Source organism: Lonchura striata, chromosome Z (assembly GCF_046129695.1).
Source record: "Lonchura striata isolate bLonStr1 chromosome Z, bLonStr1.mat, whole genome shotgun sequence".
NCBI lineage: Eukaryota > Metazoa > Chordata > Aves > Passeriformes > Estrildidae > Lonchura > Lonchura striata.
In genome coordinates, this window is record NC_134642.1 from 27,042,561 (window position 1) to 27,186,739 (window position 144,179).

General features: G+C 38.1%; 1 protein-coding gene across 4 annotated transcripts; it reads right to left on the reverse strand.

Moving 5' to 3' along the window:
• Positions 1–16,734: 16,734 nt before the first annotated feature.
• Positions 16,735–76,839, reverse strand: PIK3R1 (phosphoinositide-3-kinase regulatory subunit 1). Of its 4 annotated transcripts, XM_021534414.3 has the most exons (16): positions 76,679–76,839; positions 71,489–72,240; positions 43,433–43,525; positions 41,999–42,073; positions 39,039–39,170; positions 37,953–38,154; positions 37,678–37,757; positions 27,605–27,707; positions 26,830–26,928; positions 26,524–26,704; positions 25,948–26,073; positions 24,816–24,958; positions 24,366–24,542; positions 24,201–24,269; positions 21,781–21,951; positions 16,735–21,312 (listed from the first exon to the last, which is right to left on the reverse strand). In XM_021534414.3, the coding sequence occupies exons 2-16, from the start codon at positions 71,820–71,822 to the stop codon at positions 21,123–21,125; spliced, it is 2,175 nt and encodes a 724-aa protein (XP_021390089.2). In that variant the 5' UTR covers positions 71,823–72,240; positions 76,679–76,839; the 3' UTR covers positions 16,735–21,122. The 4 variants fall into 4 exon arrangements, with proteins under 4 accessions (XP_021390089.2, XP_021390092.1, XP_021390091.1 ...); XM_021534417.3 differs by lacking the exons at positions 37,678–37,757; positions 37,953–38,154; positions 39,039–39,170; ... (2 more) ...; positions 71,489–72,240; positions 76,679–76,839 and adding an exon at positions 31,505–31,556; XM_021534416.3 differs by lacking the exons at positions 37,678–37,757; positions 37,953–38,154; positions 39,039–39,170; ... (2 more) ...; positions 71,489–72,240; positions 76,679–76,839 and adding an exon at positions 31,254–31,483.
• Positions 76,840–144,179: the final 67,340 nt, after the last annotated feature.

A 144,179-nucleotide genomic window follows, 5' to 3' on the forward strand; every position in this document is an offset into this window, starting at 1 on the left:
AGAGATCCTGTTTCAGCATGCTAAAGGTAAATTTTTTCATTCATATTAGCTCAAGCAATGCAAATAATGCAGTTCAAAGACTGTTACATTAAGCTGCAGGCTAATATGTTCAAAAACTTGTTAGTGTTCATACTTGGTTGGGAGGGTGGTGTAGGCTACAATTCATTGTACACCTGCAAACTTTGCTTTGCTCTTAATGTAGTGTAAATAAAACCAAGAAACAATATAGGTATAAATATGTTCCAAGAGACTAAATGTCACTGATATGTATGTATGCACATAGATGTACATAAAGGTTCACTATCTAACTTCTCTAGCAACTTTCCAGTGATATTCAAAGCAATGATATGAGATCCCACAAACAAGCTACAAGATATAAGAGAGTTACTAGAAGCTTAATCTGTGTACTGCACTGGGCTTTTCAATCACCCTAAATTAATCTATCTGCACCTTTTCTACTCTTAAATAATGAAACATTCATGATCAAAGATACCTCTTCCTTATTGCTGACCTGTGATAAATGACATTAATCTGACTGGGTATCTGTCAGGGTAAATCAGATAGCCTATTGGTCCTAAAGCACATAGCAGCTTGATGGAAGTAAACCTGTGCAGGGGTTTGCTTCCTGCTTGCTGATTTCAAACCCAGACTAAGAATCAAGCCCCAGTTGTCAAAGGATTTAGGATCATAAAGTCATAGAATGGTTGGGATTAGAAGGGATCCTAAAAATATCCTGTTGCAACCCCCCTGCCATAGTCAGAGAAGACTTTCAGTACACCATGTTGCTCAAAGACCCATTTAGACTGGCTTGGAACACTGGCAGGAATGGGGCAATATAAAGTTCACTGATCATCCTTCAAATTGAAGCTTTCCTTTGTGAAGCTAAAGAGAAAAGGGAGCTCTTTGGCCCCACTCTGCAGCTCCTGCAGCTGCACAGACTGGTGGTGCTGCCCCGGCACTCCTGCTGGTCCCTGTTGTGTCTCCAGCTGCATCCTTCTCTGGGTCTCCACTCTGTGTCTGGGGCTTCCGCTGCACTTGGATGATGTGTTGGGCAATGCAGTCCTGTTTGGTGCCTCTGTTTGGGTGCTCACATAGCATCTGTGCCTATAATGTCCTACAGCCAAAAGGAAAGGCAGGGCTGTCCTTGTTCTGAGTTGGCCAGCCCTTGTGACTGGGCAGAGTGTGTTCCCTCAGCCTACTTGCTGCAAGGGGGCTCAGGAGGAAGGGCACATAGCCAATTACAAGATACCACCCAAACCCAAGAAGAAGAAGGAAGAAGAAAGGAACTTGAGACAACACCCTGTGTCCTCCATCTTGTACCCATCTATAATATGCTAAAAATAATAAAACCTAAAATTCTCACTCATATGACGTACTAAACTACTCTCTATGATCTTTACAATCCACTTCACACTTTCGTGGTCTCTAGCTTACTTTGAAACTTTGGAGGCCTTCTCCATGAATGAGGGTCAAAGTCAGTGTCATCCTGGGAGTCAGAGCACCCCAGGGCAGACATGGGTATATTCCCCCTGCCCTGGGTTCCCACATCTGTAGCCACACTATTGTTTTTAAAAAGAGGACTGTTTTTAAATAGAAGATCAATTAATGTTTTATCACGGAACAGAATTAGGTCTATTCCTTAGTTATAATGGCTCATGAGGTCATCATGGCTGATGCAGTATTTTCAATTTTTGTCTTCCTTGAAAAGAGTCTCTATTGCAAATGAAATGTCTAAAGCGCAGAATTTTATGTGATTATGACAGTGCATTTTTCCTGAAAGAGAAATGCAATGAACCTCTATTCTCTAAGTCCTTGCACTGCAAGGTTCTTGGTGCAGGGCTCCTCCCTCTCTGCTCTCTCCCACCATCCAGCCTCCAAGAGAGCTTTAAAAAACTACAAGAGAGGGCTTTGGACAGCTCTAATCATTTCAGTCTCCCTCATCTGTGCTGGAAGTAACTCATGGTCAGGGCTGCTTTACATCAGGCCAAGCAGAGGTCAGGATCCTCAGAAGATCAAGCAAAGTATGGCTTACCTTTCCCTGGTGCTGTTACCTTTCTGAATATTTTGAGTTGGATTCCCCTGCCCACTGCAACTAGCATGTTTCAAAGTTTTCGAATGCTAATGCTTTTCTTTTCAAAAGGAGAGCACTGCTACAAACCTAAGCCCCACCTGCAGCATAGCCTGACTTTGGCATGGTGTAGCCAACAACTGAACAACAACTGGCAGTGGTCTAACAATGAGCATGGGGATGGTGCCCATCACGTGCACATGGACACCTTGTTCTCGCCCTTTGAAGGAACTGATTCCATGCACAATTCAGGAGAACAATTGCCACAGAGAATTTTACTGTCAGAGAAAAAAAGCAGGGTTGTGGAAAGCCAGGGGCTCATGAAGGAGGGCTGGGAGAAGCTGGAATGTCAACACCTTGTGCATTGTCCCCGTTTCATCCCTCTAAAAGTGAAAAGCAGACCTGGAAAACTGAGGGTCTGGCAGGGCTCTGCAGTTTTGGACATCTGATTTGCCTGGTGTGGCAGGACTACTCTGGCAAAAGGTTCTCCACTGCTCAAATGAGTTTTTCTCAAAATGTAACTTACTCCCTGCCTCATTACACTAAAACTTAAATACTTCTTAGGCAGTTACTGAGGCCTGGGGCACAGTAACCACAGTAATCATTCTCTGATTCTGATGTTGAGACAATTAGACTGCTATTTTTGCGTGCCCATTCTTTTGTGCTCTTTTAAAAAATTATTGTTTTTTAAATTTCTATGCAGTTCTAATGGTGGCAGATTGCCTAGTGAGGGATGAATTGGAGTATTGGCACTGCTGCAAGCCCATTCCAGGTATAAAACGTGATACTTATTTTGTGCCTCCCAGAGGTTTTTTGACAGCTGATATGGCTTGCTGTATCAGTGTTTCAGTTTCTGTTTGAGATAAACTGCAACCATAATACATTATTAAAACCAAGAAAAATATTTCCTAGTCCAAACTGGAATAACAATCCATGTGTACAGAACATTTCCTAAGGCATAGCCTGCCAAGCACCTTTTCCCATGAGAGAGACTCCTGCAGCAGCCCTTTGTGGTCCTATACCCATGCCTGGTGTCTTGCACTAATACTCGCATGATGTCCTCCTCAATACAGCCTTTGCCACCAGCAAATCTTCTTGAGTGCTTTCTTCAAAAATCTATCACAAAAATAATCCAGAACACTCTTTCAGTCTTTCCTTAGTCATAGCTTTAAAATATCTAAGCAGTTTATTTTAAGCCACTCCTTCATCTAATTCCATGTCTCTAATCATATTATCCTGCTGTTAGCTGTTCTCCCAGTAATCCTCAAAAAACTGATTTTTTTTCCCAGCTAAGCTGATTTGTAACGAAATCTACTCCACAGGCCTTAGTACGGGGGCCAGAGCTCTTGCCCCCCACACCTGACCCAGAGCTCATAATGGCTTGAGTGTTTTCTCTTGGGTTTGTTTTGCCTGAACAAGTCAAGATGATGGCACACTGCTGAATTGCTCCCACAAGCAAAGCCCATTTCAGAGGACTTCAAAATCCATTCACAACTGTTCACTTTTAAAATTTTAAAAGTTTTATTAAACCTTAACAAAAAATACAACAAAAGGCCTAAATAAGGAAAAATGACAGTGCTGGGAGCTGAGCCGAGCCGAGCCGAGCCGAGCCGAGCCAAGCCAAGCTCTGCCCCACCACTGTGACTACCAGCCACATGCTCATCTACAAAACAGATGGTCTGCCTTTTATACCCTTAGCCCCTCCCAAAGTTTTGTTGGTCAACTCCTTCTCTGCCGTCCATTGGAGGAGATCACTTTCTTACATCTTGATTGTAGGTGAGGTGTTGTTATGCCACGCCTCCTGGTCGCAAACTGGCCTTTTCCAAATGTCCTGACTACTCAGGCTACTACATAGGGAAGGGGAAAGGGGACTATGGAAGGACGTATTACCATAAAATCACTAGATATTAGGTTTAAACATCCACCTAATATCTAGCTCTTACTTGTGAGAGCCAATTATTACATTACTCATCTATAACAACTTCCTTATATATTCCAGAAAAAAGGTGTCAAATGACATGAGGAAACCTACCAGCTGGGATGCTTTGTTCTTGCCACAGGAATGGCATTGTTGTTTGGTGGGGGAAAACCCAAGTGAAGGGAGAACAGTCTTCTGCTCACTAGAATGGCTAATTGCTAATGAGCTTCTGTCCCTGAGTCAGTTTAAGAAATCGAGAAGCAGCTTGTCCACAACATAGTGGAGTACTCTCACCATGATGCAGCCACGTACTTGATATAAGACTTTTCCAAATGAAAACTCTTGTTCATATTATTAAAGTAGATAAATACTGTCTACCAGGACTTATAAATAATTAAATAGGTGCTAGAGAAGGATTTTGAACCTTGTCTCCTATACCCCCAGTGAGACACCTAGCCATTGTGCCATCATATGCCTCCTAATTGCCTATCATTGCTCTGGGACAGTGAATGTTTAATTGTTTCCAAGAGAGGAATAGCTCCCACAAAAGAGACTGGTATTGGTGGAGTCTGGTAATGATATTGCTTTGCTAAACATGGTGCATGATTATCACAACACTCTTCCAGAAGTACTGTGTTCTTGGTCATTTCTCCCAAACATGGAAAGTGGAAGTTCTGCAGTCACAGAGTCTGACCAAAATGCTGCTTTTAAGAGCCTTTTTGCATGTGTGTATCAAATTTTTTACTTTCAATTTTCTATGGATTGAGTGTCCTCTCATGCCTTTCCTCCCCAGCTCAAAGAAGCTTGTGGCAGAAAACTAAGAGATAAGGCTCTACTAAAACAGAGAAAAGAAGAAATGTGACTAATTGAAATAACAAGATTTTACTGGGTAATTTAATACACACTAACATGAATTCTGCTTGCCTCATATGCTGTGTTAGTCAGTGCAGTAGTCAGATGGCCACAAGAAAAACAAAACAGAAGGAAAAAGAAAGAATCTGAGCAGGAAAGAACCCGCCCATACTCCCAGGGAGGGTTGAGTAAATTTTTAGTATCCAAATATTTTGGACGAATTATGTCACCTTCCCAGAGTTGTCTAGATGAAAGGAGACAGGCTAATGACAGTCATCAAGATTTCCACAAGCAGCCTGGTCTGACAGAAAAGTGTCGTCCCAACTAATTTCTATTAACATAAGGCCAAAAACGAAGTATGGTGGCTCTAAGGCTACTGGTTGGGACTGAGGAATTGAGTTAAATTAAACAGTTTAACAGGGTCATGTATCGCAGTGGGTCCTCTGACAGAGCTTTGTCTCATTCCTGGAATGAATTCCAGATGTATCTGCATTCCACTGAACAGGAGGCACTGCAATATCTTCCTTGAAAATTATTCAGGATGATATAACTTTGTACTAGTATCTAAAAAGTTGGAGGGAAAAATTGGCTTGTTAATCTGAAAGTTGTTACTTTTTTTTTAGCTTTGTCTAAATGAGGGGTTTTTTTTTTGTTTTTTTGGGGGGGGGTTTGGTTTTTTTTTTTTTAGTTTAATCTCTGTTATTGTTTTTTGTTCATTTTGGTTTTTGGGTTTGTTTTTGGTTTTTTTTGTCCCTGCAGAGTATGGAAATAGAAGGAGATTCTATTTTCCTCATATTTGTTCAAGTATTGAAAAGTGACAAAGGAGACAGAGGCTAGAAGGGAATAAAAATTTACAAATTCATCAGGTAGAAACACAGTGACTAAGATATGATAATTTAGGGATTAATAAATTTAATCCAGCATGATACTAGGGTTTTTGTTTTCCTTCCTTTTGCTTCAAGACAAAACTTCCCCTTACAGCTAAACATAGGGAAATAATGAATAAAAAAATCCTCATATTTATCCTACTTGAGTGTTTTCCAGAACCAAAAGAAGAAGGAAGCCCTGTTTGAATGACTGAAAATTTAAAGGACTAAATTATCAGGAAAATGTTTCTAGCCAAGTAAACATTATTTTCTTTCTGCATGAGTTCTGAATATATGGGCAGGCAAATACTAAATGTATTATAGTCCAAACCATATTGGATGGCAGCTAATAAACTCTTGGCTTCAACATGTCAGGATAGAGTAGTACCTTAATTCTTCTTCCCCTTCCTGTTAATGGGAAGAACAGCAGCTGGGAGGAACATTTGCCATGGGCAGAGTGTAGGCTGCATTAAGGATCAAACATTTAAGCAGAACATTTCAACAGGGATGCAGAACCCATTTAGATTTCAGCTGTGAACATGTTCCATCTTGTTTAAAACTGAGCCTCTTAGAATGCCTCTGCAAAAGCTGAGAAGTGTTAGAATTTAAGACTGCATTTACCCTTGAAGCAAAAGGTCATAAGAATGAAATAAGAATATCGCCTTATATGTTTATGCTAACAAATATCAAATATGTGGAGTGATTTTAGTACATGTAATTATGATACTGCATACTCCAGAGTTTGAAAGTGAGTCTCACAGACTCTTGCAGAGATGGGATTCCTACAGATTTTTCCAGAAATTCTATTAAATCAGTCAGGAGCTCTGGGAGACCTAGGAAAAAAAAAAAATCTGGATAAAAAGCAAAGCATAACAAGACCACAAGGCCTAACATTTCTGAACGTAGAAGTATGTGGAGCTGATAATCACAGGTGATGCTATAAAGGGTCTAACTCCCAAAACCTTCAAAACTTTGGCATCCAGGACTGAATGATTTCAATATATTTTTATTATATACGTGATTAGTCCATGTATAATAGCTTCTGTGGTTTATCATTCCTTCAGTTCTACCTGCAGTCTACAGATTTTACTGCCTGCAATTGTAGCAGCAGTTTTTCATGGAGTTGCCTAGCTGTATTTGACTGCAATGAATTTGTCTAATCAACCCTCAGTATTCATGGTTTCCCAGGCTAAAGAATTTCACAGCTCATCTATATATTATTTGTATTTATATGCTTTAAGTTAACCATCTGTTAAGTTTGTTTGATGCCCCTGGACTTGGTGTTCTAAGAAGCAGTAACTAGATTTTCTATTTGCCTTTTCTCTGTCTTTCAGAAGTGGTCGTGCCTATCACACCTCCTCATCAGCTTCTTCACTGAGCTAAAGCACCCTAGTCGAATTTATGTCATCTTTCAGTGAAGCTATGCCACACCTTTGACCACATTTGTCATTCTATCTCTACTTTTGCTCGCTTTTTCATATGCTTTTCATCTGCTTTTCTTCATGACGAAGAAGACAACAAGCATACGCAGTCAAAGATTCCCACTGTCTTTGAAACAGCTGAGTTGTTTACCAACTTATGAACTGAGCTCTTTGGGACGGGTTCTATATAAGGGCTTTCTCACACGTTCAGGTTTGATAAAGCAACACTGAAGTGTGAAGTTACACTGACAACCCAAGAAAAAATAGGTGGGTCTGTACGAGTCTTCAGGCTGATTGTCGTCATGGTGCCAGGGAGGGCTCTAGCAGTGACATTTACCTATAAATACCTACAAAAAACACACCATAAAACCAAACCAAACAAGCAAATAAGCACAACCAAAACCAAGCAGCTTTTAGAAGCAATGCAATTTTAGAAGAGGAAAGGTACACCACCCTTTGACTTTATGACTAATGAAAAAAGCCACTTCCTCCCCACACCCCACCCCAGTTATCTCCACAACGAAACAAGAGACAGAAAATGTTGAACCCTCCAAAATAAGGTAACCACCAAGAGAAAATGTTCTCACCACGCCCTGAAATTTGCTCTTTTATCAACTGCTTGCCCCATCCTGAAAGAGTGGGGTTCCCGATGACTGTGTGAGACAAGCATCTGATTAAACTGTCAATTTGCACTCTCTCCCTAACTCCCACCAGTCTATTTTTTCAGACAGGGAGATGAACAGGCAGAAGAACTTAAAAGGACAAAATCCACCTTGTGTGAACAATGTATAAACAAAATTTATAGTTCAGATTCAAAGGACAAAGTGTAAGAAGAGTCAAGTTCTCTAATTGGGAAAGATAAGTTCTCCATTGCAAATATTATTCAGGTGCAGTAGATGCAATCAGTCAGGCACACAAGGGGAAAAGGTTTCTATGTCACTAGTACAAAAGCACTCCACAGAAATTTGTGGCAGAAAAATTAGGTGAAACAGATAATTTACAAAAGCACTTACAAAAACAGTATCATCAGATCTAGATAGATTATTTAAAAAGTTGTCAAATAAATAGCCTAATGGATATGATGACCATTTTTTTTGTTGAACAGCATTTGAACAAGTGCTCCTCCAATAATTTGTGAAAGGGATTGTCTGAGTGAAGTTTTAATGTGACTTTCCTTCTGCTAAACTTTTTAAAATCAATATCCCTGATGCAATTTTATTACTCACTCATAATTTTTGCACTTTGATACTGCTCCATTGGAAGTGATAGGAGAAGATTTTCTCCTTAATAGATTATGCATGTTTTCAAAACTGGGAGGCCTGACCAGTGGTTTTATTTCAGCTCCATTTTAAAATGTTGGTAAAGAAAGCAGAAACCATTTAAAAATATTCTGTGTAGCAGGTAGGCAGAGCTAATCACTTTAATTAATACCAAAAATAGTGATGTGAATGGCAGCCAGCTCTACCTGTAGGGTAGATCATTCTGGGGAGCCATTTTGTGCTGGGATTACATGGGATCAGTGAACCTAAAGAGATTTTTTTGCACAGCTCCATCATGTATATTTGTTCATTTTTAGTTCACACCAATTTCTATTGTGATTGAAGTAGTCTTTAGGGAAGGGGTCTGAAACAAATAGCAAAGAGTAAATAGCAAAGCAAAGAGTCTTTTCTAACTTGAGTTTCCAACCAGTGTAATAGTCAGTTATGCTTTATGGTTAGTCTTTTATGCAGCCATAAAAGATTCTAATGCATCCAATGGCCTTTTTTTTATTGCTGTGTTCAAATGTTTGTGCTTCCAATTGAAAAGACTAGGCAGCATTGAGTTTTTCAGTAGAGTGGAGACAAACCTTTAATTTCTGAATTGATAAGATATGATTATGAATCTACCAGTTCAGTCTGGTTTATGTGTCATACTCACATCTGGCTAGGTTTGGTTTCCTGTTCTAAGTTACATATGTCCAAAGCAGCAGGTCTGTCATTTCTATGCTTGCATGAGATGGTTTTTCATGGTCGAAATATCTCCCAGACTTTGATACAGATTCACAGTGCAGACAAATTAAACCAGATTAACAGTGCAGATTTACAGTGCAGACAAATTAAGCCTTAAAATGTGAATATTGATCTAAAAATAGTTCTGATCCAGATATCACTTCTTGATCTGTGATACTCAGTGAAAACCAAAGAACTCAAACTGCCTATAGAAAAGCATCACACCTTTATAACTATACAGTTACCCATATCTACCCAAAGCCTGCCTAGTTTTCTTGCTCTAGACATGCAGTAATCGTTGAAGCAGGGATGTGAGTTCAATCTTCCCTTTTATCTGCTGAGTGACAAAATAACCAAGCATTATAATCAGTTTTCTTTATCCAAAGGAATATTTTTATTTATTTTATTTTATAGGTGGAGTAAAAGCCATCAATGAATTGAAGCTATTTCTGTAGTGTGGTGTAAATTGCATAAAGCATTCCCCTAGAGCATCTTCTCTCTGGCTTCAGCCTCTGTCCACTGAATACTCTCCTAGATCTTACATGTGCTAAGTGACTACTAGGATGGTCACTGCTGGTTAAAAGGCTTTATTAGATGGAAAATTAAGTCCTGCTTTTAGTTTGAACCTCTGTATGGGCCATTCACTTCAGAGTTGAACTTGATGATTCTTGTGAATCGCTTTCAACTCAGAATATGATTCTGTGATTCTGTGATCCGTTAAAGGGTTCTGCAAAATTCATAACCCTTGTGAGGATTTTATATGAAATAAGTAAGGGTTTTAAACCAAGAATTTCCATGGAAGAACGATTCTTGATTAACTCTAATTTGTGCACACTGAGTCTTTCCTTCCTACGGTCTTTCAGGGCTCATGACTAAATTAATTTCTAGGAAAGGACAGACAATGACGACATCTTGCTGCAAAGTATGTCATTTATATGACACAGGCATATAACCTTGGATTATTAAATGCATCAGCACTAACAAATAACTTTGAATTGATAAAGATGTTGGGCTGGAAAACTTTATCCTCAATTATCTGCAGAGCAAAATTAAAAAGATAAGTCAGTCCAAGGTTTTAGAAGACTGTGTGGACTCCTGGACATATTTTTGTGCCTTGACCCTTCTGCTTGCACTTAAGAAGATCCACCAGGAATATAATTCACTACAAGTGGGTAGCTCAGGAAAATAATGGAAGAAAATAATGGAAGAAAACTTGTTTTTTCATGTTTTAGCCCCTCTCACAGTGGGAGCTGTTTCTCAGAGCTGCAGAGCTAGGTTTGCACCAGCATCCTTAGCGATGGTGATGCAGATAAACTCAGCTGAGATTTACGCGCTGGGCTCCGGAGGTGCCGCTGGAAGCGGAACGGGCGCGGGACGCGGCGCGGGCATGGCCCAGGAGGCAAAGGGTGGAAAAAAGGTTTTCTTTACAAATTCCCTGGGGCAGCCAATCCAGGTGCCCCTCTGGATAGTGTAATGAGTTGTAGCAGGGACCTCGGAGCAGCAGCTGGAACGGCAGGAATGAGGAAAGTCCTGGAGTAGTAGATGAGCTGTATCAGAAACTCAGCGTCTGTAGCTGGAAGCGCAGGAGCGCTCCTCAGGCACTGGGTGTGGGGCTGCAGGGAATTGGGGAAAAACCTGGAGCGGAGAAGCAGAAGGGCTGGCCAGTGGCAGCCTGGCTCCTGAACATGGCAGGGAGAGGTTCCCTTAGAGGGGAAAGGGGCTCAGGGAACCCAGGGTGTCCTGAGGCACCCGAGCAGATGGCGAAGGGTCCCTGACTGGTGAGGCGGGTGTTAATAAAGTCCCAGGTCAATGGCCACGCTTAAGAGCAGAGGTAGGAGGCAGCAGGAGACTGAATCCCGCAGTGGTGGCCAATTTTTCTGGCAGTGACCACAGCCTCTTTTACCCCGAATGCTGAGAGAGCAAGACAGAGCTAGGAGCTGCGCCCAGCCCTTTCCCCCAGCCCCAGTCTTGTGGCATCTCTGCCCTTTCCAGGAGAATGTCCCTCGGCTACCACAGTAAAGCCAGCCGCACTCCCTCCCCTTCTCCACGGTTACTTCTTTTCTTTTTCCTAAGTACGGATTGTTACTGTTTTTTAGTAGCAAGATGGGAGAAAAGGCCTTAAGAGAAAGAAAACACAAAAGGAAAAATCTTAACCTCGAACAAATATGTACAATAGGGATGGGATCTATCAAGCTCCATAGGTGTCTGTTCTGGAAAATACCTACAGCAATGTATATCACTTGGGCAGCATAGTTACTTCTTTACTGAGGCATTGACATGGATTTTTTTGGCTTATCCAGAGGCTTTTCCTCAATTTTATACTAATTTCAAAAGATGCTTGAATTTCAGAAATTTGGGAAGAGTGGCATTTTGAAAGGAAGACTATTCTTTGGCACGGTCTGGCTAAGAAGCTGAACAGCTTTTCCTCAGGCCTGAGGTCATGTTATTGGATGTATTCCAGTAAGAAATGTCAGGTGAGCCTTAGGTCATGGACATTACAGTCACTGTGTCTCCAACAGAGACATGCTGAAGGAAGCATGTGCATATACACTGGTATAGTGAAAATAAGGGAGAACTTGTTCATGTAATTGCCACAGCTAACTGCCTTCCCCGTAAAAGGAGCTCTCTTCAACCATCCTAATAGAGGATGTGTTCTTCAGTGTTTGACACCACAAGGAAAATTCTTACTATCAAAATGTTAATAGTAGTCCCTTTCTTTTCCTGTTTGCTCCCATATTTTGTAAGTGGCTATTTGGAGTCAGGGTTACTCAGGAGTTGCCTCACACAGCTGTCAGAAGGGCACAGAGGCAAATTGTGTCTGGTCTCCGGCCACACCCTGCTGGAAGTACATGTGGCCCAGCCAGATAAGAGGCACTTTTTCCACTGGAGAGCCATGGACAAGACCTAGCTCATCCGTGCTTGCCAAGATTACAGTGCAAATTTGACATGCCATGACAAGATTTCTGTTTTAGTAACATTATTATTGCTAATGAAGATCAAGACATTTTGAAATATCAGTGTCATTTAATTGTATTTGTACACAGATGGCCTTTTTTTTTTTTTTTCTTTAAATCAGTTTGTCATCTCATTCTGTCTGAAATACTCACAGCCCTGCAGGAGAGTGGCTGTACAAATTTGCTCATTAACTAGGTCAGTCTGTTTCTATCTAGAAGCAATAAGTGCTTGCCCAGAAATCTACAGTGCCTACCATAAAGAGATGAATGCAGTGAACCCACTCTGAAGATTTTACTGACGTATCCTGAGAAATCCTAGTGCTCAAGGGTTGTTTGTCAAACCCTGGCTTTCTTGTTTACATTGCTTCTTATCAGTAGAGCAACAGGCTGTTTGCATAGCAGCTTGTCTTCTTTCATTTCAAGACTTTTGAAGCGTCTCCCCAAAATGCTCCTGCATTTGACCTGACACTGGATCTGCTCTAGCCACAGAAGTTATTCAAGGCCTGATCTCCCATTTCATTGGATGGGGAAACTCCCCAGGCTGTCTGCAGACTCTTGCCAGTAGAACACTCTGAACTGAAAGGTTTGGTTTAACTGGAGTAGGTATGCACACACTCATGTACCCAAAAAACACCATAGAACCTGCCACCTTGAATTTTTCACATAGTAGACCCTGGGGGATTTCACACAGTTCTTTTGCCCTGAGGTAGAACCCAGTCTGACTGGGAGGTAATTTGACTGAAATCCTTCCTATCTTAGTTTTACTATCACGATACCCCACCCTCTGGTCTTGGCTATGAACCAGCTGGAAGGAAAGAAAGTCAAGTTCCCTAGAACTCCCCAGGATATGGAAGGAAATATAGATGTGGTGGTTAACAAACTGATTTTATTTGGAAAAAAACAGCAGCACCTTCTTCATCCATGTTTTTTCAGTGACCACATGGCTGGCAAGAGACGAAATTATTCCTCAAAAGACACGTCTATAGCCCTCACGAAGACATGCTGTTGGGAGGCACTGATAAGCCAGGTCTGAGGCAGTACCAGCTTTTTCCCTGAAGCAGTCAGAGAAGGCGGTAGTATCATGGCATTACTGCTTATCTGGATTCCTCTGTGTGGAGTTCAGCATTACATCTCCAAGGAAGATATGGGCCATCATCTCTTTGAACCTGTCTGTCACCCTTGCAATTATTATGAAAAACCCAAGTTCTACAAACCAATTAAAATTTCAGAGCCAAATTAATTATCCTTTATCATTATGCCTAAGAGCAGTACTAAGTTGGTACTGGAAAGACTAAAACTGAACTGCCTAATAGAAAGGAAGAGACTGAGTTCATCTAACCTTAGCCACATTAAAGGTGCACATCTAGCATAAGCCATTTTCCTGTGCTGTCCTTCCAGTCAATGGAACAATTCCATAGAGTGATTCACTGCATCCTAGGAATCGTGCCTGAGGTAGGTGGGGTGAATCACTCTGGGAAATTGCCTGGCTCTCTGAAGAGAGTTTTGCTAGACAGCTTTGATGACAAGCCTTTCTTTATGTGCTTAAAATTAGACAAGATGAATCCCACCTCTAAATGTTCAAACTCAATGTCTTTCTGAAACAACTAAGAGCTGCAAATTGCATGAGAATGCCAATCCTGCATGGATTTCTCAGGCAGGGTGGAAGGCAACTGGACGGTGCAGTCTGGGTGAGAGGTGCTTGCTCAGCCTGCAGTGAGAGGTGCAGAGCTGCTCCTCTCACCTTTGCTCCCAGGTCTGGCTCCAGTTCTGACACCTGCTGATTTGCATTCCTCTTGTATTTCCACATCATGCTCTATGAGGTCTCTACTCCCATTCAGTCTTACAACAAACAGGCTATTAAGAGTTGCTCTACGTTTTAGATAGGTAAAGCTTATTGCTCATTGCTATGAGTGCAGTGACAGGCCTATGAAAGCCATCAACTGCATAAACCACTGCCATGGGTGCTGTGCAGGCAGGGGTAATGGATGACTCTGTCACACAAACAAGACACAATTCCTGTGGAACTGACTCTCAGTGCGTCTGTTTCACCTAACACTGCTGGAGGACTTCCACCAATTACAACATGAATAAAAATGTGAAAATTATGAATCCAGCAGTATTTATGTTATATCAAGCACAAGATTTGGGGGGAATGAAGTAAACCATGTAGAAAACAAAGATTTATAGAGGATGAAATGCTCTCAGGTATGAATTCATTATCGTTCTTTTCAGGCTATGGACTTCTAATGAGTTAGGAATATAAGACACAGGACAGTGAAATCATCATCTGAATTAACTATATTCATGTCCAGTTTTGTCAATATTTTTTGTTCAAAGACTTGATAATGGTAGGCTTCATATCCTTTTATATAATCCCTGTTAAATTTTACTCCTGTAAATATTTGCACATTTAAATCAGTAGCCCTAAATGCCTCCCTTTTTAGTATGCAAAGGTAATTTCTTCGTAGAGGACAGAGTAGGACAAGTGGTGGCAATGCCATTCTGGCAGAAAACAAGCCCTGGAGTAGCCATGGATAAAAGCCTGCTTTTTCAAAGAAGGGCATTTTTGGTTATCTCATCACTTGATCAGAGGTCAAAAGGTTTTTCCCTGCAAAGATTATCCACAGTTTAAATAGTGGCTGATCAATTAATATCTGTTTATCTAGGTCTCAACAGAATTTCTCTTTTTGGTGGTCTATGTATTTGAGGACATAGGTCTTCAAAGGGATTAAAAGAGACACCAGAGCCACGCAGTGTTCCCACAGCTCCTGCTTTTTGTTATATCAGAGGAAATAGGGAAGGCCTGATGCCTCTTACACAGCCCTCTTACACAGCCCACATCTGCCTGGAATCATGTCTGACCTCCCTCTCATGCAAGCTGTCCTGCAGAGAAAGGAAAACCACTTATTTTTAGCCTTCTTCCAGTCAGGGAGGCTGGAAGTCCCTGCTGTTTGCTATTTTCTCAGTTTGCACCCTCTAAATGAGGGAACGGGGCCCTTGTGGTAAATGTTAGCTGTATCCTCATGGCAATCCCTTCAAAAGAGTCCATATAAGCAAGAGGGGCTCTTCCCCCATGATAGCTGGGAGGGCCATTATGAGCAGTGGTAGGTGGCCCAGGGTTTCAGAAGAACTGTTCTCCTTGCTCCTGCCCTTCTGTGCCCGGCTGCAGCCCTGGAAGCACCTGTTGGTCCATGCAGAGCCATGGAAATGGCAACAGTGAGTCTCAAAACTTCCCTCCCATTTTTTGGCTTCATAGCTCAAATAAAGGGATTTGTGTGAAGTTACTTGCACACAACTTTGCATGAGCCAAGTAACTTTGGGAGAAAAAATCCCAACCCATGAGCATTCCCAAGCCTTTGAAAATATTACAACCATTTGTATCTGCACAAAAAGAAAAAAAAAAGATTTAAGCAGTTTTCCTATGATTCTGTGACCATCAAAGTTTAGCAAGAAAGCAGAGAAGGAGAATGATGGACTATTTGTCTGCAAACAGTAGAAATATAACAGCATTTTTGCAAATTACTTTTCTAGCCTGCAAAATTATTTCTATACAATGTATGATACTGGCAGGAAATCTGCCAGTCCATCAATTTTTCTGGATTATGATCCATCAGTCTTAATTTCTCTCCAATAGATGATGATAGATGACACATAATTCACTACTTACTTCAACTTATTTTTCAATGATGACTCTGGGGCTGCAGAAACTTTTGTGATCCTCAACATCAGTTCAGAGGGCAGGAGTGAGATAAACTCAGTGTCAGTATAAAATAATCAGTCTTCTGAGAAAACTGCAACAGATGCAAGTGCTGGAGGTCTATCCCCACTTGCTATTAAGCAGGCTAAAAATACAGTAATAGCCCTTAGTCTAAGTTTCTTGTAAGAATATGTAAGGACCAGTGACAATGTTGTGGTTATTAAAAATTGTTCACGTCTGTGCTGTATATCTGAGTCCAGGGTATTTCTACATTATTGTGTGAGCAATATCTAAGCAAATGGAATGGAATGAAAGCCTTTTAGAATGGAAACCTTGGACAGAATGGGAGTAGGAATCTCTTTCTTCTTCCAGGGTAGCTGGCTGACTTCCCTGGAGGAACTCTCTTGGAGCAAGATGTGAATGAACTCGAAGAAGTCAGAGACCATATACCAGTCATGAGGGGAAGCAAACAATATTCACAATTGCCCTTACCCAAACCCCACCCCTCCAATACTTCCTCCCTCTTCTTCAGTCTTATGCTGGGTTTCACAATTAGATGCAGATGGGAAGCTGGTAAATTACTTTCAGTTGCAAATTCTAACAGGTTGGGTTCATGGAAATCAGTGACAGAACTCACACTCTTTTCAGAAGAACCATAACTTTATCTTCACTGCAAGAGGCAGATCACAGATCATGAGTATTGTACTGTTTTTGCAATAGTATGAGATGAGCAAAACTGTCATTTTGTCACTGTTTGACATGAGATTATTTTGGAGCTACTCAACTACCTCATTCAGTTCAAGAAACAAAATGGCTGTGAGTCAGCTGAAATTATTTGCTCCCTAGTTCCTCTAATAATAAGAGTATTTGGGTATCATTTTCAAAGAAGGCCACATATAAACAGGAAGAGTTAGGCAAGGATACTGGTAAATAGATATCACAGTCCTTACTGAAGCCTCAAAAACTGAACTGCAGTTCCAAAACAACCTTTATTCTGCTTAAAGACTTATTACAATTTTTAAAGCAACTCAAAAACAAGACACAGCTCCATCAACTCTACAGCTTGAACAAAATTTTAAGGAGGCATGTTTTCACTATTGCCTTGTAAAGGCAATTTACAATCCGCTTTGCCCTCCACCTCGTCAACGACAATTTTAAAACAAAGTAATCTTAATGTTTTAAAGACATGTAACAGAACAGAGCTTTATTTTCAAAAAAACAACAATAAAAAAAATAGCAGCATCTTGGGCAGCTAATGCAATCTCATCAGGACAAGTGCAATGTAACCTTACCAACTCCTACAGTTTAGTCTCAACTGCAGTAAACAGAACATGACTCTACATAAAATGCTGCACTTTGTAACCTTGTCCCATGGGAGGCATTATGCTTTGAGCTGCCCGTTTCTAAAGTGACCCTGAAAAAAACAAGTATCAGGATTCACTTTCCCAACTTAAAACCATGCATAGCAAAAGCACTGTGTGAAAATCGGCAGTTTTCCCCATTAGAAGCATCTGAATGTTTTCCCAAGCATTATTATTTCATTGCCAATTACAAGACAAAGCCATTTTTTCACTACAGAACAGTTGACACCAAATAGAAAATCTGAAGATTTGGTTTTACAGATTGCTTGACAAGATAACGGAACCATACAGACAAGCTTTTTTTTTTTTCTTTTTTCTTTTTATTTTTTCTAAAAAGAAACTATCCAACAACACAGAAACTCAGTTTTCTAACTGTATCTGGAAACATGCTGCACCCACAAAGGTCTAGTGTGCATGTGTGTGTCTTTAAACAAAGTTAATTTAAGATGTCACTTACTAAATTCAGTAAAATGATCATGTTCTGTGAAAATGCATCTATACTGGGAACTGTTCATACATAAACACATCAAGTGTGTATGAGTATGCACAGATATGCACCCCCAACCTGAAAATTCGTATTTCAGCTGAATTAATTCAGAAACTTTTAATTTTGCCTGTGAGTTTTGGTTCTCTTTACTATGTGTCATGCCTTTAAAGGCATTGTGAAAGAGATGCTGCAGTGCAGCATAACTCAGGGATTTAAAATAAAACAAAATGTTATGCAAATCAAAGAAAAGAAAAAAATAACAGAAGAAAGCCCATCCATTAATTATATTTGATGAAAAAATTATGCATCCATAGAAATACAGAAAAACACTGTGTTTCTTCAGTTATATCCCCATGTTTTTTTTTCTGTATATAGTAGTCTGAGATCAGATCAAAACTGGAGTGAACAATATGGTACATTAAAGACAAACAACTCTGCAGTGAATAGGGCCTTTGGCAGGACTTAGCTCTGTGCATTAAGGAGGAGAGAAATGCAGAGGCCACACAATATGTAAGTACCAAAGAAAACCCACTCATGCCAATTTGAGGGTGTAAATGATCCCTGCAAATTGCACAGACCCTGTGTAGGCAGAACATCCCCTTAAGAAGCCCCAAGCACTCATCCTTACAACATAGGGCTTTTTTCTCATTGTTGCTTGTGCAAGAAAAGCAAGTGTCAAATCTGCACACACACTATTTTTTTTCTGCTACAGCCACACACAAAGAGAAGTTGCACAGCACACAGGAATGAATTATATTCCATACTGGGCTGGGCATGCTAAGGATATGGCCCACTGACATAGCAGGGGTTTTCTTAATATGAAGAAAAATTAGATCCAAATGCTTTAATTATGATAAAATTTCTTGACAAATGCTACGTGAAACATCATTTCAGATTACATATATTTTGCCTACAGAGAAAAAAATATGATTTTTACTCTTAAAATATTTAACATTCAGAAATTAATATATGTCCGAAGAATATCTTGGATTGCTATAAGTGTTAAACTGCTGTATATTGAACAAATCTGTAACTTCAAGCCCAGTAGTATAACTGGCATGCTAGAGTAATTGTTGGTGTTTCTTGTAGTATAAACCAGTTATTAGTATAACAGATTTAACAGATTCACATGGTCCTATAGGCCTGAAAAAAGTGTGGAATGAGAAAGAGAAGGCATGAAGACTAAACTTCTATTCAGGAAAAATATTCAGAATAATTTTCTAAGTGATGACTATCATGAAACAGTATTTGTTGGATTTTGTTTCCTGATATAAATTCTAGTAAGAAAATACACCTACAGGAAAGCAAAGACAACCCACCCCCCCAAAAAAAATAGACCACAAAGTCAAAATAAAATCAAAAGCCTTACAGCCTCAGAACTGAAGTAACAATGTAAAAATGAAAATATAATATAACAATTATTGGAAACTGGAAAATTTCTTATATTATTTCCAATAGCTTATAAAGCATTGTGTACTTTGAAATAAAAAACAAAGGATCTCTAACCAGAGCTATTATGAGAGAACTCCATGGGTCTCATTCTTTTGATTGTGTGTGCAACTCTCTTTAATAGTAATAGATTTTATCTTTTGCATCTTGGGGGAAGAATAATTTCATACGCTCACTTACTCAAATCTTTTCCAAGATTTCTCTGAATGTCATTACTTCACTGATTTACTAAGTGTGAGTTTCCTCAGTGATCAGGACAATAAATAACGATTGCAAACCATTGACAGTGAACTATCTCAGGATTATGGGTAACTCTGTTTTAGTGACATTTATGTATTCGTTTCCCTTAAATGAAACAAGATTTTGTAAATAAATCTCTGGTGCCCTGAAATTAGGGAAGTGTTCACTTTGATACTGCCTCAGCGTACAGACTTTTGAAAATACATATCATGGCCTAACAATTTTTAAAAAAGATATTTTCTTAATTAGTTCTATACTGTATCCAAATATTCTCAGTAGAGGTGGAAGCTTTTTTTCCCCACAATACTAATACTAAAAACAAACCTAGGCAACAGATTAGAGAAACTTCCTTCATGTGAAATGAAAATACCCTTACAGGCTGACAAAAATTCTGTCACAGGAGGTCAAGAAGTTATTTATTTACTGTGAAGGTGGATTCACTCTGAGATCCAAACTATCTACACTCTACACTGCAGTAGCAAAATATCCCCATTTTTTTCTGCAGTCACTATCAAAGAAGGATACACTATTTTTCTTGTCTTCTCTATATAATGACAATCATGACAGAAGTTCAAAATGCTTCAAGAACCAAATGCAGCATGGTACCGTATTCTAAAGATATCTCTGAAACAGCATTGTTGGACTCAGTGATATTTTGTAATGTTCACAAAATTTTATTGAATTAAGCAGCTTTGAAGCTTATCAGGCACTGCCCAACAAAGTATTCAGTAAAAAAAAAAATTATGAACTTTTTAAACTTTGAGCTAGGAGCTCAATATTCTATACAATGAAAATTGTAAAATATTTAATAGTTTAAATTCTCAAGCCAACTCTTGCTGGCTCCTTGTACATTAAAATAAAACAAAACAAAACAAAACAAAACAAAAAAAAAAAAGGTAATCACCAGGAAGAATATCCTTAGGGAAAAGAAATTTTAAAAAATTAAGAAAAAAACCAAGAAAAACAAGCTTAATCTGTAGATATGCTTGAGAGAAGACTACAGCCTAAAGAAAATCCAGTATTGCATAGCATAGTCTAAAAATTCAGCTTTCAGCTAACCGAAAAGGAAAAAATGAAGCAGTTTGGTATTGACAGTTTCCATCAATGACAGTTAAGTCATCCAGTACTATGTACATTATTATACACTGTATGCCATTGAAAATCCTGTTTTCTTCAGTCTTAAATATATTCTTAAAACAGGATTTTTAATCATCTTAACAAAACACTTCCTGGCACTTTGCTATTACAATTATTCTGAACAATATGCTGTAACTGAAGTCCTTTTAAAGTGTCCCTTAGAAATGAAAGTGCCACTCTGCTACATATCATTCACCAGAAACCAAAATAGAACCACAATGCTGTATGTCTGGATCCACTGAGTGCAGCAACACCATTCCAAGTCAGATTGTGACCACGAATTCCAATAACTGAATCACACAGACCTTTTATACCTTGTGTCCAGATAATCCAATGTTCTAGCTGGTAAAGCTTCAGAAGTGGTCATATACAAGCACCATGCTTAAAGGCCTCTATGTCCCTGCAGGGAGATCAGGTTTGGATTTTTCTCTTGTGTTTTTCTTTTATAATTACAAAAAAAAAAAAAAAAAGCACTTAAGATTACAAACATACATTCACAGCATAACACTGTGAGCTCTCCCACTGCAGTTGTGAAGGAAATCTTTAGTCCCATCTGAAGACAAATAGCTTTGATACTGCAAATTCTCAAGTAAAGCTGAAAGGAGCCTTTTCTCTCCAGAGGCCTCAATGTTGCCAAATCCTTTCTTTAAAAAAACCGACAAACAACCCAGAGTATTATGATCTTCATCGCCTCTGCTGTGCGTAAACTGGGTAGGCTAGCGTGACATTGAGAGAGTCATTGTGCTGCACAAGTGATGTGTGCTGGTAATGTAGCACCAGTTCTTTGAGCGAGTTGTACAAGTTATATGGCTCTGCAAATCCATACCCAGTAGGTGTTTTGTTTATCACACAGTGCTTTACTTCGCCATCCACCCTAAAAAAAAAAAAAAACAAACAAAACCAAAAACAAACAGTTTTTAGTTTTCAGAACAGTGAAATTAAGATAGAAAATAAGGTATTAGCAATTCATCTTAAGATGCTAGTCAGTACATAGAATTCCTCTGTTTTGTAGTGGGATAATGGTAAAAACCTATGTTTAGTCCAAATTCGTGAATATCATCCTAGCGTAGGGATGAAGGAGATAAGCAGGACTTAGCAGTTGCACAGAAAGGAGAGCACACATGTTCTGGATTCCCCTCAGAGTGAGGCTCCTGTGTGGGAATGGCATAGGTTGGAGCTGTGTAGGAAATGGAGCAGTAATAAGAATGGCCTCAGGACACCTTTACCTGCTTCTAAGCCTAAAGGTCCAGGAGCAATTGTGCCTATTCAAGTGACTATCTGCCCCCAGCTGAAGGTAGCCCCTTGCATGTTGGTTATATCATTCACAAGTTAGGGTACATACACAACAGAGCAGGCATAGCAGCCTTGTTTGCTGCTCTCTCGAACAAGGAATGTTCCATCTCGTTTTCCCCGCAGCAGATTTTCAGCTTGGCTTCTATTGATATTTCCTACATTCCATGTTCTCTCATCGTGATGGGGCAAGTCCTCATCATCTTCTACCATAGAGTATTGGCTGTTTGAAAGAAAAAATGTGTTTGTGAAACGCAGAACAAAAATCCACTAATTACGTAGTCTTCCGTATTACAGTGGTTAGCAGGATGCCTCCTTGGTAAAACTAGGGATTTAAACTAAGTAATACTGCACCGTTTAAACCACTGGATAAAAGTAAAACATAAGCTCTGTTTCTTGTTTCTTTGAAGAACACTCATGTAAATTTTAGGAAGAATATAAAAAGATGATGTGTTATTTTTCAGAATATGCTGTGAGCACTTTAGTACTTCTGCTATTGCTCACTGTTTTGGTTAATAGCCAATCCAACAAAATCAGTACCCTGTGAGTCAGCTTCATTTCCAATGATTGGAACACTTGGTCAGCAGTGAAAAATCATGCAACATATCAACTACAGCTGCTGCCTGGAGAACCTCTGAGCAGTTGCACAGGGAGGCATTAATTATTTACAGGGGAATGGTTTTGTGAAAAGGTGCAAGAGTAGAGTGCTTTCTCTCTCTCTCCCTCTCTCTCTCTCCTTCCTGCCCCTTATAAGGAGATAATGAAAATAGCATGCAATACATGCTTCTCTACTAAATCAGCCACCAACCAATCAGAGTAACAGAGAACCTTTGAGCTAAAGCCCACCATGAAAAAAGAAGCATCTGGTTCAGCTGTGTGGACATCACCTTGAAATTCTGCAGTTCCAGAGCTCCCCGATTTCACAATAGCCTGCAGTGGTTAGCTCTGTTCAGCTTGCAATAAGTCTGTGTTAGGTTAATGCATGTATTCTCTATGTAATGGGCTTTTAATTTTCCTTGGTCTAAGAAAAGATGACTTCTCACTCATCCATGGTTCTGTTTTTCTGAAGATTCTCGAAGTAGTTTACAGAAATCAGCAATCACACACAGAATTCTACTTTTCATAAAGAGAAAAGGTTATTTTTTTCCAGATAACACTATCTCCAGGTCCCTTATCGCATCACTCTTTTGACCTGCACGACATTCACATGCATTCAGTAGTGGCTGTGTTTCCAGCCAGCATCTAGAGAAAGCAATTCTTGTTTTTCATCCTGCTTATTATATTGGGGGATTTTTTTCTGCGATACAACTTCAGAAGAAAAGCCATATTCTAAGTTTAATTTTTCAGCAGTTACCAGACTTGCCAGCAAGGAGTATCAAAGTGAGATAAAATGAAAATTTTCTTCAAACAGTTTCACTTACTATTTTGATGCTACACTAAACCCACAGAGTGTTCTTTGTCTACTGTTTAAGTGATAGGGACACTAGTGGGGACAGGTGCCTACACATTTTACATCTCATCTTTGAGTTGTGCTGAGACTGAGAAACCAACATGGCTTTAAAGTATGCATATCATTTTTTATCTCCTGCTTTTACCACAGCGATAAGCACAATTTCCAGGGTAACAGTAGGAATTTATTTATTAATAATAAACCAAGCCAAATGAAAATAAATATGGACAAGGCCAGAATGCAAGGCAGAATGCACTAGAGTCATTGTCAGTCTGCTGCTTTCATATTATGTTCAACCAGGCAGAATAAAAGGGACTCACAAGAAACTACATAGGCAGAAAATGTTGAGACAATTTTGATTTTTCTATTTGTTCATTTTTCACTGTTACTGTGCTTCAGATATTTGGTCTACACAACACAAGCACTTTTTACCTTTTTTCCCAGGAAAGAAAAGAAATGTATTCATCAGCCTAGCCTCTGTCAGAACCTACAGTAAACTAAACTATTTGAAATGACAGCATACTACCCTGCCATTTTCCATAAAAACAAAACAGAGGATATTCCTCAGCACATACAAATTTATCATCTCCAAGCAATGTGACACAATGATGTGAGTACCCCTAATACTGGATAGCATCATGGTACCCACCGTTGAGACATGGAAAAAGCCTGCTCATGCCTAGAGACCTTCTGAATAATTTATCCATCATATGACATCTCTCTAAAATACTAACACCTCATTAACTTAATTTTGCTGGCAAGGAAAAAGACACAGGTTACATTTCAGTTTTTTGCTACAGTAACTTGATTATGCACTTCTGTGAAAAAAGGAGGAGAGTAGAGACAGCAACCTTTCTAATACTTGCATTATGTAGGCTGTCATCTCTTAATAGTATGCATTGTTACTGAAGACCTAGGCTTGAGATTTCCTCTGTGTGGTCCAAGACTAATATATGCGTTATCTCACTTTGGTATTTAGGTGATTTGAAACACCAAAAATATCTAAATCTCTCAATACTTACTCTTCTGCATTTTCATTTCCAAGCCATTCATTTAGCTTCTTTTGCCGAACGCCTTTTTGAGTCAGCCACCTGAGCAATAATGCAAATGAAATTAATTTTTAGTCATAAAAGTTGGATACCATTAAAAACCAAACAACTTAATATTTGTTAATTCATGATACTTACATCAAGTACTGATCTCTTGTCTTCCTCAGCTGTATGAGGTCTGGCTTAATGCTGTTCATACGCTTGTCTATCTCTCTATATTCAGCTGCTTGCTTTTTTAAGTCTTCTTCTAATCTACGCCTGCTGTCCACAATTTCACTTATCCGAGACTTCAGTTTTTCATAGTTGTGCATGATTCTAGATGGAACAATGTGGTAAATTACACTCTGATTTCTTATTCATAACTTTATAGTCTGCTATTTAGAGGTGTAGACACCTAAGAGAACAGATTATTTCTCTAAATGTAGTTATACATTTTGCCAGTTCATGTCTACCCTATTTGAGGCTTCTTAGCTTACAACTGAACAATTTCAAACTTGTAATCTTGCTTCAATTTTAGGCAGACCTATACTTGGCATTATTTGTTTTTTCAAAAATCATACAGTTTGATATTCAAAATCAAATACTGACCTTTGTATTTCTTTTTCATTTCCTTCCCGTTTAAATTTTTCAATGTATTCCTTACTGTATCTTTCTTGTGTTTGGCACTGCTCTTCAAATATTTTTATTGTTTCATTAAATGCCTCAATGGCTGTTCTTTTCATTTGAATTTCCTGAAAATAATATAATTGTTATTACAGTTGTTATCAGATAAAGGGGAAGATTTACTGGCTTGTGTTACAGAAACACTTCAGTACATTGTAGAAGAATTTCCTTTCAATATCGCTTTACCAAAACTTATTGTGTCTGCTGAGCCTCATGGCATAGAGACAACAAGCCTGTGCGGAAGGTTACCACAAGATTTCTATTATGAAATTTATCAAGAAATAGAACTGCTAAAAAAAGAATCAGTTACAATCTTTGCTTTGTATAAATAAATTATGCTTAGAATGTTATGGAAGTACACTTTGCCCTTTGTATGAATTCGAGTTGTTAGAGGCACACCTGGCTTTCTGAACTAAAGGTGGCCTTGACAGGTCTCAGGAGGTTACCTAGTTTACCCTCCTGCCCCTACATACCTAGTTGGTAGCCAAGTCTTAAGTCATTAGTTCAAGTCGGCAGCAATTCTCCAATTTTCTTCAATTCTTTTTAGGTGTATTTTCTGCACATTTTAAAAAGCAGTCTGGATTCTGGGACTTTAAAACTGGACTTTCAGTGGGACTTCAAGGCATGGCTAATAATTGATTAAGCTGAAAGAGGCAGCTTTTCATTCCTGCATTTTGTCTATACACGTCATCTCTTTATACTGAATAGGTAAACCAGACCCTTCAAAAACTCAAAATAAAATGAAATGCTTCCCTAAAAATGCGTCTTGAAAACTGAAACTCAGCTTGATGAGGACAGTATGCAGAAGTGGTGGTAAATCAAGACAGTTGTGTACTAGGTTTGGATGGAGCTGTCAGACTTAGGCAGAGGGTGGCTTAGTTTACAGGTGATGTCCAAACATGAGTATGAAATTTCACTATTCTGAGCAAGCACATCAGGGCAATGCAGTGGTGGTGGAAAAGAGGAGTAGGAAAATAACAGTATGAATTCACAATAATATTCTTCACAATAAAATCTGCAAAGACTTCTATTCCCCTTTGGTTCAAATCCAGCTTACCTGAGATGTTCTTGTGTAGTCTTCATAGAGTCTGTCATATTCTCTGCTTTTTTCTTGGAACTGGGTATTATATTCATGTAATTTCTTTCCTACTGCTTCAATGCTATCCTCTTTTACAACTTGATCCTGGGATAATGAGCAGAAAGAAAGATACTCTGTAAAGAAACAATTATATTGCACAGCTTTTCTGGATAAAACTGTGCTTAGATAATTACATGGAAATGTGATTCCTCTTTCACCAATATGGAGATAAACTAAATGCATAATATGCAAATGAGATATTAATGACAAAAAGGAATTTTGCATTGCAAGTGTTTAGCTTATAATGAAAATTACATATTTCACCATTGAGTGGGATAATTATTAAGATGTTTATTTCCTAACAGTGTATCTGAATTATTTAAAGTTTTAAATATTTACATGCAAAGCATGGAGCTGGTTTTAAACAAAAATATCAGATTTTGTACCCAGATGATTTTTTTAAACAGTAACACAGCTGAAGTTCTTCATGTTTGGCAAGTTTGGCAGTAATTTCTCTGTATTTAAGTGAAACATAAAGAAAATAAACTAAATTACCTGCTGGTACTTAGATACTGGATAGAGTAATTTTACATCCAGTTTAGGATTATACTGGGCTAGAGATTCATTCCGGTAGTGGTTTATTAGCTCAACCACAGAGTTGAATGTCAATGGGTCAGAAAAGCCGTATTTTCCATCTCGGTGAAAAATTTTGATTAATTTGTTATTTCCTCCTTTCCTGCAAATAAAATATATTGAAAAGTTTTGAATGATTCAAGTAGTCTTTCCTAAAGAATACTCTCATTAAGAGCAGTTATTGCAATTTACTATCAAGTATTAGAGACCCAATGTAACTAGTCTTACCTCAGTGTCAGTGTGTAGTCCCCATGCATTTTGGTTGAAGCATCTCGTACCAAAAAGGTACCATCAGCTGTGTCTCGAAGCTTCTCATTTACTTCTTCTCTAAAATGAAAGCAAAAGTACCAATCATTTCAATCAGTTCTCACACATTTATTCTTCCACAGTGCTCTAAATTCAAATTCAAATGTTTTGAAATAAGTGTGTTGTAGAAGCCTTCTATGTCTCCATATTAAAACAACTATATATTACCTTATTTGATATTGTTAGAGAACAAGTGGGATAAAAACCGGCATACTCTGTGCTCTCACTAGACAAATTTATTATTCATGCGAAGCTCTTTCTGCTTGTTCATACAAGCCTATGCAACTGGAGCAGCCAGTGCTGGTCTAATATAGCTATATATAGTACAGATAAAAATGTTGCTAATATATGGCACTTGTTAATCTGACTTGCTGACTATGGTGCCTACAGCTGAGGTTCTGAATGAAAGACAAGAACAGAATTCTTTCTTAGTACTATCTTTTCATGCTAGCATTTCATATACTCTTAAAGTAACAGAACATTCATTTTGCATACTACATTCTAAGTGACTGCCAGTAGCTTTTTAGTCATATTTTGAATAAAACCAACTCTAATATGTTTGTGATGGAAACTATCATAAAATTGTTCTTAAAATTGTGAATTTTCTACACTCAAAGCCTAATACATATACACAGAATAACACAGCAAGAATAGCACAAACCCAAACATAATAAATAAATGTCTTGAGGTGATTTACCTTGAGATATCCCCCCAGTACCATTCAGCGTCTTGTAATGACATGTTGTTATTCATGCTATTGTTAGTTACGGTGTTAGGTTTCGGTGGCTTAGGAGGCAGTGCTGCAAATGAAAGAGGGGAAGAAAAGTTATAACTCACTGAAAACATGACCATATATTCCTTGAAATGACACATTATTACATAAATTTTATAATTCTGAGTGCGTTAAAAAAAAGAACTGGTTACCAAATAGAGTTGTCCATCACTAACAGAGTTTAAAAAACACTGCAGAAATCAAGAAATTTGAAAACAAAATAATTCAAAATAAAGTTTTACTGTTTAAAAAAATAATTTTATCTTGTAATAATATATTTTAATGAAAATATAACACCATGTTCAACTCCTGCCCCTGTGAAGACAGCATTTGAGAAAAAAAATCTGAAGTTTGCTTTTACCTTCCTTCACCATCTTTGGGTGAACACAAGTAATAAAACATGCCTCTTTTTTTTTTTTATCCTTCTATGTAATGATCTTAGAGGAATTTTGCTGTTTTCTTACCTAGAAGTTGAGTAATAAAAGATGAAAACCCATAGCAATACAGTATATTTGAAGAAGAACCAGGGTTTTGTGATCCTCAGCATTCTGTGCAATGATTTGCAAGAAAACCCAAAAAAAACAAACCCAGCAGTTTAAGAAATCTATCTGTGACCTAAATATCCCTTGTGTTAATCTTAGTATCCTACAGAATAAATTGCATTCCAAATGCCAAGACTGATTAGAAAAACAACCCCCCTGCCCCTTTTTCAATGTCAAAGCTGCATATGTATACCAGTGGGTGCCAGAGAAGATACTACTGCAGCACTGATTTAGTGACAAGGGGGACTACACTGGATCAGGATTAAAAATCAACTCAGCTCTTTCAGTTCTCCAGTAAGTACATCATTCCTGTCCTGTATATTATGCCCAGGCTGAAAAGACAATGTTTTTAAAGTTGCAAGGAATATCAGGATAGTGTAATACTTTTATGTGATATGAAAAAATGATGCTACAACAGGCATTCAATTAGTACTGCTAGATTTTAAGAATGTTTCTTCCTTAAGCAATCCAAGGCAATGACTCTGAATCACTGTTTCAGGAAATATGAATGTTACTACAGCATCTTCTTTTAGGCACAGTATGGAACAGTGAGAGTAAAAATAGTAATAAAAGAAATAAAATTTCTACATTATAAAATAGCAGGACTAAAACTACATCTAACATAATAAAATCAAAACAGAAACAGGCCAACTCAGTACAAATTCAATTAAGTAAGCAATCAGGTATTTTAATATATTAAGATTCTAATTACTACAACCATGCACTAAACCACAATTTTATTCTAATTAATGAAAAAAGCAAAACTATTTGTATTAATAACAAAGTAAAACAATCCTACATATCCAGTAAGAATTTTTCAGCAGCTATTGTAAAGACCAAAATTAATTAAGTCTTCTATAATAAGACTGCAGTTTTACCTGGTGGATCCATTTCTATGTAAAACATCAAGTCTGTGCCACAATTTATATCAGTCTTAGGATATTCTATATCCAGTTCTTCCATATTCCAAACAGTATTGTACATTTGTATGAGTTTCACTGAGTAAGCTCAGATACAAGAAAAAGAGTCAGGCTGTCTTTGTAATGGTGTCTTGGAATTCATTTTGAAACCTATAAGGGGCTGCACTGTAACCTATTACATCATAATCCTCAGCCAATCATGTCAAAATAATGTCACCAAACCACTCCTGCTTTCTCATTTTGTTCTACATTAATCTTAAAACAATTTCAGTTTTGGGAAGAATCTACATTTAGCAGAATTGCAACATAAAGCTGGTATTACATATAAAAGGAGCAAGTGGACTCTCCTTGCCCATATTCCTGGATCATTTTCCTGACTTTGCAGCATGGTACAGTCCAATCCTGGCAGGATGACAAAAGGCTGATATGCTGCAGCACGTAGCTCTTAGACACAGGCGCACACAACACACACACAGGGCAGCTCCCTTCAGAAGCTAGTTGGTCACATCTCAGGTGAATTCTCCTGCTTGAATGCCTGAAGTTTGCCATTCAAAAAGATTTAAAAGGATTCTATAACTACTGCACATATTAGAGATGCATTAGAGAAGAGCATGACTGTGTGTGTATATCTATTACGCACTCATTTTACACAAACAGAGAGATGTATGTATCCACATAATGAAATATGGATTATGGCTTTAAACTCTACATATTTCTACTGTTTTTATGGGCACATATGTCTGATAGAGTTTATATTACAATATAAATGTACTTACTACAGAGACGTCTTTCTCTCTTACAATTATGTAATAAAGCACTATTCAAATCAATCTATAATAATTAATTTTTAAATCTAAAGCCCAAATACTGTAATCTTACATTCAGCTGATTCACTCAAACAATGGAAGAAATTCATAACTGAGCAAGATCATCAAAAATGGTTTTGCTAAACATAAAAAAGCTGTGAGGCTACAATAAGATTTAGTCTGCCTTTTCACATAGTTTTCTCTATTCTCATTGATATACTTATCAAGTTAATTGTTTTTAAAAGCAAGAGTCCCTTGTTAGTGTCTCCTTTGCCCCTTGACTTTGTGTCAGCAGCATACTCCAACCATTTATAAATATCCCATCTAAACTCCCCCATCACTGCTATAACTCTCTCTGACCTCTTGGAAGAAACATGGGCAGAATAGACTATTAACTTCAGAGCAGAATGCTATGTAAAGCAATATATTCACTACAGTCTATGGGGGGAGAAAATCAGAGACCAAAAATAACTACAGCAAAGCCTAGTGTAGCAACTATCTCTGCCTTACACCTTAAGAAATTGTGGAACAGCTGAAATGCACTCTATCTCACAAATACTCATTAAAAAAATTAACACAATTTATATGATTTCCAAATATTTTGCCCTGCCCGCCCCCATCTCCCCAACATTGTCTGTGTCCCTGAGCAGGTTATCCCTTTCAGACAAGCATCAACATTCAAGAGCATGTCTGGAGTACACACATATACAAAAAGATGCAAGCTAGTTTGCTTTATACATTACAAAACTTTCATTTTGAAACAGACCTTTCCCTTCCTGGTGAGGTAGATATGGTCCAAAGATTCTTTCAATTTCCAAAATACTTAAATACTTAAAATCACCGCAGACACAACTCTAAACACTGAACTTTGATGTTTAGCCCACCTGCTACCCAAACAATTAACTTGTCAAGGTAATTATTTAAATTCACTTACAAATATTTCCTCTAAAAACTGCATTGCTGCTTTTGGGTCTTAAATGGGATCAGTAATTTTTTAAAATTCCATTGAATAAAGACTTTCAGGAAAAACTCCTTCCCTAGAGTTTCACTGGTGGCCAAATCTAGGACTGAGCAAACTTGTATAATCAGGTTAGTGCTTAGCTCAGACTAGCCTAGCCTGCAGGCAAGAAAAGACAGAGGAGACAGATAGGCTATTACCCATTTCCTATATAACTTGGAGAGGTACTGAAGTACTTGACTTGAATTCATGTATATTAAGACTTTTAAAGCTCTTCCTGATAATCAGTTACAGTATAATACTTCCACAAGATGATGAAAAAAAACACAGAAATTCAAAATCACTTACTTTGTAAATTATGCATTGCAAAGGATCACTCTTGTAAAACAGTCGAAAATACAATCCAGTATTGGTTTCCTCTTATAAAAATCTTGCTTAAAAATAAACCCTAAAACCTCCATTTCCTAGGAAGCTTCTCTGAAGCAATGAAGAAAAAGAGATTGCTCTGCTTTCCAACCAATGTTCCATAAAACCCCACAAAAGAGTAGTAACTTGCAGTGAGAAAATCCAAGCCTTCTCTCTCAACTGCTTAAACTTACTCTGTGCTGTGCAGAAGGTATCCACTTACTCTGGTTCATCATTAAAAAGTGAACCTGACTTCAGTACTGTGAAAAAAAAAAAAAAAAAGAAACCACCACCCTCAGTAGCTTGCACGTCTCTCACAGATAGAGATCTCAGTTTCATGATTAACTTGGGTAGGTGCAAATATTTGCTGAGCTAGGAATTTCAGCTGGGGGATGGGAGCCAGATTCAAAGTAAAAGTTGTCATCAACTAACAAGTGAGCAATGCAGAGCTAACTTTCTCATTTTAGCTAAGTAAATGAGACTACCATTGTAAGAAGCCTTAAAATAGTCCCTATCACTGGCTGCTGCATGCAGCATTTAAGATGAGAAAAGCACCATGAACAGCCAAATACAGGAAGTGGCTAACTGCAGAAAAATATAGAATAAAAATTTTCCTTGAAAAGAGCTACATCTCTAGAAGCAGCCTCATGCAAACAAAATAGCCTGCTTACAAGCACAGCATCACCTTTTACATGCTCATGCTGGATCATAAATATAGATGGTGCTTCAAGACCCTTAGTCTGAGGCTGTGAGACTTTTTATCAATTTCCTATATACTAAACATATTTTTAAAAAATCTGTCTGTATCCATGGTGGTTTCCAGTATATCAGGATTGTTCATTTCTTGAGCAGGCAGGTGGGAAAAGGAACTGTACAGAAAGGGCGGAGCTTAGGTTAAATCTATTTTCCTTGCCTTAGTGTTTGATGGAGATCAATCTCACTAAAAGAACAGAGCAACAACCAAAGATCCTACTTCCCTCTGTCTGCAGAGGTTATCTTCTTTGCCAGTTAAACTTCTACAAGGAAATAAATTCAAAGTAAAAGAAGAAACAGACACATTAAGAAAAGGCGAGGGAGTAGAGGACTAACATTTTCCTCTCACTTCTTGCAAACAGTGAGAATTTCTAACAAAAACACTGAGAATTTCTTTGGTATCTGCTTGTTGCTCCTTAAGGCACTCAAATAGTATTGAAAAGTTTTTGCCTCTTTAATACTACACATGCCAAAATCCTCCTATGCACCTAATAATGCACCACTTGCACCTAATAATGACATCTCAAATACCTGCAGTACATTTTGATGTTTTGCACTTGATTGACTAGCTTTATCTATAACAATCCCTTGCTTCCCTAGTTTTAGCCTCTGCCTACTTGAACAATTGTCAATTCTAAATATAATTTAAATCAGCAGAGTCATAAAGCCTACTTCAAGTGGAGATGGAAACTTGTGTTTCTGAACTAATTCAGCTTCAGACTGTACTTGATATACTTCTTTACTGTTACAATTACAGGAGTTGAGAATACTTCTTGGTTTTTAGGACCACAACACAGATGTATATAGTCAGAGGAGAAAAGACAACACAAACTTGGTTCACTGAACTTTTTTATCAATTAAAGAAGCACATATACCCTCACAGAGATAATGAGTTCCTCATTATCTTGCACAATAGATACAAGTGTCTTGTTAAAAAGAGATACTGGCATGAACACATCTGTATTTTCAAATATTGCCAAGTCTTATCTTTTTATCTAAATTTCAAAATCCTGAGTTGTGCTCATTTCGTTTGCAGTCTACTATTCCTTGCAGTCATACTCACAGTGTTCTTCTATTAACATAGCACATTTTTTTCCTAAAACATTATGTCTGAAGCAGGAAAGGAACTTACCAGATTTGGCATGCTTCCATATGTTTTACTCATACATACCTGCACATGGACATAGCAATCTGTAAAAAAGCTAATAATGTTGTACGTATTGTTTCACTTTTATCAAATTCTTGCAATTAGGTATTGAGAAACACAAAGTACTGGCTCGTGTGAAAACTAAAACCAAGGACACAGCATTCCAAAGTACAGTGGTTAGCCAAGCATTGTGGTTTCCGTTAGGTCAGGGATAAAACACAACTTTTATTGGCTTAGAAGGGGAGCCCTCTGCTGGGTAGGACACGATACACATGGTCACCCGCTGCCATGGGCACCGCACCCACTGTCCCTGGCACTCGCAGCCTTCTGCATGCTCCAAACCCCGCTCCGCGCTGCTGGCAGTCCAGCCAAGACTCTTACATGATGCAGATAAGTTCTGACAACTGCAAACATTCCTACACATATGTTTATATCCCCAGGACACTACCGACACGACTGTTGTCTTGGGCTAATGCCTGTAATAACACAGGGTATCTCTGAGGAGGAATCAAATTCCAGGAGGAACTGGATCAGCCTTTACATTGCCCTGCCCTAGCTGTTATACCACCACTCTTGTGAATATTTTTTGTAGCTAGAAGCAAAGTTTCTGCACCTTGGTGATTCTACCAGGACTTTCACCTCATCCCCAGCAAGTGAACAGTTACATATAAGGCAGCCTTATTATCTCACTCATTCTTATGTATGATGCTCTGAGTAGGAAAAACTACTTCTTCAGGCTGCAGTATTTGAGCTGTTATTTACAATGTTACATACAAGCCCAAGAAGCAGGGACAAACTGGGATACGCAGCCCAGACAAAGCAGCTCAGCTCTAGTCAGTGCACAGGCTTTTGGAGGCTTTGATTCATTGATACAAGGCAGCTCTTTGCTGTAGCTCCTCTTCTGCTCTTCACCAACTGTGCTGTGAGCTTCCCACATCCCCTTGCTCTCTCGCCACATCCCCCTTCCTCTTTGCCTTCCTTAGACAGACGTTATTCTCACACACCCCAGCTCCAGAAAGGACCCCTATCTCCCTAAACTCCCCACCCAAAATTACTTCCCAACTTTCCCTGTGTGGTCTGCCTTTGCAGCTATGAGTGCTAAAGAGATCATGCTGCTCTGAGCACTTACTACAGATTACTACTATAGGAAGCTCTGGGATCTTCATCCAGGGCAGGCCACCTCCAGGAAGAAAAACCAGGAACCTTTAAGATCCTTGACAATTAACTGAAAAACTACCCCAGTCTTCTATACCTACAAGTATAGCCTAATATAGCCTATTTTCCACTATTTACCTTCACAAGTCTGTATGATGTGTGAGATTCTGTGAGACCTGAGCAGTGTTATTTGCTAAAATCTGTTACAATTAAGGTATTTTCTTCTAATCGTATTTTCTGTTTTGGATAGCACATTTAGAGACTTGTACTCTGTTTCTTACTGTACTCTGTAATTTAAAGTCTGTGCAGCTGTACATGAAGCTGGGATGCTCAGATGGGATACCAAAACCCACCTACCTTACCCACCAACACCATCTTTTGTCTCTCCTGACAAACTTGAAGAATGACACATGAACCAGAAAATTGATCTAATTTTTTCCAGTCTTATTTCTCCTGCAATATTACTTTGTCTTCATCTGCTACACAAAAGCCTGTGATTCTATTAATAGGTATTGTTAACTTTAGTATTTTTATGTAGGACTAAGCACTATTTTAATCCACAAACTAGAATTTTAGTTTGCTGATGCACACCATGACAGACAAAATACCCCAATCCATATGTTCTACAGTAAGTCAAGTAATGGTCAAGGAGTAACTCTTCTTTTTGTGCTATGACATCCAAGAAGCATCACGCTAGCTAAAAGATGTCCAACTGAAGATGCCTAATTTAAGATACTAATTTTAAAATGCAGTAAGATATAAGGTCCAACTGCTTACTTTCTACTGTTTGCAGGTAAGAAGTATAATTAGTGGGTGATGCGGTAAGGAAAAACCCCACAGCTGTGCAAAGATCTACCTGCTATTCAGATTGGTTATCTCAACACTCCATTTAATGTATTTATATACTGCATACGATACCACTAGAACTTAATGCACAACTTGTTTAGACAAAATGTTTTCATCTTAACAAAAAGAATTAAGAAGAAAGGAAGCTATCAGTCCAGCCTGTGAAAAAGAGAAGAAACCTGGCAGCACTGGCTTCCCTGTTATCACTTATTTGTCATGACATTATTTTCAATAAGTAAACTTCTTTCTTGGGACCTCTCAAATTCTCCACTTGTAAAGTTCTATTTAAGACTGTAATTCTTAAAATACTTACATGATAAATACGGTATATTTTACTGGGATCTTCTTTTTATTACAATTTATCTAAACAGTCTTTATGGAAAATCAAGCCACTAAAAGCAATAATCTTAAAGATGACCATTCTGAAAAAGACATCATAGAGTGCTTTTTATAGTTCTATGAGAACAATAAAAACAGCCCACTCCAGGTGTTCAGGTCACTGAATGATATTGGTGTGGAAATGGACTCATGGCATAATCCTGCAAACTTACAGAACATATTTGTAAGATTCAACTTTACAAAATTATTCAAACTCTTTACAGGCCTGAGGGCAGAGACTAGCTTACCAGACACTAAAAAGCCTTAAAATTTGTATCTGAGGTTTTTTTTTTCCCAGCACATTAGTACATGTGCAAGTGTTCTACTAGACATGATGGACTTAAATGCACAGGGAAGGAGTTCTATTTTTGTAACAGATCACATGAAAAATCCTAGAAGGACTGTCAAAGTAAACTATTGCACCATGCTATATTAATTAATGCAGAAGTAATATCAAAAACAATCAGGTGTTCCATTATAATTATTAATGTAGTGTCAAATCACATAAACCTGATGGGTACAATGGCATTTCTTCAAGCACCCTAATGACACTCTCAAAATGACTAGATTCTTTGTCCTCATTAGTCGTTCTAACAACACCTTTCACTTTTATACTTTCCTCACATGAAGTAACTTGGAAAGATAAGCAAACAAGTGATCTCTTAAATGAGACTTTTAAAATTCTTGCTTTGAAACTGAAGGAACTATTGACCCTACCTTTTTAACCTCCCCACCAGTGCTTCTAGACATATAAATTTATATACTCCAAATCATTTGCAAACATCTAACTACAAAAAATGCTACCAGCATCAGACTATTACAATCTGTTTTGCTTTTTAAGGCTTGCAACGTGTGACAAAGACAATAATTCTTTAACAATTAACAGCTATTTGCTGATTCTTAGTAAAACAGGACAAATACTGCAAGTTTGGACTCTCCTAGTTGTTATGAAGCATTATACAGAAAAATACACGGCTATTCTGGAAATCCCTGTTAACTACTTCACTGAAATTGAACAAAACTAAATAGCAAGCTGAAAACAGAGATACACAAAACAGTCAGGAAAGTTAGTTAGTTAGGAAAGTTTCCTAACTAACAAAACTGGTAAGATTAGAAAAGCCTTTCAAACAAGCATTAGGAACAAAAATTTTAGCCATTTAAAATTAATCTTCATTAGCTGATGAAGAGGATTATACAGGTGCCTACCTGAAATACAGGAAGTAAAGCACTTTCTGCTGTGTTCTAGCTCTTCGGATCTTAAGTAACCCTACAAATCTTACTGCCATGAACTTTATTTTGTCCTTTGACTTCAGAAATTGGAAAGACATAGCATGTCCAATGTTCTGTTCACCCTTTCCTTTGTTAGGTTATTCTCTGTTAATAAGCTGTGAAAGGAATTGCTTTAAACTAATATGTAAAGTTCTCTGCATTAATAATTTCCTTTGCACGTAGTTAGCAACTCTGCCTTGCTTCTACTGAACACTTAATTCAAACCCAGGGATTTTGCATAAATTAGAGGTGTGCTTTATTTTGACTTAATTAGATGTTAACTTACAGAAGCAATACAAGTAGGAACTAACTTTCCTTGATGGGCTCTTAATATTTTTCACATTATGTATTGATGTTGATAAATATTTTGTGTATCTGGATTAAAAAATACATGTATGTAAATAATGTCTCCATAAAGTATAGCAAATCTAAGAAAATTTGCCTGGGAGTAAATTGAGAGCTCAATAAAACCCTGAGAATTAGCCCCCCCACCACTGTATAATATGCATTCTACTTGTTTACAGGTCTTAAAAACACACAAAATCCTATTTGCTGTTTATGAAAGAGAACAAAAATCCTAAAGCTGTACAAATTATTAACACTAAAATGATTTTAATGAAAAATACTATTTCTTATAAAACAAACATTGCACACCACTATAACACACACAAACAACTTCTGCTTAGCTCTGTAATTGTACACTTTTGTCTTCCACTAAGTTGGATGTAAATTGAAAAAAATGCAAGCATTTACTGTCATTAAGTTGAATTTTAATATTTAAGAGAACATATAACTTTTTAAACTAAAAATATTTTTTACCTGGTACAGGCTGTCTCTCGTTCCATTCACTTGTGATTAAAACCTCTAGGATTTTTATGTGGTGTTCTGTATTATCAGAGCTGCAAGAGATGGATTAGGCAGTAAGAACTAAGAGAAGTACAAAAGTTTACTTTAAATTATTAAAAAAAATTGAAAGACTTTACTACAATGTCCTTACATCAGAAATAAGGTCAGAAAATTATTTAAGTAATCTTATTATGTATATAACTAATTCATATTTACAGTACAAAATATGGTAAAGATGGCCCACATACCTTGCTATCTGGAATTTGAAAAGCAGAGGGCTGAAAATTTCAGCCAGAGACCTTGCATTCAAGAGATTTTTGCTGGAGGCTTGACAAACTCTGAGGAAATGTTTGAGCAAATACTGGAGTGTGAGCCAATACTGAGGAGGTATATTTGGAGATCTGATCAGTTTCTTCAGCAACTGAGCATATTCCTCTGAGCTCTGCACTTCTGCAAGCAAACAGATAAATGGTTCTTGAAACTAGCACAAGAAGATTCAAGTAAAATGAAACTATATGTGACTCCTTTAGAAACACCAATTTTACAGAAAAAAAATAATTTCTGTCCTTTATTAGAACCAAAATATATCTTTCTTCTTTTAAAATAAGAGAAATGCTCAGGGAAGAGTAAAGACCAAGTATTTAAAAGTCAAATGGAAACAGATGCATTTTGGTAAAAACCACAATGTGTTCAGAGTGTACTGGTAGAAGTCTGTCTTGTGTTTAGCGTCACACATGATTGGGTAATTCTGAGATGCACGAGATAAGTCTCACAGGTGCTGTTCTAACTTTGAAGGTTACCAGTAACAATATCCTGTCCTGAGATATATAATAGAATACTTGGCCCATGTGCTTAAAGCCTATAAGCTGCACTTGTTTGAAATGACCACTGTGGATGACGAATCTCACATGCATGCATTTCTCACTTCATAATCTGCAACTCCAATGTAACACAGCACTACATGACCTCTAATACATTTACTCTGTCAGCACTGATAAAAAGTTAAAAATTAGCTTTCTGTATACAGTTAAGTCCTTGATTTTTTCCCCCAGTGCTTCTATAGTACTTCTAGTTACTAAAATGAAGAGAGCTGTGATCCCTTATATTTTACATTATGTTTGCCTAAATAAGTAACTGAATAATGCAGAATAATGTCTAGATCTAAATTGAAACAGCTTCCATAGACAAGGGTAAAGGTATATTTGTGGCTCCTGAGATATTGCCAGGTTGTGTAGAATTTTTGCTGTTCTATGGGTGACAGCTGAACCCCCAGATATCAAGAATTCTAATAAAAGCCTTTTTGTTTGACATTTGAAATAATGCGATAATCATACCTTGAGCTAGAGAAATCATATCACTGTAAACAGCTGCTGGAATGATGGGATTCGGCAGGTCCAGGATATACCTCTTGAGGGCATCTGATAAAGTGTGAACATCAAATGTCTCTAAATCTAATGAAGAGGTATCTAAAGGGAAAGAGCAACATGCTTTTTAGAGTTCAGAAAGTGAAAAAAATATACAAGTTCATAACAAGTCAAAATTGCTAACTTATATCTGGTTCATGGGGAACAATTCTTAAGAATGTAAGACACCAAGAAACATCTTAGAGATGAAGAACACACAGAGTTCAACACCATGCTTAGTCCCCTTGGCATCTGATGAACCAAATAGTTTCCATAACTGTCTTCTGTAACATACAATTGAGGGCTGAACTCAGAGTAATGGTAGTGACTTGCTGCATCTTGGCAACGTTAAGGAACATCGGAATATTTTTAACAGGTCTCTGTTTTATGTGTAAATATTTTGTGTAAGAAGTAAGTACTAATCAAAGGTTTGGTCAAATGCAGCTTCTCTACTTCTATTATGACTAAAAGTTTGATTAACATCTTGGGGATCCAAGTCTGCAAATATTTATGTAAGTAAGTAGAAACAAATATACACATGCAGGACTGTGTGCTTGGTGTTTTATGCAGCTGTTGAGATTTATCTTGTAAAACTTGATACCCTTCCAGGATAGTTATGACTTGGGATAAGGTTTGGGAGCGTCACATAAAGGACTACTTGTTAGTGTTGGAGCAAACAATATCAGCAGCAAAAATAAAAATAGGAAAATACAGAAATCCTTATTTAGTGAAAGCAAGGTTAGGGTTCACCCTATAACATGAAACTCTGGCACAGTAAAGTCCTAAGTGTATACAAAAAGATCCATATTTGTACAATAATTTAGAGGCATTAATGCTGATCAACTTATATAGCAAGGTTCTTGGCAAAATAATTATTGAATCTGTTTGTCTACTTTAAACAGAGGGAACAGGGAGGTAGAGGACTCAAATAAATGGTGTGTCTAACAATACTGTGAAATAAGGCAGCAAAGAGGGGGTAGTGAGAAACTTAGTGCTCCTCCACCTCCTTTGTTTTCCCCAACAAAAAGCTTGCAGTATGAGCTCAAACCTTCTCAAATTCTCCAAGAATTTGCATGAGAGAAAAAGCATAATAAATGTCTTAGATTATATAAAACTTGAAGTGTGGGAATGATTTCTGCAAGAGCAATTATGTTTCAGAGAATCCACAAATTCTTAAAGGAATAGCTTTATTACTTTTGCTGCTTACTGACTGTTTTTTACTTCATAAGTCAAGTTAAATCATGCATCTTCAATGTTGACCATTTCTCTCAACTATGTCCCAAATTACTATAATGAATATATGAGTAAGAATATACTTGCTCTGCAACTCTCTGGGTGCAATATCATAAACAGACCTAAACTCCTCCATCTGCTGAGCTGACAAGATGTAAATCAGTTTTGATTTTGGAGCTAGATAGTATTGTGTTGATGCTAACAGACAGTTATCCAATTGAAAAATGGAGAGCATTTTAACCACTAGCAGAACAGCACACAAATGGAAGTTCGCAACTTTGAGACCAAAGCTGACTTTGCCCTCTGAATTAGCATTCCTGCTAACTCAAGGAGAGCAGGCAGAGGAAATGAGATCTGTCTCTATCCCTGCACCTGGATACTCACTGCACTAGCTCTGTCCTGAAGATCCTAGTCCTATCTTAAAGAGAAATCAGAAAGAGACACTGTTTCTAAAGGGAAAAAAATTCCGTTTCTGTTATTAAAACTTAACTACATTTTAAGTAGGAAGACATGTAAACCATGAGTTTTTAATCTCAAGCGACAGATAAGCCTTTCATAAAATTATAGCTCAGTTTAGAGACTTAAGAAAGGATTCAGATAAATAAAGAGATGCAATCATATTGCTGCCACCAAAAATTTTGATTAATGTGGACTGAAAGACATAAATGCAACACTAAAGAGGTGACTTTTATCATGAGGCTGCTAGCACCACATGCCTATCTTCTCTCCCTGCTTGTACAGATACACTTCTTCACTCTGACCACAATCAGCATAGGACAGGATGCTCTTTTATTTTGAAAAAACCAGACAAGTTAGAGTATCATTACTTATTTGCTTTGTTAATGTTTGCAATTATTAAACATGAGGAGACTAAATCACTGAGTGAGTTTTCTTTCTTTGTCCCTTTGTCGACAAGGCATGTAATCATTTTCATTTTCTACCTCTTGTATATTTGCACTCTTTTAGGCAAATGGATGCTCATACCACACATGGCACCCCAGCTTGCCAAGTTATGGTCAAACTCTCCTCCTACTCTCACACGGAAACAGTGCTGCCATGCCAGCATATTCTGGCCTGAGGGAGAAATTAAGTATAGCAAAGAAAGAAGAAGAAATATAGTTCAGTGAACTTGAATAGGTATGTGTGTGGTTGCATTTTACTGTCTAAGAACTCAGCCTACAATATTAAATCAATTGTCTCTTTTCTTCAGTATCACTCTGTAGCAGGTACATAAAGGGCTGCTATTGACACCCCACCTACTGGACCAAAAAAAAATGCACCACAGAACTGTATGTAAACAACTGTCCATTTGTTTACAAAACAATAACCTGCAGCCTTTCGGGACTAATGTGTTTTTACCTTGATTCTGAACAAAACATCTAATTTTTCTCAATACAGCTAGACTGTCAGACTTTGAACAAGCAAGATGACAAGAGATTAAAATAAATACTCTTACAAAAAGAAATGTGCAGTGGAGCCATGAAAAAAGGCAATTTGTAAAAGTGAAAAATATTTTTCATATTAAGTGTAAAAGTTAGAAAAGTTTTTTATTTATATACATCTTTTTAATAGTATATTATTAAGAGCCAACACATATGAGTGAGAGTGGTCTGACCACAAAATCTGTCTAGTGCTTTAAGGAAGAGAACTGTACTTACCACATTCAAATATTTGTCTTAATTCCACTGCACTGCTTGAGCCTTGTGCTCCATACAAAGTTGAGTACTCCAAACCTTCAAAACAAAATCGACAGGACATGTTCAGGACAACTGGTGACTGTTGTCCTGATGCAATATATTTCTGTTTTGTTCAATAAGTACTTACAGTATAAACTAGCAACATTCTTTCACCTACTACACTACGGAATGTGATTGTTTTTTAAGGCTGTAAGACACCTCTTTGTGCACTCAACCTGCTGTGTCTGCAGAAAGAGATGGCAAAGAGATGCCAGTAGTTCCACTTATTCTGTAGAACTGTCCACTGGCCAACTAAATGGCCAGGACTAAGAAACATATTCACAATGGCGTCAGAGAAAATATCTTCATATATCACATAATGTGTCATTTAATTCACCTTATTGTAAGAAAATATATCAGTGAAGTATTTTCACATGAAAGATATTGTTTACAACTTTCCTACATCAGTGAAAATAGAGAACACACAAGGAAAGAGACCATATGCAGGGATGCAGAGCACTGATGATTTAACAGTATCAGTGGTGTTCCCTGAAAGCAGTAGCTCCTTATGTACACTTGTGCTAAATACTGCCCCTTCATGTTGATTCAACAAGCTCCTACTCTTTTAGGAAATGCTTACACGCTTACACTGTTTTAAAGTGCCAGAGAAGAATGTTAGAACCCATGTCCCCAAGGACAGCAGCCTGATTCTCATCACAATACCACTTTTGCTCTTATTCCCCAGCTTAAGGCCCCAAAAGGAGCAGGACTCATAGAGCTGCTCCTTACCTCACCAGGACTATGGAAGACACATAAGAGGAGGTTCCAGGAAGATATAAATAGGGCAGAAGAAGTATGACATCTTAAAGAGCGGAAAGCCTCAAAAAGTGAAGAGAAATCAGCACAGGAAAGCAGGTGAGGGAAAAAACCCATAAAAATAACACTCTCTGGCTCACTACAGAGCAGAAACAAAGAACTGACTCCTGAAAAATAAAACCAGTTCTTGAAACCTTTTTATATTTTATTCTCTTTTCCCCTGATTTGGGGCAAAACATTACTTTTTTCCCTGTGTCACCAACTCAGTGTTATGCTGGCATAACCAACATAAAGTGCTTATTCATGAGAAAAAACAAAACAATACCAAACTGTTCTCCCTTACCTTCCAAAAATACTTACATTAATTATTAAATGTCATTTGAGGTAAGCTTTGGTTTTGCTCCTACTGTCCAAATAGCGTCTAACAAAAATTAATGAGCAAAAACCGGTGCAACAAACTTTAAAGGAGGTTATTGTGGATGTTAAGTAATGCAATGCATTATCAGCTCTAGAAAGAGGACATGCCAGCTCTGGATCCAGTTCTGCAGTGTTGGTTCACATAAGCAACAGAACATTTTGGTAGATCATTCTTCAGCCTACCTTTCTTTTCAATTGTCTCTACTATCTTGACAAGAATTGGTGGAGCAACATCAGGAGGTGTGAACTGCTCTGTAAGGTCTGGAAGTGAAAAAGCTGTAAAAAAAAAAAAAAAAAGAAGAAAAATAAGCCAAGCTGCAGATGAATGTAATTACTTCTATGAAAATCATTACATGTAATGCAACTAGTTAATTTTTAATCACAGAACAAAGATCCCGGTTGTCAGGGCAATATGAGAAAACTCCATACTTAATCAAAAAACGGAATAAAAATTATGAGAATTGCATCTTTTATAGCATTTTCTTTCAGGGACCTCAGTCCTAGATTCACTCATCCTGTTGCCTAGGAAAAGAAAGCACAATAAAAGTTTGCAGTCTATGGATGTGCAGAAATACAATGAAAGTAAGGGAAGAAAAAATCTTTCAGTCTGAGATATTTACATACACTGTGCACAACTGTCTGTGAGTGCCTGATCCCCTGGGTAAAATAGACTTAAAAAGGCCTGAAATAGCAGTAGAAACAAGTATTTCACATTCATACACAAGCTCAGTAACTTCTGTGCATTTTCAAGCATCATAATATTAACTGTACCATTTACTTGAAGCAAGAATTTTCTACATGGACTGGTTAGGAATAAATAGCAGTATAACTGGAAAGGGACACTTTACAGATTCAAACAAAACTATACACAGGTTTATACAAAGTCAGTTTTCATGCAATCTGGTTTCTTCATGGAGAGAACATACCCTTAGAGCCATGTTCTGGCTCTGTGAGTAAAGATCTATCTCTAAATATACAATTTTTGCCAAAAGAATATTTCACAAGTTTTAGAGTGGTCCTGTTTAACACTTGGAAACAAAAATGTTTACATAAAGATATTAAACTACTTCCAGAACCATCTGGCATAGTTTGATGGATTATGATTGATAAACGAAAATTAATCATTGAAGCCAAACCTGCCATTTACCTAAGCAATGGTGATCTCTGTTCAATTAAACTCACCATTGACAGAGAGCAATTCTTGAACATATATACACAAAAGTGCTGGTATAGATATGTATAAATACATATATGCACACCCTCTGCCCCTATTTTCAGAAGACTGAAACAAAATGATGATGATAACTAAATAGAAGGGAAAAAAACCCCAGAAAATTATTTGAGATAGCAAAAAAAACCAAAAAACAAACAAACAAACAAAAAAACCCCCTAAAAAACCCAAAAAGAACCAAAACAAACAAACAAACAAAAAAAACCCAAACAAACAACAACAACAAAAAACCCAAAAAAACCCGACACCAACAAAACCAAAAATATCAACTAAGAAAGAATATTTATCAACAGAGGAAGAGAGAGCAGATGATTTTGGCTGGTAATTCACCCTATTTTGAATTACATAACTTCATAAAAATGCAAACAATTTTGCTGTGGTTTAACCCCAGCCACCAGTCATGTCCCACACAACTGCTCAGGCACTCTCCTCTGGTGAGTGATAGCCAGAGGATAGGGGTGAGAGTCAGAAGGGTAAAAGTGAGAAAATTAGTGGATCGAGGTTGAGATAGTTTAATAGGGAAAGCAAAAGCCACATACAAAAGCAAAGCAAATCAAGGCATTAATCGCATGGGGATGCAGATGTTCAGCCATCTCCAGGAGAGCAGGGTTTCATCACTGGGAAGGCGACTTGGGAAGGCAAACACCATCGCTTTGTACATCTCCCACTTTCTTATTCTTCCCCCAGTTTTACTGCTGAGTACAGTGCTCTGTGGTATGGAATGTCTCTGTGTCAGTTGTGGTCAGCTGTCCTGGCTGTGTCTCGTCTCAACTTCTTGGGCATTCCCTGTTTCCTCACTTGCAAGGTGGGGTCGGAAGTGGAAAAGGCCTTTACACTGTATAAGCCCCACTCAGCAATAATTAAAATACATCCCTGTGCTATTAGCACTGTTTCCAGCATGAATCTGAAATGCAGCCCAATGAGACCTACTATTAAAAAATTACTTCTATCCCGGTCAAAACCAGCACAAATCTAAAAAACAGTAGGACAGCAAGGAAGGGACAGAAGTTTGGAAGTGTAGAGAGATGATGAGTGAAATGAAAGACAATAGTAATGGAAGTTAAGCATACTGGCAAAAAGAAGCAAAATTATGGTGCTATAATGTGGAAATACTTTCCTAACCCATTCATAACTGAGGATATTAGAAAAACATCAGTTTAACTTAGGAGGCCTGCAAGATAACCATTCAGGAGTTTCAAAAGAGTTGCCTATGCAGATCTCTGCCCTGCTGATTCTTTTTAATGTCTTGAGGAAAATAAGAACAGTTCCCACAGATCCAAAGAGCTCTCATGCCTGATCTGTACTCTGTAAGGACAAGTAACATGCCTACGTGCTAGTGTCATATGTAAGTCCTGGACAAAATAAAGAAAAACCTAAAACTAGGCTCTTATAATGCAACAAAAGACAGCAGACAGCACTGTAATTAAGGATCATCGGCACAGCTTTTTAGAAGATAGGTTATTTCCTTAGTGACACCTTTGTGAGCAAAAAAAGGCCAATGAGTAAACATAATAAACTCCAAAATTATGCCAGAGAGTTGACTTAGTGTTAACACTTCAATTAAAAGCTAAATTCAATGCAAGCATGTTATACAGGTATATTAGTGCAGAACAAACTACTCAGAAAGCAAATGGACTTTTCAACTCTTTCCATCTTCAAATCACTTTCAGATTCCATGGTGCTTACCACATTCCATTTGGAATATCTCTTTTATATCTGCTTCATCAACACAAGATGGACTCAAATGGAAAATGCTGCATTCTAAGTAGCCTCTGCTGAGGCATAGTGAAATACAAACCAACAGATCTGAAATATTCAAATCAATATTCAAATAGTTCTTTTCAACCCCAAACTATGTATCTATCTTATTATATGGACAAATCTATTGAAATAATAAATGAAAGATTAGTGTAGTATCAAAGGGTATGCTATGAAAATGTGAGATACTAGTAGACTCAAGAGAATGTTGAGGGCTTTAAATGGATCCCTTATATGGTAGCAGAGAAAGGACAGGTTTTAAGAATAGAGTTCACATATTTTTACCTATGAAAGTAACTTTCTGGTCCCTGAGGGAGCTAGTAAGATTAAATTCCTCCCTCTTTCATAACATCAACAAAATTGCTGAACAACATCTCTGAACAAAGATGCTAATTTCCTAATTCCAGATGGAGGCAGCATGTAGCCACAGTCAGCAGCCTAAACTGAAACAGAGGAAAGAGAAAAGAAGATAAATAGAGACAGAGGATGGAAGTCAAAACTAACAGACAGTTGAACCTTATCATCCCTTGGCAGTTCAGGGATGGCCCATCTAGGCTACTGAGCAGCACAGTGCTTTCTTCCACTAACCAAATTGTGCCTTGAAATGATGGCAAGACATCAACAAATACCTATAAACAAGGTGTATTTAGAAAAATAATTCTAATTTCCACTGATGTAGACTTTCTATGTGAAGGATGGAGTCCAAGGAAAGCAAAGAGGAGAACCCAGTGTAAGGGGAAGAAGCCCCTTACAAGGTGAAGACAAGACAATACAGAAAACAGTGTGTCTCAGTAGACTTTACTTAAATTACTTCAGCAGAGAAGGACTCTTCCTGCAGCCTTTTTGGTGCTCCATGCTTTTCATCTTAACTTTGATCAGAACTTTAGCTTAAAACCAGGTTTGTATCATAATTTGTTAAAATATCTTTGTTGTAGAGTATTCATCAATAAGTAATATTCTTACTTGTTGAAAGCCTTTTGGAAACCACACATTTCCCTTTATACTTACACAAAATCTGTAATATATCTATAAAACATGTGTATGCAAACAAAATGCCACATTGCTTAAAATGAAGAGTTTCCAAAACTTCCCTGCTAGCCAAAAATATGCATTTTAGGATTTCAGACTATTTCTGATACCTCTTCCTGTCTTTATCCCAATCCTTTCCAAAACTGGAAACTTATATAGCAAAGACATTGCTGAACTTTTAGATATGACATGAAAAGTGAATGACAATCCTTTCCATAAATATATACTCTGTAAAATACTTGTATATGACTGGAAACTCAGGATATTCATCTCTCTTTTTAGCTCAACAGCAAAAACACACAAACAACAGAAAGACACACAATGGCAGGTCCAAAACCTGCAGTTATCAGGAACTCCAAAGTTACAGAATAAAATAGCTAAGTCACACAGTTACAATGCTCAGCAATGTAAAAGAAAAACATTCACTTCATCAGCATGTTGAAGACAGCATGAACAAATTAAAATCATTTAACCTCTCACATGTTCTAGGATTTCCTACTCATTGTGCCACCTTCAATATAATTAATGCATAACATCATACTGACTTTTGCTTAAAATTTCCCAATTTTTGCACAAAATATAAAATTGCATTCATTTAAAGGCAAAAGGCTTCACAAGACACACACAGACAGAAAAAAAAAAAAAACACCAAAATTAACAGTACCCAAAGAACTGAAGCCACTTGATTACATTTATAGAGTAGATAGCCCAATATGAGAACAGTGTGCTCCAATTTCAAAATGCTGAGAGGAAATCTCAGCAGCTAAACTGAAGAAAACTGCACCTAATTTCTGAAAAAAAAAAAAAATTTACTGCAAGAGCTAGAATACCAGGTATGATTAAAGAAGTCCTGATTAAAAGAAGTCTAGATTACATGTACCAGAAGAAAACCCAGCATGCATGTTAAGATTTGCAGTGGGAAAGGAAGACTTTTTAGATAGATCAGTTTTAGTAAAAGACAACTGCATGCAACCTTCATTTAGTACCTGATTTCAAAGTAGTATTTTTCTTTGAAGAATGCTGTAAGGCAGCAAAGATGTTTGAAGAACCAAATCCACTCTAAAGCATTTGAGCAACTTTTTAGATCCCTTTCCTAAAATCCTATATCAGCTTTTCATTAAAAGCAATATTTTCCCCAAAATGCCTCTGTTTTGTTCTTTTTGTTTCTTAATCCCAGAATCTCCGAAATATAATAGTTCTCAAAATGGTCTTCTTTCTAGGTCTAGTAGTGGGTCTCCAGATAGTAAGGAAGCTTCTGATGACACTTGATAAAAGCTGGGTTTTCCACTAGCTCTATTTTTACCTTGCTACAGTGAGAATCAAAGAGATGAACCACAAATCAAGGGTTCTCTCCAATCTGCAAACTCTTCCTTCTCCCTGTTTACAGACAGGACTAAACAGCTCTAAGGCAATGGCAATGTGTGGGAGATGAGAGCATACCTTACATTCAAGGGTTGCCAGCACAGCTACAAAGTGCAAGATGAAACCAGCACACAGCTGCACCTTTTGGAAGGGTTCTCAGTAAAAAGATACAGACTTAGTACCTGGCAATGACAAGTGGAAATTTAAAGCTGCAATTTGGCTTCAGATGATTCTGAGACATATCTTTCATTACTGCTAGAAGAAGAATGAAATTGAAAAACATATATAATAAAACCCCTTAAAATGTACAGCACATATAATGAAAGGGAGTTTAATTTCTAAATATTTAAAGGAACTATATACTAATTTTACTTGAATTTAACTTTGAGTTAAGATTATTCCATGAATGTTCTTATTTTTCCAGAAATTGCATTAAAGTTTGTGCACACATTTTGCACTTCTGATGTCAACACAACTATATATAAAAGTCTACCATTTGAGAGCTCAGGTCTTAAGATGATCATAATACTTATGGGGCATGCAGATATACTCTTTATGCATACAACTGTTTCCACTAACATAATGATTTTATGTAGCTTTACACAGGTTCTCCTTGTTTGGAAGTCATACAATAACCCGAAACATGAAAGGTTTTATCAGTACTTAAATTAGCTATATTAAACAGAAGCATATTAATTAATGCAGAAGAAGAAATGCCAAGGTAAGGATCATGGTCACACAAGTTGTGATAATGCTCCAACAAGATTAACCAACAAACTGTAAAGAAATGAAGGCTGCTCAAGCACCTGAAATACTTAAACCAGCGGCACCATCAGTATAATTCATTATCAGTTGTGGACAATGCCAGAGGTTCCTACATAGTTCAACACCCATGCTTGCTATTGAAAATTCTGGGGAACACAGGAGCTTACTTTCTTGATTGAAATTCTATTGTTTCAGCAGTTATGTACTCTACGAGGTGTGGGAAGTGGAATTCAAACAATGTTCCACTATTATCACTCATCTTCCTTGAAACAGGATCTGAATTTCAATATGGATCCATAATGTCTGAATTCAACAGCGTATCAGTATACAATATTGAATTCCAGGGAAGATGTGTTGAAAATTAGGACAGTCTGGCAGTTCTGCAGCGCCTTTCAGGCAGTGGTATGTATTGAGGCATCCCATGTACTCCTCCAGGGTGCTGGCTGCTACTGACTCCCACATTAGAGACAGCAGAACTTGAGAGATTGTGCTGGAAACACACCAAGAGCCATGCCTGTGGAAACACAAGTTCAGACCCTGAAAAAAGTAGAAAGCACTAGGAGGTACATCATCACATGATGTATGTACAACCTGATGGCACAACCTGAAGCTTCTCCCGGCCCAAGGTGGCAGCTGGTACAGATGCTGAGCCTCAGTCACAACAGACCACTGAGCACCTGCTGTAATCAGCTGGAGAAGAAAAGGCCACATGAACCTCACAACACATCAGAGTGAAAGGAGTCTTACTGACAAAAACCTCTTAACTCTTAGTGAGAGGGAATTCTGTAATCCACTGAAAGTTTCTTAACAGTCTAAAAAAGTAGTCAGTTCTTGCGAAAAGTTTCAGTACGACAGTAAGAAAGACTAAAAAAAACCACCCTAAACTCTAACTCTAGAGAAATTTTCCATAGAGATCTATGCTTTGGGTTCAGTGTCAGACAAACACAGAAGATAAGTCTGGTATTACAATTAAATACCAAAGAGCAACTCACCCTGAAATTTGAAGACATTTGCCTTGACATTTGCATTTTCAGATAACCTAACAGCCCAACTGTCATTAGCAAAATGTTTTCACTGGGCAAGATGAAAGAAAAAAAGGTGAGAGTGAAGAGAAAGTGAGTGTTACTGTGTGTCTCAAATCAATCAAGGACTGTAACAGATAGCAAATTCAGCTGCAAATGTTGGTAGAGAATACCTCTTCTTGACCCTACTGAGATGATTTAGTTTGGCTATAGTTAAATGCTACTAGAGGTTGAAAGCAACATTTAAAGTGTCAGGAGGAAGGCTCAGGAGTGTCAGGAGAAAGGCATTGCTCAGGTCTCAATCAGTTTCTCCAGTACTGGTTCCATTAGAAATCTTTTAAAACACAACACCATTCACTTGACATATCATTACAAATGGCTTGATAAGTCTGTCAACTATTACTTATCTCTTACTTTTGTGAGAGGTCATCAGTCAGGCAGGTTGCAGACTCAGAGTATCACAGAAGCCTGGGCAGTAGAGAAGACTAGATTCAGGAGAACTGAAGACAGAGTATTGCAGCACTAGAAAAAGAAATGGTCATGCCCATCAACACTATGAGCCTTTGGGCTCAGAAGTCCATTTATTATGGAGGCAAAAAAATGTCTGAGACTCGGGATTTATTGTGAAAAAGAAATATGGAAATAATGCCTGCTGGTGACTTTAAATTAGTGGGGTACAACTGGAAAGCTGAATGAAAATACTACCATTTTATAGTCCTTGAATATTATGTACCCAGTACAGTATGCTTCTTCCACTGGTTAACAGGTGTTGCATATGAAATGGAGGCCAAAGTGGTACCTTGATTTACATGTTTCCTGTTAACACAACACTGAAGATTTCAGCCAGGATATACATATCTGTACTGAGAAAAAAGTTTATTTCATCTGCTGTCATTTCTGTTTTTAATTTCTGTTTTTAATTTCTGTTTTTACTCTGTCTTCAATGATGGAACACCTGAATAAAGCCTTTCAAGGGCAACAATGGCAACATTTAACCCTCATGGCAAAACAGTATCCTGGCAATACACTTTCAGACTTGAAATATCTTTGTAAAGCATTCACAGTTCTGCTGTGATCCTACATCAGTAACACAGAGTGACAACAACTTATCCAAGGTGCTTATATCAAAAGGATGACAACAGCAGTTCTCACAAGCATGACTTGTCCGTCCCAGTATCCTACCCAAAACAAAGCCAACATTTCTAGATTCCTCTGTGTAAGGTAGGTATTAACAACCTGGCCTATACAGTTGAAAAAGGGATCTCAAACTGAATTTTATAGAAAAATGTACAAAACTTGTCATAATATTCTGACACATAACAAAATAAGGCAGTCATTTTTTCACAAGGATAAACACACATATAGTAAGATTGGGCAACTCATAGTCTAACCCACTAAATCTAAGAGGGCTAGAATAAAAACTGAATGTTACTTCATTTTATCCTAATTACACATAGTATGACGAAAAGACAAAGTTACCTGCATAAATCAATGCTGTAACTGAGACCTGTTTTGCCTAGATGCTTCCCAGGTTATCAGCACACATGCAAGCAATACTCTGGTTGATAAAGTATCGTGTGCATGGTGACTATGCAGAGAATTTTGAGGGCAAGCAGAACTAATTCCTCTCTTCATCCCAGTTTATGAAGTTGTGCCAGCTGCACTCGCAGGGCTAAAAAGAACATGGGGCAACTATGTGCAAAGGGGTGAAACAAGTCCTGTAAATACAGATTAGTACAAGAAAATAATTAGTAAAGAATATATGGCAGGACTAGGCAGAAAAAAGCTCTGATTAGATGTTGATAGATCACTCAATAAGATACCAATTCTCTGAAAGAAATACAGGATCTTTTTACCCTTCTCTGTCACTAAAATGAATACTTTTCCTAGAGCTGCTGTATTAATCAACTAAGACAAAGCAAAATGAAAGTAGGGAAAGAAAGAACAAAGAGATTGTGTCCGGCTTGAGGAAAGTTTAGTTGCAGAGATAAGCAGAAAAACAAAACCACAAAGCAACATTGTATAGAGAATTATATTCCTCCATAACAGTTTAATACTTTCAATAGTGGCTGATAATCATGTTTCACACTTATTAATTTAATATTTCATAAAGACCTGTTTCTATCATCAGTTGAAAGGGAAGTGATAATGTCTGTACTGGGAAGAAACTCTGTACATAATATTCTATCAGATTAAACCTCAATAACTTTATTAATTATGAGCTGTCAGACATTTTTCTCATCTGCTACAGAACATATTTCTTAGAAATAGAAGCTATAATTAAGACAACAGATGTTCTTTGTTGGCTTCATCTGAAGCATGGATAATTTTTTAAAAGCAGCCTATACTTAAGACAGTATTCTGCTTCCCTCTATGGGTGAGCTTCTGCAATACTCTTTTCCCAAACAGACTTGAATTTAATAACTGCAACTATTTACAACTATTATTAACATTATTAGAAAACATGAGCAGTACTATTCTGAATAAAAAAAATCATGAACTAAGTAAAATGTTCTGGCATGAAATGCACTGCATAATGCCATATATAATGAACAGTTTTTCAAAAGAATTTCCCTCCCAAAAAGCAAGGAAAAGATGGGAAAACACCTGCTTATTCAACTCTTCTTTCAAGGATCTGTGAGATAAACAGAAAGAAAAAAGTAAGAAATAAGCAAGAACACACTAAAAGATGTCTTTCTGCTTCCAAGTAGAGGAGGCACTCAAAAAGCTGAGGAGAATAGAGTCTGGGTCAGGATAGAATTAGCTGGAGCCGAAAACCAAGCAGGCTAGCACTGGGACTTTGACACTGCTGGCTTCTAGGAGAGGCACATCTCACCTCCCTCAAGTGGTCTGGAGCACAGGCACAGCTTGAGGCTTCTCATGCTTTTCTCAGGCGTGGCAGACTGGTGAATAATTCTTTCTTATCCTTCACTCTCAGGGATCAACCTTAGCCCTGTGTGACATGTAGAAGCACAGCAGTAGTAGTGTTCTCACATTCCCTATGAGCATCACTTTAAATGGAAGGACAGGTTAACGTCTCTAAATAGAACAACCCAGCATAGATTTCAGTGCATGATTCCAATGACAGAGAAAAAAAAATATTTCAATAAGCCAACACCTGTTTTTCATGTCTTGTTGACATCTGCAGGTTCCCTGCCAGCAGTTTTCAGTCAGAGAGATACTAGTAGATGAGAGGTAAGCTGTGATGTAAATACCAAGCTACTACATCATCACCACCATGCAAGGAGATGATGACAGAGATGACAGAAAGGAAGGAATAGAACAGGGTCAACCAAGCAGCTGAACCAATAAAGTACAAAACTACCTTTTTCATGAAGTGAGGCTTGTTATATTCCCTCCCCTTCCTTCAGGATTGCTGTTCCAGAACTAGAAAAGAGCTGAGATCTGCAAGAATTTAAGTAACTTGGCCTGCTCAGTTCTCCTCAGAGATGCTAAATGACAATTTCAGCTTCTGGCAGTGGTTTGACATGAAACCATACATGCTATCAAAAGGGAAATATATACCACTGAATGTTCAAGTGTAGTGTGGATAGTGCTGGCATGAGGACAAACAGCACATTCCATTGGCAGCTGCAACTTGTGACTTACTTATCAAGTTCCTGGTGCTTCAGTGTTATTATTGCCAGATTTGTGTGGTGGTACACAGAAGTCCTTATTAGACAAAATTTTGAGAGTTCTCAAAACAAAACTTCCCTCACTGGCATTACAACTAACTTAGCATTCCCTTAGAACTGTTGCTAGCTGCCTTCCCGCAAACTACCTTATCATTCCCACGGATATTTATGCCATGATTTCTATTAACTTCTGCACTCTAGACTTTTTTTTTAATAAAGCAAGAATGAAAATTCACTAAAAATGTAATTTATTGTAAAGTGACTAGATGTATGCTAATATATTTACAAGGTACTTTTGCTACAGTCACTCTGTAAGGAATGAGCAGCAAAGCTCCCTCTGATGCCTGCTATACTACACAGACACATTAACAAAATTATATTGCAAGAGCATCAAGACCACCACCAAGGTCAAGCACTCAAAGCTTAAGATCACAAAGAACTAAGGCTGCATGTGCAATTTCAGTTCATGCTCTCATCTCTTTTCATATAATGACATTGAATTTTCCCCATGAAATTACACTGCCCATTTCAGTGCACAAAGACCAGAGCTCTCAAGGGATAAAACTCAGCTGAAGAACTGAGTACTTTAGTACCTGGAATATTATCTAGACTGTACAAGGACACATGGCCATGCTGTATGCTTATATTCTCATGTTTATTTTCCTCTTCAAACCTTAATTTTCTATCATCTCATCTCAGAATGGCTTCCCATGGAAAAGTACTTTGGTCCACCATTTGTTCTTCAGTTCTTCCTAGCAGGTAGGAGAGGAAATATGTATTTGTTTTTCCCTGGAAACACTTGACACATAGGAAAGAGGCAGTTGCCTATCTTTTAAGGGAAGGAATGATGAGGTCCATTCCAACTCAAGAGGTACTTGATAATTTTGGTTCTGGCAACCAGTGGAAAGTCATTGTGAGATTATTTCAATGACCTCTATCATATAAAACTTCATAGGTAAAGCAATTTCATGTGCTGGAACCATTTTCATTTAAAAAGTAGTAATATGTATTTTCTCCTGAGTGGTCTTGTGCTATCCTAAAAAGATTACTAACCTCAATTCCCTTTCTACATATAAATGGTGACAGTTAGAAACAGTGCTCCAGCAGCATCTGCTCCTTTTGTGTTGAGAATGACCTGTTCCATCTCTAAAGGATTCTTGTTCCTTATTGCCGTCTCATTTTTCCAGTAACATAAAGTTTCTTATGCAAGGCAAACACTGGCTTGTATAGTATCTCTGCTTAAGAAGAGCAGAATTTAAAGCATCTCTTTTTATTCAGTAATCATAATACATAAAAATTCAGGGCAATATGTTATTTTGCTCTGAAAGAATGCTTTGTTTTGTTACCTTTTTGCTGTAAAGAAACTAATGGGAGAAGAATGCCAACAAATCCCTGTCAAACTATCCACAGAAAAGAAATCTAGAGAAAAGAATAGGCTCTTCACAGCTGCAAGAAAAAGATAATGTGTATTACTATGCTTGAGGAGTCAAGTTGTTTAGATCTGGAAGATTTACATAAAAGAACTGGCAGAAGCTGCTGACAGATAAAAGTCAACACTGCTCCTTCATCTTTTGGGAATTATGGGAAACATTTGTAAGTACACAGAAAGTTAAAAATAATGAGTGTATAGCAGTCACCCAGAAAAAAAAAAATGCAAACAATGGCAACAGCTCTCCAGCACCACAACTTTTATTCAAAAATTTAATGTATTTCAAATGAAATCAAACACTTTTCCTCCTCAAAAAAAAAAAAAAAAAAAAAAAAAGAATGAAAAGCTTAGAGTTGTAGCTGTAGCAACAGAATACAGCAATGCTGAAAAGCAGTCTTGTAAGAAAGTAAAACTGGGTCAATCCTTACAGCCATTAAAACATTGGGTAACCTGACACATATACAGAAACAATATTATTAGGAATATCCTGGACTGAATCTACAAAAAGGTAATCCCACCATCCTCTTTACCTTCAGATGAAGAAAACTCTAAATCTATATGTAATAAGACCTTTTGACCCATGGTATAGTATGATATGATATGGTATGATAGGGATTAGAAATCTCTAATGTGAAGATTTCTCTGCATAGCAATATTAGTGTGATTTTCTTATTCCAATATATTCCACACTACCAAGATCCTAAACAAAAAGGATGTATCAAGTGCATGTATGTAATGGATGAACCTAAAGTTCTCTCTTTCATAAATCATTGTTTGTTCACACTCCTCTGCTGAGGTAGCTTTAATTCAGACCTTAGCACTTAAGGAGACGAATGAATTTCATGAACCTTTAGAAAGCTGTCAGGGTCCCAACTGGTTAACTAACTAACTGGCAAAAAACCTTCATTTGTGTACTGACCAGTACACTATGTTATGAAATTCATACAATGTAAAACCAGTTTATAGGAAGTATATAAGAAAATTGAAAATGACAACAAAGATGGTGCTCACAAAAAACTGGCTGTTTTTACATCACCATCTGGAAGCCAAAGATTAACTGAAGTCAGGATAAGAAGGTATGGAACAGGATTTCAGTTTGTAGTGGGAGAATTAATTTGCAAAGACCAAAAATAAGAGACAAAGCCTCTCTAAGAAAACCCAAACACTCCAAATACAAGAAATCCTTTTGTAACCTTACAGTGTTAGAGTGTCTTGTGGCTAAAACAAAGGAAAATGTCTCACTCTTGAAAACCAGTGGTGTATTGTAAAAGAGTGAAACTGAGCAGAATAGGATGAAATAACTGAAAGAAATATTTTGTAAGTGATCTTGGAGGTGTAAGCTACAGAAGGGCAAAACTAGAAAAAATAAATCTGGTTAAGAACTGACATGTTCCTTATGATCTTTAGCTCAGATGAATCAAATAAAAGCAGCTCTTTCATGAAATAAATGAGGAAAGCAGAAGTTCTTTTTAGGTCCTCTACAAAGACCCAACATATGAGCAAGAAGCATTCTGATCCATTGCTTCCATTTCTTCTGCTACTTAGCAGCTGCCCTACACTGACCTACTCCAGCACAGCAGAATGTGCTGTAGACATTCTCCAACTTCCTTGTAGAAATTTCATGGGTAACAGGACCAATGCAATCTCTGAATTTAGAGGACTACTAAGTGTATACATGAGAATGACAAGAAAAAAAACTAATGTTGTGAATATTTAAGTATTACTAGTGTACAGCTCTTCTAGAGGTCACACACATAAAACATCCAAATCAGTTTTTCCATCATCCTGCTCCTGCCAAGAAAGTTAGCTGTCTTCTAATCCATATATATCTGAAAATATAGTGGTACTATCTATGTATTTATCTCTATTTCCACATAGGTACAGAGCTTAAAGCAACAATCACTCAGTTGACTTGGAATGTTGCTTATAGGATGCAATAAAGGAGTAAAAATATATTCCTACTTGCGCAAGATGTGATCAAATGTGGAAAGGCCTTCTAGCTATGACTCACTAAGAAATGGGCGGGGGATTGAGAGGCTGAAAGGCTGCTGGCAGACTGGAATAAGCCTTTCACACTCGCCAGCAAGGACTGAGAATTGACTGTTCTGTCAAAATGCCAGGTATATCCTGGTTCTTTTCCTGCTATCCTACTGTGTGTGGGATGGTGAGAGAGGAAAGAAAGGAAGTATTCCATTTACGGTCTTTTCATTATTGTGGTCCAAAGGAATCCTTGGTCATCTTGACAGAAGAAAGAACCAGTTACCTTTATCTGGCCCTAGCAGAAGGGAGGACCTTCTCCTCATTTAATTTGCCTTTTCAAATTTATTTATTTATTCATCTAGCTATTTAAATGTTGGCCATGCCAGAAAGAAAAAGGGTATTTCACTTGACTCCCACAAGGAAAATTATTCTAAAAGGATTAGTTCTGTGCTGAGAACAAGAAAAAGAGGAATACATTAATTTTAAACTGACCTGATTTTTCTAAAACGCATATGACCTCTTGTTTTTAAGCACAGTTGACATGAACTGCCTGCATGAAGCTGGAAAATCTTGTCTCCTAAATAGCTCAGATGTGGCAACTTCAGAGAACTTTACCGAGGATTTTACAAGATAAAACCCCTCAAAAATGGCAGCAGGCAGCTGCTCTAACTCACCTAAGCTCTGCTATACTACCACCAGGTAACTATTTATTGCAGGACCTATTACCTCTCAAAGGATTTTAATCTTTCATGGTAAATGTGCCACTAGTAGCCTCTCAAATAATTCAGATGTATCAGTATGAGCAATCATCTAAACTGTGGCCTTATTTAAAGGGAAATTCCCTTTTATTTTTGCTTTTTTGGTGGTTTGGGCTTTTTCAAATAGCATATTTCTTGATCTCTCAGGGGAGCCAGCTCTTCTGCTTCTCTTTTTCTTGTTTCACTACATCAGTCTGCTTTCCACCTGTCAGCTTCCCATATTTCAAATCTTCTCTCAAACTGAGAAGTAAGGCTTAGGAGACAGAGCAAGGTGGCTGATTATTCTGTAATGGCATTCAGGTAGGACTGAGCAAATCAAAGGACCAAGTCAAAATGCTAATCTGTGTTGCCTGAGGCTGAGGAGAAAGACATCAAGAAAGTGTAAGGCCACTGGTTTAGACTTCTCTAGCTACACATACTCAGTTGTTTGTCTGCTGATTACAGAGCACTGCAGGATAGTTATGTTTTAAACTTGTATGCCTAAAGACTGGTTTGGGGATTTATTTTATTTTTTTGCCAGAATAGCTACAAATTACATATTACAAAATTAAATGCAGAAATTTAACATATACTGGGAGGCAATAGTGCAGTTTTGAGTCATGCTAATAAAGACAAGAACAAAGTTTCATAGCCTATTATAGTGGCCATTTATGTCACAGTCTGACAGTGCTCTGAAAATATCCAAAACAAGCTGCAAAGTTTTTTATAGAAAACAGAAAATAAGCATGGATTAAAGATTTCTGAAAAGCTGCAAATAGGTAACCAAATAATACTTAGCATGACAGAAAACACAGTATTTTCCAGAACATTAACTTGATACTGAAATAAGAGAATTTCATGTTTTTACTTCTGCATGGCTATCAACTTGAGCCCAACAGAACAAATTGGAACCATATTCAAGTCTATTTTTTTCCTGCTGGCTTTTATAGCTTCCCCATGCTTTCTGCACATTACATGTTCCCTCTATTTTGCTCTCAGCATTTGGACTCTCTCCTTCAGGCATTCTGTAATCCTGCCAGCCAAAGAGCATTGCTTTAGTAAGTAGATCTGCCAACTTAAACACCAGACTCCTAAGGCAATCAAATAATGAAACACACATGTATGTACTTGCACATAATCTGTCAAATACCTCTCTAGCCCACTACAAATGATTTTTGCAATCTGGGGTTTTCAGAGGAGCATGCATTCATACATAGTTTTCAAAGATCAAATGTCGTGGCTCTCCAGAGTTCTCTGTCTTGTTTGTATACTCAAACTCAATGACCCTGGAATTTCCATATTAACATCTAAAGATATGAAAAATGAAAAACATAAAACCACAAAGGTTTTTGTGCAGAAAACGTGATATGGAGTAAGAGGAGAAAACTTCATATGGAGTAAGTATATCCTTCAATTTCTCCAATTTGGCAGAGAGGTCTCCTGCAGGACAGCACAGATTCTGCCATCGCAGAACACTCTTCCCACGTTTCTAGTGTGTCTGGAAAGTTAGTGAATAACCATTCCAGGTGTCAAGAGTATTTTTCATACTTCCTCCATTACTCATCTTTCATCCATACTTGATGTCTTGACTTCCACTTTCTAAACTACTGTTTCCTGAAAGAGGAATCTAATGTATGATGCTAGCAATAGAGTAACCCAGGAAAAGCTTTGAACTTTGTCATATTAGGATAAAATTGTGCTGCTGCTGCCGCATCTCTTGATTAAGAAAGGTTGCAATTTATTACATGGCAAGATAAAGATGGGAGCAAAAGCGTCTTTCAAGGAAGTAAGTTAGTATTAGAAGAACAAAAATCAAGTTTCAAGGATGGTAATTTACTGTGTAATGTCATAATTTGCAAAAATTCCTGTACTGTGAATCACAACTATGATACAACAAAAGCCCCTCAAAACTAATAGAGATGCACCATAAAAACCTAAAGTAAGAGGTGCTTAAAACATGTGCCACTGAAACATTCTATTGTGAAACATGTTTAACATGTACAACAAAGTACTGAGAATTTGAAACTCTTGATTTGCAAAATCATGGAACAAGTAAGTTAACACTAAATTATCCTCCAATACTTGTTGAATCTGTGCACTCACATTCTAGTAATTATTTTGATTTTGATGCTTACATTTGAATTCCAACCAGTGCAGGAAGAGGTATGCCAGAAAGATTTGTTCTGCAAGGAATTGTTTTGGACATCCAAAACTGATGCCAGACACAGAGTGAGAATATGGCACTCACTCCTTGGGACAAATGAAGATTTACAGAGTCAAACCTAATCCATTTCTAGTTCCTGGCTTTATATATCTCAATGAAATGTAACTGCTAAGGTTCTCATATGTTAAGAGTTTTTAAAAGTTACACCCTAGGATAGCCTTTTTGAAGTGAAATCTACATGGCACCCCTATGATGAAGAGATTAACCTTAGACTATCTTAAAGCAGTAGGTTAGTTTGTTTGGTTGTTTTTTTTAATTGTTTTGTTTACCTTATTCCTTACAGGAACCATGATAGCAGCTTTGCTCATGACTTAGTACTTGTTATGAAGTTATGAAGTTCTATGAAACACTAATTAGTCATGCCATTGGAAAGAGCACAGGTATCAATGAAAAAACCTGTTTCCAGAGAGAAAGTTGAAGGCTGTGAAGAACAGGTGGCTTAATACCACAAACTGATCAACCGGAATGAAGCAATTTTAATTCAGTGAAGATCTTGAAAAAAAACAAAGCAAGAATAAGTGGGAAAGGTGGGACGACTAAATAATTTTTAAAAATTGTATCAGATGGTATACACTGAAAGAAGTTGTACTTTCATGTATAAACACAAGATTTAGATGCAGTTTTGAAACATTAATGTTCTACTGTTAGGGTGAAGCTCACTGTCAATACACACATATATCAAGGTGATAAAACTCTGAATTTATTCTAAATAAAATAATTTGTTACAGTAACAGAAAATACAAATAAAACTGCCACCGTTTCACTTCCTCAATTATAAGAAACCCCTATTACTGTCACATTAGTTACCCAAACAGGCAGCCCTAAGGAAAATATCAGCCCTGCCAAAGTATCTATCAGCCTACAGCAAATTTTTAACATGTATCAGTGAAGGGTTCTGAACATATTAAAAGAAAATAACCTGGTGAAAGTAGTTTCCATACTGTCATCACCAAATACAACTAAGTATATGTAGTTTCCCAAATGAAAACATTTTACATCTAAATTCACAATTCTTACCATGTAATGGACATTAAAGGGATAAAAAGTTAAGTAATAGACACTAAATGTGTACTAGAGGAATAAGTTTGGACTAATTAGTAACAGGCTTTAAATTCACTTAGAAGTTAGGAGCTCAAAACAGGAATAACAGGGTGAAATTACATGCCCTGCATTACCCCAGGACCTCAGAAGAGATGCTCACAACAGAGTTTCCCTTACTTGTATTCAAAATTTATGAAAGGACAGTCAGACTCTGTTCTTTATGCCAGTGTTTATGATGTAGTATTTAATGCACATTCATATGCTATGATTCTGGTATACTGGAATCTCTTCAAAAAAGATATAAGATTTGCACTACCAACCCTAAATATATTGTGAATTTTGTGAAACAGAACTAAGAGTAAGAACTATGGGATTTTTTCAATGCTGCTAAATCTTGACAATAGGTCTGATCCTGTTCCTTCTGAAGTTGAGATGGGTTTTGCCACCAATTTAAGGGAAAGTAGAATAGTAACCTATGGCTTCTTGTATGAACAAGTTCTTGAAGTAAAGAAAAAAAATCTCAACCGTGTATAGTAGTTTCAAGAACATCAGTACTTTACAATAATTTTATTTTTAGTTTGCATCCAAAAGGGTTTTGAAGAAAATATTTTAATGCTCTACTTAGAAGAGAGCAGCACACATTAACAAGCATGGGCATGTTCCATCCAAACTACTAGACAATTTACCACTGTATTTGACTGACTGGCTATTTAGTTCAAACAGACATTAAGAATTAAAAACAAAACCCAACAAAATAACCATTCTCATCTAATTGGCATGTTCTTACTGTGTCATAATAAAACCCTACATATTTGTCTTAGAGGAAACATCTGGAGAAAAAGCATAACAGTTGGTAACTGTCTTCCCCTTTTTTGCTAAACTGTTCACGCAACTCAAAGTCCTGCATCCTAAATCACTCTGGAAGGCACCAGCAGCCCACTAGCTTTTTCAGTGAAGGTTTTAATATCAAAAATACATTACTTTAAACTTGCTAAGAAGCAAGATTTTATGCTAGTTGCTCTGCAGTAAACATTGTTCAACCAGTGGTTTAATATTACCCCCAAATCCTGACAATAATGGGATTGTGAAAATCTCTTATTTCATGTAGGGGACTGCAGTTTACAGAGGCTACCAGAAAGATTTTAGAGTTGTAAGCACTAGGTTTGATCCAAGCGGTAGTCAGAAAAACATGGAAGTTGCAGGGAACGCACGCTAGTCTTTCAACCAGCAGTAATTAACTATAAATACAGCAAAGAGAATTCAAACATTCATTACTCTGTGGCCTTAAGAACCTCTCATTCAATGTACAGAGGTCCTATTTTCTGTTATTTCAGAAAAAAATTCGCTACTTGCTGTTTAGAATATGTTCCTTAAAATTCTATCAATTGTCCAGGCCAGATTACAAGGATGACTAGAAAAATTTTTATGCCTAGAGCTGGCTTGCACTGGAGCAAAAAAGCCTCCCTTAATCTTTTTCTTATTAAGAAATTTGCTTAGTTAGGCTACTGACTGGCTTTGCTAGTCTGTCTTCAGAACAATTGAGTAGATTTGGACTGACAAGAATATATTCTAAATTGTACTTAAACATCTGTACAGATTTTACTCCAAAGTACCTAAAATAAGCCTTCACAGAAGACCCATTTACCAGCAAAAACTGAAAGGCCAAGGAACAGATCACACCTTGCTGCAACCCATGGTGTCTTGGTGCCTCACAGCTCTTTGCAGATCACACCAGGGCAGATGTCTCTCATGCATGTGCCAGTCAGCCAAGAGCAAAGCAGGAAATGATGGAGGGTTTTGCCACGGTCTCTGCTGCTCCTAACCTGTGCCAAGCAGCTGTGTCTTGGCAAGGAGACAATTCAAGGGTAAGGTCAAAAACACAAGAGATATTTTCCTGCTCCTTCCATCCAAGTGCAGCACATGAAAAATTGCAATGAAATTTGTATGAAAAAATAACACTAGAGAACTGCAATGTGTGCTCACAGTGTTGAACACCATGTGCAAATAGGGAAAAGACTGAAAATTTTTCCCCTTAACTGCTTATTTCTGGAATATTCCTGGGTAGAGAGATAATGAAACCACGTACAGCTGTGCAGCCTTATCTATCATGATGCATAATTAGTGGTTTCTTTCATTATTTCCCTAATTTAAGTGCTTTCATCTACCTCCAACAAAAAAGAGCTGAGGAAGAGGACTGGGAAATAAAAAAGTAACCTTGCAAACTACGATGCTTCTCTTTGAGAGAGACTGCTGGAGAAGCCATAACATGCTTTGAAACATTGATTTGCAGTGTACCATTCAAAAGTTTCTTTGCCAAGAATAGCCCTCCGTCTAATCTGGTATCTACCAATGTTATCCAAGCAGGATGAAGAGATCTTGGAAGAAATAGAAATAGAAACTTAAGATAGCACTTAAGTTTTCTCTCCTAAGCCCAACAAATAAATTCCACTGTTATACTGTAAACACGACCTACAAACCTGGTGCAGCCATGCCTCATGCTAGGTTGTTGTGGTAACTCTATCCCAGTAAAAACCACCTCAGAGGTGCATTCCTGCTCAGACTACAGATCTCAGGTTGCGCTATGCTTCCTTCCTTCCCAGGTGGTGAGCAGGAGGCTATGGAATTGGAGTGTTCAAACATGTTGCATCCAGCAAATACAACCCCAGACAGGAGAAAGAGCAAAGTAGAGAGCACCTGAATTATACCAATCTAATGTGCTTCATAAGAATAATTTGGCTTTTTGCCACTACCTTTACAATTTTAATTGTGCATGTGTTTTACAGAGAAGCATTAAAATGTTCAAGGAAAGCAGAGTTAACTTTGTTTTTCTAAAACATAGACACTAAAAAGAAAAAAAAAAGGCAAAAAACCCACTGTGAAAAATCAACCCCATCTATTTTACTGGAAAGATACAATAGCTGAATCCTGAATGGACTCAAAGTAATTACCATTCCCGCAAGAGATCTCCCTTCTGCAGGAGCATCTTCCTGTCCCAAATGCCACCAAGTGATTTGCCAGCACAGGTGGAAACTGGTATGTTTAGACCAGACTTAGAGGGCAGATCTTACTTCTTGCCCTCAACTTCTGTAATCTCCAGTGAAGAAATTATCTCAGATACTGAACTCTGGGAAATGTTCTAACATAGCGAATGATGAGGAGCATATACAAACAGACCTAGTGGATTGTACAAGAAAATTGTCTGACAGCTAACTGAACCGTTAAAACATTTTTCATCATTCATATCATAGTTCACATAGTAGTTTTGAAGTATAAGATAGTCTCAAAATATACTTTTGAAGTGTATAAACCATATGCAATCACATCTTTCCTTGGATCAGGGCTTCTGAAAATCTGCCTTGAGGCTCTTGTTACCTGAAAAGCCATCAGCTTAAATATAATTTTTTAATGCTGTCTCACATACAAACTATTCTATGAAGTGTGTCAATATGTGAAAATAAAGTACAAGATTTAGGTGTTATTATTGTGGACAGTATTTATAAAAGGCTGAACAATAAGCAGTAACATTAGTACAAAAGGTTATACCTGCTAACACTTTATGAAAAGATTTCAGGCAATGTCCAAGGATGCAGGCATTTCTACAACACAGTGGAAGGAAGAAAGCAAACAAAAAACAAAACCCCAACAAAAAATCTACAAGTGCCTTCTCTTAATGAAACCATAATAAAATAGAATTGCATTTTAGACATGTTTTTTGCTGAAGGCATGAACAAAAGTTAGCAACTATTAACCAGAGTTATTGTTTTTTCTTTTAAAGCCAGAAATTCTGTCTAAGTTCTCTCAAGTACTTAAGATTCTTACCAAAGTATTCTCAGGACTTAATATCCTTGTCCAGTTAAAATAACCATGTCTTTAATATTGTGTAATTCCCTTTGTCATTCTTAGCTAGGAAAATAAAGAAGTTCTTTGTATTCTAGACCAGATTGATTTAATGGATGTTCATCACGGAGAGTGGTCTTGGTAAGACACAGATGTGAAACAGTGCACAGCCAGCTGCAGTTACAGACCTGTGTTCTTTCACAGAAGAAAATCTGGATGTTTATATGGCATCACACAACTATTTCAGTGGGCATGGTTATTTGCTCAGGATGCTGAATGATCCATTCTTGGCAAACACTTAGTACCATGTATTGCTAACACTCACAAACTGATGTTATCACATGCAAGCCTAAGGAAGAACTATTTGCTAACCAGTGAAGGTTTTTTTTCAGATGTTCCTGGATCACAGCTACAGGACCAAGATGATTCCAATGAGAGGTGTAGCCTAATTCACTTTTGCCATGCTTTACATATGCCCTAGTTTTCATGTCAGTACAAGGTATCAGCACACTAAATCATTGCAACAGAAGACTAAGAAAATGTAAGTAAAGTCACTCAACATAGCGCCATAGTTGTAATCACAGAAAGGCATAATAAAATCAGTATGATACAAAACAGATAAATATTTGTTATAGCATCAAAATAGGAGTGTCTTATTATTTCAGCTTCTTAATGCAAAAATGTGTAAATTATGGCTTTAAAATTTTTGTTAGATTAATTAGATTTATATAGTCAGGGAAAAGAAATTCACTTTAGTCAAACAAGCCTTTTCCCCCAAGTGATATATTTTTCACAGGAATATCTATTTTTCAATTCAAGTATTATTTTAAAAAGCTCTCTCTCTCACTTTAATTTTTATCCTGTGAAGACTGAAATGCAACATGGAAGACGCTGTGTTTAAAGGTCCTTCCTCCCTGTTGCTTCCTTCCTCCTGTACCAGCAGGTGGGGCCACGCATCAACCATGAACTTGCCCAGGCCCTTTATCCATGTGCAGCTGTACTCGTACTTGTAAAGCCTATCCCTGTGCTTCCTGCGGTGCTTACAAAGGCTTTTTTAGTTATTATCAACCCTGGTACTATCGCTGTGAAAAAAAATGCTCTATCTCACTTCAGTGGAGCTTGCAAAAATCTTTGCCATCATCAGTGATAAAGCAGTTGGCAAGGAGTCGGTTTTCAGATGCATGCACTTATCTGGCAGCTAGAAATTTGCCTAGAAATTTTCAGCAAGGCTTTTATGGCAGGAACTTGCCCCATTTCTCAGTGCAAGTCAAACTCAACTGACATGAAAATTCATGACTGCAACACAGTTCTGACAACTGCAGCAGGGCAAAGGCTTATACTCAGACTGGTTCTAAAAAGAAAGAATTCAAGGGCTCTGGCTTGAATGGTAAATATATTTACCATTGCATTTGTCATGAGATAGTGACTCATCACTTCATCCCATAATTTCCTTTTTCCATTTGCCTAAATCAGGCAAGATGACTGTCTTCTTGCCAGTGGAGACTCCAGGTTCGCCACATTTCACTCACTCTTATGTCCCTCAATACACATATCTAAAGAATTTTCACAAATGGATTGCTACACTGGCTTTACAGAAAAATTAAAGAAACAAATCCTACAATACATTCAGTTAAACCATGCACAAAACGTTTTATGCCCTCTGTCAGTTTGGAACTCTATCAGATATTGCATAACCTGGTTGGTGAAAGGAAAGAGTTTCCAACGTTACATGTCATTATCTTTATGTAACTTGATGATCTGTATCTGTTCTAGGAGAAGAGTAAAAAAAAGTTTGGGCTTTTTCTTAAAGAAAAAAAAAAATCTGTTTTATAGCTTCATCACAAGAAGGAAGAACTTCAGATTATTTTTAGGCCCAAAATCAGCTGAAATAGTACAAAGTGTCAACATAAACAACCCTTTTAAGTTACACAGGAAGTTGCAGGAACTGCCAAAACATCAAAACAGACAACAGACAAATTATTCATATAAAGTTCTGGTCTGCCCTTCTGCAATCTGATCTTAATTTCAAAGTGAGAATTTAGCATTCCAAGTTAAATCTCTAAGTATTTCAGTCCATCAATCAAAGCTTTATGCTCCAAAGCCTGCTTAAGATCAGCCTTCACAAAACAGGTAGAGAAATGAATGATACTTGATACTGTATGAATCAACTCTAAATGTATATGACTCCATCAGTTGAGTTAAATCAATGTTTGAAAAATGTATCTGGACTTCATACATCTTATGCATTATCAATTTGCAAAGATTTGAGGAAAACTGGGATAAAGTGAGAAGAACCAGCCTAATGCAGCTTCTATTAAAAAAAAAAAAAATTCCAAGAGAAAAACCCCAGTCATGTAAAATATTTCCTGCTTCACATAAACCTCAGATATCTAAAGATGACCCTATGCTGTGTCTCCATTGTTTCAAGTACCTCAATATTCCCAACAGCAGCCAGGTGGGAAAAAAAATGTGACGTGTTGGGTCACTTGGAACCTCTCAACAGTGAGAAGAATTACATCTGCCTTGCCATAGCTCTAACATTGCATCAGGCCTGAGACTGGAAGGTGCTAGAGACTTCTTGGGACTTATTTTTCTCTTTTCTTTTCAATACCCTTTCAGATTCAATTCAAAAAAATCCCCAGAAAATCTACTAAATATAGTTCTTTATTGACAAAGGTAAGGGGAAGACAGGCAAAAGGTAACAGTCCTAAAATGCAGCCAAGGAATGCCAATTCTTGTCTTCACCAATGGTTCAAGAAACTTAAATAAATGAATAAGTGATGAATAAAATAAAAATATGGGGAGTTAAGTGTTTTAATGGAACTTAAGACTACCAGCAAGGGGGGTTTTGTTTTCAGATTGTCTTTTAACATTTAGGAAGCTCCCTGTTCCTAAGACTGGCTGCATAAGACATGGGCCTGATAAGCATCTCTACCCATGTCACCAGTCTCATTGACTGTAAAATGTGTTCATATGTCTATGATTATTTGTGTATGAGTAATACACCATTGTGAGTACAGCAGCATTGTGCTTAAATACTGCAAATTAGATCCAATACAAAGCAATCTGGACATTCATGAGCAAGTGATCAGGGTTAATAAAACCAAGGGAAAAAAACATTCAGAGTGAATAATTAAGTATTAAAGATACTGAAAGTATTAAAAACTTTTTTCTTCAAAAATAAACCTAGATATATGGCAAATTAAAGGAACTTCTTCGATTATGCATAAATATTCTTTGAAATTGTAAGTTTCTGGTACTCTTATTCAACATATATGCAACAGGAGTACATACAGAATTGAATCTTTACAGAATTTAAAAAGTGTACAGATTACAGATAAATGAGGTACGTTTAAGAAGTCTTAAGTTACAGTTCCCCATTAATTCATCATTTTAATCCACAGTATTTTCAATTCATCAAGTAATGAAAATGTAGACTTGAATGCATTTGGTCAGGTAAGCTTCACACTACACATTAATTTATTTGAAATACACTCCATGGGTGTAGAGAAAAGTATCATATTGGGAATAATCTTTTGGCCTACTGCCCATTACTTTGGCTGATGGACAATGTTAACTGTGCTATTCACTGCCCCAAATAACATACACAAAAATATCGAAGCAACCTGTAAGTCAAACATATATTGTTACATTGTTCTTTATCTGAACTATATTTCTTCCCTCACCTCTGTTTTTACCCTAATTTTGGTAGGGTAACTTTTGTACGGTAATTCTGCTAACTTAAAAATTTCACCTTCATTTTGATTTTTCTAATATTCTTTCAGTACACTTCCAAATCCGTTTCTAAGATTCAAAGCACTCTCTGGTTTCAATCTCTACAGAAAAAAAAAGATCTGTAAAGAGGCTACTTATAATTACTTTTCCTAATATCTTTTAGGAAAGCATACTTTATTTTAACAGTAATTAAGCCTGAAGTTCAAATTTCTATTCAGAAGAGTCTAATCCCTGGTGTTAGGGCATTATGGAGGTGTCTAGCTTCTTATATGAAGCTTAAAATCTTTAATTCAAAACCAGCTATGGGAACTCTTTTTTTTGTTTTTGTTTTTTAAACAGAAGAAAACAAGGTTGAACTGCAAGCTGATTCTTAAACATTTTAGAGCACAGCAGGATTATGTGAGCAGGCTTTGAGATGAAGATTCTCAGTTAAATCAGAACATTTTCTCGTTTTCAATTCCCACAGTCCCATGGTATTGAAAACAAACATATTGCATGTAAATAGTACTTTGTCTAAAGGCAAAAAATCTCATATAGGAGGTCACATATAAGCAGAGCCCCCCCCCTCCCCCCCCGACACCGCCAGATCTGCAGCAGAATTTCCCAAAGTAACTCCCAGCAGCTGAAACTCCCATAAATGTCTGTTACAAACACAGTCCCGGCACCAGGACTTCCCAGTGCAGTGTTGTGGCCAGCTCACAGCATGATGCTGTGAACAGAAGCACTGAGCAAGCATGAGTACAGAAACCAAAGAACCTAAGTGCTACTTTTAAAACCAAAAAACATCAAAGCCAGGATGCTGGTTGCTTCACCCCAGTAGGCACATGTAAAGAATGGGATTTTCTTTCCATTCTCTTCTGCTCAAAATGATCTGTCAGCATTGAGGTGTCTATACAAAAAAACATGTTTGTTCTGCAGTTACATATGATGGTGATAACTATCTCCACAGGTGGGTTAAGAAAAGAGCCAGTGTCACCTGAGCAGCAAAATTAATATCCAATATAAAGAATCATCAAAGATGTCACAGTTTTTATTTTATAAGGAAATACTCCATTTTTAGAACTATGCCAGTGGAAGAGAAAACATGAGGCTCTAATGACTAGAAATTAAGAATTCAAGGACTTCAAAGATAGGGACAGTAAACTTAAAATGCTCCAACAGCCTCACCTGCCCTCAACTTCATCCTAACAATGATTTACATCTAGGCACTGCAGACTCGTAAGCAACACTTGCTACAGTGCTTCAGAATACTGCTATATATACACCAGTGCAGATTCATTCTTTATTAAGTCCCCACCAACCAAGAAATGCTTCTGCCAGGTTAACTTAGTTGCCACATTTATATTTTTGTATATTTCTGACCTTATCTTTGCTGGTTTTCAGCACAGCTGAATATAAACTTATAATATGCACAGAGGGGTGAAAATTGATAAATTGATACCACAAATTTGCAAGTGCTGAAAACATTTCTCTGTAGGCAGTGTGATGATACTATTCATTACTATGGTGTCACTGTGAAAATCATGACCACATACTACAACTCTTATTACTTACAGTTAGAAACCAAGAGAATTTATGAAGTACTAGAAGTTGAAGAAATATAAGCCACTCTATACTTCTCCAATAAGCTGTAAAGCCTATGCTAAAATGTACTTAGCTTACTGATCTGTAAAACCCAACTATCTGAATGTGAGTAGGTAAAAGAGACAGAATCACTTGGAGGAAGAGGGTTTTTTGTCCCAAAGCTTTTCCAATTATAAAAGACAAGACTTGTTTCTTCTCTTAACAGAAGAGCTCTGAGAAAATTCTGAGTTGTGCCTAACATACTGTTGCAAATACAGGTTAAAAAGCAACTTAGGAAGGTATTTCTTCTGGTTAACCTTTTTTTATATAAGGTTATAGTTTTCTACTGTATGCCATACTCCCAAAATGATAAATCTGATTTTCTCTGTATTATAATTTCATTGTTAATTTTAAAATATTCATTTTTGCCTTTAATGCCACAGGTTACCCCCCCATGACCAGAATATATATTTTGCTGCTAGCAAGAAATTTGTGGTATTTAGAATGCATAGTATTGGACTCACCAAGAACTTTCTCAGTAGTGAGTTTGATGAACCACAAAAGGAACATTTTCATCAGTTTCTTAGAAGCCTAAAATACATGTTAACCACTTCATTTTCCACTAAGGTTTTTACAGAGGAGAATTAGAAACACACTTTCTGACCTGTGAGATGTACCTCACAGTAAGTCACTGGTCCCTGTGCCTGAGACAAGCCACACTAAACTGCAAAGCGTGTGAGCTAAATGTTACCATGTAGAAACAATTCTTAATTGACTGAAATGAGCGGTACACTAAAAAAGCTGACCAGCAGGTGCTATATACATGAAAGTACATTCAGACAAGACTGTGAAACAAAAATACCTGAAACCAGGCACCTTCTGAATACTGACCTTGTTGCTCACTGTCTGATTCAGCTTTTGCAGGACTTGGTGCTACTGGAAGAGGCCGAGGAGGACGAGGCTTTGGAGTGGGGGGAGATATTTTTTTTCTTCCAATGTACTCTACATAAGTTCCTGGGAAATCCCCCCTCTCCCCTGTGGTTTCATTAAAGCCATTCAACCAACCAATTTCCTCAGGCTTTGCTTCTTCCCCTTCACTGAATCCAAGTGCTAGTAAGGTACCTTTATTCACAGTTAATATATCTCCTAAGTGCAAGTCAATATCTTCTTCTCGCTCTTTTTTGTAGTCATATAAAGCTCTGTATTGATATCCCTCAGCACTCATCTTGGCAAATGATTTAACATTCAAAAATGTTACTAAACAGTATTAAAATGCAATTGTCCAGTTATAGTTTTACGTACAGATAAATTCAAGATGAGTTAAATGGGATGAAAAAAATGTCTCTTAAGTAATAAAATCCAACAGAGAATGAAAAAATACAGTCTGCGTTTTCACTGCTGATGTTTTTACTGATGTATTTATTCTTAGTCACTGTCTGTTGCAGAAGTTAAGTGCTCCAATTCTTCTGTGTCTAGCAATAGTCTTTGAATTAGTTCTTTTTCTGGGCTTCCCGTCACTTCTTTGTCTCCATACACAAGTTCAGCTGACTCTTTAGCCGGTCACACTTTCTTCAGATGTATTTGCCACAGACTGCCCACATACCTTAAATATTCTGCCACCGAACTCTGCACACATGCTTTTCCTGGAAAGAGAAGAGAAATCTGATGAAATCATTTCACATTCTCTTGATGATTGTGAACTTGGTATTCTACCTATGATTTAAGCTTTCTGCAACCCTGGCAAAGACTGTGTCCCACACAAGAATCCTATGTGACAATAAAATCAAGCAAGAGCACAAAAAATATCTCCAGGTAGTGTTTGCATTTTTGTAAAGGATATGTGTCAAATTACTTGAACCAAATTTGTGCCCCTGCAGTATGAGGCATGCTTCCTCCTCTGTGACTTACGGCTACTGAAAAGTCTCAGGGCGAGAGGGCTGGAGCTATTCCTCTAGAGCAGTATCTAACCTGGCATTAAGATTTTATATATTATCTCCCTGAAGCCCGACAGCCAAACCTCTTCTCTACAGGTCTGTCAAGACAGAGGAGGAGCTTACTGTAGTTAGCATTGACCACAGGGGGTATCCAGTCTCCTCCTGTTTATGACAAGGGTGAGGATGGGCAACAATCCCCATCCTAAAGCCTGTATTTCAAAAACCTTATGGAGGAATGTATCTTCTTGTAATCTGTAGAAGAATCGAAGACTCAAAAGAACTTTTACTTGATGATCACCATATTTCCCCTTTTTCTTTTTTAAAGAGGGACTTTACCACTCCCCCCTCTTCCAGATGTTTTTTAATGTGTTTATGGTATAATACTAGAAAAACAACCAGCAACTGAAACAGGCACACCCAGACCACCTAAGCAGCCCTAGCAGGAGTAAAATATCAGGGTGCATGCTTAACTTACATTAAAGGCAAGAGAACACAGGCCTGAACTTTTAGCTCAAGGTTGCCCAACCATAAAGTAAAAGAAAAAATATGACTAAAACCCAAATCTATTTAGAGAACAGTTGCTTGAAGACATATAGAACAGTGAAAGCTTTCTAAATATTATTTCAACTGTTATTCATTTTCATCTACTTAAAAAGACAAGCCAAATCATAATTTGAAATGCTATACTGGAAACCAGAAAGTACTAACTACACAAAGCTGCACTGAAAAGTCCTAAACTACATCTGAATAAAAGACCTGAGAGAGCTGTGTAATTCCATCAGGTAAATATTCACTATGTATTATGTATTCAATGTGTAGAAAGCTCTTTTTTTTTTTTTTTTTTTTTTTTTTTTTTGGTGAAACACTCCCTTTTTACACTGTAAAGAGACATCCATAGATAGGCATAGAACAGGGAACATCTGACAGCTCTTTTCCACACAATTTTTTCTAATGCCTCAGTCATCAAGTCCTTTGAAATGTGACTGACAAGCCAAGAAGTGTTTATAAGAAATCACATGGGCTTTCTGTGGCAGTGAATTAACCTGGTCCCCAATTTGTCTGTGGCTCCTCTTCAGCCCACCAGGTCCCTACAGCATGTTGCACAACATCTCTTGTGACAGAACACAGAAGAAAATTTTGTTGAGTTCTTGAAGAACATCCTTGTCATCCATTTCAACCACTTTTTGTTGTAGGAAAGAATTATGTGAGCCTGAATTAGACTTCCTATTTAAAAAAGCTTGCACATAAGTATTTATTTTAACAACTTGCAAATCTATCTACATGTATTAGGCATCCAGCTCCCACCAAACTTTTAATTAGAAGTTTCTGTAGCCACTTCTGAAAAACCAAACTATGTTGCCTATCTGATGCTACCAAATATCACAGACTTTGTAATTAGCATGAATAGTTTCACTGATGCTTAATTTTACCTCTTCTACCAGAGAAAAGTCTACTGACAAAAACTGGGGAAAAAGTACAAGTATCAGTGTATCAACTAAATAGCAGAGAAGCCACACAAAAGCATGGATTTCTCCTGTTTCATGTAGCAAAAGAAAAAAAGAAATGCACTTACACAGCTTTGATACAAGTTTTATGACTAATACAAATGTTTCCAATCAAAACCAACTATGCACAAAGCAAAGCCTGCTAGAAAATTACCACTTTGACTACTTTAAATACTCTGAAATATTTTCTTTTTAAGGAGGGTTCAACAAGTGCTCTGCTACAACTACTTATTTAACTCCTACTGCCTATGGGCATTTTGGCAGCCAACGAAGTCTTCTAAACACTGCATAATTCAACTGACTTGACCTACTCCTCTGATCTTTTATTTTTAAACGTATGATAGCAACTTTATGGCCATCTATTTAAAATTATAACTTCTGTCTCTTAGGCATCTCTTGAAAATACAGAACTGGAATGTTGTGCTACAACTTCTTATGACAATTTTAAAGCACATTTTAAAAACTCAAACCGTTAGGAAAACTCAATTAAGTTATGGCATCAAAGTTTCCTTAGATCCAGTTTCCCTGGGGCTCAGAGCTACAACACCTGGTCATACTCACTTATCAGCACCACCCTCAGTACAGAGTACCCAGCATCTGACCTCTTGATCTATGGTTCATGTACCTGGAGACACTCCTGTGAGTCAGCCATTCTGAACTCCTTGGAATTATGCCTTTTTCTATTGTTACTATGTGTCAGGTTCAGGGATGAACTAAGACACAGAGTTCAAAAACCTTGCAGATAGATCCAACACAGTTAGACAAACACCAGTTTTCCACACCTGCTCAGTAACACCACAGTGTATCCAAAATGCCCTCTTAGAGTGCTTGGCTGAGATCCTGTATAAAAAAAATTTCTCTTCACTCCAATTGAAATTATACAGTTTCTACATTCAGGTATTTTGACTCAAACTGACTTAAGGTGACTGGTCCTAAAATATATAGCTTGGACCATCTTAAATAGATTAAAACAAACAAACCAAACACTTCAGGGAAGAAATAGTCCTATATTTGAGATTATTTTGTTACTGGATTTCCATTTGGCTGGTCAAATGGAAAAGGAGGAAGAAGTATTGTAGGATAATAAATTTTCATTTGTTTTTTATTTAAGAGCATGATGCCACTAAAACATTCCTGAGTTCAGGCAGAATTCCAGCCTCTCAGCAGAATTGTTTACATCGAGCATTTCAGTAGGGATAAAATTTAAAATTCAATATAAAAACTCAAGACATTCCTACAAATTTAGATGGAAAATGCAGGGGATGTGGAATCTTTCCCTTCACCCTCCCCGTCTTCCCCTGTTAAAAATGACATCTGGCTCCCACTTCACTGTTACCCAAGGGTTTCCTCCCACACAAGTTATCATGCCTTTGGTGCTGGAGAATAAAAACTTCTACTGTGACTATACATGCACAGTGATACCAGAGGGGGTGGGCTGGTTACTGGTACAGCATGCCTAGTACATGATGCGAAGATTTTCTTCACCTTTATATTAACAAATTCAATGACCATATTTCCTTGCACTGCAATCTCTCTACTACTAATTCTGAAAATCCCTAGAGAAATAGTGCCAACACAAGCTCCCTTCCACTGCAGGATAAGCTTGGTAGATCGAAGAGCTGACTAACACGCTCAAGGGGACACTGAAATAATGAGAGCTGAGGAGTAAGCAGGGAAATTTGCTTGGAGACCAAGTCTTGTCCCCACTAGGTGTCTATGCACCTGTGACTCAAATTGCAGATTTCTCTGAAATATGCTCTTCAAGTCCACATTAGAACACTATTTTCTGCAAGAAAGTGAGGTCCGTGGTGTATCACCTTTATATCGCTCCCAGTCTGAAATAATTATTTTGAATCTGTGGATATTCTGTCACAAGTCTTTGAACGAATCCAAATATACACACATTGAATAAGTACTCTAAGCACTGTACACCATATCTCATTCTGAAACATCTCAAAAGATCTTATAAAGGTTGCAAACTATGGACGAAGGCAGGCGATAATTAAAGAACTTAGGAAAGCAGTAGAGTGCGGACTTCCGTCCGGCTGAGGCCGTCAGGTGAAGCACTCCGGAGCCCCGCGCCGACGCGCAGTCCCGCCGCTCCGGGGCCGCTCCGGGGCCGGCGCTCCGGGGGTCGCGGCCCCTCCACCGCCGGGCAGGGCCGCGCCGAGCCGGCGCTCCCCGGCAGCGCGGGGACCACGGCGGAGCCCCGGCCACGGAGGACGCCGCGCCGGCCGCTCCCGCCCCAGCGCTCCCTACGGACACCCTTCCGCCGCCCTGGGGGCTGTATCCCGGCGCGGGCACCAGCCTGGCTGCCCACGGCACTCGGGGCGGGGGCTCCGGGCAGCCCCGCGGTGGCCGCTTGCCCTGCCCGCGCAGGAAGCGCCGGGCCGAGCCGCCCCGGCCGCGAGGGGAGAGGCTGCACCATCCTGGGCTCGGCCTCGGCTGCAGCGGACGGCCCTCCCCGGCACGGGCGAAAAAGTTGCGCGGGGCGGCGCTGCCGCTCGGACTGTCACCCCGCAGGAGCGGCCGGTGCCCGGCTCCGGGCGGTGGCACGGCCCTGCACCGCCCCCTCCCGCCCCGCTCCCGTGCCCCGGCAGCCGCCCGAGGGGCAGCACCAGCTGCAGCGGGACTCGCTTTACCTCAGCGGCAGCAGCGGCGGCAGCAGCCGCAGCAGGAGCAGCAGGAGCAGCGGGGCTGTCAGCACCTCCCTCCCACGGCCGGGCAGCAGCTGCCGCCGCGACACGCCGCTCTCCGCCGTGCGCCCGTCCCGCCGCGCTCGCCGCCTCAGCGCCTCGGCGGTGCCGTGCCCGCCGCCGGCTCTGCCCCCGCCCCGCCCCCGGCACCTCCGCCAACCCGCTCCGGCGCCGCCTCTCGCTGCCGCTGACTGACGGCGCCGCCCGCCCCCCGCTCGGCCGGGCCTCGGCGCAGCCCGGCGCGGGGCTCGGCGGCGCTGGCCTGCCGCCGCCTCCCGCCGCCTCAGCGCGGGGAGGCCAGTCCAGGCTGGGAGGCAGCAGGGGCAGGAGCACGTGCTTCTGCCTAGTTCCTCCTTGGGGATTTTCCTCCTTTCCTTTCCTTCCCGTCCCCCCGTATTAACGTGGTGTGTCACGCTGGTCAAGGGTGAAGTTGGTGAAGTCCAGAACGAAAGCAGCCACCGTGGGCTGTGGATGCCCGGCCGTGTGTGGAGCAGGGCCGGGCAGAGCAGCCAGCCGTCCTCCCTCAATAGACTCTGGGGCTCCCGCCGCGACTGCTTTGTGGCGGCGTGGCTTTGATCCCCCCGGGTGTGAAAGAGCCCTGCAAGGCTGTATACGTGAAGGTCCGGGAAGATGTTGAAAATGCCTTCAGTATTTTGGCAACCTAAAGACGCAGAATTACTTTTTAAATTGATACTTCTTTTGGAGTAGAGACTGCTGTTTGTACACAAGTAAAAGTATTGCTATAATTTAACTAGCGAACAGTAAAATTTTTGAGGAAAATGTCAGCTTACAGAGGGGTTTTTTGCGGGGGGGGGGGGGGGGGGGTTGGTGATGGTGGGGGCGGGGCTGAAAATGCAGGCTGAAGCAGAATTAAGAAATCATGTTTCATTTCTTCTGTCCAGACTGCTCTCTCTGGCATTTGCCATTGCTGAAGGCAAAAACAGCATAGATTTTGGAGGGGATTAGGCACACTGGCTGTTTGGAATGTCAGTCCTGGGCACTGTTCTAACAATGGGTATTTAGGGGAACTAAAGATCTCTCAAGTAGTATTTCCCAGCTGGTGAGACTAGACTTGTCCCACAGGTGAAATGCAGGGCTAGAGTCGATGTCTGTCTCCCTCCCTGCTGTCGTGGTATCCGTCAGTGGAGGGAAAAGTCTCCACGGGAAGTTCCAGGATCACCTCCTTGCTTCCTCTCTGCCCTTCCAGGGCATGTGAGTCTCTGCTTTTTTTGACAAGTTTTCTTCCCTGAACTTGACTTTTGATTTCACTTTGAGCATCTCGCTGTTTTCTCTGTCAGTCAAAGAAAGAAAGGGACACAAAAGACAAAAAGTAGGCAATAGTAGCACGTAACTGCTGGCTTTGCTGTCATGCCTATTGTGGCTTCAGTCTCAAGGTCACTCCGGCTTTCACACCTATTTCCCCATAGATCCCAGCAGTATCCTAGTGTTTCCAGGAATAATTTCCTATGTCTAATCTTGGTAGGTGAAAGTTATACAAAAGGGTTTGCCCTAGGAATGTTGCAAAGCAGTACCCAGGACACAAAATGGACAATGCACAAATTGAAAACCATATTCCTTCTATCAGGTACTTTCAGAGGGTCTTAAGGACTGAATAAAGCTTTTTCATATTAAGTTTTCAGTGGGCTTTAATGCATGTGTTTGATTAGTTCTAGGTTTGCTGAGAAGTAGATTCTTGAGAAATTTAAAGGTTAAGTTATTGAGGAAGCATATAAACAGAAGGGATTTTCAAGGCAATGGTCAGTGACAAGCAGAAGACAGAAGGGTAAAATATTGGTAAGATCATCAAGGCAGGATCATCAAGGTACAGGCCATACACACATGTTTTTGCTAAGACAACTGTGATCTCCATCTGTCAGGAGACCTTTTGAGCATTTCTGCTAGAAGCTGCTTAGGAAAATGCAATAAAAAAGTGAGCAGGTCCTTTTTTCAGTACTAGTAGCAGCTGGTTGATATGACCCTTTGTATCTTATGTCTGTGTAAGCTTTTTGTGGTAAAGCTCATGCAGTTCTGGAGAGGTTCTACACTGGAAGCTCCCTTTCCTCTAGTAAATAAAGTTCAGCTAGATCTTACAAAGGAAATTTTAAAGTATGGAAACTGAGAGGAAAAAACGTGCTCATCAGAGGATTTGTGGGGAAAGCAGAGTTTCTAGAGTATAGGATCTCTCCCACTTCAACTTACTTAATATTTTTTCTCTACTGGCACATTTTAAGCAGGAAAAGTTCCTTCTGTTTCTTATAGGATGTCAAGGCAAATCCATTTGTGAAGTAAGATGCCTAGACTAATGGACAGTGTTAAGTTCATGGTTGGACTCAATCATCCTAAACATCTTTTCCAATCAAACAATTCTACAATTTTATCAGTGCTGAATCTGATCTCCTGGTACAGATAGATAAAGGTGGAACAGACTGTGCAGAGGAGTTTTATTGCAATATTCCTTAGGTATGATGAATGCTAATGGCACATTTACTTAGTTCAGAAGAGATTTATGTGATTTATGACATATTATCATACCATCCTACAGCAATGGGGTTTTCAGGCAGCTGATTTCAGGGAAGGAATTGGAAGAGAATCAATGCATACATCCATTTTACTCCCAAAGATGAAAATTATTTCATACAGTGTAGTTGTATTGTTCTACTAGCACACATTGCTAAATGACTCATGTAAAATTCTCAAAGGAATGGGACTCATGAAAACAACAGGAAAAACTATCCATAGTTATTGTAGACATGAATTAAATGCAAAATAAATATAATGGATCACAAGAAGGACAAGCATCAAAGACTGTGAATGGTGATGTTTTCCTGTCATAGCCAGGACAAAGAAACTTTGCTCTTCAGAAATGTAGCTTGAAGTGTGTTTCAGAAGTCAAAACAGCAGCATGAAAAGCAAGTTCCTTCACTGCTTAAAAGCTTTCTAGCATGTAAGGGAAAAGAATGAACTAAAAATAAGAAAGAAAAATTCAGGAAATAAAGAAGCAAAACTTGCTATCTCGTTACGAATCAGAGAAGTAAGCCTGACAACTTTCATTTTAAAACTGGAAGGAAGCTGATTAGCAGCATGCTAATGGGCATCACAATGTGACTTGGTTTGAATTTATTTCTGTTCTGTGGGAAGGATAGAATGGTTTCTCTCTGGCCAAAACTCTGACACCAGCAATAAATTTTGATATCTCAGCTAATCAGACAAATCTGCCTTAGACATTTCTGCTTTATATTCATGTCATGGTTGACATCAGAGGCTGTTTTCCACTCTTGAAGATACAAGGCACCTGAGGAGGCAATGGAATCTCTATCATTAAATGTTTTTTAGGAAGGTAGTAAAATATCTGCCTGAGACACTGGTTGTCCTGGCTCAGACAAAGAGAGGTGGCCACTGGAGGCCTTCTGCGATTCTGTAAGTGGACATATAAACAAATTATCAGAAGGAGGCACAAACCCTGAGAATTTATTCTTTCTCTTAAATAAATTTTCCCATGAGAATTGAAGTGGCCCAAATTTGCTCCCCCTGATCCCACCTGATATCTGAAAGACAGACGACTGCAGTTGTAAAAGAAATAGGGCCTTGCTTCTGCAATATGATCTTTTTTAACAAGGAGTTTCACCAGTCTGCTTTAGATCATATTTTTAGAACACAGAAATAATCTTATTTTAGTGGAAAATAAGATTTTTGTGTGTTAATCACATCTAGGAAACACTTTATGTTCGTGAAAATCTTCAAAATATTTTGCTTAAAAAAACCCCAAACTACCTTCAGTAATCTGAAAATTGATTTTTAATTTAATTTTTTTCTTCAGTCTCATAATTTTGACTAAATCTATGAAAATACGCATTTTGTCAAGAAACTCTTAAAAATCTGTAAGAATTAAGAAATAGAAATATACTTGTTTTCCATGTCTGAAGCACAGCATAATTGATAAAATAATGTTATAAATACAATATCTGCAAATGCAACATCTGTGTTTCTCTTTCAACCATATAAAATTACATAAACAAAGATTCTGCTTTTTATGAAATCTGTGAGTAATTCCTCCTCTGCTCTTTCAGTGCTTGTATGCTCAATGATAGAAAAGTCAGGTTTGACAGCCATGTAAAACTCAGGTCTTCTGTGTAGACAAGAAGTGATGCAGAGTGAACAAAAATTTTAGGAGTTTCCTCAGGCACACTGTATCATATTTGCACCAACATCTATTCTGACATTTAAGTTCTGTCTGAGTAAGACAGCTAGGAATAATAAGTCCTCCATGTGTAATAATGTATCTAAATATCTAGGGTCATTTGTAGCTGCATTTTCTATTGAGACTGTTTTCCTAGAAATGCTATTTTTAGTTTTCAGTATTGACACTGATCACAAGGAAATTTTAATTCTGCAAAAATAGACTCAGAAAAGGATGATGCTCTACTTAGGTTGAGACCATTGAGTCATTTTGTATCAGTTTTTTACAGAGTAAGAAGTTATGTATTTTCTTCCAATAACATTAAGGTGGAAGGTGTCACATATTGTTAAAATTTTCCGAGATATTCTGGACTCTTAAATCAATTATTCAGAGGAGTCACTCAGTACATTTCAGTATGGATATTTAATAGGTGGTACACTCCCTTCTCTTTCAAAGTGGATAAGATGCAAGACCAAGCGTCAGAAAGCTTGCCAATTTAGATGTGTTTTTGTAGAGCCTGTGAAACCCACTGCAATATGTGCATGAATAATCCAGATTCTGCCAGGCAGGAACATGTGCTGTTGCTCCTACATAAAATACATCTAAAGTGACATATCTAGCAATTACAGTACTAGGAAGCAAATACAAATTTAGGGCTCATCCTGTAGGAGTTCAGGGCCAAAAGAAAAGTGTATTTAGTATCCTCCTTCTTCCTGGACTAGGAAAGGAGGAAACTTTGGTTGGTTGGTTGGTTGGTTGCGTTTTTTTTGGTTTTTTTTTTTTTTTTTTTTTTTTTTCTGTTTGTTTGTTTTTGTTTGTTTTGTGGGTTTTGTTTGGTTGGTTGGTTGTAGCAGCAATAAATGAATGATTTCTTGGTGTTTAAACTGATGGGTCAGAACTATCATATTTTTAAATTACGAGAGAAATTTGCAATGTGATTAATTGATGTATCAATGTATTCTACTGCTAACTAAGGGTACAGCCCAAAATTTCAAGCTTTTTATTGCAAATATTATCACACAATATGACAGCTGTCTTTTGAGCAAGCTCAAAATGGTAATGCAGGAGCCATGAGCTGCACCTTAGAAAGTCAGGCTTCCTTAAATCTCAGTTAGTTGAGAATGCTGTGAATATTTGCCTATCATTTTTTTGTGGGAAAATGTATGGCAGCAAATTATTATTCCTACCTATCCCTTTATTATTCCTACCTAGTCCTCTTCCAAAGGAATAGCAAACAGAAGATTTTCAGTCCTACCTTTCAGCTATAGGACAGGATAATTCATCATGGGTCTCCTCAGTGCACATGCATACCAACCAACACATATGCACATATAACTGATCATTATTTATGCCTGCCATCTGAGTAGGGCATTTGTGTCATTTTATGGCAACCACATTTTGCTGTACTAAAAAAAGATATGTCTTACTGTAAAAGTGTCACATAGCTATTAAATGAATGTCACTGTAAAATAAGCAATTATAAGAACAATTAGTGTTTGGAATTTTATTCTGTTTACATGATCTAAATTTGAAGCTAGCCATGCTTGGAGCAAATTACAAAGAATGGACTGAATAGCCCCCAGTGGTCCTTTCCAACCTAAATTATTCTGTGAGTCAGTGATTCTAGGAAATTTTAATTTCCTTCATTTTGACTTGGAATGTAGTAGAGTGAATATATTATATGTAACATGTCTAGAAGAGTATTTATTTGGTAGGTAATACTAGGAAATCTTTTTAATGAGATAAAAATAGGATTTTACAATGCACAGGAGCTAATATATTTCAATAAAATCAAATAAATATTTAAATAAATGTTCAAATTGTAAAAAATAGGGAAAATAATTTTTTAAAGGCTCATATCAAGACAATTGCATCAGGAATTTATTAAACCGAAAAACCCAACCAGAAAAGCCCTTGGTTACTAGCAGAGAAAGAAAATGCTATCCTTGGTGTTCAGTTGTCATTTTCATACTATCAGCAAGCCTCAGAATAACAGAATTATTTAATGTTTTTTACATGCAGTGAAAGTGGTGAAACCTCCTGCTGTTCTGACTATATCTGTTAAGCCACAAAGAAAAGCGGGGGGAGCCTTGGGTGAGGGAGAGCAAACCACAGTTTTAAAGCAAGGTTTTGGGTCTAAGAAAAAGAATGGAAATTCAAAGATAAGGATGGTAGTGTCTACCCATTACCCACCAATTTGTACATTGTGTTTCATATGAGAACAAGTATTTCACTTCTCTATTACTTTGGAAACAAAATGCATTTAGGAAAAGAAGCATCTCTCAAAAACCTTCACAAAACAGGAAAATGAACCTTGAACAGAGCCATGTATTCTCCAGCAGTATTTATTACTGGTGTATGGGGTTTGTTTGATTTGTTGGTTTTGAACGAGGATAGGTTTAGATGGCAAATAAAAATAAAATCTTAGTGCAAAGGTACCATAATCCTCTGCAAATCAGGATGAAAATGAGTTATGTTGTTTCTCTCACCATTCTTGTTTGAGTGTGCCAGCTGCCTGAAGCAGAAACTATGTTACAAAGGGCAATCTATTCATGCAACGTTCTGCTGAAAAGTACACCCTCGATGTGATGCAACTGGAGCTTATGGTAGGGTCACCAGCCTCTTAAGAGATACTACTGCTCTCTGGCCTGTTTTCTTAAACATAGATTTCTAAAGCAAAGCAATTTTGGGAACTTGTAGTTCATCAGCTGTGTCATATCATAAATCAGATCTCAGAGGGATCTTGTGATAGCCTTGAGGATGTAAGAACGAGCTAAACTCAGTACAGAAGTGGATTGAGACAGTATGCACCATAAAAATGTGACACAGAAAAAACCTGTCATTTATGAGTTGTACTAGAAAGTCTTAAAAGAAGCAGAAAATGCTGATGTCATTTAGGAAAAACATTGTAAAATATATAGGCTGTGGGAACAAAGGTATATGGTGAGGCGGCCATAGGAAACACCATGGTTAAATGCAGGACAGAAGAACTGCTGCTACAGCAAAACATTTTCTTGGAAGTTGATGAGAGGAAGTACTATTAAAACAGTGTGACATGTTCTGAAACTGTGGCTATTCTTGCTTGAGTCTGAATTGAATTACTGTCAAGAGTCTGAACTGTGGGAAGATAATCTCTTGTCTCAAATCAAGGCACAGCACCTGAGGATTATAGTCTACATTTTTTCTGGAAGGCCAGGAAATAGAAAATGGTGGTCCAAGGAGGGCCAGTATCTCTGCAGAGTTGTCTTTTCACAGTGCTCACTCGGCACAGATGCCTTAATAGATTCACAACTAAAGTGCCACACAGTGAAACTCGAGTCTAAGTGAGCCCATAGTGTGCCTTGCTCAAATTATGTGTCTTAGTGTAGCCACAATGGTCTCTCAAAATGAAAGGAAAATGGAAGAAGCTGGAGAGCAAAACTGTGGCTGGTACAGGTCCACAAGAAAATTGAGGTACAGGGATAAATGAAGTACGTTGATCTCTGAAAACAAAGTTGTAAACAGTTGTCCTTGGAGAGTATTTCTTCTTTGAGTAGAGAGAGACAGAGGGAGGTCTGTGTGAACACTGTGCATAGTGTTTCATATACTCCTCTACTCCTCTACAGTGTTAAAATCAGGAGAGCTGGGGAAATATGGGGCCTGTTGATTTCACCATCAAATATCTCAGTTTTACTGAAAGCTTCCCCTATTTTTTCTCTGCGTGTGTGCACGTGTTGTTGCTAATGGTTTGCAAAATGTTGCAAAGTATGTTAGAATAGCAATTCTGTGATGGAAAGGGAGCAGGAAGAAACCTTATTCAAAAGAAAAGCCAAGGAGCTTATAGTCTACAAGGAGCTGTAGTCTTTTCTGCAAGCTGGGAATCCTCCTTTGTTTCAAGCTGGACAGTATCATGTGTACTGAATTTTTAAAAGAACATTTAATTCTCTGCTTTCATACAATGCAACTGTAATCTGCTTCCACTACTTGTAGTAGGACCAGGGTCAGGCTGAATCATCTGTGTATCAGAGTCCCATACGTTAATGTAAAAAATTAAACGTGAATGAAGTAATTCCATTCAGCCTGGTGAACTTGTTTTCTGCACAGTGCTATTTTCATTTTTATGGCCAGTTCATAGAATCTCAGTGAGCCTTGGCAAGAAGGAAAGGCAAGTTTTGGAGGTAGGCTGAGATAGACATCCCTTTCAATAGGAGTATTAATTCTGAAGCCTCAGAATTTCTAGAAGAATTCACCCTTCTTCCAGGAAGACAGTAGGATATTCAGTTTGTTGCCCTGACTGTCTCTGTCAAAAGACATCTCATTAAGTCAGCTTACACTGGTGATGAGGCCAATGTGCTTATAGGAAAATGAAAAAAAAAAATTCTTTCACAAATTCTAAATAAGATTAAAGATACCTCTATGGTAGCTCTGTTGCAGGGGTGTCTTCACAGAAATATATGTGATCCATAGCTCTTACTTTTTTGTTGGCTTATATCCTGTAGATAGATGTATGAGTGGGATCCAAGCCCCTGCTATGCTTATCTTTGAACAGGCATTGCAAAAAGAGGCCCACTCCAGAGAGCTGTATGAAGAGAGGCAGGTAAAGGGCTTAGGTCAACTAGTGCCTACGTCTGTGCTCAGTACTGTTGGAGTGCTGCTTCTTTTTGTGGCTTCATTCTCCCTCTGTTGGCTTGCACACCTTGACCTTGATTCAGTATTGCTGTGTGGCAGGGCAGGGAAGCATGGTATCCCTCAGGGTTGTTTCTAGGACTGGACAGTCAGGCTTAAAATCAAGCTGGGGACTTCCATAATGAAAAGCCTGAGTCTCAGTGCTTTCCCTGCAGTCAGATTCCAGCTAGTGGCAGTTACTTCTGTTCCATAACGCATCAAGAATTACACAGATTCAATGGAGAAGAGTAGTGCAATGCTGAGAAACCTGCTAGGATTCTGCAGAGTGTGGTCTTTGGCCAGTGAGTTCACACTTTACATAATAACTCTATCTTATAGCAGTAGACTAAGTCTGCAAATTCTTTCTTCCCATATGTGCTCAAAGAAGTAGGCCTCAGGTAGCAGGTCTACAGGTTTTGCAATTCAACAGTTTTAATGTGTCACCAGCCTTTATTTTTATTATAATCTGAGCAGAAAGCTTTAAGTTCTGTGCTTGCAGTCCATCATGTCCAACTCACCTAGCTTATGTGCTAGAGTCTTCTCATCTGCAGAAGAGGTGAACAAGATCCTGGTGGGGTACTGTGATGCATCACTAATTCAGTCCACTAGGACCTTGTTTCATGTGTAAGAAAGAAAAAAGAACGTTCTCCAACTTTAATGTTTCAATACAGTTTTTAATTCATAGATCTAAACCCCTAACAAGCAGATGCATCCCTCTGTCATGCCAGAAAATTGCTAGCTGATTCTATTTACATACTTACATATATTTACTTACATATGTCCACTACTTGCATGATAAATCTGGATAGAGTACATTCCACTGAACATTCCTTCTAATTTCAGGACCTACTTTACCTGTGTGAAAAGTTATTTTACTCCTTAGAAAACTATTGTCCCACAAAGGAATCAAACCATATAGTGCCATGTCCTTGTGTTAAGTCCCATTAAAGATTACTTGTGGATTCTCAAATGAGGTGAATTAGCATGTATTTATTGAAGCCATTAGTTTATTTATATATTTGAGTTTATTGATAATAAAACAATGCAGAGAAATCTTTTTAAAGAATTCCCTTTCTGGAATGTTATGAATTAAAGTATTAAATATTCCTGGCATAATTATCCATACAGTAAATAGGCAAGATTTAATTGAATTTTATTATTACATTACCACATAGACCTATTAAATAATCACAAATGCATGTAAACATATTCCTGTATCTACAAATGAAAGTACTCTCCACTATAGGAGATAAGAAAAAACACCTATAAGCTATAAATAACACAGAAATAGTATCCTAAACACTTTGATCCATTTTTATACTACTATGTAGGAAAATGAAGTCTTCAGCAAATCTTCCCCATATTAAGAGTTATTAGTTTGAAGAATCATTCCGCAAATCTCCCAACTAAGTGATAACATTGTTCCTGGTAGAATCCACTTTATATACTTGAGTGCTAAAATTTACAGTGCATTTCTCATTTGTTTATAAGCCATCCTCAAATAAGCAATTAACTAAAATAGTTGCTCTTGTAAATGGAGTGTAACAGTAGTTAATAATTTATTTTTTCTGATTCCAGTGTGCAAGAATGTGAAAATAAATTACTAATTTGTTGTTGATATGGGAAGGAATTTTAATCTTTTATGAGAACGTCTTAAGTGTTGGTGTGCTTATCTCTGAGAAAGGGAGTTGGAATTCTTCAGTGGGCAGTCTGTGAATATTATTGAGGCAATGTTGAAAGTAAAAATAATTGAAAAAGGATCTAGTTACAATTTCCTCTTCTGTAGCTAAGATCCTTATCAAGAACTCTCTAAGCAAATTGTTAGCCAATATGAAATAGAGTATTATTTCAGGTCTAAGCCATTTATTTATTAATTGAACATTAATTGCTTCTGTTATAAGACAAAAAAGTCCATTGTTACAAATAAGCTAAAAGAACAATTTGGCTCTTTTTTAATAAACACTCTCAAAAAGGTGGCTTAATGACCAATATAGGTATCATTGCTACTTCAATTAGGATTTCAGAAGTGGTGGTTGTCTTTTTGTATTCTGGGGCCATTTCTCTGTGCCCTACTCTTAGGTTCATGCTTCCATTGAAAGTTCACCAATGTTATTGAAGATCAGACCTGGTGATTGCAGGGGGAAATTAGTATTCTGCCCTTATCACCAGCACTGCCTGCTGCAATACCTTAAGTATATTTTTATGCAGCCTTCTTTTTTACTCAGTGTAGCTGAAGGTAGACAGAATAAAGAATGAAGCCCTGGTCAGCTCCAGCAGTCCCAGCTCTGTTGGTCAGATGTGTAGTCCAGGAACATTCTTCCACATGTGTACTTCCAAGAAATAATTAAAAGTCATTGATACTGGATCTACTACTTATCTCACTCAGTGAATCACAGTGTACAGAGGATAATTAATTTAAAGCAAAACCTCTCAAGGTCTTTTGGTACTACTGTTGATGATATAGTGGTTAGTAAAGAAATAGTAAGGAAATCTTCCTAGCAAAACCCAAGAACAATGACATGACTTGCCCCTTATGCACATGCATACTCATCCATACTAGCTACATAATTATCACACTGCCTTTTTCATGATCTTCTCCTGTACAAGCCTCTCTTTTGTTCAGACAAGAACTGAAATGGCTAGATGTGCTGCTAAGCCCATTTAGAATATAAGAATAAGAATTCTATTACAATTAGAATTCCAAGAAGAAAAATGGCCATTATTTTCTTAGGCAGAAACAACGACTTAAGAACTGTTTCTGAGTATCTTTCTTTGGTGTAATCTAGCTGCTGTCTCTCTGTTCTTCTCTCGCACCTCACTGATTGCCACATTTTCAGAGCACTCATTCTACCTTAAAATTCCTACCCCAATAAGAGGATACCTTTCTTTGTGCTTATATAGCACCTAGGATTGTGAAACTTCTGTCCACTCAAACCTTCTTAATAATTTTATAGTATGAATAAGTGGTGAGTGCTATCTTAGCCACTAGCCACTGCACTAACTCCAGTAGCTGAAGCAGACTTCCATTCTTTTAATATCTTTGCATCACTCCTATGTTTTCAAAATTAGACTTTGTAGATTCCCAGATACAGCAACTCATGAAAAGTAATTTGTTGGTCCTTCTCATTACAGCTGTCTTCTTTTGTTTGCGGTGCAGCAAGAGCAGGAATAAAGAGGAGTGTAATGGACTGACCCACCAGTGGCCAATGCCAAACCAACCATAGGAGGTTGTAATGCCTCTGTGATATCATAATTAAGAAGCAAAAGAGAAGTTACAGTGCAGATGTAATTTGGCTCAGAGAAGATCAGGGTTAGAATAGGTAAGAGGAGCAACCCTTCAAACATCAAGGTTGGTGAAAGACGGGTGGAAGGTGCCAGACCTGCTGTGCCCCTGCAGTCCATAGAGGTCCCTGAGGATGCAGAGATCCACCTGCAGCCCCTGGAGGAGACCTACACTGGAGCAGATGAATGCCAAAAAGAAGGCTGTGACCCTGTGGGAAACCTGTGCTGCAACAGGCTCCTGGCAGGACCAGTGAACAGAGGAGCCCACGCAGCAGCAGGTTTGCTGGTAGCTGTGACCCTGTTGACCATGAACACTGGTCTTGAACACTGTCATGAGCCAGCTGTTCTTGAAGGACTGCACCTTCATGAAGACCTGCAGCCCATGGCAATGACTCACACTTGAGGGGTTTGTGGAGAACTGTCTCCTGTGGAGGAACCCAATGTGGGAGCAGGGGAAGGACTCCTCTCCCTGAGAAGCATCAGAAACAATCTGTGATGAACTGATCATAACCCCCATTCTCCATTTCCCTGCATCACTGGAGGGGAGGAGGTAGATCCCAGAGAGGAGGTAGATCCCAGGAAACAGGAAGGGGCGGGGGAATGGTGTTTTTAAGATTTATTTTACTTCTCATTATTCTGCTGTGAATTTGATTGGTAATAAATTAATTTAATTTCCCTAAGTCAAACCTATTTTGACTATGACAGTAATCTGTTTGTGATCTCTCTCAGTTCTTACCCTATGAGCCTTTTGTTATATTTTCTCTCCCCTTTCCAGTTGTGGAGAGGAATGATAGAGTGGCACCTATCATCCAGCCAGGGTCAACCTGTCCCATATGATCTTGTCAGCTCTTTATGACTGACTTTGTTTTCTCTTTGGAAAATAATACAACTGGGAATTAAAACCATTCTAGTAAGAAAACTATAAAATATTAACATTTGCAGTGGCATAGATTTTTATTATTCTCTTTCTTGTTTTTTGAGGAAAGTCCATTCTTCCTTTCTTCTTGCAGTCTAACATGACTGTGTTTGTTTAGCTATAAATATAATGGTCCCCTTTACTGATTGCATAGAATTGCATTTTTTACAGAAGTGTAGAAAAATGTTTCGTACTTTTTCAAACAATATGTTTTCAATTATGTTTGATTGTAGTGAAATTCTAGTTGATGCTGTTCATACCAAAACTGTTGCATATAGATATTCTCAAGCGCTTTGAGTAATAACATTATAAGTGGTTCTCCTACTCTTCTATGAAGGGTAGCATTTACATTCTTGTAGACTTCCCCACTAAGCACCTTTCTTGATATGTCTCAATAATTTAGATACACTTCTGACAAGTCACTTACCTTTGTAAGGCAACTTTCTCTCTTTTTGTTTCAAGGAGTCTTATTCCAGTAACTTTCTAGATTGGTACAAAAAAGCCCTGAACAGTCTAGTTGTTCTTTCTTTTTGCATGTACCAGAAAGTGGCATCAGAGCATATAGAGTATACATTCTTTTTTATACTTGTAAACTAATATACAAGTAAGTATATGAACATTGCTACTATCCTGTTGATTTTACACTGCAGAGGAGGTGCTATTATTGGCTTCAGGCTCAAATGTCATCTGGATTTGGAGTCTTCCAGATTATGATTTCATCTCTGTAAATTCTAGTTTTCATAAGGCTGTTTATATGCACTGTAAACTGAAATATTCAGTCTGAAATAGTTTCAGACATAAAATGCTAATCAAAGCATTTAATGGTTGAGTTATACATGCTTCTACTCGTTTAAAAATTCTACTAGTGAAATTGCATCATTGTATTTTAGATTAGATGCCTAACATTTCCTTGTTTGAGTGCTTCCTTTATCCAGACAAACCACCATATTCAGTTGAGCAGGGCTTAGGACTTGAAAAGGGACATTACTTTTGGAAAAAAAAATCAAATAAAATAATGTAATTTTTATTCTTTCCAAGACAAGCATATCACTGGGAATTTTATTAGTTTAAATCAGTTGCCCCCTTGAATTTGCTAACTACCTTGAAAGATTATGCAATTCCTTCAAATTCCAGGGTAAATGCCATTTTAAGATGGTACAGAATGGGGATTGGTGAGCTTTTGTATGTCTCAGTGAGCAAAATAGGTGACAGGAAGCAGTTCTGCCTGCTTAGACATTCATCCAAGTCCCTCTATAAGGACTGGAAGGACATCCATTGACTTCAGTGGGAACTGGATGAGTCTCTAAGCGTCAATAAAACCAAAGAATTCTCACAGTGAATCGGCCTATCTGGCACGCATTAAAATAAACTATTGTAAATTTTGAAAATGACTCTTCTTGCAGCATAGGCCAATTGGTCAGCTGCAAATTTGGCACAGCTGTACAGCATGTGTCCTGGGCAGTCCACAGGAACATGATGTTCTTTTTCACTCCTGAGAGCTTTGGAGAATGAAAGAAAGGACTCAGCCCATTGCTGAAGAGTAAATGCTGAAATAATGGAGCTAAATAAAGAAATCAACAAAAGGCTTACAAAGGTAACATTTACTTTGGAAGAAAATAAATTAACAAAACCCCCAAAAGATGAAACATTTTAAAGGCAAGTGTACTGCTTAATTGGGTGTTCTGGAAAGAAAAGAAAAAAATTCAGAAAATTCTCTGGCAGAAGCTGATGGAATTTGACCTTTATATCAATGCAGTGCAGAAATAAGGCAGAATTCCTGAAAAAAAATACTAAGCATGTAATTTTCATCCTTTAACCATCTGTGTGGGGAGTGAAACTCATCCAAAGAGAGAAGCTACTGAGCCCTAGGCATCCACACTGCTGTGAAGAAATGCTGCTGCTCTGTCTTCAAATAGAAGGATGATTTTGCAGCACAGACTCCTAGAGGATCCTTTAAAGCCTTGTGCAGTGGGTATGAACTCTAGAAAGAAACAGGTAGATAGATAGATTTTCAACTGCATATAAAGACAAGCAAAAAATTACAGTTGAATATTGTTTTTCATGTAATGTGCAAATAAAGCACAGCACATGCACACTTGGGCTTGAAAGCAGGCACTGAAAAACTGGTTTTGGTTGCCTTGATTTCCCACAAAGGAAGCTTCTCAGGCTTAGAAAGCTGGACGAGTGTCATTAATGGAAAAGGATCTTCACCACAATAAAAGAAATGCGAGGTTCAGTATCTGTATCATGCTGTTACAACTAATCCCAAGAGACTTTAAATCTAGCTCAGCATTTTGCAATTACATAGCAAAAGATACTTTGGACTTCCTTATGTCACATATTTGGGGATTGTCTGTGCAAGATATCACAGCATATATGATTAATAACTAAATATCCCTGCGACCTAGAGATAACTACTTCTCTCCAAGATAAGTGAATTCCTGAAGAGTCTCTTTACAGTTGTTAAAGGGTATTAAAAAGTCACTGTTTGAAAAACCGCAATTTTATATTAGCATTTTAATTCTGGGGGCTTTAGAACCCCAATGTTTCATCTGTGTTTTGTTTTGCTTTTTACTTCCAGCTGTTGCATGTGATCTGGAGTTCTCCTTCTCTGCTTCCCTGCTGGCTCTGAATGATTTGTGACTGCATTCCACAAAGACCCAGTGTGACAAGAGCAGAAGAATACATTAAAAGACTTTTTTTAGAGGTAAACTTAAAACTCTCTTTTTTGCTAATTCTACCTTTTTATTTCAGTGAAAAAATCTGACCACTAGTAGTTTAATTTGACTCATTGATGCTAATGGTCCATGTCCACCTCTGTTTCTATGGTAATGGATGCCAGCCTGAAGAGGGGGGATGGTTTTAAATACATTCTTCATAGAAGCTGTTACCTATCAGGTGTCCTTTATCAATTAAATCTGACTTAGAATGGTTTCTGGTAGCAAAACAAAAGCACTGCTAAATGGATTCTAGTACTGCTAGTTGAGGACCAAATTTACCAAAATACATTTTTCAAGTATATATAGAAGAAAATCCCAGGTTCACTGGCTTATTGATCCTGATTAGTTATTGTCTTGCATCAAATGCAATAATTCACCAGATCAGAAAGATTATATCAAATGCTATGAAAATAGGATTGGCGAATAAAGCATTATCAAAATGGGACAAGATTGCATCATTGTTCTCTGTAAACAACTAGGCAAGGTGAGAAGGAAAGAAGGGTGAAAAACTGGCAAATTTCAAATATCTGCTCTTAAAGGGAGCATAGACATTGTTCTTCCACAGGAGCATTGGCTCTCCGCAGAGGTTTTGCAAGTACGGTCTAGGTGCAACATTTCTCTCTGAAAGCTATCACTGCAGGAGCATTCCCTTAGGTTGAATATGTTGGTGTTGTGTAGAGGATTTTTCTGATTCATGGGTAAAATTCCAGTTGGTTCAATAGATAGTAGTATTTACAGCTGAGAGCAAAATTGTTCTAAAGATATAGGGAAAACTTAAAAGCTTTTTCTTTTTCCCAGCAAAAGATTGAAAGACTTCACTGAAGATATCCTATTCATGTCTCCAATCTGTATAAGCATGTGTACACATGATCCTGGTCTCATATAAAACAGTGAGGAAGGATAACACAGAATGAGTATTTACACAGAGTAATGTAATGAATACAAGTCACTTCCACTTTTTAATTAACTTCTCTGGCACAATATGTGAAGGCAGAACACGTCCTGGCATGTATGCTATTTTAGCAGATTGTGGAATATTGCCACATGCTTGTTTTCATGACTCTTTTATGGGTTCTCCCATTGGCTATCACCTGGTTTTAGGTTATTTGAGTCAGATGTAATCTAATGTATAGCATGTGTATTTTAAAGTCTGTAACTGTAGTGGACATACTGTAGTGTCTCAACAGCGTAGCCTCTGATAGATTTAACATACTGACTATTTTGTATAGTGCATGACCCATGGATTCCATATGTGCTTCTCATCATCTGAGGTTTTGCCCTTCATGCCTCCCATATTGTGTACTTTGTCCATCCACTCCATTGATTAAGTGGCAATGGGCTTCATTGAAAACAGTGCTGACCAGTTTGCACCTGGTTTGAGCAGCTGGCTTAATATTGATCTTAAGACAAAGAAATATTTTTGACAATTTGCCCCAAAAATTTTCTCTGAATAGGACTTTTGTCCTGGGACAATTCCCACCTAGAAAAATGATGTACCTTTATGTGGCAAGTTTTGATTTTCAGATTCACTGAATGGACTAGAGAGAAATTCTTTCCTTGTTGAATTTTTTATGCTTTCTGAGGTGGAGTAAGAAAAAGAAATGTGGTGGGGCCTTTTCCCCCCAAATGCTATGGGAGTCTGTCACAACCTACAGATCCTTATTTCCCTCACTGTGCTGCTAGGATGTACTGCAAGAATCCCTGATCATAGTACTGTGGAGAAAACTGAAGTCACAGGACATGAACATTAGCATATATCTGATCAATCAAATTTGGCAATGTTGACAGTAGAGCTATTCAGCTGAAAACCAACATTGTGTTTAAAAATTACTTGAAAAAACAATTTTCTGTTGAAATGAAGTTTGCACAAAAAAAACCCCCACTCTCAACCAGTAATATCTGAAAGGCCAATACTCTGCTGATGGCAAACTGTTTGGTTGCTGCTTTTGTACAGATGGCTGCATAACATTCACAGAAGGAATGATTCTAGAAGCCAGTTTTTCAAATGTCATCTTCTACATATGTAAGTGAAAATGGGTCCCTGCATATCACTTGTGCATGCAAATGATAGACCTAGCATTTGCACATCAAGCACAGATCATCTTTGGGCATTATCCTACAGATGGACAGATACAGTGTGAATCATATTTATTCAAAGAAATGCAAGCTAAAATCCTTTTAGAAAGGCAGTCCCTTGGTTTGTCTACTCCCAGGAACATACAGTTGCTGAGGTAAGCAGTTACTCCTACACAATTTTGTTAAGAGAATTTTTTCATCCTCTGAATATGTTCTCGTTAATCCTATTTTCCAAAGGTATGCTACATTTTTTGGGAGGCTATGCATAGCAGAAAAGAAGAGAATTTTAAAAATTAATATTGGCTTGGGCTGTCAATAATTATGCACGTACCTCTGCACAAAAATTGAAGGAAAGAAAATATGCTGGGTCAATATTAGAGTACTGGATTTTTAATTAAAAAAATTGTGATATCCTTATCTTTTATCTGTCATGTCATTAATGATGCCTCTTTGGCTGAGGAGCTAAGGCACATTATTTATGCTTCTGATGAAATTTAGCCATGTGAAAAGGATTTTTTCCCCAAATCTATTTATTTGTGAGAATAGATCTTTTACCAGAATAGCTAAGACTAAGAAATTTTGGTCTCATCAGGTCTAAGTTGATTCCATTGGCCTCTATACCTGTTATTTAGTCATAGATTGGAAATAAACACCTTCATTGAGACTCACAGTAATTTGGAATGGTGTTAAATTTCTAATAGTATGCTATGTATAAATGTGCTAATACAAATGTGATAGCTGGACATGTATCATATGTAATCACATTGAAAGTTTTATTATTGCTTCACTGAATGCTAGAGAAGTAGTGAGGTTTTACTCTTACTGAGAGTAGGAGCCGTTTCCAAATAGTAGAATTTAAAATGTGCAGCATGCAATAAATTACTTTTTGTCTGAAGGATTTAAATAGTATTTATATTTCAAAGAAAAAAATCACAAAACTTTTCCTTGTTTAAACACAATTCTTTCCATGCCATCATTCTGAAGGAAAGGGAGGTCAAACATAATTTTAAGCTTTTGTAGATATTTATTGTTGGTTTTGCTTCAGTATTCATGATATTTTTTAAGGAACTTAGTTAAGTGTGCCTTATTAGCTCATTTGTCAGCTATTTGATTTCAACAGTGTTAACACAGGTGAAATAAAGTTCATGGAAAGTATTGTATTTCTAAAAAACAGACAGCTTAGCATATTCTGTGTTGGTCTGGTCATATGACAAGGGGACCTTATCATTACATATTTGGTTTTATTACTAGAGGTAAACCTTTTTTTATGTGGTGAGCTATTTGACTGTTACAGTACTGCATTTTGGATAGTGAGCTATAAACATGTTTGTGGGCTTTCATATGTATAAAAAAAATCAAGGACTTATATAATCACCCATGAAGAAAAAGAAGAATTGAGTGCAATTTTTGTTTGGATTCTGTAGGGAGTACAGCTCAGATGAGTGTTAGCTTTCTGCCTGAAGGCAACACAATTTTAAACTGATTTTAGATCTTTGCATGTGTGTAGCAAACTTAAGAGGGCTTCAAAGGGCTTTCAGAGCTCATGGTACTGTTTTCTTCTTTTGCTTAATGATGAACTTAACAGCACTTTAACAATGTAAGGTGATAATGTAATAATGTAAGAAGATACTGGAGAAAAATCTACATCTTCTGAGTTCAGGGAGAAGGGCCAGAAGACCCAAAATTGGGTGAAGTTTTCCTAGAAGTAGTAACACACCAACAACAAAGCAAGATGTCAAGTTGGGTGTAGCAATAGCTACAGAACATTAATATTTCCTTCCTCTTCTCCCCACAAATAGATTCAGAAATAAAGGACCCTGTGACTTCTTCCCCTTTGAACTTAAATTATTTTTTCCATATGTCAATTTCTGTAGCCATCTGTAGGATGACTATGACATAATGTCTGTTAAGAAAAGTGCAAAGAAATTGAGAAACTGAGTCACATCTTCAGTAATGAATAATTTTGAATGGGACGGGAACGGACCAAAGAAGTATGACAGGAATTAGTGTTAAGACATGAAATTAACATTTTACTATATAGTTATCTCCAAAGATAGAAATTTATAGTGGAGTTCATAATCTAATTCAGTTCTTAGCATCTGAGAAGAGCATTTCTTTCTGCTATTCTCCTTTAAGTCCCACCATGCATTTTATTGAACATGAAAGACAAACATTTGTTATAGACAATGTTTCTCCTACTTTGAAGCAAAATACTGGATCACATAATCTCTTGAGAATACTTTCCTATTTTCTTTTAGTTGATTATATTGTTGGAGGCATCTTCCCTGTGTTCCTACAGCTTTCTTTGATGAAAAAGCAAAAATACAATTAATTAAAATTAAAGTACTATCTAATTTTCTGTTAGAAATTCATTAATCAGAAAGTAAAATGCAGAAAAGAAAATGGTATCTGTCTCTTCTTGAATCACTGTCACTCCATTACAAACAAGTTAATTCGTTGATGTGGAGATGCACTTTCTTCTTTCCTCAGTGCAAATCCTAGTTCAGGATTTGTATTGCCTTGCCAGCAATAGAGGCCTGATGAATTGATATTTGATATGTTTGCAGCTAAGTAAATTCAAGACCAGTCTTTACTAAACACATGGAACTGTGCAGCAAATCTGAATTCTGTGCTGGGCATAAAATTTCCAGAATAGGCGACTCGTTTCATTTTATTTAGTGTACCTTTTACTTATAAATTCTAGGCATCCTCCTGTAAAGTATCTACAAGAGATGGAATTGTATCCAAGAACTGACAGCTATTAAGAATGGACAACAAACTAATGTAAATTAACTTTGAAGTCATAAAATGCCAAGGGATCTTATCATAATTCCTACCAAATTTTCTGGATGCTTTATACACTTGATAAACAAAAACCAGACAGCATTCTGTGGGCAGACATGATCTCAAAAAGCAAAGTCTGCTCCTCTTCTTTCCAGTGCTATTGCTCCATATAATGGTTATTGGGCCACTGAACTCTCTGTCACATTTCAATATCCTTTCCACATACTGAGTGACAGGTTTCTTACAGAGAATTCTTAAAATGACAGGTATACTTAATCAATACTTAACTATCCAGATTTCTTGAACTCAAGTTCTTTGACTCACAAGTTGTTGCAGTTGAGATGGACATGACATGACACTCCGTGGTTCATACAGCAACAGTGAATTTTTTACTGATTATAGCTCTCTTTTATATGGTTTTCAAATAATCTCACAGTTGATCCCAACTGACTAAGTTTTGGTTACCACTCAGCTCACTAGCCAGTAGCTGCCTGCATCCATGCTTGTTTGAATTTGAATCTCCCAGGTTCTCAGTGCTTCCTTCTAGGGATGTTTACTTCTTTCCCTTAACAGCATAGACTGGTTGAGTTATAGTTAGGGCTACCCATGACTGTGAGGCCAGATGTTGGCCATCACAGTTCTCCCTTTTTGTTTTTAAATACAAAGGCAGTGTCTGTCACTCTCTGTAGGGTCCTTCCAGACAGGATGACAGAAACAGCACAATGTGTGAAATAATAATGATTGCACAAATTATAAGTCTAGTTTGAAGGAGGCTCTTCACCCTACTCAACAACCCTAGCCTTACCAGCCATTGGTCTATCCCACATACCATCAAAAGTTTTTACAATCGTGTCCAGGAGCTAACAAAAATGAGCACAGTTTTACAGGGTGATATGCTGCACACTGTTCATATCTGTGGTTGAACTGCTCAAACTAAAGGATCTTACAAACAAGTTAACTCAAAAAATTTTCAAAGGTAACATTCAAAAATGTAAGAGGCAATATTTCACTGCCTTGTCTCAGTTTGGTCTTACAGGTCATGCCCAGGTGTATAATTAAAATTTACATGTCCTTTAGCTAGCCATGTCCTTAAATTGTTTGATTCTTCAGGTTTAAATGTGGTAATGGAGGACAATTGTCTTCCAGTTGTTAACAACATCCAATATCTGTCCATTTGTTAGGTCATGTTGAATGTAACTGAGAATTTTAAGAACATCTAAAGCTTTTGTGGCGGGTATATACCATCCCTACACTCCCCCTTCATTATTTATTCAGTAGTATACTTTACATAATTATTCAATGGTAGTGGTACAAATAATGAATATTTTCCCTTTTCAAACATTGAAATCTGAATGTTGATGTTATTGAAAGGGCTTTATTCATTTGTTACAGCATTAGCTTAATTTTCTGTTGGTACATGGATATAATATTTATAGATATGTGCCAGCTGCCTTACCCAAAGATAAAAGAAGTTTTTCCAGTACTGCATGTATCTTGTTGTGGAGCTGTCCAGGCAGGGCTAGCTAACCCATCATGTCAGGTATTTGAATCCTAGTCCTGAGCAGTATACACAGCTGTACAACCTTGGTCAACAGTGTTTCAAATCTGAGAAAAAATGGGGTCTAATTCAAGTACTATGAAGTAGATGAAAGTATCTGAACAAGGTGGCAGAGCTCATTTTGTCATCTAGCCTTGCCTATTATACTGTTTAGGTTTCTACACACTTCAGAGTCCTAATTATTTAGCCATAGACCATAGACCATATCCTTTAAATAAGTACCAATATCAATTTAACAAGTTCCTTGACAACTTAACAGTCAAGTGCCATCACCTATTTAACAAGTAAGTTAATCAAGATGTTGCACACAGTGCAATTCCCCTGTAAATTTAATTAATCCCTCACAACTGGCTCAGACTTGCTGCCCTTCAAATACTTGCCCAGAAATTTAGAAGAGGTAGCATGTTTAGTGAGGAGATGAAAGGGAGGTAGAGATGACTAGTCTCTTGCTTTGGTTAGTGTTTGTAAATTGGTCATCATAATTGACAGTTTTATACATTGCACTGTGTAGGATACACTGTCAGGCTGAGCACCTGAGTATCTTGTTAAGGCACATGAAATTTGCACCCATGTCAGTTGTTAATTACAGTGGCTTTGTGTGGATATATATATGTATCCACATATGCATCAAAGCCTTGAGATAGAAAATATAACTTCAGACTTTGTTAAATATTACTAATAGATTATGAGTGTCTTGGTTGATCTGATTTTGTGGGGTTGTGGTATCTCTTATTTTTATGGCAGTCTGTAAGATATAAACTTTGTACCCCACACATAACATCTTCAAATGAAGCAAGACACCTTGAAGAAAATTCTAAGTTTTTTGTGAGTGACAGCCCATATTTTGTTTATGTATAGTAATTATTTATTGAGTTAGCACTACCAAAAGGCAGATTTGGATACCATGAAAATGCATTAGATAATTACTAGTCTGCTTGCTCTCCTGGTATTTTGTGGTATTTTATGCTGCCTTAATGGCATCACATGAGATTCTTTGAGTACAAAAATATTTTAAACTGTGATCTGTAATAAATTTTCAGGAAATGCTTTTCAAGTTCCCACAGAAATAAATTCTTTTGAAAATGTTGAAATGACCAGATTATAATTTTGAGGTGGTCATTAAAGAATACTGAATTCTAGTTAATTTAAACTGAAAGTATTATATATACATATAAATTCAGTCATAATGTATAGAGATATATTTGACTATTGAGACTTAAGCATGACACCAAGAGGTTATTAAATACAGCACACATTTCAAGGACAGCAGGTCCAGTGGAAGAGTTCACACATTTTCAGTCCATTCCAGTATGAATAATGCCAACGCTTGTATCATCATCATAAACTGGTTAAATTGCCAAGTCAGGCTAAAGTGAAACACTTTTATGAATACAGCCATGAGTGTGAACCTTGTACATGAGGCTGTACATGAGTGTACGGCCTCTTGAGCAGGCTGTAAATGAGTTCTGAGTAGGTATGTGATGGCTGCTAGCTAAACAGCAAAGAATGGCAGTGCCCAGTTTTCCCTTAAAGGGATGGTGAATTCTACTGCTTATAGTATCTAGTCTGGCTCTGAAAAGAAATCACTATGAAGGTTCTGCAAGTTATCCATTGTTTCTGCATCTCTGTACTTTAGCTTCACTAACTTTGTAATTTACAAACAAGCTGCTGACCCTGAAAACCAATTCTACTAAGAAGCTAGCTTGTTACATGCAGAGCAATGACCTAAACTGCTTGAAGTCCAAAGAAAGTGTAGATATAAAAGTAAACAGGCACTAGGTGTTGCTGAATTGGAAGAATTCTAAAAAGAATGCTGAGAAACACCTTCTGGTAAACATTCATTCTTTCAAGTATGCTAATTGTTCTCAGAATCAGTTTTAGTGTCATATGCTAAACCATGTAAACCTTGCTGTATGGAAGCAGCCTGAATCATCTGTTTGTAGCAGGAATAATAAAGTCCACACTTGGTTCTGAATGAAATTTCTCTTGATATTGGAAAACTACAGGTCATTTTGGTGCAGTGTAGCCACATAAAGAGAAGTAAGAAGTCCAAGAGGGATGGCAACAATTCCACAGTTATTGAGAGTATGTTTCACAGTTTGATATAGGAGGTTGAAACTGTCAAGACCAGGATGGTGTAGTTGCAATATTTCATTTACTACATTATTTAATATACACATTATACTAAAGACATAATCCCTTGTCCAGACTTTACAGGTATGGTCTGTAGACCAGTGAAAAGAAGATCACCAGTTGCATCAATACAAAGCACAATCTTGGTATATTCCTCAGGCTTTTTAAGCCCTGGCTGTGGACACAGTGGGATGTGGTGTTCCATGGCTCTGTGTGCCAGCAGCCCCGCATTTGTCTTCTGGCTTCTGCTGCATGCTTGCTGTGAGTGTGTGTGCCGAGTTGTGGCTGTGCTGTCCGATCAGCCACAGGCAGGGCCAGGCCAAGCAGGTAAACAGCAATATGGGGCCTGGAGCTTGTATAATGGCTGGTCCCTCCAGCTTCTTGCCTGGCCATTCTGCCTGTGTGCCTGAGGTGGCATCCACTCCCCACATCGCTCCCCCCACCTCCATCCTTGCTGGATGTTCTGGTGGGCAGTGCCCATGGCACCTCAGTTGCGGCTTTCACACTCCAGTCAGCTTTTATCTGTTTTAAAGTGTCCAACATCAGCTACCAGGTCATTAAAATGTCTTTAAACATGTTGTCACTTTGGGAGGCTGACCTAAATACCAGTTCACTAGCCCGCTCCCATGTTTGTATGTTAAAAGCAACTTCTGTGGTTGTTCCAAGTCCATGGCTCTTACACCATGACAGTAAGGTTTGCAGAGCATGTTCATCATATTTTATCCCTCATTTGCATAAAAAGACGGTCCATACCTGCACTAGGGCTCTTTCCTGTGTCAGGACTCCGGTCCCCATGTCCCCAGTGGATACTTTTCATTTACAGTGGTCTGTACTCTTGCAGCTATATGCACCACTGGCAGCTCTCCAGGCTTCTTCTCCCATGGGTGCCATCTCCTGCTCTTCATGTAGCAGGGTGCTGCCAGTCATGTCAGGATCACCACTTGTCACAGCTCAGATAGACACAACATGACACTCTGTGGTTCATGTGGCAACAATGAATTTTTATTTTTTGCAATTCTCTTTTATATGGTTTTCAAAAAAATCCTGCAGTCAATCCCAATTGACTACATCTTGGTTATCACCCAGCTCACTGCCAGTAGCTGCCTGCATCCATGCTTGTCAGGGATTGGCTGGTGTTGTTTGAATTTGAATCTCCCAGCTTCTCAGTGCCTTCCTCCTAGGCCTTCCTCCTGATTGCATAGACTGGTCGACTTATAGTTAGGGCTACCTATGACTGTGAGGTCTCCAGACCAGCTGTTGGCCATCACAACAGGTGGTTAGTAATGGCTTAATGAGAGTTTCAGAACAAAACATTTGTAGTTAGGTAAGGAAGAATAATATTGTGAGATAGTAGCTCCAGAAGAATGGGTCTATAGATTAAACATCACTTCTCTTCAAATATGATAAAGAAAATAAAGCTTTAGCCTGAGAATGTGAGCTAAGCAGAAAGAGTAATAGTTATCTTTTCTTTGTTGGATAAGGAATTATACCATTGTAGAATTTTGACTCTATACTGAGTCAAAATTCTCTTTTGACTATATACTGAGAATTAAATGCAGGTATGGAAATTTTAAGTTGTCTTAGAGAAAAATTCAAGCATGGATATGTGGCAGAAGGGAGGTTGTTGGTTTAGAGTTTATTTTTGTTTTTAAGGGGATTTTTGGGGGGTTGTTTTGTTTAGTTTTGTTTTGGTTTTGGTTTTTTAATATTTCATACAGGTCTAGAAGGTCCAAGAAAAATGACATGTTTTGTCCTTGAATTGTTAGGTGGATTTCTGCATACAGATGAGAGAGGCAGCAGGCAGAATGTTTATGTTCTTAACTGTGATTGGGCTCACTCTATACAAGAGGTCACAGATGCCACTTAATGTTTTTAACACCCACTTTTACTACCTAAATTTTGTGATTTGTATCTCGTACTCAGACCCTAGTTTTAACAACTGCTTGGTCCTTTCTCTCATATACGTTTTTCTGCATTGTACCTCTTAACTGCAAAGTGAGCAGTTCTCTCTGGTACTTGATGCCGTATCCTCTTTCAGAGGGTAGCACCACACATTCAGTAGCATGATTTCATAGCCTCTATGGTCAGTCCAAAACAACAGCCTCCTTCATGTTTTTCTGTACTCCTGGAGCTCTTTGGAACTTATTCCTGGGAGTGGAATGCAGACTAATAAAATTCCAGAGTACATGAGGTTTATAAATAAAGTACTCTCATCTGAAACACTTAGAAGGGTATTTGTGAACATTAACTGTATGCATGCACAGATATATACCCTCACTCTTCATCTCTTGTTGACTTTTAACAGGTCATCCACCCACTAGTATACATGTGTAAAACACCTCTCTTCACAGCATGCATTGCTCTGCATTTTAACAAACACCCTTTAGAATCCCATTGGCAGATTTTTTCTAGAGACACATAAGCAAGAAAATTCCTACAGTATATTTCAACTTCTCCAAAGAATATTATAACTTTCAGGTCGGGAGTCATATGTAGCTTCCCTGCCCTACGTCCAGTGTTAAGAGTATTTCAGTAAAAAAGAACTAAAAGAAATACACTTATGCAATCCAATGCCAGGACGGCACGTGCATGCTGCAACAACGAGCTGGGCAGGAGTGGGCAGAAGAGAACGGCCGTCAGACAGCAGCTTACCAATCCCAGTCAAGCACATACAATTAAATCCATGCAAATCTTTCAACCAAGGAACAAGAACTGTCATTTAGGGAGTGCTATATACTTCATCTTTTAATTGCTATCCCACAACTATTTCAGTCTTATAAGCCAGTTTATGGCTCTGAAAAAAAAAAAAAAGTCAAATTATAGATACAGTAATCACTGAGTGCTAAACAGATGCTTTTAATACATCAGTTAGATAAAGAGACACCCTCTCTTCCTCTCATAGAAGACTCTCTTTTTTAGTACCAAAATTGTACCAAGTCTAGCTTTTTTGATTGGTTGCATTTCTCCTGTTCTAAGTCAGAAATGTCAAATTATCAGTATACTCGATTTGATTTTCTAAATATATTTATGGTTTCTATTGTATCAGATCTTTGTGATCCTGTTGCATGGTCATAGGTAAGGCAGAATGAAGTCCCTGGACCTGGGAGACTGATGAGTACTTTGGCCCCACTCTGTAGGTTGTAGGCCAGGCAGGTTTCAAGGCATAGAGGGGAAGGTAAATCCCATGAATGTTCACTCAGGATTTGTGCATAGAGAGCTGGATTTTTATACAGAGTAGATGTTGGCACTAACCTGGATTGTTCAATACACCTTACCCCATCTTCAAAGGTAAGGTTATTTTTCAGATTCAGTGGAAGGACACTAGATCTCAGCTCCCACTGCAGAGCACTGTACATATCAGTCCACTGCTGGCTGTATTTCTGCCTCAGATTTACTACTGCTTCTTAAGCAGATACTTCTCTGTTTAGATTTTTTTCTCATTTGGCTCCATCATCAGGAGTTTCCATTTTCACTCTGTAGAAGAAAGCTGCTATAAAATATGTTCAGTTTTCAGAACACACTGAATGTTGAGCTTGTCAGATGAAGAATGTGACTTCAATAGTTTTGATAGATGCTATAAATACCACATATAAAAATAAGCTGCTCTTATTTAAAAAAGTCTTTGAAAAATGCCTATGACTAAAAAGTGGAGATTTACAATTTCGAACCAAAATGGACTTATGCCTGTTCCTTTCTGCAACAGGGTAACTGTAAGATTACGGAGTTTTATTCACTACAGAAACAGATGACAAAACAAGATGTACTAAGGAACCAACTAGAAGATGGATTTTTAAGTGCTGACTCAAAGTGATTTTGGAAACATCCCCAGTGAAAAAATGATGGCCAGAGGCCAGAAGCACAGCTAGTTATGAGAGGTGGGAATCAGACTGTAGAATGAAATAAGGTAAAATATTTTAAATTTCTTGTGGAATGAAGTCTTAAACCCCAGATAATTGCTTCTATCACTGTGTAAATTTTGGTGCTGTCACAATACTTTATTATAATCAGGATATTTTTTTGTAAATAGAAAATAGTAAATATTAAATATTAAATGCTTAGTACAAAATCCAGTTGTTACAGTAGAAAACTACAGAAGCACAATGAAATCCAGATAAAGTATCTTGCTTTAGTTGAATCAGCATGTTTTGACACAGCATAAGTCAGTGAGGAAGCTTTACATCTTATATCACTATACAAGGAATAATTTTTATCTTATGTACCCTAAAATACAGAAGGTACAAATATGACCTCCGATTTACCATTTATCTTTTTTTTCTGGATCAGACTACTTGGAAATCAGACTACCTTTGCACTCGTGAACAGCAAGTTCGAAAAGTTCTTCAGTTTAATTTAATAAATACATTTCTACTTTAGCTGAAATAACTTTTGAAAGTCAATCTCTCTAGGCTTTTGGAATGTCTTCCATCACTGAGCTCTTACTGATGTCACTAACAGAAGAGTAAATTTATGCAGAAGGCAGCATATTCCCTTGGCAATACTTTGTTGGTACCTTGGCCTACCAAATGGAATGTTTTTTGTATCAGTTAGCTGTCCTGATAGCATCAGCTATCAGAAGTAATTGCTCCCAGAACAGTTAGGGTGTACTACAACAAATATCTCTGTACAGTTATGGATGCTTCCAGTAGCTAGAACCCTGTTTATAAAAGGCAAGGCAACTCTCATTATCTGCAAAGTGTGATACATTTAGCCTCCCTTTGCCTGCTAATCTGAATGGTGGCTTTAAAATATATAATCTCTATTATATGGAAAAAAGAGTTGTCAACGAGAACCTGAGTTCTCATTTCTAGGTAAAGCTCACAAATTCAACTGAAGAAATTGGAACTGGAAAATGGGGATTCGGGGTGCATTCCCCACCCACTGAAATAATTGGCACATATCTCATTGCTGTTGGAGAGCATACAAAAAGACATTTTAACATGATCTTCAATGATAAAATAAGGCCAGCACCAATATACAATTTGCTTACCATACTTCTATACCAACACTGATATTTCTATTTCTTCTTCCAAATATTTGACTCATTTTTATTTCTGTTGAAAAGGTTAATAAACCTTTAGTAACTCAATACTGTCAGCTTTTTACCATTACTTGTCTGCTGTGTAATTTTTAATGCCAAATTGCAGAAACAGCATGAACTGTTTCTTATCACATAAGCCAGTTATAGTGTTGTAATCTCTTGGTTGCTTATTAATACAATTCATCAGCTACTTAAATTCTTTAACATTGTTTTCATTATAGTAACAGTAGAATTTTGAGTCTTCTTTTGGTGAAAAACTTTGGAATTTTTTCTGGGAAACAAATACAGCTTCACTTCTCAGTGGCTCCAAAAACAGTATTTCACAAATGCTCTGAACAATGAAGTTCATTGGTCATTAGTAATGCTTAGCATTTATTTTAGTAGGGAGCAGAGTGACAACTTGAGGCTTGTTCAGGCAGAAATGGACAGAATACAAAGTGTTATTCCACATTCATGTCACATATAAATTATTAATATTCCTAAAAATTTCTCTCCCCCTCAGTCACCTCCTGATATGCATGAAGAATCATATTTTTTTCTAATGCTTTCCTTTTTTATACGGTCCACAGTAATTGACTTAGCTGACAAAATGGAGGAATTGTGCCAGCAAAATTGCAAGTACAATAAAGTTTCTTCATTTGAAGAATAGCCCAAGTTCTCCAATCTCTTCTATATTGTTGAATCCAGTAAACAACTCAAGATGCAATTCAGAAAGTAAAAATCATGCCCTTTTAGTGAACTTCCATCTAAATCATAAGCTACACTGTCCTGTTCCCTTCTCTTTCTGCCCACCTCCTGAAACAAAACAAAACAAAACAAAACAAAACCAAAATGAATGGGAAAGAGATATTACTACTTCTCCATCATCAGCAGACACTTGTGATAAGCACTGGTGATAAGCACTTGTGATAAGCATGTGCATCATTACCCTTGACGTCCTCTTATGTAGACAAATGTTAACCTAGTACTGGATGTCAGTTACTTGTCCTCCAAGTGACAGACCCATGTAGCTCAGCAGGTACTTCTTGCGTTCTTGCGTGGTAAGGGTTTCCAACCTGGCAGTGTACCAAGTGGCACTTGCAAAACAGAGTGTAAAAACCATTTGCCATTGCACTGTCAGTGCTTCTGTCCTGAACTAGCAACTGTCTTCCATGCTCAGTTCAGGGATGTGTTTAAGTCAGTACCTTACCTGACCTGGAGTTTTCTGTACTGCTGTTGAGGTGATAATGCTAACTGCATGCAGTGTAGTTAAGCAGACAGTTTTAAATGGGACTTAATAACCCAGGAATCAGTCTTCAAGTAGTTCAAGAATACAAATTAAAAGAAGTGCCTTCATCAGGGGCTTGGATGCATAAGACAAAAACCTCTACAGAGCCAGAAATGCAGCTGAAACTAGGCTCAGGTGTATCCACCAAAGCTAAGGCAATTCTGGATTGAATAATTCCCTCTAAAAGTTTGTTTTCTATTTGGCAGCATACTACTCAGAACCCAAAGCAATATCCCCCAAGATGTTTTGGTGATCTGCTGTGATCAGAGTTCACACTGCACTGCAGCTTAGCACAGAAGGAAATTCCCTGTGCCAGCTATGATGGTATCTGCAGCAACACTTCTCATTTTGCGGGTTTCCTATCAAAAGCTAACAGTTGCCCACTGGCCTCAGAACACACCTCGCCAGTTCTCAGCCACATGCCACCACATGAATGTGCTGCTTATCTCAGCAGTAACGGCAGCTGGTTTCCCAATCCATCTGCAATCAAATGGTTTGCTGATCAGGTGTTATAAATATGGCAGTTAAGGCTGCCAGACACTGTAGATGCTGCTCCTTTTTTTCCTGTGCCACAGGGCAGGGTGATTTTTTCCTTCAAACACTGTAGATCACCACATCTCCATCCTGCTTTCTTTACTTCCTGCTGCTTCCTTCTTCCCCTGCTTACCTTTGCTCTTGTTCCATACCAACCAGAGATATTCCTTTATCTTTTTCTTCAGCTGCTCTTGTTCCTTGAAAGATACCTGTAGAATTGAATATATCTCTCTGAAGTTGTCATTAAAGGGTGAGCAATTATTTTCCTGAGCAGTCTGATCTGTAAATAAGAAGCCCTTAATGCCTTTAAGTTAAACATGGAGGTCAGGCTTTCTTACCTGACAAAAATTTGTCGATCATTTTTGGCTTCACATAAACTGTGTGAATCTTTCTGTACTGCTCTTCTGTCCAGGTTCATAGTCTGCAGACAGAAAACTGTATTTTCTCTTCTATAGCCTGAGGGCTCTATACCAGGCTCCAGATAATTCACAGCTTTTTCTTGTCTGTGAGTAAGATAACAAAATCTTTTGGTTCTTACTTCTTATCTTTCAAATATGTCCCCCACTTTGTTTTGTAAATAGGCTCTGATCTTGTTTCACGTGTCTACGGAAGCATGTGCAAACGACTTGAGATGAACAGTGAAGCTTTTGCGCAAGTCTTTGCTTAGCAACAGGTAACTTAAAGCCGGAAAAACAGCCTGAATTTCAAAGGGATTGAGTAAAAAGGACCGGTATTTATGAAGTGGGTGCAGACTACATATATGAGGTGTTTTGTCTTTCATAAGTTCACACACTAATTTCAGGCAAAATTGCAATAAAATCATATTTCTAACAAAATTATAATCTATTTTACAGGTATAGTTGCAGATGTTTTCTATGACTGTGTCTGTACCAACATGGCTGGGAACAATTTTCAATGTGCACCTCTGCCTACCTGTTTTAATCCCATGCCAAGACAAGACACAGACTTTTATGAAGACAGTTCCTTTTCTTTTATCTTTCAGTTCTTACATCATACTTCATACTGTTAAAAATAGGTTAGAAACTATTGTAAAATAGTAGATAGTTGTGAAGCATGTACTGTTAATTTAGTTATGGTAAAGGGGGTTTAAATGGGAATTTCTTACAACTGTAAGAAATACAGTACTCCATGTCCCATATTACATCTAAGTACAGTGCACCACCCCCCAAGCGAAACGAGCCTGCCTGGACAGAACTGTAATGGGGCAATCAAGCGCCTTAAACCTTCATGCAAATGCAGGATCCAAACAGAAACCAATCCAAAGAGACAAAAAACAGGATAGAAAGGGGGCTTCTGACCCCGTGGAGCCGTGCCGCCCTACCTGGCCCATCGGGGACATCGCTGCTCATCGCCGGTGCCGCAGCATCCTTGACAGGAACGCTCCTGCTCAGCCTGCGGGCCCCCTTGCTCTAGGCCTTTTCCTTTTTATTACAATAAATGCTGAAATCACTTTTAGTACTGGGAGTGTGGTCCCATTCCTGACAATGCTGTGCTAATTTGGTAGATGCCAAACTCTGACATTTATTGAAGTGTTCCCTTGTATTTTACTTGATGGCATGGTGTAGTTGAACAAGCATGATATGCCTATACTCCAGCAATGTACAGGGTTAGCTCAAGCAGGCTTCCAGATGCTGGATGCATTACTGCCATTATGCTGCAGCATTTATCAGACTCCTGCTTGCAATGATAGTATGATGCGACTTGCTACAGATCTGTGTTACATACTAACTAAAAGCAAGTTGCTGCTAATTATCCAGATTCTCCCAGGGAATCACAATCTCTGCAAGTTCCTTCATCTTCTCTTGTTAGGAAATGTCTGAATCCATTCTCCTCTGAAGAAACCACCCCCAGAACTCAGCCTACAAGACCAATTGGTCTTTGGTGAAAATAAAGTCTGCTTCTTTGAAGACCTGCAGGATCTCCACTGAAACAAACAAGTCTTGAAGATTACTATCCAACACTTACTTCCCATCTCTTTTAAATCATAATTGTAAATATCCAGTTGGGGAAGACTAAAATTTCAGAGTAATGATCTGAAACCTGTAAAATCCCATATATTTTCCTATCCACATGGAAAAATAGTTCTCTGTGATTTTTGCCACTAAGTTCTTAGAAAGCCACAGCAAGATAGGAGTACTGTTTAAACATATTTTTAATTCAGGAATAGCATGAAACAACAGCAAAAAAGATCTTCAGAAACTCTTCATTACAGTTTAAGATCAATCCTTACCCTATGAATTTCACTAGGAACTCCCTTCCCCACTTTCTCCTTCTCTGCTGCTGCAGGCTGCTTTCTAGGAGGCTAATGAGCTGCATGTAACCATGCCCTTTGCTGGCTGACCTTTGTCTCTCCAGACTGTAGCCCCAAAACCTTTCACCCTGGCTGTGATCCGGCAAAAGGCCTTGCCACATGTAGTTAATTCATCATCCCTATCCTGTATTTGAAATCCCATTATTAGATAACAGTGAATGAACTATAGATTAACTTTTAATGAATATATGTATTTTTATAGGCAAGATTTTGATTATTCATGGAGTAAGAACAGGCAACAGTTGCAGTTGCAGCTGAGAAATCAGTTCATGAGTTGTAATAATGTATTGGTGGGAGAGGTTCCTGTTGTTTGTGCTTTGGTAGACATTGTCATGAGATATTATGATATACTTCCTAAGTCACATATGGTAACCATAATGTACTGGAACAGAGCTGTATCTATTTTGGTCATCCTTTGTGCTTGACAGCACTCAAGGTGACACCAGATTATTCTTCTGATCTTTCAGATTCCTGTGGAGCTTCTTCTCTATGTTGATTTAAGACATGTGAGAAGAGTTTCTCTTGAAGTAGTATTGTCAGACAGCATATGGAAGTTGGACTCAATGTAGCTCAGCTTTACCCCATGGAATCAGATTCACTAAGGGATTGTAGAAAAACCTTAGGTATCTGAGTTGCAGGTGTTTGAGCTTTGTATACATGTTATGAATACATATGGCTAGCCAGCTTCCTTCATAGAGACGTTTCTTCACACATTTCTTCAAAATGCAATCTCTAGAATAACATGTAGTCTTGAAAATATCTCAAGTTAATATTTTCAGGAGACAGAAGTGATATATATGGTGCACCCTCTGATGAAGCATATGTTTGAGAAAATCTTACTGCATTTCAGAGGTCATTCTGTGACAAATAATAGGTATGCACAGAAGGCCTTCAATATATTTCAGTGTAGGAAGGAGTTTGAATGAGAATAAGGTCAAGTTTTCCGCTCAGAAAATGCATCATATGAAAAAACTGCAAACCTGACAGCAATCCCTGTTTGCTATTTCACATGTGTTGAAGTGTGTTGGGAAATTTAACTCAAATGGGTTAAGATTGCTGATGTAAGGTAAGGGTTTCTAGAAAACCTGCATTAGTGTGGAAAAACAGGACATACCACTGTCAGTCACTGTCAGCCTGTGGATAATCAGAAATAGTTTATTAGAATCCCAAGGGGGGCTCAGACTTTTATTAATGCTAGTCATTTCAGAGCATGGTTCTACATAACACAGTGCACAGTAGGCAGTTTCAGCTACATCTTAATTAATTAGGTGTATCTTAATATATTTTAGAATTACTTGAACAATGTGTTTAAAACTAGCTGCTCTAGCAAACCAAATTCACTGAAGGTGAATATTCCTTTCTTAGAAAATACAAAAATTTCTTCACAACAGGAAGGGAGGTTAGTACTTTCAAGAAACAGAAGGATTAATCTAGAAGGCTAGTGAGGAGAAAGAAAGACCTTTGCCTGGTAAAGATCATGCAAGTGGCTGCAATATGAGGGATGTGACTCAGAACTCAAGCTCAGTAAGGACTGTGAACTAAAGGATATGACAGGTAACAGGATTTAATAGGTCGTCTACAGTGAAAATGAATTAACCAAAAACAAAACCAGGGGAATCTGAGATAGAGGGAATAATGCCTGATTTTATATATTCTGACAATTACCAGCTGTTATTGATGTCTGATTATATATATTATACATTCTGTCTATTACCAGCTGTTGCTGGTAACCCTAGTGACAAATTTTATTAGAACTGTTCAGAAATGTCCAAATAGATCTTCTTTTTCTGTTAAAAAATGTGAACTAAATAACATGAAATCAGCTCAGAAGAAAATACTAACCTGGGAATCTTGGGACAGACTGAGAACACTTCCTGCAAGGAGAGCTGCCAAGATTAGCTGCCAGGCAAATTTCTATCAGGGATTTGCCAGTTTGCTCAGCTGTATGCTTGGTATATACCTATAATGTATTGTCAGGTTTGTGACCTAAGATTTAATGGGTTGGCACCCCTGAAAGCTCCTATCCTGTGTGTTGCCCTAGAAATCAGCAGTCCAGGAGGGTTTTCAGGTTTGCAAAGTTCCGTAGAGTAGCACTTAAAAACTGTGGTTACTTCTGTTGTTGTTGGGAGTTTGATTTGAAATATCTGAAATGAAATCTCATTTCAGAATGAAATCCAGTATGAATTTTCCCTTTCCAAAGAAATGTTGAAACTTCTGAAGACATTTTGGGGCAACACACAATATCATTCTCTTCCAATTTTGTAATACCTAGCAGAGAAGAAATTATTACTTTTCTCAGCTCTAGCAGCTTTATAACAGAATAAAAAACAGTCCCCCACTGACTTGCTCTGGCAAAGAAATTGAGTTGTATCAAAAAATAAACTTTCAGGGTTAGCAACTCAGGCTATGCTTGACTTCATGTAGCTTGCCTTATGGTGTTGTGTTTCAGCTTTTCACTTGTTTTTTTCTTAATATGCATTGGTCATGTCAGATTAAAAGCCCTCCTGAAAAGTGAATGCATAGCCATTGACCGGCAATTAGCAAACACAAGAGAAGACAAAGGCACCAGAGTAGGGAAAATGTGAATTATTCAGAGCCAATATAGGCCAAAAATAATTTTGAAAGTATGATCTCTCAAGCTGAAACTTTCTGTCCATTAACAGCTGGTACCTCTTTTAAGTTCTAAACATAACTTTCTTTCCAAGATTTGCTGAAGTAAAGTAGAGAAAAAAAAAAACAGGGAGATTTTGAAAAGCTGAACTGTTCTAGATGGGAAGAATAAAGAGATAAATATTATCACCGAATTAGTTATAAAAAAAGCCCTGACAAAACAAGAAGGATTTCTACATAGAGAACGTATAAATAGTGAAGAAAACTAAGTGAAGTGCTAGGTCAACATAAACACAATTAGAACTCCCTCACTGAAAGATGTAATATAATCAGTCATAATATCCCATTTTGACTAGGATAGTAGAAAACAATTGTATTTCTTTGTAGTGAAACCGTACAATAAATGTCAAACATGCTATGTGCTGATGTTGCAGTTTAAGAATGAGGACAGCTGATTACTCAGAAATGCATTAAGAGTTCTGTTACATTAATGTTTGTTTACCTGTTTGGTAAACAGGATCGAGGATCATGAGTCTTGGATAAATACCCCTCTTATTATATTCAGGCTTTGCCTTTCAAACTGTTAGCAAAACAAATGTTGCAAAGGGCATGCACTCCAACAGCTGTGCAATTGCCTTTTACATCTGGACCCGAATATGAAAAAAATAGTGTGGAACTAATTCACCTGATATAATTAGACTTATGGTTGAAAGAGGAAACAGAGGTTTACTTCTGCTCCCTCTGATACACTAAGCATCTTTCTCTCACTAAATCTGTGAGAGGTTGTCCAAACAAGATGATTATTGTTTCATGTTAAGAGAGTAATTCAGATACTCATCTCTTTCATATTATCACTGATAATGTTGAGAATTAAATTATGGGGTTGCCAGCAATATTAATGTTTGCAATCACAATTATTTTGATAACTTTCATTGTCTAGGAAAATAGATTTGCTCTATATTTGCTCTGCAAGAATTTTTTTGCTCTGTGCTACTCATTCATGATATTGGAAATAGGAATGTGTTGCCCAACTTTTTGATGGAGAATGACATCAGTGTTCTGGGATTCTGTACTCTCAGTTGGAGAGAAAAAAAAAAGGCTAGAGCTCTTACTATTTCTAATGTTTTGTTGTTTTCAGCTTTGAGGAAAACAAATCCAGTATCAGTGTACACAGACAAAATAACATTCAGAGCATAAAAAAGACTTTTGCTTGCTGTTGTAGTCAGCTACTGAGCACTACTCTAGGACAGTGCAAATATAGGCTCTGTGTCATATCATTGGCTTTCCAGGCACGAGTATAGGATTCCTCATAGTGTTAAAGCCTTTCACGGTAAATGTCTGTGCTATAAATTTTGATGTACTTCCCAGCTGAATGGATGCTTTGAGTGGAGACAGTCTGGCTGGAGCTAAAGTAGTTAGGTTTGATTTACCTCTTCTTTATTACTCAGTTCTATTGAGAATTTGGAGGAGTGATATCAAGGCATGTTGATTGACTTCAGTTTGTAGATTGAAATAAAGTGTGTGCTATTTAACCTTGGCCAATATCATACAACCTTATAATGATATTATCAGGATGAAATAATGTGTAGATTTGTAAGACAGACAATGAAAGCTGATCTTTGCAAATAAATCCATTGACAGATGACTTTTTCCTAATAACCATTTAGTGTGTATTTTTTGTTCATGTCCTTATGAAGTTTCTAGAATTAGAGGAGTACTTGTGAAGAGTCCCTGTGTGTGCCATTTCTTAGGCATTATTTAAATTTAGTTTGATTTGTAAAATTTGATTTGCATATTTTGGCCAAATTAATGTAGTGCATTTCATCTGCTGCTTTTTCTAGAACTAAAACAGTTCTTACTTTCCAGCATTTGCAGAATATTCCTCATTACTACAAATTTTCAGCTGCAATTGTAGTGAGAGTGAGATAGGTATTAGCATGCCTAAAATGAGTGATGTAAAATAATTGATCCATTTTCTAAGTCCTGTTATGACACTCTATAGGTTTCTTCATAAATATCTATGTACTTCCAATATTTCTTGTCAGATGGAACAGTAGGTATTCGTGGAGTCAAGTAATTCCCTCAACAGTTTCCCTCACCTAGCTTCCTCACTAAAAAGCAAAGTATGACTTCTCTTTTCTTCTGGAATCAGGCAATGATATCAGGATTACTTTCCAGCTAATTATTAATGAGATTCATTAACAGTTTTCTAGTCATTAATCCTGTGAAAAGCTCCTATATTCTGCTGCAAATTATAGGTGGATTTTAAAGGACTGTCAATACTGACAGTTTGAAGTACCATGCAGTAAAAAGGGCAAGCAATGGTGGGAAAAAAAGCCAAGACAGATGTGCAACCATCCTGAGAAAGGCCGGGGGTCATAAAATTTAATAAGTTCTTGCCAGCAATATTTCAGAGGGTAGTGTAATAGTTATGTGTGAATCCCTAGGGGCCTTCTGAATGGGAATGCCTGTCAACTGTGGCAGCTGTTAAGTTACAGTCCTCCAAGCGCGTTTGGTTCTCTGCATGCTTGTCATGCAGTCTGGTGGCCCAAGGTTAAGCCAGAATTAGGATATTTATATCCTGAATATTATTGTCACTAACCCACACCAGAGTTAGACACAGTTGAGCTGTATTTGGCCATTGCATTAGACTGCGCACTCGAGGGAAATTCCCAAAAAGAGGAGGGGAAGGTCTGAGTGTTATCAGCTGTTACCATGCAGCAAAGTGAGAATTAAACACTCTGTGTGTACAGGTCTGGTTAGTGTCTATGCATGCAGAAATGTGACCAGCTCTCACAGATATATCTGCTGTTTACTGTGCAACATGCTGTGCTGTTCTTGCTCAGACAAAACTGTCAGCAGCTGAAGGTGGAGCATGATCCTGTGATCCAAGGTCTTACTTTTTGATCACTATATTCTATAAATTAACTAGTCTAAACAAGGTGAAATATAGGATCCTTGCAGCCCTTTTACCAAAATAGAACTCTATAAATGAATCTCAGTTTATTCTTTTCCATCCCTGTCGATTTTCTAAGACCAGCCCTTCTCATAGACGACAAAAATGCTTAGCATTCAACTGAAGACCTGTATCAGACTTCAGCTGAATTTGAAATAGCTGAAACCCTTAAGCATCCATGTCTTTCAGAGACTATGAAAATCCAAAGAGTGTGTGCAAAACAGAACCTGCAAAGTGAAGATGCAATAGGAGATTTAGTCTATTTGACTGGGTTTTTATTCCAAATGAAGAAATCTACATACAATTGGAAGGTTATGGAGTAAAACCACATATGGCCCCACTGAGTTATCAAAAGAGTGTGGTTCCCATTCATTAGTTTGAATGGATGGTAAATCCCTTTGAAGTTCTAGTATTACAAGTTCTAAATTATTTGCTCTAAGTGGCTGGCTCTGTGTTTTGAATGTTGTATTTAATGCCAGGTAGAATATTCTTATGATAATACTTAGGAAAAAAAATAAAAAGGGTAATTGTGCCTTTTCTATGAAAGAGAAAACCACGCAGCCAGGTTCAATATTCATCAGACAGCCCAGCACAGAGTGGATAAGATGAGGAGGAGAGACCTCAGAGATGAAGCTCCACAGATGTAAAACCAAGAGCTGTGCTCCTGACCACATCCTTTGAAGTGGCTTCTAAACCAAATCAGTCTGAAGGAGCATGGGAACATCTTTCATCATCTGTCTCCTTGCTGCCCTTCCTTGATTAGTGTCAATGAGTTTGAGGGTGAGGGCTGAAAAAGGCTTGCCAGTGCAGCACTCCTTGTTCTGTCCCTCAGGCAGAATTCAGGGAAATACATGCAGTGAATTGTCTTTTCTTCTAAGCATTTTTCAGGTGAGACTAATATAACCACCTGTCCAATGGCTTTATACAACACATGAAACATATGTATTGCAACTGACACAGTTTTGTACTGGCAAAGTGCCAGTAGCCAGTATAATTTAAATATCCTGGACTCGGTGTTAATCAATAGCTTGTCTCTGAGAAGATGTGCTGATATCTCTACTTAGTTCTTGCTACAAAATTGATTTTCAAATCTAAAGTGGCCTGATTCTATTAATTAGAGTGTGGATATAATTTGCTTAACATTGCCATTTTCCATTATTTTTATCAATTATATTTCAGAATTAATAATAATTATTCAGGAAGGCAGTTGTTCTCATTTATTTGTGTGCTTCTGAATGACTTGAAAGACAAGAGCTGGACTGTGACTATATTATAGTATGACTCTTTGGATTTTGTTGGACTATTCTGCTTGTTTTATAAACTCTGTTTTCTTCAATGCCATGCTTTTTAACCTCCATAAATAATTATTCTGTATCAGTAGCAGAAGTATTTTTTCTAAAGCCCATTCCGTTGTCCATGTGCATGACAACCGTACTGCCATTAGGAGGAAAAGCATGGCATCATATTGAGCCACTTAGTACATAACTTCTGGTTCCATATCACATTCCATAGCAGTCTCAGTGTTCTACTTAGTGGGTATTTTTGTGTACATGTCTTTCTAAATCTGGCACTACAAGTTTCAGAGGCAATTGTTACTGCACTTTCAAAAATCTATTCTAAATGTCAGAAGTTCCTCAATATATGTTCCAAAATCTACTCTCTATGTCAGAAATTCCTCACATCAGTGATAATTAGACACCATTTTGACAGTTCTTACAACTGAACATATCTCTTAAGGAGCTAATGACTACATCATAATCTCATCTTTCACTAAAAAATATGTACATAAATAAATACCACTCCACAACCTGGCCTATTGCACAAAACATGAAAGAGGAACACTGCAAATCCAAACATCTTTAGGTAAATAAGCAGCTCTCAGCATGCATTTTTATTTAATTCTCATTGCTTTTACCAGCACCTTCAGCTTTTTGTGATCAGGATTTTTCCCCCTTCTTTTCCTTTTTCTTCTTTGATCACTCAATGTTGGCAACACAATCACAGCACAGAATCATTTAGGCTGTAAAAGACCTCTGGGATTATCAAGTCCCACCTTTTAAGATATCACCCTCTTAGCTAGGCCATGGCACTAAGTGCCACATCCAGCTGTTTCTTTCTTGATCACCTCCATGGATGGTGACTCCACCACTTAGATGGCAATTCCACCGTTTGGATGGCAGTCCATTCCAATGCTTAACAACCCTTCCCATGAAGAAATTCTTACTGATGTGCATCCTGACAAACAGCACCTCCTCTTGTCCAACTCTTGCCCTGTCACTGGTTGCCTAGGAGAAGAGACTCCCAGCTACAATTTCAGGCAGTTGTCGACAGTGATAAGGTCACTACTGAGCCTCCTTCTCTCCAGGTTCCCTCAGGCCCTTCTCATAAGATTTGTACTCTAGACCCTTCAATGGCTCCACCACCTTAATGACCTTGCAGTGAGGGCTCAGGGCTGGACACAGTACTCAAGATACGGCCTCACCAGCAAAAACACCTGATGCTACTCCATGGGAAGAAATTCTAAATCCATTACAGCTCTCTAGTTTTAGAAGTGAAAAAATCATCATCAGTCTTCCAGTAGTAAAATTTAAATCCCCAGATCACTAGCACATAATTATATTTCTGGAACTGTTTGCATTTTACTGTGTAAGATTCATTACCTTTGTTATACATCTGATGGAAAATGGAAAGTGATAAGTAGAGATGGATTTTGGTAAGTAAATGGATAGGGATACACACAATTTCTGCAACAGAAGATAAAATACATACTTAAAGTAAGAATAGTTTTCAGTTCAAAGAGAAACGTAAAAGCTTCAAAAAGTTTCAATTTCATTTTCTGTTTACCAAATACATCTATGTTTTCTGTATTCTTCTAGGCCTAATGTTAGGTAGTACCATTTTCCTTGGAATGGTATTTTGTGATTGAAGTAATATTGTTTAACTGTGGGCATTTCTGAAACGTAGACAAATACTACAGTCATTCTCCTTTGGCAAAGTGACCCCACAGTTCTGTGGTTTTAAAAATGCAATATTAGAGTTTGTGCTGCTTGATGTAGAAGAATTAATACTCCCAAATTTTCTTTGCATTAAGCAAGGCAATTCCATGAAGTTTTTAGCAAGTCTCATGTCAATCACCAGAAAGAATTGAATAAGGATGAAGAATTAATGCTAAGGGCAAGGAAAGGTCTTGTGAATTCACTGTAAGGATTTCACATTGAGGAAGTTAAACTTCAAGAGATCCTTCTGAAATTTCTTTAATTCCTTGTTAGTTTAAATTGCATATTTTTCAGAATGTCCTTCATATTTTTAGTGCTGACTCAGATGTAAAAAGATACAAAGGAATGATACGCAGGTAGTAATAAAAATGTGATGTGCACACAGGAAATTATGCCACGCTAAAATTTCTTAGCACCTCATGTCATCAGAAATGCTGTGATAAAACAACTCCATATTTTTAGAAGAAAAATAATTTTTTTGTACTTGGATTATGAAGAATTTGACCCTGTAGTGACTATAACAAAAAGATCCATTGAAAATGAGTTGTGAGAAATAGCAGCTTAGTATGAAGTTGAGTAAATTGGAGCTATAGGCGTGCAATGTGATGCAGTAAGAAATAAAGACAAACACACTACTGGTGTGTACTAGAAGTACTTCCATCAGAAATGGAATACTGTTACAGTCAGACCCCTCTACTTATCACTTGTGAGACCCCACCTGGAGCACCATACCCTGTGGGATGATGGTGAAAGATCCAGCAAGGCCCAAGGCTTGCTGCCTATGGCTCACACTGTGTACCTGCCTATGTTAACTTTGCAAAGGGAGAACTGCATAATGCACATCAAGAAAGGATGGGCTGGATGAAGGAGAAGGGCCTGTGCAGATAGGATGGGCAATGGCTCTGAGAAATTGTACAGAATGCAATAGTCATGTGACTGGAACTTCAAAGGGCACCATCACCAAAAATGTAACTTCTGGAATCGTCGCGTCATAGAATGACTAAGGCTGGAAAAGACCTCTAAGATCATCAAGGCTTTTGACTGATCATCATCATGCCAACTAAACCATAGCACTAAGTTCCATAGCACTAAGACTCCAGCACTTCCATGGATAGTTTGTTCCAGTGCTTGACAACCTCTTAAGTGCGGAAATTCTTCCTTATGTCCAACCTGAACTTTTCCATGGTGCAGCTTGAGGCCATTTTCTCTTGCTCTGAATTTATGCATTAAAACACACATCCTGCAAATACTAGTAAGCATAATGAAGTACATGCTACCATGTGTATGACCATATTACTCAAACTGTCTGCTTAGATCATGCTGTATGTAACAGAGAAGGAGGGAATAAGACTGGGCTGTATATATGGGTAGGATCCATCTAAGTTAGGAGAAAAACTCAAAATCACCTTACCAATAGCTGACTGGCTACCTTCCTCTCCTTCCTCTCAAGAAGAAACACCTTCTTCCTAAGCTTCTGAGTAGGATGGTTGTAACTATCACCCAGGTTAGCACAGTATTATTGTTATTAGAGCTCTATTGCAGCTAGGGCATTCAGCAATGACAATGCTGAATCTGCATGTCTGTTGCTTCAATAAACCACAGTATTTGTGAACCTGTGATTGCAAAGTTCTTACTGAAGTGACTGGATCCAAAGTTTCTTACTGGTTAATCACACCATTCATGAATATATGATACCACAAGCTCTTACTGAACACTATGAGACTTCTAGTGCCAAATGGGTTATAATCAGAGATTAGGCCTAGTCAGACTCACCCTCTTTGATCTTTGAGGACCAGGTGGAATGCAAGGTGGATTATGTCCTGGCCAAATTGCTTAACCTTAATGCAACAAACCCTCAACATACAAAGGGAATGGACTCATTGAAACAGGTCCAGAGGAGAGCACGAATATAATCAGAAGGTTGGAAACTACTCCTAAGAAGACAGACTGAGGGATTTGGGCTTATTCAGATTGGAAAAACAATTATTTTGGAGACACCTCTCAGCAGCCTTTCTAAAGGAGGCTTACAAGAAAGTTGAAGAGGGACATTTTAAAAGGGAATGTAGTGAGACAATAAGGGTTAATGGCTTTAAACTGAAAGGAGGCAGGTTTAGACTGGATATTGGGACGAAATTCTTCATTGTGAGAATGGCAAGGCACTGGAACAGGTTGTGGACAGAAGTTGTAAATGCCCCATCCCTGGAAGTGTTAAAGGCCAGGCTGGATGGGACTTTAAGCAACCTGGCCAAACAGGAGGTGTTCTTGCCCAGGACAGGGGGTTTGGAGCTAAGTAGTCTTTGTCCCTTCCAGCCCACACCTTTTTATAATTCTATGATGAAACATCTTTTGTACAGTTAATTTCAAACTTGGATGTTGTATTTAGGAAAGGTTAGTTTGGATTATACTGGGAGAGGAATGGAGGAGAAATAAGAGATTATATGTTGCAAGACACTAGAATAGTAAAATTTGTAAAAACACAAACTTTGAAGGGATATTTTCATTTTCTAAAGCAAGGAGGAAGAAGAGTTGTATGTGACAGCAGTTTATGCTGGCAGAAACCCAAGCATAGCCATGGCTCACAGCTTTAAATTACAGCGTCTTTTCAAAAAGAACAAAGGAGCAAATCACCTTAAACTGGTACAGACAACTGTGCATGCAGTTAGAGAAGTCTGGGGTTCAGCACTTAAGAGGTCAGTTCTGGCATGGCTTGCTATGAAGACCAAACTGGGAAATGGGAGCTGATTTGGAATTTTAAAATTTTTTTTCAGTGAAAATGTTTCTCATGGTAAATTCTAGATTATTAAACAAAAGGTTTACCACTCTGGCTTGAAATTAATTTTTACTTGAAACTTTAAATTCCTTTTTTTCTTCCCCCTCCCCAATATTTCATTCTTCACCTTGATGGGGCATAAGCTTTTTTTTTGTGTGTGTGAAAGGAAAACATTTTCCTTTAGGGCTTTGTTAGCAGTCATACTTTTGCATTTCTTATACTGAGAGGCAGTGATTTACATCTTGTACATAGTTGTACTGAGAGGCAATGACTTACATCTCTATTTGCTCTTCAAGATTTTAATTGTTTCCCTCTAAGTACAGCACTTCTTTGTACATCCTCTGTAACAGTAAATACACATTTTCTGCTTTATTCTCATTCCAAGTCAATATACATGAAGGAATCGGATCTCTGTGTTATCAGGATTTGATCTGTGATGACTGGATATTCAATACTCAGACTTCAAATAATATCTAGCATCACAAGTATAGTAGCTGATAGACCTCTCAGGTTTAGAAATCTATCCACAAAATGGATGGAGGGATGACAATGTGCATGGAAACTTTACTACACGTAGGAAGATTGCCCATCAGTCAAGAAGAAGTAATGCTGGAAGTTTTTTCACTAAAAGCCTTTTTTAGGGATGCAGGAAGTGTAGTTTAGTACAGGTGATCTGACTATTTTCTTATTTCTTGTTTTAGAAGTAATTTTAATGCATTTTAATTTGAAAGACTTAAGAGATCTTCCAATGATAATTGTGGTAGGCTACATGACAGGTTTAAGAAGTGCTGGACATGTCTGCAGTCTAAACATTTGAGCTGGCATATAGTTGCTGACACTAGAAGCCCTGGATTTCTACATTTTAGCAAGGAAGCTCTGTGGCAAGGGCTGTCCAGCTTCCCTGCAGGGCAACTCCTCTGGCACATGCTGGATTCTGTCAGAGACAGCCCAAGTCTTCAGGATATGACTGTTTGAGCTGGAAGGACATTCTCTGAAAATCTGAATTATTTGAAAATCCTATCTCTAAATTATATCCAATTACATTTCTGTGAAATGTTTTGGATAGGCCTGTTCCTGACCACAGTTTTAAGGAAAACTCTACCTGACTGGAGAATGGGCGACATGAGGTCATCCCAGTGTACAGCCTGAGACAGTAACACATTACAGAAACTTCATAAACTGTAGTTTGCTTGCCTCTCTCCATCCATCCATCCATCCATCCATCCATCCATCCATCCATCCATCCATCCATCCATCCATTCCACTTCCTCCACAAATACACAGTCCAAAGAAGATCTTCTTTTGCCTTCCTCAGAGCTGCAGTTTTTCTTGGTGCAAAATGCTTTCACTTGCATTATCGGAAAAGTACATGGGGGAAGTTCTGATTTGCAGCCCTTTCTGGCATGAACAGATAACATACTGAAAACATGTTTAATTGCCTAGTTGAGTTGGAGCTGAAAAAACTGAAATAGCATCACCAATAGCTCTGTTAGATATCTCTTGTGCTAAAACATTGCCACCTTCTAAGCATACGTTAAGACAGCTGGCAACAATTAGTTGAGCAGAAACAAGCAGTAAAATCAGACTGGCAAATGAGATACAATTGGAATTGCCTGCCCTCTTCTTTCTCCAGATTTGGATTATTATTTTAGCTTTTAATTTTTTGTATTTTCCTATGCTTAAATTCTTCCTCCCATTTCAGCATGGGGAAAAAGGTTGCAATATCTCAAAAACTCCTATGGAATGGAAGGATAATTTTTGATTTAGATTTGGAGAGCAGACATAATACGAATAATATTGTTCTTTCCTCTTCATTTAGTTTGTCTTTCCCAACTTTCTTTTCAGTCATATGAATAGAGCTAGACTTATTACAGTGTGAAGTGTCAGAGTTCACCGACTCAAACAGAAACATACATCTTCCTGCTACATGATTGAAATATCCTTTTAATATAATTTCTCAAATAAATATCTGGGATTGCAGCACATGCAGAGCTTGAAAAGTATAAAAAGGAATGAAAATCTGGGAACCCATCTAAATATAATGCTCTGTGCAATGCCAGAATGGCAAATTTTAAAAGCCATCTCACCACATCCCTCATGTTTTTTGTTATAGCTGAAGCCTTCTGGTTAATGTAAATGACTGTGCAGCTATTGAAACTGGTGTACACAAAACAAAAAATTAATTCATGATCTGAAAGAAGAGAAAGCTACTGCATTTTTTTCCTCTGACTAAACTGAAAGTTGTTGTTGTATTTACAATATGCAGCATTCTGGAGAGAGAAGGAGGTTTGTGTGGGACTGGCCTCCCAGACAGATCAAGCAGCAATGGCAACAACAACTTTGTTGTTTAGTGGTTTTCAGAGGCACATTCAAAGCCCTTACAGGAAGAGCACATAAAAAACCTTTAAAGAAACACAGTCAAATACTAAATTTAAAGCAGAAGTGAAAATGTTGTTTAAAATAGACTAGGAAACACGTTCCAAAGAGACATCCTTCAAGGCTCTTGAATGATGTTAGAGAAAATACTTGCAAGCTAGGACTGAGAATGGTCTTGACAGTAATACAATCAAACACTATAAAAGTGATTCTTAGAAAGATTTTTAGGAAATATATATATTTTAAATTTTGCATCACACTAAGTACTTTTGTACAATGCTAGAGTATGAAGCAATTGCTAATTAAATGCTCTTCCTAAAACTCACAATAGCCACACAGTCTACATTTACATTATTACATAAACAGGGATCAGGCAGCAAACAAGAGTCTTGGATTCCAGATAGTTGAGACAGATGGATTCACCTCCTTTGCTCTACTTGACTGCCCTTGTCCAGGATGAAGCTACTCTTGGTTCTAGGGACAGGTATCTTCAGGGAGCATTCCCACCAAACCACAGTGTAGGTGTTGCATCAGAGTTGGCTCCCTTTGCTCTACTCCATCCTCCAAAGCAATCCTGTCAGGCTTATATCCTTACATACCTCCTTCCTACTTTCAGGGGCATACAGCTGAGTTTCAGCCTCTAAAAATCCACTCTGGCATAGCACATTCTTCATGATGTCACACAGTCCCAGGCCCTCTTTCCAGAAACCTTGTTCACTGGTCGCTTGTGTTTAGTTGCAATGATGTACCATCCGAGTCAGGTGAAGTTCTGCAAAGCACAGTGTCCACTGGGAATACCTGCACACAATTTCTTTGGCTAAGAATATCGAAATAGGAATATAAGCACAAGCAAAGCAATCACGGAATGATACTTCTAGTGCCCTAATGCTTTGTGCTTGGGGATTTTCTGATCCCTGAGGATCAGAATCTCTACATATTGTTTACTTCTGTTTCATAGCTCTTACAACATGAAAACTTGCCCATGATTACAAGAAACTCAGCACGAATTTTGATTTACCTAAATATGTGTAACTTACACTCCAGCCCTATTTACACGCTTGCTGGAATTTGGGAAAGATTAAAAGAAAAAAAAAAGGAAAAAAAAATACACTTTAGCTACTTGTTCAACTCTCACCATGAGAGTTTATTTTAAAGATATACTCCACTGCCAGGAAGGCAACAAAATTTTTATTTTATTGCCCTAAAATATATATTTCTTAATCAGTCATTAAAGTTTAGCAGCAAAGGCTTTAGGAAGATAACTAAACAATCATGAGATGTCAATTCATTGGACACTGAGAAGGACACAGAGCACAGGACCAGAATTCAGAGGCTTCTTATCCAGCCTTGTCTTTTTTTTGCTATTTTGTTCATTTACCAAAGATTCTTGACGACTTTTAAAAATAATAACTTATAATCAACTGTATTTGGTAACTTATGAAAACCACAAATTTTTAGAGATTTGGGTTTTTTTTCAAATTTATAAAAACTGTCATTGCTTGCTTGCATGAAATGTTAACACTGACAAGAGTGTTTCAATCAAGTTGAAGCCTGTTTATCATCTCTCTTGGCACAGCCTAAATCAAGGCAATGTAATAAACTATCTGGAGAAATGCTCTTCTTACAGTATTACTCTTGGATTCAGATGAAGAAGTTTAGCTTGTGAAAACATTTTGTGTTTATTAGTATAATCTTTGTCCAATCTAGCTATCTTAATAGATCAAATCAATACTTAAAAAAAATCTAAAACATATATATATTCAAAGGCAACAAGAATACATTACTGCGGTTCAGAAATAAAACATCAACAAAAAAATTCCTTTTTCTTTTTAATTTCTCTTTCATAATAATTTTCTTGTTTCAGTCTGGATAATGCTTTCTCTCTTTGTGGCACACCTAGTCCAGTAGACTATGTATATATTTCCCTATTTATAGCTCTGAAAACACACTCACTTAAATATTCTATAACTTACTATAACTCCCACAGAAGCTGTGGGTGAATATTGAAATTGTTTGCTTTACCTTTATAAACTGTTTTATGCTGACAGTGTAACTATGTGACATTCCCTTCTGGTTTTAAAATTCCTGACTAAGTATGAATTTCTAGCACAGGTGCACTTGAAGTAAAAAAGTTGTATTCTGCACACTTTTCCACTGAAATACAGCTATCTTCAAAAGGTAAATTAAATCAGCTTAAAACAAACTATAACCCCAGAGAGGGGAACATTCCCACACTTCAGGTGCTGGTTACAAAATCAGTTTGATGCTTTTTGGGACTGATGCAATAAATGAATGAAGAGATTTCTTTGAAACACAGGAAAGGTTTTGTATGCATTATTTTTATTTTCTGAATCCAGGTTTAGGCTGGTTCTCATTTTATCTGTGCCCTGTTCCCCACCTTCACATGAGTACACACAAAGCGGGGGCTTCAAAGCTGACAGCACTGGCCTAACTCTGTTCTTGTTAAAAACATTGGCAAAACTCCCAGTGGCTTCAACAGCAACAGGATTAGGCCAACTGTGCATACTTTGAAAAATTCACCCAAGGCAATAAATCTAGCATTAATTCACAAAAAAGAAAATCAAACAGAAAAAGGAATTAAGAGATGGAAAAGAAGAATCATCATCCAGTTGCTCAAAGTCCTTTAACAGAAAAATTTCTCTGCTTACATATTGTCGTGTAGGGTCTGTGTGACTGGTACATAAGAAGTAGGCTTGTGTTAGGCTGTTTAGGACTGTGCAGGGAGTGAAGATCCCTTCCCTGGCCACTGTGTAGAAACTGCTGGTAATTCTGCTGTTTAAATGGTACAAGAGCAAGGAGACCTCTGAGATCACAGTTCCAACTCACCCGGCCACAGAACTGTACTGGATCAGGTCAGCACTTCACTGTTTCCACTGCAAAGCATGGGCTGCTCCAGCCTCTAGTGTCTTGAGGCACTTTGCTGTCATTTATTTGACATATCTGCATCCACTTGTTCTCAACTCATCTTGCATGTCTTGCAGTACCTAGTGGGGGGCCTACTAGAAAGCTGGAGAGGATTTTTTTACAAGAGCATGTAGTGATAGGACAAGGGAGAAAACTTCAAACTGAAAGTGGGTAGATTTAGTTTACATATTAAGAAGAAATTATTTACTGAGACATGGAGTGTGAGGCACTGGAACAGCTTGCCCAGAGAAGTTTGGATGCCCCATATTTTGAAGTGTTCAAGGCCAGGTTGGATGGAGCTCTGAGCAACCAGGTCTAGTGGAAGGTGTCTCTGCCCATGCCGAGTGAGTTGGAAGTAGATGTTCTTTAAGGTCCTTTCCAACACAAATCATTCTACGATTCTATGATTTTCATAATAATTTTATCACTCATTTGCCTGTGCCTGTCTTTGAATTACCTCCTTTATGTTGTTTAGTGGTTTGGTGTGGGGGATTTTTTGGGTTTTATTTTTTTGTTTTGTTTTGGGTTTTTTTTGTTGTTGTTGTTTGTTTGTTGTTAGGGTTTTTTGCTTGGTTTCAGGGGTTTTTTTTGTTTGTTTTCTTTTCACTAGGGACATGAGTCTTGGAGAAATGGGACCAAAAAATGCAATGGCAAAATAACTTTGGTTTGAATGTTGTTCGGATTGGATTTTTGCCATCATTGCACTGAATACTAGAACCTTGACGTGAACTTTTTCCATTCACCTTTAATATCACAACAGCCTTTGCCATCTTCTGTGCAGCCACAAAGTAAGTAATGTTCAAAGCATTGACAACACTTTTTCACTAAAAGACAACTTTGGAAATTGTCCAGACTCTTAACTTTCACAAATGGTTGTGATTTCTCACCTTCACAAAGTGACTTGCCTCTCACAGTTGCTGACTTTGTGGCCAGTATAGATTGGTGGTATTTCCCCCTTCACTGTTCATGAACTCCTCATTCTGCCTTGGAAAAGTAAAAGGGCTTTACATAGACCTACAAAGTTCCATTATCATTGTGCAAGGATTTGTTCTTATTTTTAAAGGAGAGCATTCACACCTTCTCCTGACATCTTGGTGGAAAAAAAAATATATAAAACAAACACGTTAGTACATCTCAGACACCTAATTGTGATTTTTATTTCAACCAATATTATTATGTGAATCTCAACAAATTTTGTTTGCAAATTCTTCCATTCACCCTTTATGGTATGAGGAGCTGGTTTTGGGGTTTGAAATAGTAAAATATATGATTCTGGCATCCCTTTTTAGCAACCAAGACCTTCAAATTTGCATTGCTATAGATTCAAAGCTTTATATTCTTTTTCTGGCCTCATATCAGCATCATTTTTGCACAATTTCGTGACTGTAACTTGGATTAATGTACATTTGCAATGTGAAAGAAAATTCCCGATGCATGTAAAGAACAAACAGACTGAGAGAGTGTTTGGAAGAATGCCATTAGTCTATCTGAAAATGACCTAGGAGTTTGATGCTCACGCAGAAACTACAACTGGTGTTTTTGGCAAAGAAATGCTGCTAACTAGATTTTTGTATCTAGATCTGGGGAATTTATTGATTTGCAGGGTTCACTGGCAGATCTACAAGAATTCATTTTGCATGAACCTGGAATGAACTGTACAGCCAAATGAAAAGTAGGAAAAATAATAATTTTTTATTGACAACAAGTTTTAGGTTTTGGGAAGGATAACTTTTTTCCTCATTCATTCTTTCATAAAACTGATTTCCAAATGCTAAGAACTAAGAATAAAGGCTCAAAGTAGGACATTTTTACAGTTTTGAGTCATTTTTTCCTCAAACAGTATACACAAAAAGCAAAAACCACCACCAACAAAACAAAAACAAAACAAACACAAAGAAACAACCAAAAAAATTTGAATCACTGTTATTCAGGAAGAACATTTTGGCCAACTCCATATCTGATATTCTCCCATAATGCTTCTCTTTTTTAATACAGAATGGGAATATGCTGAAATGCAAAACTTAGTGCAAATTCAGTAAAACTGTGCAAAAGGACAAGTCAGCACAGAAGCAAAAAGGAAAACTAGATGATAGGTATGTCCACATCAACCTTTTTAAACCATGCAGAACTGCATTTTTTTTTTCCTTTATTTTAGTAAACCCTGGGATACTTCTATTACATCTGATTCTTCCTATGTTCAAAAGTTAATTTTGATCTTGGAGCGGGAAAAAGTAAATTTTGTTAGAACAGGAAATCACATTAGATACAAAATAAATGCACTGTCATTTTTGCTTTTCCTTGATATTCACACTTTTGTTATTTTTATATTTTCTCGATATTCACTATTAATAATTTATATTAGTGATTAATTTAAAAAGCAAAAGATGATCTTATTCCCTAAATAAGCTAGATATCATTATTCCATCAATGACCATTACCTACTTGTTAAACCAAAGGAGCCTGAGATTTAATGGCAACTGTCACACATATACACAAACACAAAATATCTATAGGTTAATATAACAAGTACAGAACCAAAGAAGAATGCTAAAGAGAGAATGAATTGGGGAAGTTTTAGTTTGTTTACAGTTTGTTCACAATCCACATGAGAAATAGAGTGAGGTGCTGCAGTGTAGTAGTCACTTTTATGACAGCCCATGCATAGTCAATGTGAGTACAGAGATAGGTAGTTATGGGACATGGTTTTTTAATTTGTAGAAATGCTAACATCAGTGAGAAGTTTTCCATTGCCTTCTCTGGTGTTTAGGCTATGTCTTAAGGTAGGAGCAGAAGCAGCTAGCAAATTTAACTTTTACTGTCAGCCCTACTTTGAAACAGAGGTTCATATCTAGCCATTGCTGTGCCATGGCTTGTAACAGTGACAATAAGAGTGCTTTCTTATGCTGCACTTTTGCTATCTGCAGTCTTCAGTAAAGATCAGAGCATCCCAAATGGGGGTATAAGACAGACTCTGCAAATCTGATGCTGACTGTAATCTGAAATAATTGCAGTTGCAAGACTCTTCCCGGAACCCAGCAGCACAGTGTGCTAGTGAGCACAGAACAGATACCTGAAGGATGGGATAAATTATGTGGACTGGAGTGGCTGTTGCAGGTGGGAGAGACCACTGGTGAGTATAAGAAGAAAAGGCAGATGAATCAGTACTTGGTTTATGTAATGATTTGGGAAAAAAATCGCAGGCCTGAAGAGCAGATGGACTTTGTTGTGACTTCTGTTAAGTCTGGGTTTCCAAGGTACTGTTGATCGCTTATTGGGGTAAGCATTTCTTTTGAACAAAGTGTCAATTCCCATTCAGAGATGTGAGTGAAATTAGGTGGCATTTTCTGCTGTTATATCTGGATTGTAAAAGTAAAAGGTACATAATTTTGAAAAGACTAAGGTTCACTGGGCTCATTCCTATAGCATTTCCCATGACATCTAAAGCTGACTTTTGGTTCTCCAGATATTCTAAAGTATGTCAATCCAGGAAAAACATATTTGAAAAGGATCTTACATTCCTTTTCCAGATCTAAACTTGGTTTCCTGCCAAAGTAGTTTGAAGTAATCTCTTAGCCAGTACATATCTCAGACCTTTGCTTCTGAGCACAAAACACATTATCAGAAGCCCCTGAACTGACCTAGAGATAACATTCCATCCTAGGACACTGGAAGATAAAAATGGATGAGTTTGGAGTTTCCAGATTCCATACAAACAGCAAAAAAGCTGAAGCTTAGAATGTTTGAGCTGAGGTTGAATACATGGATTAAAGAGCAAGATTGATATAAAGAAATAGATATTGTATTTCACGATAACTTAACAAATACCCCAAACAGTCTGGAGGTCTCTGCCTTCCCTGCAGCTATGATGTGATCTCAGGAACATCCAGAAGATCAGTGTGATCTCCACATTCATGTGTGTCCTTACAATTTGTTTTCTTGTAGGCAACAGGAATTTTGTGCAACTACCTAAAACAGTAGTTGCATTGTACTAAGTCATTAGATAAGCTTAGGTACGACTTTGACAACTGTCTTTGCCCATACTCCAGACTGTGATTCTGATCAAATGTCTGGAGTGGGTATATGGGATGCATAATGTCCCTGAAATGCCCTTCGCACTGTAGTGTAGCTGTATATTTTGATTTTCTATTTTTATACAGTGACTTTGTATTTGCTAACTTCATACAAGATTTTGGTCTTAAAAATGCACATAGTCATTTTCTCTGCTGTCAGAACAAGTTCAGACACATATGTTAGAAGTGATTTTAAAACAATGCATTCATTTCATACAACACTTGAATGACTACCTGGCACATATTTGAACTCTATCTGATAACTGTAGCATTTATTTTCATAGTTTCCTTCTTCAAAGTCTAGCACTCTGATGAAGTCCTGACCACTTCATAAAAAGCAAATGATGGCATTAATGTTGCCAGCAGGAGGGTGTAAGCCACAACCATTTGAAAAAAAAAATGACATGGCTCTTTTTAGCTGAGCCTCTCCCTGGGAGTTGATTGCTACGGAAAAGAGAGGTGAGAATTAGCTGCTTTTACAAATGTCAGCGTTCTTAGAAGGCTCAAGTAACAAGAGGTGCTGAAAAGTATGGCAACCAAATCCACATCTTCTGACACTAATCTTGTCACTTCTGTGACATTCTTGGCCTCTTCTAACCCAGCGTCTGGGAATTTGAGACAATCTTTGGTCTACCACATGTTGGTGCAGAATATAGCTGCTGCAAAATGAGACCAACCTACAAATGGGGAGAAGATCTATTTAAAAATGAAAAATCCCAGCCCCCTCATGCTTCCTTAGCAGAGGCATTTTTAGAACCAAATTTCAGTCTCATACTGACCACTTAATACTTTGTAAGCTGTGTTGCTCACCCCAGACAGGCAGGAATGTTTTGCTGTTTGTTTTTAAAGCCATCATGCATGCCTCTGCTGGGAGCATCTACTCATTCAACACCACTCTGCAGTTCACATTCTCATTCTTCATTTCAGGAAAACTTTGCCTGGGTTTGTTTTAATAGTAGACCATAAGGGAAGTAAAATGGTATGATAATTAATATTCCATTGGCAAAAGCAAGATTAAATTTGCTTAGTTTTGTAAGAACATAGTTGGCCTGAATAAGTGGTGACCTTATATCCCTTGTAGATGGTATCATCTTCCCATTTGGTCTGCATTTCTGAGAGTTTAAATGGGGTAGAGATTTCAAATACTGAGAATTACAGAATGACAGAGTGCTGAATTAGAAGGGAACCACAAGGATTATCAGGTCCAAGGCCTGGCCATGCACAGACCCATGTTCCAGAGAGCATTACCCAAACACTTGTTGAACTCTATCAGGCCGGTGCAGTGACCGTTTCCCTTGGGAGTCTGTTCAGTGCACAGTCATTGTCTGGGTGAAGAACGTTTTCCTAATATCCAACATACACCTCCTGTGATACAACTCTAGGCCATTTCCTTGTGTCCTGTCACTGCTTGCCAGAGATAAGAGATCAGTGCCTGCCTCTCCTCTTCCCCTCATGAGGAAGTTGACCTCAGCCTCTCCTCATACGGCTTCTCCTCAAGGACATTCACGTTCTGTTGCCCTCCTTTGGGTGCTTTCCAACAGTTAGAAGTTTTTCTTATATTGCTTTGCTGAAAACTGCCCCCAGCACTCGAGGTGAGGCTGCCCCAGGACAGAGCAGAGCAGAGCAGGATAATCCCTCCCTTGCCCGGCTGGCGATGCTGTCCCTGATGCCCACAGGACAAGGGTGGCCCTCCTGGCTGCCAGGGCACTGCTGGCCCATGTTCAACTTGCCATGGACCAGAACCCCAAGGCCCTTTCCATGGCACTGCTGTCCAGCCTCTCATTCCCCAGGCTGTCTGTACATCCAGGGCTGCTCCATTCCAGGAGCAGAACCCAGCACCTTCCCTTATCCTTGATGGTTGGGAATTGCCCAGACCTCTCTGCAGGGCCTCCTGGCCAGAGTCAACAGCTCCTCCCAGTTTTGTGTCACTGTGAACTTTGCATCCCTCCCAGTCCTGCACCCAATCACTTAAGAAGATGTCAAAGAGCTGAGAGCCTAAGGTGGAACCCTGTGGAGCCCCCCTAGTAACAGGTCACCACTCTGATGTCACCCCACTCACTGTAACCCCTTGTGCCTGACCTGTGACCAGCTGCTCTCCCATCACCTGATGTGTTTATCCACCCATGTGCTGGACATTCTGTCCAGTAGGATACTGAGGGAGATGGTATTGAAAGCTTTACTGAAACCCAAATGATCACATCCCCTGATTAACTAGGCAGATTACCTTGCAATAAAAAAAATCAGGTTTGATAAGCAGGAATTTCCTCTCATGAAGCTGTGCTGGCCATGATCAAAGACTGTGCTGTCTTTCAGGTGTTTTTCAATACCTCTTAGAATAATCTTCTGCATTACTCTACCAGGTACTGAAGTGAGACTGCCAGGCCTGTGGTTCCCAGGCTCATCCTTCTTGCATGCCCTTCATTCACAGGTTATGCAATTTGTGGTGGGATTGTGTTCAGGGCTATAGAGTTACTGCCACTGACTCCTAGGTTCCTTAGCTTATGGGGACCTGTAGTGCTCCAGGGAACTACCTGCTCTTCTCAGTTACTGCTACAGTAGGGTATGAGGAGATGGCTATATCAGCTTAACAGTAACTTTGCATGCCATAATGCCTGACACATTTGAAATGTTGCTGGGTAACAGTTAAAGACTTTATATATTTTTGATTATTAATGATGTATATACTACACTCAGCACAAGATACCTTCCTTAAGCTTTTAGTGTCTCTAGGAGGTAAAGTTCAGTAATATGCCTTTTTGCAGCTTGCTCAGAAATAAAGCTAATAGCCTTTAATATCAAAACTTGGGCTGATGGGAGCCTGAAATACAAGCACAGAAATATAATGAAGCAACAAGGTTCACCTCAGCTTGGTCCAATGGCTCTGCTCTAATATGGTTCTGTTTAAAACATCTTTTTCTATAATAGCTGACCCTTTGACACTCCCTTGCAGCCACCCCACTGAGGTCAGGAGACAGGGTGCAACAGGGAATATGTCCAGGGGCAGATCCCCTTAGCTTCACTCTTCCTTTTTTCCCAGTCTTGAAGGCTTGCTACTTCCCCATGTAGTCTTATGAATAGACATTTTCTCTCCCTAAAATTGCCCCTCTTCCTTGCTTGTAAGGAGAAGCAACTACCTGGATACCAGAGATCTTAACAACTACAGACAGGGGCCAAGAACTGCCACCTTGGTTGTAACAGGTGCTCATGTTTTAAGCTCAGTTTCAGAAAAAGTTCATCTCTTCAAAATAATCCTTGTAAGTGAAAGTGAGGGACAAGAGCTCAGCTTGCTGCCTCTCATCTGGCAAAGTGCTTTTGGAGCATCTGGAGACCTGCTCTCCATCAGAATGACCTAATTCTACATACACCCATATTGATCTGATCTGCGTCATCATCGGTTCAGTGTTCATTAATGCAATTGGGTGCAGAAAGCTTTCAGAGGAAATAGATGAAGAGAGGGAATAATATATGCTGTACTCTTAGAGTGGGAGTGAAATTAGATTATTTTTGTGCTATTCAGTTGAAACCTACTCAGTGACATTTTAGAAAGGTTATGTGCAAAGGCCCTTCCTCTCTCCCCCTCCCATTCCTACTCCCCTTCTTCTCTTTCTCTTTCTTCTGCTCCTTGTCATTGTTGTTGTCTTCCTCCTCCTCATCCTTCTCTGCACAAGGTAGTGGTGGTGATGGTGTGCAGTGAAAGGTACATCTCCACGCAGCCTCTGCCTCTGGCAGACAGCAAAACCCCTCCTGCCACCAGACACATTGGCATTCTGTTTGGCATGGCAGTACAGGCCAGCAGTTTCTCCCACTGAGGGCACAGGGCATTGTGTGAACCAAGGAATAATTCTTCTCTTAATTTCAATGTTGTAACTGCAAATCTTCAGTGGCATAATTCCCACTTTATCTGTGTGAGTGAAAGATAGCACAAGTGCTGAATTAATTTCACAGATTTCACACTGTGTTGAGGATAAGGTGGTCCACAGAGGAGGAACAACCTCCTAGTACATCCCCAAGGCTCTTGAGAAGATGTATTTGCTCACCTCCTGCTTTAGGAGGAAAAAAGCTTGTCTCTTCTTGTTATATTTCTCATTAGAATCAGAACTGCTGGAATTGTTCATATTACAGGAAGTATGTGGGGGCAGAGCAGTTCTCGATGAGATGAAAAGTTAATGAGATTGCTTTGAGCTAGAGCACCAACAATCATATACTCCCAGCTGGTATGGACAACACATGCTTCTCAGTTGTATACTCAGCACATAAGAAATGCATGACATGAAAACTCTATGGGTGTTAGCTGAGAACATACATTTTATGTACCAACTAACACTGTAATGTATTTTTAAAACTATTAGGAGAAAGCACAAAGAATTGTGCTCTGACATTTGGGGCAGAGTGTTACTGTATGCTGGCTTTGTTTGATATTATTCAAACTCCCTTTTCATTTTCCACAAAGGCAAGGTCTCTGACCAGTGCTGCTTCCATTGTATGACCTTTGAACTACAGCTGAATACAGAAGTAGGATATGTAACAGATATAAAATACACTGAAATTAGGGAGATGCAAAGTATTTACACATATTTGGTTTTACCACAATGCAGTAGTTATTTTGTTGTGTAATATTAATATAATTGTATATAATATAATATATAGTTGTATCACTTTGCTTCTAATTGCAAGAGGAAGATACAGCAAAGATTATGCAAGAGGACAGTTAACATAAAGGAGGCTTGTAAAACAGAACTGATAAAAAACCTGAGGGAAACTATAATTCTAATGTGCAGCCTATGCAATTCACAGCTATACTGAAAGAAAAGAGAAAATTAAACAGAGACTGTCATAGCTGCCATTGTATATGTCAAAAAAAGTAAGCACTCTGATGCACATTCCTCTACCTCTCTCAGGAATTTGCTTTGCATGGGTAGTGATTCCAGTCTGCTGTTGCCATGAGGGATTCCTGACCCCTTAGTCACATTGACTTCCTCCCCATTTGGGCATACAATTATTAATAGGAAAAATAACTTTTCCAAGACAGAGAAAAAATAAGAAAGGGAAGTTTTATCATACCAGCTTTTAGGAAATGGAAGGTAGGAAATGTGTAGCACAGCTCTAATATGTTCATGTATTAATATACTTGAATAGTCTTGAATAATTCCATGACATCAAGAAATGTACCAAGATACATTATTTTGTCTAAGCTGTTCTATTTGACATTGTGGCTTTTCATTTAACTATACTACAGCAAAAATGCATTTTCTAGGGGAGAGAGGAAAGTACTTTGTAGGTGCTGTGATCAATTTACCAGTGCAGCTGACATGAATGCGCCCTAAGTCCTACTTGATCTTCCTAATACAATGTAATCCTTAATTATCTATTTTGATGTCTAATGAGCATAGAACACGTGTGTGAACTCCTAAGGCATGTATCAGTCTTGCCTTGCTAATCCTGTTGTCCTGGCTGTTCCTCTGCTAACTCTAGTGCTTTGAATGACTCACAGATACAGTGTCTCTGCTTGCTGCTGTATTTCTGACATGTAATCATAATAATTACTCTCCATCATGAGGAAGGTCTGGAAACAATACAATCTGCCACCTGTTGACATATGTTGAAGTCTGTGCATGTTATTAATCCAGGGTATAGTTTGTCAGTCTGGTGTTGAGCTTAAAAGGCCATTGCAGACCTTTTAATGATATTGATATTCTTGCAGTGAACAGGCAACTGAGCAGTGCTCTATTTGACACAGCACGAAGCTATGGCATTAGAGTGGGGGTAAGGACAGATGGTACATACTCATGAGCAATCAGGCACAGATTTTTCCTTGATGACAGAGAGAAAAAAATCTTTTACTTAACACCTGATGTTGTCACACTCTTCCACCTGAGCAGCAGTGGGGCTGTAGTCCTGCTAGCTGTTCCTCAGTAATAGATTGATGGAGTGGTCCCTATACTTTATGAAGCACAAAAGGAGATCCAGAGATTTATCCTTTTTAGATGACTTACTCTTTGGGGGCTGAGCCTTAGTAAAAATTTAAGCCTGAAAAACCCAGGGAATTAAGCATGTTGTGGAAATAAAGATATGGTTATTCCAGCTAAAATCCCTGCATTATTAATGTCTACTTCACTGATAACATCAGCAAGTAACTTGCTGCATTCCCACTAGACTGAATACTAGGATGAATTTAATGATGCTGGTATCAGTGGGGTGTGGGGTAGCTTTCAGGATCTAGCTGGGATAATTCAGAGTGGCATCTAACCTCTTTGCAAGACAGCATAGTTCTCAAATAGCTGTAATCAACACTTCCTCTGGTTCCATCAGATAAGCAAACTTTGGTAAGAGCAGCAGGTAAGCAAATCTTGATAAGAGCAGTAGATATCCTCCTTTTGACTCCATCAGAGCCCTCCATTTCAGCAATGGCAGATGGAAATGCAGAACTCTTGAACTTGGGTGGGTTCAGCACAAATCTAAGTCTGAATCCATTGGTGTAAATATAATCTATGTAACCCAGCAGAACAGCAATGAGCCAAAGTGTAGCATCACCAGGGGATTATCATGGGGGACAGGCTTGTGATAGTGGTGGCTGCCACATCTCATGGAATTTGGTGTCATTGTGGATAGTGTGCTTGCTATGGGAGCACACTCTTAAAAGGAGGGGGCACATCTATCTTCACTAAAATGTCCACACTCAGCAGCAGTCCAAGACTGCAAGATATGCTTGTAGTCTACCCTGTGCAATGGACACTGTGCAAGCAGTTCAGAGCTGAGGAAAAAATACCAATGCAGTTATCAAAAGCAATTCTGGACACAAGGTATTTTCTGTGCTTGACCTAAGGTGCTGAAGTGACTACATGTCTCTCCTTACACTTATTATGCCTAAAGCTGTTTTGAAAATCTCTGCACTGTGTTCCACTGTGTGGTTTAGACGGGCACATAGATATTACTGTCTCCCTTGACAGAAATATAGATGAGAATTATGGTCCTTCCAGAGCACTGCTATGTTTGAATGCAACTTAGTGTTGAGGTGCTATTAATTTTAAACACCAAAAGTCTGGGAAGCTACCTTGAACCCTGTGGAAGTCTTAGTTTACTGTCTGATGAATGTGGAATCTAGGCACTTTTATAGTCTTATGGTAAAGTCATATCTTGCAGTGATTTTATGAGGTTATAAAAACCTCAGTGTGAATTTGTGATAATACTGCCTAGTTTATTCACCTTCTTAAACACAGTTTACAGACAACCCAGATTTCTAACTCCTCAGCCGTGTGTGGCTTTGACACTCAACACTCAACCTTTCCACTTTCTGAGACTTTCTGGAAGCCAAGGGCCAGGAGAGAGACCACTCTGCTGGACAGCTCTGAGTTCCTGGGTACTGTCTAGACAACAGATGGGGTCTATGCAAATCACATGGAGATACGAGCTAAGATGAGTGCTAAAAGGCAGAGTGCAGAAGGTGAGAGACCGTCTTCATAGTCTCTACAGCTGATCTTGTGAGTGAGCCTAATCCATTTGGGGGCAAGGCAGTCAGGTTAATTCACACTCACTCCCTGTTGGGTGTTAACTAATCTCTTTGACTTCAGATTGAAAGGAGAAAGAAATGCTAATGCTCACGGCTTCACCTGAGTGGTGGTAACTAGCATCTTAGAGTTCAAGCAACAGCCCACATCCAGCCAGCTCTGCTAAAGCTGTCCCAGAGCAAAAGTAACTACAGTGATAATCTCAGTCATTACAGCTTCACAAGAATGGCTGGATATACTCTGGAGTTTACGCAGTTGCTCTAAGTATTATTTAGAATATTTTTTTATGGATCAGAAGTAAGGATGTGAATGTAATAGTAAAAGGCAGGGTCAAATTAAAAACAAATACTGGCAGCAAGTTTTACTGCACTGATAGATAAATTCCTAAACCTTTATTCTTTTGACCTTTGTTTCTGTCTATTTTTAGAATTCACAAAGTGTTCTGAAAAGGACAACAGTAGGTGTGAAAGAGAAGCATTTTCAGAATAGTGGGCTATATGGCCTCTAGTTCTTAATAATCATGGAGACTTTAAGAGGTCTTTCAAGAGGTAAAAAATAGATGATGTATATCCCATAAATATGCATAATCCTAATGGTCAATGAAAGGAATAAAATTCTATCTTTATGCAGCAGAGAAAGAAAAGAAAAAAAAGGGAAAAAAGGAAGAAGGAGAAAAAGGAAAGAAAACACTATTCCTTGTGAAAGAATTTTGCCTCCCATGGTAAACCCATGGCAATTCCCCCTTTGTGCTATGTTGACACACACTTTAAGATACAGTGGATACATTTTATTGTAGAACTAAGTAAACAGGATTCAGATTCAGGTAGATATGAAGTGAGTGCATAGAAAGAAAACAGGTCTGGGAAAGGAGCTTTAATTAGGAAACGCTAAGATATAGCATTGCATGCCAATGAGAAGGGCACACCAAACACAAGGCTCAGAAAAGTATTCCAGTATTTCATTTCTGGACTCTCTGGGACTGTTAGACCTAGAGCACTGGACCTCTCAGCTGTGGAGACCCTTATCTCAACATTCAAATGTGTAATTCTTTTCTGCAGCCTGAAAAGCTGGCCTCACAAGGAATCTTATGGCTAAGAGTTCTTCCCATTATCTATACCCTGTGAGATTAATTATTGAGCTGGGATGACTTCCAATAGCATTAAAACAGGAAGTAGAGCATACCATTTTTGCACAGCAAAACATGTACTATTTTTGTATAGCATGTTTTCTTTTGAGAATTTTTTGGATACATTTCAAAGAGAATATAAATCACAAGCATGGTTTTATTGGTTTGAGCCATGTACTCTTTAGCTGGGGTCCTGTTAGTCATGTTTTGAGGTGTTAGTGGCTCTATCTGCTGAAGTCTTTCAATCTGCCCAAGCCTGTTGTGTTACTACAGTGTGAGAAGGCCTTGCTGCTGGACACTGGAAGAATGGATGTGGGAGATCTTTTGCTTGATGAAATATTAAGGGTTGAGAAGAAGAGGCAGGGACAAGGGATAATTCTCTATGGTAGTGAGCTGTAAGTTAGAAAACAAAAAAATCCATCTGTTAGGGAGATGTGGTTGGTACTGACAGTTTTGCCATCTCCAAGATGAGGATCAGAGGAACATGCAGGGGAACAGCTCTTTGGCCAGACCAGACACAGCCATCCTATCCACACAACAGCAAGTACAACACAGAGGCACAGCTCCACTCTTTTGGTGGATAACCCTCTCACTGATCACATGCTGCGAGCCCCTTGAATAGGACTCTGTTCAGAGAGAGCATTGCACTGCAGAAAAGTATGGCCTGACTCAAATTTATGTCTAAACCACATTAGACCATTTTGGCAGTGCCAGCAGGTCAATCAAGTGGGTATAAATAGGAGTCAGCATTTGCGACAGCTCTAAAAGAACAAGGAAAGCTCTGGCAGCTGAGCAATGACTATTCAGCCTGCAGTGAAAATTTTCTTTCCTTTATTTTCATTGGCACATTGTGTAATTTATATGGCAGCTTGAGTATTTGTGATGCTTTGTAACAGATAAAACATTCTACTAACCATGAAGGGAAATAAGACTTGAAGAGACAGAGAAGAGTGCAGGTGGAGAGGATGCTTCAAACATATAGAAAAGAGGGGGGAAAAAGCCACAGATGAAATTAAAGAAGGTATTCAGTGGCATGGGAAATGGAATCGTGACGGCACTGGTGCATGCTTATGGAGCAGAATACAAGAGAAGAAAGACTGAATACAAAATTGCATTATCTTGAAGAGAAATAGAAGAGGGGAGTAAAATTAAGGGTAGCAAATAATCTTGGTGGAGAGGGGAACTGACAGCAGTGGTGACCAATAGAAAGGAGAGGCTGTCAGTAATGGGCAAGTCTGTGCTGCTTAAGTCTGTTTTAAATCAATCATGGAGGAAATAATTTCCTGAACTTAAATATGGTAGAGCTGCTAAACCCTGGACATCCTTGCAGAAGCAGGTTGGTCAGGACACAGAACTCTGTCTGCTCAGCAAAGTGAACACAGGAGAGAATATACAACGTCTTTCTGCAACTTGACAAAACAGAGAAGGGTTGAAGAAAAGGAATTTGTGAGCAAAACAGTCTAGAAAGGATGGGCTCTCTTTCTTTCACCCCCTAAACAATATCTACTGTCTGCATGAAATAAAAATTTAGATTATAAAGTGTTTTCAAAGTCCAAATTGTCTTGATGTACTAACCCTGTGCTTTATTTCTAGGAAAGATGCAGGAAACAGCCTTTTCTAAGTAAAATGAAGGATATTAGTGAATGTTATGTAATGTCCTCATTGCTAGAAATGGTGATGGCTTATTGTAGTAGGATGTTTATGTAACTCTCCACAAATCAGTTTTATTTGTACTAAGTCACTGCTTAATAAAACTTAGAATTCACATGGCATTAAGTGTTGTTTATTAGGAAAAACATTTGGATTTTTGATGTATGCCTTAGAAGCCTCATCCTTCCAGAGCCATTCTGAGTGTGCTACCATTGTTCCTTATTTAGTTTTAAGGGAAATATCTGGTTTTTATCAGCTTTCTCCCTGTTGTTCTGGGGATTTCTGACTGACAGCTACATTCTTTTTCTTGATAAGTATGAATGAGAGATCATCTTAATGCATTAAAGTTAAATACAGATTGAAGATAACTCCACCCACATTCAAAATACAGAGATGTTCCATCAATTCTGTTTCAACAGTGTTGAAAATTCTCTGTTTCTATCAGGGTGACTCAGTTCACTCTTTCAAAATAGGCTGAAGAGGCTCAAAGTATTTTATTTAACATCTCTGACTTTGCTGAGACTTTGCTGATCAATATTACTTCTGGCTTGTGCAATTAGGCCACCTTAATATTTTCTCAGCTTTAAATTTGCTTTGAAGAAACCACACAGAATCAATTCGAAGTAGATCAGATATGTGTGTGAGCTATTAATCTTTAAAACTGTGCTCTTCCCAAGAGATGGCCATTTGCTTATCAGGGGAAAATCAAAGCTGCTTGTCATCTGAATGGAGCAATGAAAATACATTCACTTTAACAAGGAACAGAAGCTGCCTATTTGTGATCTGTTTACTTTTAAAGTCTGCTTGATTAAATATTTTGTTAATTTTACTACAGCAAATAAATGACACTGAAGCTTTCCTAAGGAAAGTCATATTTGCCAGTTTTGTTTTCCTATGGTGTGTTGACATTGGAGGCTTAAGAATTTTTCATCCATTTTGACAACGGTTATAGCTATAGTAAAAGCAGTATTACATTATATGTATTTTTTAAGTGGTAAAATATGGAATATCCACAAACTCTTTCCCTGCATTCATCATCATGTTAGCTGAATGTTTAGAGATGCAAATTTGTAACTATTGCCAAATGAGCACCAGTTTACTTCATCACACTCTACATCTGTCTCTTCTTCTGATGGGTGAAGTAACTAATAAATTACTTAAGGGTGATAGGCCTAATATGCCTACACCCACAGCATGGGGCATGGAATATGTAACTTGATATTTGTTGTAAAGAACATAAGGAAAGTCACACTCATTGTCTGAGAGGTGGAAGGTTGAAGTCCACACTGGGAGAAAATGATGCTGGACAGCTTTGAGCACAGATGAGCTGCCCATGTCTCCAAACGTTTTGAATCATATCTTGTCTTGTGGGATTTATGTGTCAGACTGCTCTGCATCAAAATTACAGTATGCTGTCACACAGCTTTTTACTTCTAAGATAGGAAAAGTTTAAGAAGTCAAAGAGAAACGTTTTCTTTCTCAGCTGTAATACTAAGAGGAGCATTGTAATGTTAAGCAAGTGTTTAGGCAGGTCTATGCATAGCTATGCAGCCTTGCCACCAAACATGTTTTCCTGTATCATTTACTGGAGGTGTAAATTCTTTCACTTTCTCTTTGCTATTCCTCCAGTATGCCTACCTTTCTACCTGTCATCTCAATACATTTACCCCCATTCTTTTTAGAAATATGTTTTTATTGAAGGCAAATGTGATATTGTTCCCTCCAGGATTTCAAAACTGTAGCCCTCCATTTTCCCAGGATAGCTGTGAAGACCCTCTAGATGGGTTTTGTAGTGCTTTGTCACCTGAGCCATTCAATATTTCTTTGCACAACAAGGTTTCTTTCAAAAGGTTATTTTGTTTCTGCATTTAAAGCAAAACAATTTTGTAAATAGAGGAAACATTATAGAACTGAATTAATTAAATACTCCTTTTAACTCATCTTCAGGTTTCTAATTTCTTTCTAGAAGCCATAAATAATTTATTGCTTTGAACACTTGCTAGAATAGAATCTACATTCTTTCAGATGGTGGATTTAGTAGATTCCTGAATCCCACACCATGTTTTGCAGAACTATAATTTCCTTTTAACTTGAACTTTCTCTGGTTCAAGAGGATGCCTCATTGACATGACCTGTGCTGAACAAATAAAATGAAAAAACCCCAATCTTTCTGTACTTTCTGAGGAAGCTGAATCAGCCAGCACACTGGTTCTAACTCCAGTGGCTTTTTCTTGGTTTCTGTTTTCTTTAAAATATTGGTAATAACTATTCACTGTCTGAATGTTACTGTTAAGTGTGTTCCTAAACCACAATATAGGTAAGTTTTAATGTAAGTTGCTGTAATTTCACACTTGATTTTAGTTACATTTATTTTTTAAGAGGGGAAACCAATAGAATTCAATTACATATAATGTTTAAGATAACATACTTTGTTATGAGAAGAAGTCTCTGCACTAACATTTATTCAAAATGCATGTTTATTATGCTACTTTAAACTTCATTGTATTTAAAATGTATTGTATTTAAAAGAATACAACAAAAGCACACTACTGTCTGTACACCAGTGCCTTCAGATACAGCAATCTGTTGATGGTTAGCTTTGTTAAAGTGAACTGTCCCAGTAACAGTCAATTTTATGGTGCAGCTGGTAAATGTCAAATTGATTTTGTTTCATCCCAGTGGATGATCACTTTTAAATTGGACCAGTGCCTGTTGTGAAATTTCACATCATTAAACTATGCTCCTGAAATGCTGCACTTTCCAGCCCTCTCTGCCTAATACAGGACAGCAACTTCTCTTGTTTTCCTGTTCTTAGTGAACTGAAAATCAGGTATTCTGGAGAATGTCTTTCTAATCATACTGCAAGTACCTCTACACTGGGGAAAAAGTTACACCCTTTGCATTGCCCCTCAGGAGCTCTTCCCAATGCATTGCTATTGCTTATGCAAATCCCATGGAATGGCAGAAGGATGCAACTATTTGTTAGTAAGGCTGCCAATTCA

Bases quoted from the DNA above. Each gene is read 5' to 3' on its own strand.
- PIK3R1 (XM_021534414.3), bottom strand. From the start codon at position 71,822: ATGAGTGCTGAGGGATATCAATACAGAGCTTTATATGACTACAAAAAA. The intron at 38,155-39,038 runs GTATGATTATCG...GTTTGCTTGCAG, and splicing joins TATGATTTCTCTAGCTCAAG to AAGTGCAGAGCTCAGAGGAA. The intron at 26,074-26,523 runs GTAATTTAGTTT...TCATTATCCCAG, and splicing joins CAGTATCTAAGTACCAGCAG to GATCAAGTTGTAAAAGAGGA.